General features: G+C 39.1%; 1 protein-coding gene across 5 annotated transcripts; it reads right to left on the minus strand.

Moving 5' to 3' along the window:
* Positions 1-23,196: 23,196 nt before the first annotated feature.
* LOC104587875 (toprim domain-containing protein) lies at positions 23,197-115,545 on the minus strand. Of its 5 annotated transcripts, XM_088891318.1 has the most exons (22): positions 114,912-115,341; positions 114,700-114,833; positions 113,777-113,832; positions 113,640-113,697; positions 113,433-113,540; positions 97,861-97,998; positions 86,096-86,176; positions 82,622-82,687; positions 82,383-82,499; positions 80,384-80,431; positions 80,221-80,306; positions 80,057-80,117; positions 72,232-72,414; positions 66,481-66,612; positions 52,187-52,248; positions 51,332-51,415; positions 44,045-44,176; positions 24,347-24,443; positions 24,133-24,267; positions 23,990-24,057; positions 23,623-23,701; positions 23,354-23,577 (listed from the first exon to the last, which is right to left on the minus strand). In XM_088891318.1, exons 1-21 carry the CDS (start codon positions 115,324-115,326, stop codon positions 23,653-23,655), a joined length of 2,310 nt encoding a protein of 769 aa, XP_088747444.1. In that variant the 5' UTR covers positions 115,327-115,341; the 3' UTR covers positions 23,354-23,577; positions 23,623-23,652. The 5 variants fall into 5 exon arrangements, with proteins under 5 accessions (XP_010243933.1, XP_088747445.1, XP_088747446.1 ...); XM_010245631.2 differs by having other exon boundaries at positions 23,197-23,701; positions 114,912-115,545; XM_088891319.1 differs by having other exon boundaries at positions 23,197-23,701; positions 97,918-97,998; positions 114,912-115,324.
* Between the last annotated feature and the right edge of the window lie 14,258 nt (positions 115,546-129,803).

The raw sequence follows: 129,803 nt of genomic DNA on the forward strand, positions 1-129,803 counted from the left end.
AATTGGTACTCTACTTGGGGACTCTTGCAACAGTTACATCTACTGTTATAGGAATAGTAGATTTAATTTTTAGAGAAAGAATTATAACCCTTAAAGATTGTCTTTATGTACCATTACTTAGAAGAAATCTGATTTCAGTTTCTAAATTGTGTAAGGATGGTTATTTTGGTTTCTTAAGTGATAAAATTACTTTTAAATTGAATAACAAATTCCTTACCTATGGAGAACTTGAGAATCGTCCTTATGTCCTCCATTCTTCTTTGGAAATGAACATAACTGAAACTACATCAGAACTAATCCCCAAGAAAAGAATACGTGATACGGTTTACCCCACATGCCTGTGGCTTTACCGACTTGGCCATATCAATATAGAATGTATCATAGGATTGGTGAAGGATGGTACTTTTGATTTTCTAACTATAGAAGATCTACCAACTTGTGAGCCTTGCCTTTAGGGTAAGATGACAAAACGGCCATTTACGGGTAAGCTTGAAAGATTTACGGGCACACTTAACCTGATATATATTGATGTATGTGGTCCCATGAATGTTAGGACACGAAACCAGCACTGCTATTTCATAACTTTTACTGATGATTATTTTCAGTATGGTTACGTGTACCTAATGAAACATAAGTTTGAATCCTTTAAAAATTTCAAGGAATTTAGACAAGAAGTCGAGAAACAGTTAAGGAGACACATTAAAACCCTTCGATCAAATCGAGGAGGTGAATATCTCTCTGGCGAATTCAGTGACTACCTAAGGGACAATGGGATTATACCACAATTGTCTCTTCCTGCTACACCAAAATCCGTTCTTAAGACTCCCTATGATCTACGGACCAGTAAGAAACCTAGTGTAAGACACTTAAAGATTTTCTGATGTCCAGTACATGTTAAAAGAAGAAGTGCAGACAAATTGGAATCCAAAACCAGTCGTTGCCTATTTATAGGCTACCGCAAGGGCTCTATAGGGTACCTTATCTATGACCCAAGAGAACAAAAGGAGTTTTGTAGTCGAAATGTCTACTTCTTGGAGGAGGATTACATCTTGAATGACCATCGTCAGAAAATTATTCTTGATGAGGAGAGCTCAGGAGTAGTGGGAGATGTCCCACAAATTCCAGATAATACCCAACTTAGAAGATCTACCGGGGTGTCTAGATCTCTGGTTCGTTACGACTATGACCAAGAAAGTTACTTAATGGAAGCCATGATCAGCAAGGAAAATCCCGTGACTTATGCGGAAGCTATGTTGGACATAGATTCCTTGAAGTGGGTAGATGTCATGAAAGTCGAGATGGACTCAATGAAAACCAATGGAGTCTGGACTTTTATAAACCCACCCACTGTGGTGAAAGCAATTGGTTGCAAATGGATTTACAAGGGGAAGAAGGGCCCTGATGGAAAGGCTGAGACCTATAAAGATCATCTTGTAACGAAAGGGTACACTCAGAAAAAAAGGAGTTGATTATGAGAAAACCTTTTCGCCTGTGGCCTTGCTTAAATCCATTCAGATTCTGTTAGCCATAGCAGTACACTACGATTATGAGATTTGGAATATGACTGTCAAAACCACGTTCCTAAATGGAGATCTTACTGAAAATATCTATATGCAGTAGCCATAAGGCTTTACTGCATCTGGTCAGAAACATATGATGTGCAAACTGAATAGATCCATTTATGAACTAAAGCAAGATTCAAGAAGTTGGAACATCCAATTTGACTCTACCGTCAAACAATTTGACTTTGAGTACAACTCGAATGAACCCTATGTTTATAGAAAATCAGTGGGAGACAAGGTTACGTTTTTTGTTTTGTATGTAGATGACATTCTACTCATTGGGAATAATGTAGGGATGTTGACTACGGTAAAGGTATGGCTTTCACAGCAATTCTCCATAAAAGATCTTGGAGAAGCCTTCTACATCTTGGTGTTAGACAGTGTATGCCCTTAGCTCCAATCAGCATGATGTACATTATGACATTTATTGTAAATGAATAAAGTACATATTTGATTCATGTTATTATGGTGTGTTTCTGTGTAATACCCTTAAACTTGACACATATGAGACTCCTATTAGTTTAGAATCTTCACAGTCGTTGGATAGATCTGGGGAGGTTTATCCTACCATGGCTGACACTGATGTACCGCCAAGTTGTTTGGGGTGGCTTGTCTCAGCTGCTAGGATGAGACTTGAGGTACACGCAGTGTGAGCTTTCTTGAAACCCTGAACCGGACCAAAATTCTAGTATTGCCCTGGACATTGGAGATAGATGGACAAAACTGGAATGTTACACCTGACCCCTAGACTCGATTATGATATTGCACTAGGTATGTTGGGACAACCCAAGAATTCATCTGAGTGGGTGATCATAGTGATAGGATCAACCCCTTTGTCGGACAAAGTGAATGATCGGGGATTCACTCTCTCTGAGGGAAACCTAAACTGCCGGCAATTGATTTCAATCGTTGAAATTTGTTTTTGGAAAAAATATTTATATAGAGATATACATATATATTATGGTTTCAAAATGTTTGCAAAAGGTTTTAATTCCTGGGATCCATGTGAGTAGAGAGTGCAACACTGTACCTTACAGCCGAGGGAGATGTCCTCTCTTGTCGGGCAGTGTTTGATCATTTTGGGCTGAGAGGTTAAGTGTAAGACCATTGAGGGATATACCTGATGGACTAATCTTGCATTTGCCCACAGTCCTTGGGCCTTTATAAGATGGCTGGACCCAAGGACCATTTAGTGTAAATGTTGGGCCCATTAAGAGCCAATAATGATGGACTCAGGGGTTCACTATATTCAGCAGTGAATCCAGTTAGGCCTTGTAACAGAGGCTAGGTTGAACCCATATGGTTGATGTGTAGATCAATGATAGGGTCCCACGCCATATAAAGAGAGCCAAGCTAGCTAGCATTAAAGTGGAAGTGAGCCTGAAAGCTTAATGGGCCTAAAAGCCCATTTCGAACTGGGTTAATTAGATTAATTAAATAGAGGCAAATTTGAGATTTGGATCAGTAGATAAGATAAGGGATTATCCTTATCCACTTAGGTCTGATTTGAAGAGCGCTGCACTTAGCGAATGGAAGGCAACGCTAAACTGGAGCACACCCTCTGTTGTACCCTCGAACAAAGATACTCTCACACTTTAGGCTCTTCAAATCAGACCTCGTACTAGGAAGAAACCTTAGATCTGGTTTGTTACTTGGTAGCCACCGTAGACTGGGTTCAAATGTAATGTTGACAGTGCATGTGTTGGAAATCTGGATAATTCTCTGAGTTACATCATGACACGTGTCCTTTAAACAACACCTCAATGCTGATCAAGCAAGCCAGCTCAGCAAGTCAGCCTAAAACACCTTGCTCGGGCCGACCTCAACTGCCTCAGTTGAGCTGGGCTAACAGGTCTCCCAGCATATGGAAACCTACATTAGAAACCGGCCGAGCTGTAAGGACCTGTGAAGACCTACAAGGCAAGCCAAATGACTTGTCTCATAGATACGTTATCAGTCCGAGATCTCTGGAGTGCTAATGAATCAACCGTTAGGCTGGCCTACTGCATCGTACGCATCAGAGTTAATCGGATGGACTGTAACCCTGTGCAGATTATGTAACCAACGTAATTACTCTCCCGAGTAAGTGGAAACGGCTCCACGAGAACATGAGACCCATTGTGAGAAGACCTAGGTCACTCACATCTATATAAAGCCCTCATTCTTACCAGTGAAGGTATGCACATTTAAGCTGTCAAGTACTTTTATCTCCTAAAGAACTCTCAAAGAACTCTTTGACTTAAGCATTGGAGTGCCCACCCCGGGTAAAGACTACCTGGGCACTCTAATTCTATCTCTCTTGCAGAACATAACAGCTTGGCCCCTAACAAGGCAAGTTTCCGAATTAGCGCCTATCGTCCGAGTCATCTGACATGTGAGAGCAGCCAAATCACGACGCATCATGTTCTATTTTTTTATATAATTTTTAATATTTCCTTCAGATTGGATTGGATCCAATCCAGTCCATTTACATTTCAATGGATTAGATTGGATTTGGTTTGTATTGAATTTGGACTGGATTGGGTCCAATCCATTTGTAAGTGGACTCACATTGGACTAGATCGGGTTGGACCAAATCTTGTCCAATGACACCTCTAGGTATTTGACATTACAATTCCAGGTCGAGGAACCATCAAATCTGCCCCCTTTCTATAGTGCAACTTTTAGGTTTTCTTCGAAATAGTAAGACCAACAGCTAGTACTGGACAGTGCTCTCCATAGAGATTTAATCCTGAAGGTCTTGTTCAGATCCTCAATTTTTCTTAATCCAAGGCACACTTCATTAATTGGACGGCAAACCTTATTCCATGAAACCCAACCATGTTTATCCTCCCCAAAATTTGACCATAGGAAGGTTCCGAAAATCTTTTCTAGCCGTGTGCAAACACTTAGGGAGATCAAAAGCCATTAGTAGACAAATAGGCATCATAGAGAGAACATGTTTGAGTAGATTCAAACAGCCACCAACAGAAAGTAACATACCTTTCCAAGACTCTAGCTTTCCAGTAATTTGAGCGAACTCTATGCTCCATTAACAAAAATAATCGTGTCGTCCGCATACTGGAAACTGGAGGACTGTTACGCAGGGTTCTGAATGGGAGAGATGGGTTTTCTTTGAAAAGCTTGTCCAAACCCCTACTTATGACTTCTTTAGCAATTATGAATAGGTAAGGGGAGAGTGGATCCCCTTGGCGTAGACCTCTTGAAGATTTAAAGTACCCATGCAAGCAACCATCCGATTTCAATGAAAACTAGTAGTTATAGATTACTTTCCTCAAGAGAGAAAGCCATTCACTAGAGAAACCGAACTTGGATAATATAACAAAAAGAAAATTCCAGTCTAGGCGGTCATAGGCTTCTAGCTTGTCAAATTTGAGCACTACATTACCCCTCCCCCCCTTACCGGCCTATCAATTTCCTGGAAGAGCTCCTGTACCAAATCAATATTATCAAAAACATTTCGGCCCTTAACAAAGGCAACCTGTGTAGGAGAGACAATTTTGGGCAAAAGCATTGATAATCTATCCACCAAATCTTTTCCAAGCATTTTATATGAGAAGTTTCAGACAATAATTCAGTGCTTACTCTTTGGAATTAATGAAATGTAGGCTGAAGTGAAACTCTTTGGTAGCTCCCCACCTTTAAAAATACTAGTAATTAAGCATATGCATTGAACTTGAGAAATTTTTCTTCATATTAATTAACTGAATTTTAGATATCTCATAGTTAAGAAAGAAACTGAAAATTAACAAAAGTAACGATATGATTAAAAATAAACGTAAATGTTTGTAGCAAATTACAATTATTATTATTATTATTAAATATTGTATTCCAATTCTATCATAAATAAAAATAAAATTTTATTTTAACAATTATTTTTATTCAATATGATGAATATATATAACATTAGAAATGTTCTCAAATGTTTTCAACAAAATTCTATACATTTTCATTTTTGGTGTTCTATATTTTTTAAATATTTATTATTCAATTATGACATCATGGGTTTCTTTGAAAAGTTGGATCATTGGCTCACCATCTAGAGAATAGAATAGCTTTACTTTTGGATTAGTTTTAAATTAAGGAAAATTATACTTAGAGTCGGTTGTACATTTAAAATTAGGCTACAAGTTGGTTCAGAAACCAACAAACTCTAACAATCGGCTCTACATTTCAAATTATAAAAACCCCACCATGTCATCAGTCAATTTCTCTCATTCTCTCTCTACCTATCGTTCTCCCTCAATTTCTCCCATTCTCTTTCTTGGTCGATCTCTCCTTCTCCCATAATTTCTATCATTTTCCCTCAGTCTCTCTATCATGTTCCCTCTCTCATTCTTCTTTTTTGTTTTTATTTTCTTACACACTTGTATGGTTTTAATTAGATTGTATAAAAGAACATGAGACCAACTTGGTAGGGTTCAAAAACATTACATCAATTTGATAACAAATTTACAAGAAACTCTTGGCTATGAAATTTACACCAACTTGATAGAAATTTATAACTTGATTGTACAAGTGATTGGTCCCTTTAGTTATTTTATATGGTTTGATTAATATTTTATAAGTTTGTAAGAAAAATAGAATAAAAAGAACGAGAGAGGGAGTGGGAGAAAGACTAAGGGGAATGATAGAGATTGAGGGAGGAGAAATTGACCAAGAGGAAGAGTGAGGGAGAAGAATGAAAGAGATTGAGAGAGAGAGAGAGAGGGGGTTTGATTTGGTTATAGACCAAAGCTGAGAAAGTGGGAGAGACTGTGAGAGGGAGTGGGAGATTGAGAGATGACTGTGAGAGTGAGAAAGAAGGGAGGGAGATTGAGAGACAGAGGGAGCGGGAGAGAAATTGAAAACCTATTTTCAGTATAGGCTTTTTGCTATGTCCAATATGTAGGGTGTAAACGGATCGAATTCGAATCAGATCAGGCAATATCTGAATTCGAATCCGATATTCGAATTCAATTCGATATCCGACGGATATTGAAAATTAATATCCAAATTCGAATCTGATTAAATATTCAAATATTCAGTTCGATTCGAATTCGATTAATTAATTATTTTAGATAATTAATAAATATATAAAATACATATTTTATTGATATAAAGTATATAAATATATAAATTATTTATATAACTTAATAATTATATATATATAAGTATCAAATAATCGGTCAAATTCGGATATTTATTGAATCGAATCAGGTCATATCCGAATTCAAATCGATTAACTATTCGGTAAGAATAGGATATTTGAATTCGACCGATTAGATATTTGAATTATCCGAATTCAATTCGATTATGCCGAATATCGAATTTGAAATCGGATTTTTGAATACCGTTGACACCCCTACCAACATGGATTAAGAGTCTCATGTTGGAAACAACCACATAAGCCTCCAATGACATGGTAGTGGCTTTTATCATTTGAAATGTAGAGTCGATTGTCAGTTTTGTTGGTTTCTAGACCAACCTGTAACCTAATTTTAAATGTATGGCTTTGACTATAATTTTCCCTTTAGGTTATGTATTTCATTTACATTATATAAAATAACTTTTACTTATCATACTTAATTTTTGCTTGTCTATGATATCATTTGACCCAAACCACTATCCCATCACCCAAAAAAAAATAGTTTGATTTCTAGGTTGACATTAAATTTTCTATTACATTTCTATCATTGATAAAATTATTTCTTATGTATAATACTTATTTTTGTTCAATATAATGAATGCATAATATTAGAGATGTACCTGATATTTTATTTTTTATAAATATATAACATTAGTTATGTGCCCAAATTTTTCTCCATCTTTTTTTTATTTTTATGATTCTTTGTATTTTCTACTTTTAAAACTTTTATTATTTGACTATGACATCATTTAATTTCTACATAGATCTTAAATTTGGCATTCCAATTTCATTAATAAAAATACTTCTTACATTTCAAACTTATTTATTTTAATTTTTTATTATTTAATTATGGCATTATTCATTAACCCATTTGACCCCAAATAGTTGAATTGCTTGCCCACCACCGAGAGGGAAGAAAATGGTTTTGTTTTCAAATTACTTTTCAAAATATTTATTTTTATTCTATTAAAATTGATATTATGGATTTAATTACAAGAATTTAATGATGAGAAAAATATATCTTAAATATAGGATTCTAAGAGAGAGAATAGAAAATTATTTTTATTTCAAATTGGTTTAAAATTTTTCATTCCATTTCCATCATTAATAAAAACATTTCTTATTTATCATACTTATTATTGTTTAATATGTATGTTAAAAATGTTCCCAATTTCTTTTATTTTCTATTTTTTTCATTTTATTATTTAATTGTGACAACATGGATTGACCCATTTGACCCACAATGGTTTAATTTCTTACCACCACCTAGATGAAAATACTATTTTTTTTCTATGTAGATTTTAAAAGTATAAGCTTTTATGTTATTAGAATTAGTAATTTATTAAGTATGATTTAATTAATAGAACTTAATGATGAGAAGAAACAAAAATGACTTAAATATATGATTCAATGAACATGAATGCAAGTTAACAACTTAAATGTTGGATTTAATGAGAGGGAATTGAATGCATTGAATATCTTAAAATTATCTCTTTTCAACTCATTTAATATCAAAAACCTATTACACTATTTGCCCTCATTTTTTATAAATAAATTTTTATATAGAAGGATAAATTTTGTCCTAAAAAAATTCCAAAAATATTCTTGAGGCCATTCGTTCTTTCTAAAGTAGTATAAATGTTGTAACTGTATCAACCACATCCTTGTGAATAATATCCCAATAGGTTGTGTAAAAGTGCCCTATAAAACCATGAGAGCCCGATGTTGTAACTGCATCAACCACATCTTTAGACAATGAGAAGACATCATTCCGAACTTCATCATAGCAAGGAATCTTCATCAGGGCTACATTATCTCTAGGAATAATGCAAGAAGACAGCGGGTCTAGTAGCTGTTCTACTATAGTACATGTTTCAGCCGAAAGAATGTCACTGAAATATTCAATAGCTTCTCTTGTAATCTCTTAAGAGTCACGTATAATTGTTCCATCTTCAAGGGATATGCTTCGAATTTTAGAAGTCATTCTATTCGCCTTGACAGAGGCATGAAAAAATTTAGTATTTTTGTCTCCCTCCTTCAACCAATTGATTCGAGATTTTTTATGCCAGGAAATTTCTTGTTATAAGAGCCAATGGTGGAGGAAGTTCTTTGCAACTTTTAATTGATCAAGGGAACTTGAGTCACTAGCTTGTAAATGGATATGTTCACAGCAAAGAACCTCATCCTCAACCTCTTTGTTATTTTGAAAAAAAATTCCCAAACACATCCTTATTCGATGCACGCAAAACATCGTAAAGCTGCGGAGTTTAAAGACAATCGCCTGTGTAAGTGTAGCAGGAGCATAGTCAACCCCCCAGCTATCAGCCACCAAATCCAAAAAACTCGGGTGAGAAATCCATATATGTTGAAAAACAAAAAGAGGGTCCAATATGATGATCAAACATAAGCTTCAACAACAATGGTGCATGATCTGAGTATTGCCTTTTAAGATGGACCACAAGAGAGGTAGATAGTTGCATTACCCAGGTCGAGTTGATAAGTCCCCTATTAAGCCTTGCCCAAACACAGTTAGAACCTTCTTGATTGTTACACCACATAAATCAGGAGCCATCATCTTGAAGTCTTAACCGAATGTAACAAACAACTGTAGTTTGTTAGACTGTCAAGAAGTTGGTTGGACAATTGTAGTCTGCTGGACAGTTAAACAAAATTATCAATATCTCATCACAAATGGATCTCATCGTAGATGAGCCTCAAACTGTACCTTTGTCTATATATACTTATTCCTCTCAAGTCAATAAGATTATCTTTTTTTCTTGGGTCCATTCCTTTTTCACATGGTATCAGAGCTACAGGTTGTAAACATGGTTCTCCATTCTTGACCGACAACCTTTCTTGTCTTTCTCACCCGTAGTCAACCTACAATCTTTTTCCTTCTTGTTTCTCTTAGCTGTGGTCAGAGATGACTACAGAATTGGGTTACAATGGCGACAATAACTCATTCATAGATCCATCATCACCGTATTTTCTCCATCCATTGGATATTCCCAGTGCAATGCTGGTATCGTTCCTGCTGAACGGAGAAAACTATCCAACTTGGAGACGTGCAATGATTAACGCTCTCAGCGCCAAAAATAAGATCGGATTTGTGGATGGAACGATAAAGCAAGACGGACCTCACCAGATGATGGAATTGAGAGCTTGGTCCAAATGTAACTGCATGGTGGTCCCATGGTTGTTCAATGCATTGGCACGAGAACTACACCAGAGTGTTGCCTATATTGAAACTGTAAGAGAAATCTAGCTCAACCTAGAGCAGAGATTTTCTTAGGGTAATGCTCCACGCATTTTTCATTTGAAACGCGAATTGGTTGTTCTGTGTCAAGAAAATCTCTTAGTCTCATCATACTACACCAAAATGAAGGGAATTTGGGATGAACTCTCTATTTATACTCCAGTCTCAGTCTATGCCAGTTGCGAAGAAAAAGATCTCGTTGCAAAAAAGGAAAAAGAAATGGTTTATCAAATTCTTGATGGGCCTCAGAGATCATTTCAATATCATATGATCAAATATTCTGAGCAAGGAGCCATTACCACCGGTCACCAAGGTTTATGCATTGATTGCCCAAGAAGAGAACCATCAATTGTTCTCCACTTCTTGTTCCCCAACCACTGAAGCTGTTGCTTTCTTTTCTTCTGGTTCGAAGAATGCATCCATGAGACAAAGGGAACAGTCCAAGATTCGTTGTGACCATTGCAAGAAATAGGGTCACAACAAAGATCGGTGTTATGAACTGGTCGGGTACCCTCCAGGATGGGAAAAGGGCAAATCACAAGCAAATAAAGCAAATAACGATCAAAACATCAAGCACTTTGTGAACCAAACATCTTCTATTCCTGCTCCTGGGACTGATAATGGTACATCCCCTGTTCTTGGTCTATCACTTGAACAATATCATCAACTCATCACCTTCCTAGGTGCGAGTAAGCAGTCAACCTCTGCCTACAATTTTGCTGGTAAGTCTTTGGATCCCTACTCAATTTTAAATACTGAATGTTAGTTGCTTGACAGCGGTGCCTCAGATCCCATGGCTCCCGCTATAGAGATCTCTGATCAAAGCCAATCTAGAATGGTTAAAAGGGCAATTCATCTACCTGATAGCACAAAATTGATCACCAAGTCTCATGGCTCTATGAGCATAACACTTGAGGTTCAATTGAAAGATGTTTTGCTCATTCCTGGCTTCAAGTGCAAGTTATTATCAATCAACAAGATTACTTCTCAACTTAACTGTATGGCAATATTTTTTCCACCTTTTGTGTATTACAGGACTTGACCTCCAAGAGAGTGATTGGGCTCTGGAAGATGCATGGCGGTCTTTACCATTTTGTGTCGGTCACACAACCAACAACCTTACACTCCTCAGGTTTAAATACTAATGTTTCTTCCAATCTCTAGCACTCTAGATTGGGGCATGCGTCTTATGAGCGACTAGCCTTGATTCTTGCAATACAAGTTTCGATACATAATAATGAGCAGTGTTGTGACACTTGAATGAAGGCTAAACAACCTCAATTACATTTTCCTATTACTACTACTAAGTCTAACAATTATTTTGAAATAATACATAGAGACATTTGGGGTGGTTATCGAACCTCTTCTTTGTCAGGTGCTAGATACTTTCTCATAATTGTAGATGATCATTCTCGTGCTACTTGGGTTTATTTGATGAACTGTAAATTTAATGCTTGCATGTATCTAGTTATGTTTTGCAACCTTATTCAAACACAATTCCAATCTCATGTGAAGTGTATACAGATGAACTATGGACAAAAGTTCCATTCAGGGCCTATGCAACACTATTTTAATGAACATGTCATTCTCCATCAACGTTCCTGTGTAGACTCTCCCCAACAGAATGGAGTGGTAGAACGAAAGCATCGGCACCTACTCGAAGTTGCTCAAGCACTAAGGTTTCAAGCTAGTCTCCCCATACGATTCTGGGGAGAATGCGTACTCACTGCCACCTACTGAAGGGATGGGAGATCCATCATATGGATGGCCAAACCCTACTTGAAGGTTTGGCGAAATTTCAAAAATTTCTTTCTCTTCCATCTGGGAATCGAATTCCCTAATTTAGAAAACTGCATTTTCAAGGTTTGTTCTTGAATCCAAAATCGGACCAGATCTGAAACCAAAAGATAGTAAGGGATATACCTGATACGAAGTAATAGTAGCTCCCAATGCAGGTGTTCATGCCCAAAGAAAAGATCAAAACCCGCTTCCACTGAAGATGACACAGTGTGTAGAAAAGCAGGATCAACATGATGGTTCTTCAACAAGAAACTGAATTCTTCAGCAAGAATTAAGCAAGGGCTGGTGAGCACGCCTTTAAATTGTTTCTTCTACCAAGAAACAATATCAAAACTCTTCTTGATCAGATCCACAAGTGGAGGTCGAACTGGGTAGGGGCGGCAAGAACTGGGGAAGAACTCTGCAGATTGCTATTTTTTATGTAAATCTGAGGAATTTGCCCCCTATTTATAGCCTTCTTGGATTAGCCTCCTAATCTAATTAGGAGAGAGTTTCCTAATCCAAATCTTATATTTGGATCTGGACTCTTAAATGGATAAGACATATTTTATCATTCAGCTAATCCTAATCAGTTTAAAAGCTGAAATCGTCCCATTTTAATTAACTAACTTAAGCCCAGTTCGAATTGGGCCTTAGGCCCATTAAGCTCATGTGCTCACTTACTCTTTAATCTGCTGCGAACTTGGCTCTCTTTGTATGGTGTAGGACCCTAACATTGATTTACACATTAGCCACATGGGTTCAGCCCAGCCTCTGTTACAAGGCTTGGCCAAATTCACTGTAGTAGATAGTGAACCCCTGAGTCCATTACCGTGGGCTTATAACGGGCCCAACATTTACAGTAAATGGTTTTTGGATCCAGCCACCTTATGAAAACCCAAGAACTGTGGACATATGCAAGATTAACCCATCAGGTGTTACCTACACTTAACCTCTCAATCCATAATTGATAAGAACCCACTAGACGACTTGCTCTAGGAACTCTTGAATCAAGTTGTTATGTGCACCCAGAATCTAGAAAACAGGTTTTAGTTGATCAGATTAGAACCTTAAGAAAACTAAGTCCTTAAAGAATCCAATCTTGAAGACGCCACAAAGGTTGATCACTCATTTGATAAGTCAAGATATTGTATTCTACCAAGAACACAAGAAGGCAAAGCTAAGCTTGCTGAAAATACCTCTATATTATTGATGATATCTCGTTTTACATAGTTGTGGCCTTTATATAGGCATATGAACACCATTATCTTATAAGGAAACTCCTAATTAATGAGGATCCCTTTAATTTAGGAAAACAAATTTGCCTTGATATAGGAATCCTTCTAAAAGACTATAACTAATGACAATTAAGCATAGAAAAGTCAAAGTAAAACAAAACAAGAAAAAAACAAGCCCATCAATACATCTTATCATGCGGATTGGGCATTTTCTTATCATGTCCATGTGCCAAGCCCATCAATACATCTTAACATGCGGATTGGGCCTTTTCTTATCATGTCCATGCGCCAAGCCCATCAATACATCTTAGCATGCGGATTAGGCATTTTCTTATCATGTTCATGCGCCTTGGTCTTATGTCATGGATTCCAAGCTTTGTTCATCAAGATCAAAGCCTTGCACATCGTTTTGCACATAAAGATAGGTGATTATCTTTGGTGAAGCTTTGGAAACTTCTAGAATAGTCTTAGAATCTTCTAGAACAGCCTCTTTGTCATGCACTTCTATGATTAAGCCTTGTAAAGCCTCTTTCATCCTCTTTGTCCTTGCCCTAGTCATTGGACCATCGATTCCTTGCAAAGGATCTTGAGAATATTTAGGAATATTAACTTGAGCCACTTAGCCAACACCTCGATCTCCATTATTCCCTCCTTCCTCGAAAGGATTCGTCCTCGAATCACCTACATCAAACAAAGATAAATCAGCAACATTAAAAGTCGCACTAACATTACCATAGTTGCTTGGAAAATCTAGCTTGTAGGTGTTATCATTGATTCTTTCCAAGAATTGAAAAGGTCTATCTCCTCTAGGCTGCAATTTTGATTTCCTTTGTGTAGGAAATCTTTCCTTACGCATGTGCACCCAAACCCAATCTCCAGGTTCAAAAACAACCTGCAAATGCCCCTTATTAGCTTGTTTAGCATATTGCTCATTTTTCCTTTCAATGTTAGCCCAAACCTTGACATGTAAATCCTTTATAAAAACTGCCTTTTTCTTACCATCAAGATTAGCATGTTCATTAGTAGGCAAAGGTAAAATATCCACAGGAGTTAAAGGATTAAAGCCATAAACAACTTCAAAAGGTGAAAAAGAAGTAGTAGAATGAACAAACCTATTATATGCAAACTCAATATGTGGCAAACAGTTCTCCCACTGCCTTTGTATCTCCTTTGTTTCCTCGGGATTAGCTCTATAAGTAGGTCGATTTGGTATGGCGGAACCAGGTATGAAGTCAATTTGATGCTCAATACCTCTTAAGGGAGATAATCCATGAGGAATCTCCTCGGGAAATAGGTCCTCAAACTCCTGCAATAAAGACGCAACAACACTAGGCAAAGAGGGGTTAAGGTCATCAGTAGAAAAGTAAACATCCTTGTACATAAGTACAAGTAGTTGCTGCCTTGCAATCATGACACTCTTAACCTCATTTTTTTCAGCAAATACACTCACTCCTTTTTGTACACTTTTCTCTCTCAATTTTCCTCTCGGCCCCACTCTTTCCACTTGCACTTTTCCTCTCTGTCTCACTTGCTCTCTTTGATTTTGCTTGTTCACTTTCTTTTTTTTTTCTTTTCTTCTTACTCACACTTTTGTTCTTCTCTCTTTTTGCACTCTCTTGCTATCCTAATCTGATCTTCATAAGCTTGCAAAGGTTTGAGAGGGGTTAGTACAACAATTCGGTTATTCATTACAAAAGAATAACAGTTTTTATACCCATCATGTGTAACCTTCCTATCAAACTGCCACGGTCGGCCAAGCAATATATGACCAGCATGCATTGGTGCCACATCACATAGAACCTCATCCTCATACTTGCCAATTGAAAAGAAAACCAGAACTTGCTTGGTTACCCTCACTTCTCCACATTCATTCAGCCATTGCAATTTGTACGGTTTAGGATGCTTTATGGTATGCAAATTCAGCTTATCTACCAACAACGTACTAGCAACATTAGTACAACTTCCACTATCAATAATCATAGTACATACCTTATCCTTTACATGACATCTTGTGTGAAAAATATGCTCACGTTGCTCCTCATCACCATCATCCTTAAGCTGTATACTTAGGGTTCTCCTTATAACCAGCAAATCATCTTAGTTTCGGTTTTACCTTTATGAACAACAATCGAATCCTTTTGCTTTACTTTCTCTTTTGTTTTTGAGATAACCTTGTTGTCCTTCCAATTAGGTTTCCATGAATGACCAGATCTGAACCCTTTTGATTTGATTTGCTTCTCCACTTTAATAGATTTGTGCAACAGCTCCTCCATCTCCACATAGTGTTGTAAATCCACCACATCAGCGATCTCCTTGTTCAAGCCACCAATAAATCTAGCCATTGTTGTTTCTCGGTCCTCCTCTATGTTTGCTCTAATCATAGCTATCTCCATCTCTTTGTAATAGTCCTCTACACTCATGGAACCTTGAACCAGCCCTTGCAACTTTCTATGAAAATCTCTATAGTAATGACTAGGTATAAATCTCTTGCGCATTACCAATTTCATCTCTTCCCATGACCAAATTGGCCTCTCTCCATTCCTATGCCTATTGATCACCAATTGATCACACCATATGCTTGCATAATCTGTGAACTCCACGGCTGCTAGTTTTACTTTCTTCTCCTCGGAGTAATCATGGCAATCAAATATGTGCTCACCCTTTCTTTCCCACTCCAAGTATAGTTCGGGATCATTATTTCCTTGAAAGGTTGGAATCTTCATCTTTATACTGCCCAAATTGCTATCTCTTTTGGAAACAACCTTCTTGCCTCGTTTAGAACTTGATTCCTCCAAATCCGAATCATCTTCCTCTTCTTCCTCAAACAAACGTCTTCTAGTGGACTTAGAAATAGATGGGGATTGCAAATCATCCAGCCTCGCATTCAACTTTCTAAATTGTTCATTAACAACACTTATGAATAATTTCATGTCAATCTCTTGTGGTTCTCCTTCAATACTCATGTTTATAACCTATAAAAACTTGTTGGAAATAAAAGAAATTTTGTTCCTCACACACTCCCTCACGTGTTTGCACTCAAATCAGATTGTTATCACTCGTGTTTCACACTATTTGACTTTTCTCGATGATGATCTCACCTCTCTTTGCCTTTTTTTTTTTTACTCAAGCCAACCCCCTTTATGTTCTTAGCAGGATCGAGTCAACAGATCTCAAGGAGCAATCGGTTAGATGGTGGCAAATCTCAAAATTAGAACTTTAAAAACTTAGTTGAGGCAAACGGTAGAAATAAGGAAGGAAGAAAAAAAATCAATTATAGGAGCCAAGAAGAAGAAGAAAACTTTAAAAGGAAGCAAAAGACATGCAAAAGAAATTACTAGAAGACACAAAACAGCCTTGCACGAAATTAAATTAAATTAGACACAAGAATCCTTATTTGGAAAGGATTAGTACTAATTAATATAGTAAGACAGGTGTTTAAGGAAAAGAAATCCTAATAGATCTCCATTAAATCCCAGCTCAAAAAGGATTATACAGTTGGCTCTTGAATTAGTCAACTAGTCAAACCCAAAAAGGAAAGGAGAACTCGTTATGACTTATAGGAATATGATTTTGCAATTCAAGAAATCCCGTTTATGCTGGGAAAATGATTAAAAAATCAGATCTGCAATCTTAATGAGTAGCACAAAACAGATTGCACATGGATCAAACAATGCAATCTAACTCCCCTCCCTTCTTCTTCTTTTTTCGAATTGAATGTTCTTTTCTGTCTCTCTCTTTTTTTTTTCTCTTTTCTTCTTTTTCTTTCTTTTGTCAAACTAAACACACAAAACAGAATTGACTTTGTTCAAAAACACAAAAAAGTCGAATGGAAGAATTCAAAGAAACTATGCAAGGACAACACAAGAAACGCGCAAAGATCAAAGAAAAACACAAAACAAGGATAAGCAAAAGATAAGTAACCTGTTTCTAGAGCCAAGGCTTTGATACCAAATGATAAGAACCCACTAGACGACCTGCTCTAGGAACTCTTGAATCAAGTTGTTATGTGCACCCAGAAGTTAGAAAACAAGTTGTAGTTGATCAAATTAGAACCTTAAGGAAACTAAGTCCTTAAAGAATCCAATCTTGAAGACGCCACAAAGGTTGATCACTCATTTGATAAGTCAAGATATTGTATTCTACCAAGAACACAAGAAGGCAAAGCTAAGCTTGCTGAAAATACCTCTATATTATTGATGATATCATGTTTTACATAGTTGTGGCCTTTATATAGGCATGTAAACACCATTATCTTATAAGGAAACTCCTAATTAATGAGGATCCCTTTAATTTAGGAAAACAAATCTACCTTGATATAGGAATCCTTCTAAAAGACTATAATTAATGACAACTAAGCATAGAAAAGTCAAAGTAAAACAAAACAAGACAAAAACAAGCCCATCAATACATCTTAGCATGCGGATTGGGCCTTTTCTTATCATGTCCATGCATCTTGGTCTTATGTCATGGATTCCAAGCTTTGTTCTTCAAGATCTAAGCCTTGCACATCGTCTTGCACATAAAGATAGGTGATTATCCTTGGTGAAGCTTTGGAAACTTCTAGAACAGTCTTAGAATCTTCTAGAACAGTCTCTTTGTCATGCACTTCCATGATTAAGCCTTGTAAAGCCTTGTAAAGCCTCTTTCATCCTCTTTGTCCTTGCCCTAGTCATTAGACCATCGATTCCTTGCAAAGGATCTTGAGAATATTTAGGAATATTAACTTGAGCCACTTGGCCAGCACCTCGATCTCCATTAATAATGATCAAACACTGCCCCGACAAGAGATGACCTCTCCATTGGCTGCAAAGTGTAGTGTTGCTCTTTCTAATGACATGGATTCCGGGAATTAAAACCTTTGGCAAACATTTTGAAACCATTATGTATGTATGTATGTATGTATGTATGTATGTATGTATGTATGTATGTATGTATGTATGTATGTATGTATGTATGTATGCATGTATGTATGTATGCATGTATGCATGTATGTATGTATGCATGTATGCATGTATGCATGTATGCATGTATGCATGTATGGATGTATGTATGGATGTATGTATGTATGGATGTATGTATGTATGTATGTATGGATGTCTCTATATAAATATATATTTTGCAAAAACAAATCTCAACTTTTGAAATCAACTGCTGACAGTTTAGGTTTCCATCAGAGAGAGTGCATTACCCAATCACTCACTTTGTTTGACAAAGGAGCTGATTCTGTCACTATGATCACCCACTCATGTGAATTCTCAAACTGCCCCAACACACCCAGGTTTTGACCCCCTCTAAGGATCTCACTGATTGGCATATCAAAGACAGCCCAATCCGACACCTAGTGTAGTACCATAATTGAGTCTAGGGGTTAGGTGTAACTTTCCAATTTTGCCCATCTGTCTCCAAGGTCCAAGGCAATACTGGAAATTTGTCTGGTTTAGGGTTTCAAGAAAACCCATACTACATGTACCTCAGGTCTCACCCTAACAACTGAGACAAGCCACTCCAACCAATTTGGTGGCACATCAGTGTTAGCTTTGGCAGGATAGACCTCCCCAGATCAATCCAATGGTTGTGAAGATTTTAAACTAACACGACTCTCATAAGTGTCCCGTTTATGGGTAAAAACACAGAAACACACCACAATGACATGAATCAATTATGTACTTTATTCATTTATAATAAATGTCAAAAGATACATCAATCTTATTGGAGCTAAGGGTATAACTGTCCAACACCTACATCATCAATTACCTTCCTAATTCGACTTTGAAGGGTAAAACACCATATGAACTATTGTATCACCGAGCACCCACCTATGATCACTTCAGAGCATTTGGTTTCCTCTGTTATGCCAGCACCCTACAGCAAGGGAGAGACAAATTTTCTTTACGCACTCAAAAATGCGTGTTCCTTGGCTACCCTCATGGGAAAAAGGGGTATCGCATATATAGCTTGGAAGAGAACAAGTTGTTCATCTTGCGAGACATCCGTTTTTTTTTTTTAGGATTAGTTTCCATATCAAAATTTTGTCACTAGTGACGTTCAAAGCTCGGTCATACCATTGCCGACTCCTGATGATGTCACATCTAACCCATATGAACTGTTGCAATCTATTGATCACCTATCTACAAACAATCATGATACAATTCAAACTACCATGGATTTCTCCCATACTTCACCTGAGTTACCAGTTGACGACAATCATTCCATTGGTGCCCCCTCTCGACCTAGGAGAGAGTGTCGACCTCTAACGTGTTTATCCATCTATGATTGCCCAACAACCCTCACTGCGAAGGCCCATTTAGACACCACTCCTAACCCATCCAAAGTTACTAGCAGTGTCCCCAATTTAGAACTCACCACATATCAACAAGCATATAAACCTAATCACTAGAGAACAGCAATGGCAGTTGAATTGGCAGCCCTCGAAGCCACTCAAACCTGGACATTGACTAACCTTCCTAGCAATAAATCTACTGTGGGTTGTAGATGGATCTTCAATGTGAAAACCAATCCTGATGATAGCATCCAAGCACTACAAGGTGTGTTTAGTTGCAAAGGGATACACCCAAATTAAGGGTGTGGATTATATAGAGACATGCACTGGTAGCAAAACTTGTGACTATGCGGTGCTTATTGGCCCTTTCCACAGCCCGTCATTGGCATCTACATCAAATGGATGTAAATAATGATTTTCTGCATGGACAATTGCATGGAGAAGTATATACATGGACCCACCACCCGAACTACTCCCACCGGGAGATAATCGGGTCTACAAACTCAACAAGTCTCATTTATGGGGTTTCAGTCAATCTAAAACTGACAACACTCGGTTCACACTTCACAAATCTAGTCATTCCCTCATAGTGTTAGCCCATGTCGTCGATCTGGTGCTAGAAGGTGATGATCTTAATGACATTAACAGTCTTAAGACATATCTCGGAAGCCGTTTTCCTATTAAGGATCTTGAGCCCTCCATTTCTTCCTTGGAGTTGAAGTCATTAGGACATCTGAAGGCATTTTTCTTAATCAATGAAAATACCTCAAAGGAATCCTTGAAGACATGGGAATGACAGATTGTTAGCCTAGCTCATTAAGGATCCAATGCAGCCTAGCACTGGTCCTCCCATTAAGGATCCAATGCAATATCGACGCCTTGTGGGAAGGTTGTTGTATCTAACATTACAAGGCTTGAAATCAGCTATTCGGTCAACAATTTTGGCCAGTTTATGTCTGATCCTCGACAGCCACACCTTGATGCAGGAATGCATGTCTTGCAGTATCTCCGATGTTCTCCAGGCCATGGGATATTCTTGTCCTCTTCTAGTGATTTCACAATTAGAGCTTATTGTGATTCGGATTTGGCAGGTTGCCCTACCACAAGGCGCTCGATCCATGGCAGTCACAACAAGTGAGTTAGTTTGGCTCAAACAATTGTTCTCAGATCTTGGACTTGATCATTTACAACCCATGTAGTTCTTCTGTGATAACAAGGCAGCGCTACACATTGCGGCAAATCTAGTCTTTCATGAACGAACCAAGCATATCGAAATAGATTGTCACTTCGTAAGGGAGCTTATTTAATCTAGTTTATTACTACAACTCATATATCTTCCAAGGGACAATCTGCGGATATATTCACTAAGGCACTTGATCGTGATCAATTCCACTCTTGCTTACCCAAGTTGGGCATTCGTCCACCTCCTGCTCCAACTTGAAGGGGGTGTATTGAAGTCTTAACCAAATGTAATGGACAGCTGTAGTTTGTTAAACAGCTGTCAAGAAGTTGGTTGGACAATTGTATTCTGTTGGACAGTTAAACAGAATTACCAATATCTCATCACACATGAGCCTCATCGCAAACTGTACGTTTGTCTATATATACTTATTCCTCTCGAGTCAATAAGATTATCTTTTATTATTGTGTCCATTCCTTTTTCACACATCATAACCCAAATCTTGGAAACCATCCATACGAACAAAGTCCTGGAAGTCTCTCATGGAAGCAGTCAGTATTCGGTGGTAAGCCTCCCAGTTTCTCTACTGGGTCAAGAGTGGCGTTAAAATCTCCCAAGACCACATAAGGGAGGTGAATAGTACCAATAAAATCACAAAGAAAATTCCACATATATCTTCTATCAACACAGTTGCATTTTGCATGAATAGCAATGAACACAAAAGGGATAATCCTGGTATTTCTACTAAACAGCAAATGGCATATTCAGACGAACACAATAAAGAAACATTAATGTCTGAATGCCAGACCAACACCGGATAAGGGTTGTCACTGTAATTAGTCAATAACAAATCTAGATTTAGCCTTCTAGCAATGTGGGAAAGACCCCTCCAAGAAATTTTTGGCCCAGCAATAGCAAGTAGCAACAATACCGAGTGTAACTATTTTAATTTTTTCAATCTCCAGACAGTGGGGTTGTTCCCCAAACCCCGAGCATTCCAAAACAAGATATCCATATTACAATGAAACAAAATTCAAACAGGACCTAGTAATCACCTTCCTTATAACCGGGGCATTGGATTTCTTCTTGCCTCCTTTGGATCTCTCGACTTCACCTTCAGAGAAGGTCGAAGCCATGTGAGTTGTCTGATTTGGATCGAGAACTGCTTCTGTTGCTGCTGTGTTTTCTAATTCATGTACACGAGGGCCAACTTTGGCCTGGAACTCTGAATTCATTGATTGTAACTGTCCTGAGATCGATCTTCCTATGTGATAAGAGTTTGAAAATTATTGTCTTTCTTCCCACACAAAAAAGAACCATCAGATGATTGGCCACGGCTAGGCAAGGAAGAAAGATCATCAGAGTTACCAAGAACATTAGAGGAAGGATGATTGGAAGGATTTTGGTTGATAGGCTGGGGCAAATCATCATCCTACCAAGCAGTTATTATTTCAACTTTCATGTGGAGTGCAAACATCGGACAACCTGGCTTCTTCAGCAATAGTCACAATTCTTTTACCTTTCTTGGGGTCTCGCACCAACACCCACTCTTTTTCTTGAGTGGGTTTTGGATCCACGTTCTTCTTTACAGGTTGCATAGGCGCCTGTCTTCTTTTTTTGCTTATTGTGTCCATACAAGAAGCATTGTGGCCTATCTTGTAGCAAGACTCAATAGTACTCTAGCAATTTCTCATACTCTACAGTAGCAAGACTCACAGTACTTGGATGAGATTGAAGAACCCTAGCCGCCATCATCCTAGAGAGGGTAACAGTGATCTGATCAAACTTCAACACTAGACCTATTGCTTAGGCAATGGATCGAAGTAAAGCTTAGACGTAAAAGTTCACTAGCAGGTAAGGGATTTTATCCAAACAGGAGGAACGATGCTTGGCTCCTAGCCTAGTTCGAAGTTGGGTACCCATTTAAAGAAACGAAAGGTAAAAGATTTTTATGTGAAAAAAATCTCTTAACCAAAGCTTCAAGTAGTCTTCCTCCTTCAAGAATGTGATTAGGATATGCTCCGAGTCCAAAGCAGTAACCCAAAACTCCTTTGACGAAAAAAGATTTGCAGATAAATTCTTTTAACGCAGGAAGAGGTCTTCCATGCATGCACTTATGACTTACCAATCAAGGCCCACATGAAAAAGACGTACGATTGCAGCAAGATATCATCAGGAAAAACCACCACTGGCTCACCTTGTTTCAGCATGGAAGGAATAACTGGGAGTCTGGGACGTCCAAAGAAGGGGTATCGATGAGAGAAAGCTTAGAGAGAACAGCTGCGAAGGTCTACTCTACCCACTAGAGGCATCAGTGCAATGGATTCGACATGATGGAGAAAGAAGACACCTAGGGTTTCACGACTCAGATTGTAAGGAGGGATTTCGAATAACCACTTTTGTGCCTCCTGTTCTCATTAAATTTCATTTCCCGTGAAATTATAGTGCTTAAATCATTTCTTACGACGTAAACATACGTTTTTTTTTTTGCCTACTCCGAGCTCTTGTAGCCCCTTTAATATATAACAAATCACACTTCTAATTAACGCAGTCTTCTGTGCACATGCCATCTTGATCTGTTTTTATCTCATTTCCTAAGGTAATGGTGATTGTTACAAATCCAGGTTAGACTGAATCTTTCGATCACTCCCTTGCACACCTGTATTGACTGTAGTGGCAAACTGGCAATAGAATGAAGAAGGGAGAGAGAGAACCAAAGGGATAAGTTGTCAACAAGAAAGAATATGGGGAGAAAGGAAAGCCAGTCACGGACTAATAGAATATTTCCTCATTTACACGAGAAAGAATATGTCAACAAGAAGAAAATAAAGAAAAATGAAAATCCTAATGATAAAAGGCCATGAAATTTCTCTGTTACCAAAGCTTTTTATATTTTTAGTGGAAATCTAGGAAGCAAAAGGCTACAAACCTTAAAAAACAAAATGGAATGGTACTCATTTTTCCTCGTGTGCAAACCCGTTTACACTTATCCATCAAATGGCCAGGGTACTCATTTTTCTGGGCTTCGCTAGAATCTTCGTCAAGGTTCCAGAAAGGTGCACATTCGCTCTAACTTCAGTAATTCAAGGATCTTGGTGATACAAAAATGAAAGAAAGAAATAGAACCTTGCAGACCCTGACATCGGCAAATCAGGACGCAACCAATAAATCAGGTTAATAGTTGGTGCTGAAAATATCAGCGTACTAGTCTTTATCTTCTGCTTGGAGTTTAGTTCTTGCTTGGAGTCTCATCAATGTCCTTAAATTCACCTGTGGTCCTGTTCATATAAACATAGAAAATGGAAACAATCTTCAGTGTTGAAAGGAAAATGAAATTTCAGGCATAAATATAAGCATCTCATCAATGGCAACTGCTAGACATGGAAGAATCTCGTCACGAGGTAAAATGGGTACTTCTAGCTCTATGTAAGTGTAATTAAATAAGTGTTTTATGTACAAATTTTAGAATTTAATCTGCAGGCTACAAATCATAAGCTTTGGGGAACTCATACATGATCAGATACTGAACAGAAACATCCATGAAAGTTCATCAAGAACTAACATACCTATTATATGACAAGAAGGCATCACCTATGTTTCCTATAACCTTATTCCGTATCTTCCGCACACATATCTGGAAAAAAAATTGAAGAATTATCAAAACGTCTTTCCTATTGATTAAAATTCCAATTCTATGGTTTTCACTCACTTGCACTTGATCCAGTGGTCCTGCCTGTGGATCTCGGTTTCGGTGAATAACAATTCCATTATCACACTTGTTTATAAAATGTGCACTCCCACTGATATCATACAGGTTAGGTGGACCACCAACCCAGTGGTGTAACTGTCACAAGCTTTAAGGTTAGAAAATTATGGCAGACTTGCAAGAAAAGGACATACACATACACAGAGATTGGCCTGACCTGTCTAGGATGTGCTACAAACCAAACATGGCATGCATGATGTTGAGCAAAGCGTTTAATCTTAGTAAGCATCTGACTTACATACTCTGTTTCAGTCCTATCACAGACAAATTAATTAAGCACATGCAGGTATTATATATAACCAAGAAAACAGACTAACAGAATAACATTTTAGTTAGATTTAAGAAAGCAGCTCAATATTGTAATCCTTTTACTAAGAATGAGAGGACTAACCACTTGCTATTACATGTGTCATGGAAATATATTCCGTCATAGTCCTTGAGCTATATTTTATAATGATTTCAAGCTACTGGTTTTGAACTTCAACACTGAGAAATGGCATCATCAAAATGTACTCAACTACTCTCAATCAATGACTGACCTGTTTAGAACATGTGGCAAGAGAAGATTGACAACATAATACTGCCTTTAAGTGAAAAAAATGGCATCATCAATATCTGCATAGATATCTAGGTGGGTGCCAAACAGCATGCACGAACGGTGAACAGGACCCCAAAAGCATGTCAAGAAAAATCCAGGGGCACAATGGTCCAAGAGGTAGGACAATGGAAGTGGGAATAGTAAATTCTCTCATGGGACACGTGTTGAGAAAGGGACATACCGTAAGCACAACAACAAATAAATACCCGACCATGCAAAGGGACACCACTGCTGTCATGGAGAGAACCAGAGTGCCATTCTTCTGTCCTTCAAACCTACCTCCCATACCCACTCCCATTTAGAATCTCTGGTTACTTGTTTGGTCATAGAGATGGCATTGAAAATGATGAGAACCTCGATAAAAACTAACCTTTCCTCCATCTTTGAAGAGCTGACAGGAGAACATTCACAAGATATAGAGTCCCGCTACAAATACAGGGATGGTGGTGACGTTGAGATCCTTGCTCACAAGGTCTACAGCGTCATTGATTGCGTGGCTAGCATTGAAAATAAGCTAGAAAACACCACCACCGCCCTTCCAAATCTGTTCCTACAACCCTAAATGAGATGTGACATGGCAGGAAGCCGAATCTTAACCACGCTAAGATTTGTGGATGTGTGGCTTATGTCAAGAAACTTAAGACGAACAAGTTAGAACCTAGGGCCAACAAGTGCAGGGTATTCCAAAATGTCCTTAGGATACTGCCGATTAGAAAGCCTTTGTCATTTGGCATGCTATCTTTCTTGAAAAAGAGTTTATTCAAGATGGTGGTGCACAACGAAGAATTCAGCTGGAGGAGTTGTCTGAAGAGCCCCAGAACCTGCAAAGTCAACAAGAGGACCCTATTCAAGAAGAACCTGTAGATCCACAACCTCTGCATAGATCTAGTAGAGTTTCTCACTATCTAGATAGATATGGATTTTTCCATGAGGGTGTAGAAGAAAGTTTTCCTCTAGGAGAATGCAATCATAAAGATGATCCTACTACCTACTAGGAAGCAATGTCGGACATCGATGTCAGGAAGTGGCTTGAGGCCATGACATCTGAAGCAAATTCTATGTACTCTAACGAAGTCTCGGATCTTGTTGACTATATGGAGACATTTTCTCCTGTGGCTAAGATTGGCTCAGTTCGAGTGTTGATTTCTTTAGTAGCAATAATGTATGATTGGCTCCTCTTTCAACTTGACATAAAAATGCCTTCTTGCATGGTGATCTTGTTGAGGAGGTATATATGGAGCAACCACTAGGGTTTGTTGCTCAGGGGGAGGATGGTAAAGTTTGCAAACTTAAGAAGGTGATTTATGAGCTAAAACAATCTCCACAGGTGTGGTTTGGCAGATTCAGTGAAGTAATGAGGGACTTTGGCATGAAACAATGTCAGGTAGACCATTCTGTGTTCAATCATGAATCAAAAACATGGATGGTATTGTCATAACTGGCAGTGACAACAATGGGATTGACAGGTTGAAGAACTTTCTACATGATCACTTCCACACAAAATATCTGGGTAAACTGAAACATTTCCTAGGGATAGAAGTTGCAAGGTCAAGGCATGGTATTAACTTGTGCCAAAGAAAGTATGTCATTGATTAACTTGAAGAAATAGGGTTGGTGGGTGCCAAACCGACTAAAAACACCCATGGAACCAAATGTCAAGTTGAGTATTGATGCAGGTGAAGAGTTTGATGATCCTATAAGGTACCGGAGGTTGGTGGGTAAATTGAACTACCTGACTATTACTCAGCCAAATATATCATTTGCAGTAAGCATGGTGAGCTAGTTTATGTAACATCCTCAAGTTTCACATTGAGAGGCAATTTTAAGAATTGTTAGGTACTTGAGGGGTACACAAATGCTGACTGGGCCGGATCTGTGTCTAATAGGAGGTCCACTACAGGGTATTGTACCTTCATTGGTGGCAATTTGGTAACTTAGAAGAGCAAGAAACAAACTGTGGTAGCAAGTAGTGTTGAAGCTGAATACAGGGCCATGTCTCATACTACATGCGAACTAGTGTGGCTGAAAAATCTTTTGCAAGAAATGGGGTTCTCAATTGATAGGTCCATGAGATTGTGCTATGATAACCAAGTTGCAATCCACATTTCTTCTAATCTAGTATTTCACGAGAGAACAAAGCATATTGAAGTTGACTGCCACTTTGTAAGAGAAAAGATGATCAGTGGAGTGATAGATACAACTCATGTGAGTTTAGGAAACCAATGGGTAGATTTGTTTACAAAAGAATTGAGTCGGGGAAGAGTGGATTACACATGTGACAAGCTGGGACTATACAATGTTTAAAATGTTGATGTCGAAGGAAATGTCACTTACCAAAATATAGGACATATGTTGGAAATGTCGAGGGTAAATATTGTAAAAATTAGAGACATTGTGGAGATATTATGAAATATGTGGAAATATGCAAAAGATATTTTTTAAAATGATAAGAAGCATTAATACATATTTCTAGACTATTATCTTATCCCAACCATTATATAAAGCTAAGAAACTAAGATCAATAACAAATTAGTAAATGACGATTTACTGATTTATTATCCATTTTGATGTTTTTACAAGATTATCTGATATTTTCTTTTCTTATTTTTAGTTCTGATTTATTATAAATTCTAATATATTTATTTCACACTAGTAAATAGAAATACATTTATTCTGATTTTTTAAATATTAAAGTTATAATACATTATGTTTTATTATAAATTTAATAAACTGATTATCCTTTTTGTAGTATTAAGATTATGATAAATTCTGATTTCTAATAAAACTTAATGAATTTATTATGATTTTTAATACTAAATTTATAATAAATTATGATTTAGTATAAATTTTATTAAATTTATTCTGATTTTTTATAATAAATGTAGAATATGGTTTATTATAAAATTTAATAAACATTTTCTGATTTTAATAAATATTTTAAAAAATACTAACTAGTTAATATTTTGTTTTATATCATAAAGTAATTAATTTATTCTTTTGTTTTTATATTTTGTTAATTTTTTTATAAATATTTTATTTGAAATATTAAATAGAAATATTAATGGAATAATCTATTTAATATACTGTATTATATTAATATAATATACTAATATATTATATTTTTAATGTACATTAGTCGACATCTTGTCGACATAATAGGAAAAACTGCATTTTTTTGGTTATTTGGACCGATTTGGTCGACATTTCCGAAATATAGGAAATGTCAACCGACATAATGTAATTTTTATATTACCATCCATTTTCATGTCAATGAGCCTCGACATCAACATATGTCGGGCGACATTAGCGACATTTGAAACCATGGGACTGTATGATATATATTCCCCAATTTGAGGGGGAGTGTTAGAATCGACAATACAAGGGTAGTTAAGTTATTTGTCTATTTAATTAAGGCTGAGTTTTCTATTTTGTCTGGGTTTAAGTTATGTGTCCCATACTTAATGGGGGGACAAATTTGTATTTTGTAATCTAAATACAAAGAGTATAAATACAAAGTGGATCAGCTAAAAGAGTGACTTTTCTACTTCTCAGACCGAACCTTTTCTCCTTCTCTTCTCTTCTTTGTCTTCTTCTTCTTCTTCTTCTTTTCTTCTTACTTATATCTGCCCTAGGATTGAACTAGTGTTAGTCGAATAACTCACACTAGGAATTGCCAAAGTAACGCCTGGGACTGTTTACCTAGGGATTTTGTAGATGTGCCTAGGACTAGCTACCCAGGGCTTTTGATGTTATGCCTGGGACACCTAGGGCTTTTGAGGTGATTCCTGGGACTGGTTACCCATGGCTTTTGAAGTTATACCTAGGACTGGTTACCCAACGCTTTTGGAGTTATGCATGGAATTGGTTACCTAGGGCTTTTGGAGTTATTATCTTATCGAGTGTGTTGCCTGGTTAGACGCTTTACCATTATTGAGCTTGGTTGTGATGCTATGTGTAGGTACATAGTGGTGCTCGCTCAGTCCTTCAAAGTATAGAAGATACCAAATTGATACCACATGGACGCTTGTGATGAGTCCGTAACTCATCGGTCGCCTGCGACGAGCTTATAACTAATTTGACGCCTGCGATGAACATACGATTCATCGCACGTTCGCGATGAACTTGTACTCGACATGACCCAAAAAAAAAAGATTTTAGTTAATGTAAATTTGCAATGAATTTTATACATGCACGGTCCTACGATGAACCTTGGATGTGTGCGGCTTTGCAATGAACCTTAGATACACACGGTCCTGCGATGAACCTCGAAGGTGCGCAGTCCTGTATTGAACCCGAGACCATCACAGAACCGCGATTCGCTGTGAACCAGAGTTGAATATCGATCCCATGTGCAACTTTAAGTTACGTGCGTGATAAGGCGCTCCGTCGGTTAAGTAAGATGTGAAGGAAGTAGTACGTGTGGATTATGAGAATCCTCAGGTGAAAGGAAAGTCGGCCCTTGAGAGATCTCATAAGACATGTGGTGAAACCCTAGTAGCGCTCCTTAATAACCGACAATGAATCTAATATTCCCCTTCCTAATAGGAATCGAGCACTTTTGGCTCCTTTCAGGACCTTAGGATCCCTCCTTATGAAATGAGGACCCTCCTCATAACGATGGGGCTTCATTCAGCCATTGATTCACTCAATCATTAGATTCCCTACCATCTTGCCCAACTGTTTTATTGCTCCCCCTTGCCCTAACCTTCTGGTTGATTCCCGGCTTCCGGTCTTCCTTTGTTTTTCAAGGAGACCACTCTCACGTAGCCTTAACTCCCTACCTACACTATGCATTAGTGTTGTTTCCTATAAAATCAATATAGTTGTTGCTATGCACTTTATGGTGTGTGAGTTTGAGGATAAGTTTTAAGTCATTATGCATATAGTGTGCAATCTTCACAATAGGCAATAGGAAATTTTGTGTATCATATGACATCATATAAATGTGATGATGAGAAACACATTTGAGAGAGATAAAATTCTTTCTATTTATCATATCAATAATTTATAAATGTAATTACAAGAAGCAGAGTATGAAGAAACAGGAATTTTATTCGCTGATTTTTACAATTTACATTTGGGAAAAGAAAACATCATTATTTTTCATTGTACAATTTAAGTGAAAGGCCTTTCATTGTTTATCCTGTTCATTAGTCTGGGGGTTCCACAACGCATAGTATCCCATAAGATGAGATTCCTTGATTACATAGGGTCCTATCCAACTTGGTGCAAACTTCCCTATAGATTTGTCTCCTTATTGAAATATCCGTGGTTTAACCATCTTGTTGAAGTTGGAGGCCATGATTTGTGTGTTTTAATTGCCTCTGAATGCATTTTTCCCACACTTCAGTAGTCGATCAAGACTACAATCAGTCTTGAATTCAAAGAAAAAGAATGAAATAAGAGAAGAAGCACACGAAGAGATTTTGAAAAGAGAGAGAGTTGATATATTTATCTGCCGACCCACTCTTAATATTTATATATGTTGACTAATTGTAAAAGGGCTGAATTGCCCTTATTGCTTACATGGCAAATAAACTAATAACAAAGCTGCAATAACAAGCTGAAATAACAAACTAAAAATAACTACCAACCAACACTGACATAACTAACAAAAATATGCTGCCATACGAACACAGTGGAGACCACAGTAGTGGGGTCCACATCAATGTTCTCTACACTCCCCCTCAAGTTGGGAATACATATTTGTCATTCCCAACTTGCATAGGTTTGCCTCTAACTTCTTCCTTGGAACAGCCTTAGTGAAAAGATCTGTGAACTGCATGCTAGAGGTGATATACGGGAGACACACTTCTTAAGACGAAACCCTTTCTTTGCAAAATGTCGATCTACTTCAATATGCTTAGTTTTGTCATGTTGTACCGGATTATGAGCTATATTTATAGCAGCCTAATTATCACAATACAACATTAAGGGCTTCTCATAAATAATACCCAACTCCTCAACTAATGACTTCAGCCATAGGATTTCAACCACACCATAGCCGTAGATCTATATTCAGCTTCAGCACTAGAACAAGAAACAACACTTTGTTTCTTACTCTTCCAGGAGACAAGGTTACCTCCTACAAAGGCACGATATCCAGAGGTAGACCTTCTATCATCAACATTCCCAACCCAATCAACATCTGTATAAACCTCTATTTTCATGTGATCATTATTCTTGAATAATATACCTTTACCTGGACATCTTTCAAGTATGCTAATATCCTCTCAACTGCAAGGAGGTGAGTAGTTCTAGGAGAGTGCATATATTGACTGTCAACACTGACTGCGTAACTGATGTTCAGTCGTGTGAAACAAAAATAGAGGAGTTTTCCAACTAACCGTAGGAACATAGCTTTGTCTTCAAGTGGCTCTCCACCCTCCGCATTGATCTTGTGATTCTGTTCAATAGGTGTATCTGTAGGCTTAACACCCAACTTTCCAGTTTCTTCTAATAGATCTAAAACATACTTTCTTTAAGAAACAAAAATCCCATGTTTAGATCTACCTACCTCAATACCCAAGAAGTATCGGTAGCTCTCCCAGATCTTTCACCTCAAACTCTTGATGGAGTTGTTTAAGAGACTCAATTTCACTGTTATCATTCCCCGTCATTACAATATCATCCACATATACAGCAAGCAAAGTCAAGGAAGAGTCCACTCTCTTAATGAACAATGTATGGTCTGACTGGGCCTGTACATAGCCGAATTTTTCAAGGGCTTGTCTGAATCTATCAAACCAAGCTCTGGGGGACTGCTTTAGTCCATACAAGGCTTTATTCAACCAGCAAACCTTTTTTCCTGTCTCTGCATCATAAAATCCAGGAGGTAACTGCATGTACACTTCTTCCTGTAAGTCTCCATTGAGGAAGGCATTTTTTAACATCCATCTGGAACAAGGGCCAAGACTAAATGGCTGCAAGGGGATAACAAAACTCTAATAGTGGTCATCTTTGCTACTGGAGCAAATGTCTCCAAGTAGTCTATACCATAAGTCTGAGTAAATCCCTTTGCAACTAATCGGACCTTATACCTTTCAATGAAACCATCAACATTATGTTTCACAGTAAATACCCATCTACATCCAACTGGTTTCTTCCCTTTAGGTTGGTCAACTAGCTCCCAAGTATTATTTCTCAAAAGAGCATCCATTTCAACCTTCATTGCATCTTTCCACTCAGGATTTGACAAGGCTTCCTGCATTGCTCTGGGATAGGAATATCAACAATGGATGTGAGAAAGGACCTGTAAGAGGGCGGTAGGCGATCATAGGACAAAAACTGGGAAATGCAGTGAGTTGTGGATGTGGTGCAACGTCGTTTGCCTTTACGGACTGCAATGGGGAAGTCAAGGTCATCCAAAGGAGGTAAGGGTGCAACAGTGGAAGGTATCTCAGAGGGACCTGGATCTAATAAAGGAACTATGGTATCTGGATCTGGATCTGTAGAAGGAACTGGGGCTGGCCTGAAATGCTGATGACCAAAATCAACCTGCCTCCGCTTGTGATAGACTCTCAAATCCAGACACCTTTGACAACCCTCCCCATTACATCTCTAATCACTCAATAGAACAGGTAAAGGAACTTCTGATGAGTTAACCCCACTCTCACTACTCTCCCCCTGAGGAGAAACCTTAGGGTAATAGGGTACCTCCTCAAAGAAAGTAACATCCATCGAGACAAATATCCTCCCAGAAGTAGGTTCATAGCCGTAATAACCCTTTTGAATTTGTGCATAACCGAGAAAAATACATTTGGAGGCCTTAGGATCAAATTTGGAACGATGAGTTCCAAGAATCTGAACAAAGCAAGTGCAACCAAAGGTTTCAAAGGGAACAGTAAACATGTCTTTATCAGGGTATAGAAGGGTAAATGGAAGCTTCATGTCAAGAACCCGTGATGGAACTCGATTAATGAGATACATTGCTGTAAGAATAGCATCTCCCTAGAAACGAATAGGCACATTGGAGTTAAACATAATGCTTCTAGCCACCTCCAATATGTGCCTATTCTTCCTCTCAGCAACCTCATTCTACTTTGGTGTATAAGGACAAGTACTCTGGTGAATAATCCCATGATCAAGCAAATAAGAGGCTAATGAGTTGGTAAAGTATTCTTTCGCATTATCGGATCTTAAGATCTTGATTTTGACTTTAACCCCAAACTAGGTTAAAATCATCTGATGAAAGATCTAAGTCAAAGCAGAAACCTCATCTCGAGAACGCATAAGGTAAACAAAAAAAAAACGGGTATAGTCATCAACAAACAACAAGAAATATCTATATCCCCCCCATAGTAGTGATGTGATACGGGCCCCAAACATCGATATGCACAATATCAAAAGAATTACTACTTCTTTTATTACTCAATAAATAAGATGTTCTACAATGTTTTGCAAGTTCACAACTCTCACATCTCAAATTGGACATCTGAACAAATTCAAACAAATTTGGAAACAAACTCTTCAAAGACCGAAAGAATAAATGACCCAACCGATTATGCCAAAGCATTACCTGACTAACAGACTGAGAAACAAAAGACTTCTTATCTTCACAATCTTCCCAATGAGAACTCTCTCCAAGAAGATAGATCTCATTCGTCTCACGGCCAGTCCCAATCACCTTCCTTGTCTCCAAGTCTTGAAAAACACATCGGTCAGGGAAAAAAGTTGATGAAAAATTTTGATGTTTCGTAATACTACTGACTGAAAGCAAATTAGTATTAAGTTTAGGAACATGCAGAACTGAAAATAAGGAAATGGTATTAGACAATTTGATATCTCCCTTGCCAGAAATGGGAACAATGGCACCATCAACAATGGACACTATCTCTACCAAAAGATAAGTGATAGGTAGTGAATAGTGATGGCAAGATAGTCATATGGTCAGATGCACCTGAGTCTATTACCCAATAATGTTCAGTGTTACCTGGAGCTAAAGCATGATAAGCTGAGGCCCGAGTACTTGAATGAGCAAAGGCAGATGTGGGAGGAACTGATGGTGGCTGAGATGATTGAGCTGAATTCCCAACTTCCTTTTCCAACTGAGTCAGGGCAGCCCGAACAGCAGCTAGGGTGTCTAAAGGCGTGCCTTTTGTGCCCGATGAGGATGTAGAATCAGTATTAACAGCCATATTAGCATTACCCCTTTTGTTCCTCAATTTTGCTGGAACTAGATGAGGGTGCAGCTTCCAACATGTGTCTTGAGTATGCTTAGGTTTCTTGCAATGTTCACACACTAGATCCCGCTTATCTTCTTTCTTTATATCCCTCTCCATATCACCCCCAGACTTTTTAACTGCTACCAAGGCTGGTGGGAAGGGCTGATGTTGCATCATAACCTTTCTCCTAGTCTCTTCACTATGCACTAAGGAGTAGGCTTGAGATAAGGTCACACTGTCCCTTGTTAGTATTTACTGTCTCACAATATCATAGTCAAGTTTCAGACCAGCTAGGAATTCAAAAACCCTATTAGTTTCAACTTGCTTTCTATGAGTTTGTGCATCCTTCTAACTTTCCCACTCAAGTGTTTCTAGGTGGTCAATTTCATGCCATAGAGATTTCAAGGTAGAGAAGTAAACCGAGACTAGTTTCTCTCCTTTCTTAAGGTTGTCAATCTCACACTCCAATTCATAAGCCCAAGCAACATTAAGGGGTTGGGAGTAAGTCTCTTCCATGACATCCCAGATTTCCTTGGTTGTTTTTGCCCACAAATAGTTCCGGTTGATATGTGGTGGCATAGAGTTGCACAACCACGTCATAACCAAATAGTTCTCCTGAACCCATTTGGTATAAGTTTGGTCCTCCTTGAATGGTTCTTTCACATCTCCCAACAAGTAGTTGAGTTTTCCTCTACCCCCAATGGCCATCATGGTCGATTGAGCCCATTCTAGGTAGTTTGATCCATCAAACTTCACAGTTGTAATCTAAAAGGCATTCTCAGACATGTTACCAGAATTGCCAGTCCCAAAAACACCTTCCCCCTGATTCTTGAACTCCATTCTTGGTCAAGAATTAATAATAAAAAGCTTTTTAAACTACTGTAATAGAAAAACAACACCCAAACAACTGATAACAGCCGGCCAAGGTCTTCCAAAGAACAAAGAAAACAGAATTTTGTATGAAACCAGTTCAAAATCTGATCTGAAACCAACAACAGTTCTGAATTTTAGGGTTTTCTCTCAAAACCCTAAAGGAAAAAACAAAAAATTTCCAGCTGCACCTTTTAGAATAGACCAAGATGATCTTTTTCAAGGTTATTCTCAAGAAAAAACTTAATTTATGAAAGAAAATCTCTGGCCACCACCTTCTGTCTGATGCAAAACCATAATCTTGAGGATCCAAAGCCTTTTCTGATTCTTCCTGACTACTGGAACTCTCCCAGCCTTCTACAAACTTCTAAGTAGCAGCCGCACACTACCAATAACCTCCAAGAATCAGCCAATCCTCCTTTATTGAAAAACTTCTAAACCTAGGAGATTCTCATGTAATCAATCTAATTAGACTAACATAAGAGCTCCTAATTCGGCTCTGATACCAAGTAATCGATCAAGACTATAATCAGTCTTGAATTCAAAGAAAAAGAATGAAGAAATTTCAGAAGAGAAGAAGAGAAGGAGAGAAGAGACGAAGCACACGAAGAGATTTTGAAAAGAGAGAGGGTTGATATATTTATCTGCCAACCCACTCTTAATATTTATATATGTTGACTAATTGTAAAAGGGCTGAATTGCCCTTATTGCTTACATGGCAAATAAACTAATAATAAAGCCTAAATAACAAACCGAAATAACTACTGTTGTGAGGGTTATTTAATTGTTATTTTATAGTTGTTAGTGGGTTGTCCTCTTAAGATGTTGTCAGTTAGTTATTTTCTTTCTTTCTTATTAGTTTGTTTCTAGGGAGTGCCGCCAGGGGCATACTTGTAATTTCCATTCTTTTTATATTAAGTTAATATAAATAATGAACTGGCGGCAGCCAAGGGTAGGTTTTCTTTTTCTCTCAATCGTATCTTCCTCTTCTTCTCTTTCTCTCTCTCGTCTCTCTCTCTCTCCATGAAGAGAAGATGTTGTCAGTTAGTTACACCGACCCGCAGCACAACTAGTATAAGAGGTGAAAACATGATGTTTCCCATGCCCATTACCCCTTTAAATGGTCTAAACTACCTGGAGTGGGCTAAAAGTGTAAAACTTTATGTAACGACAAGGGGAAAAGCTGGTTACATAAATGGAAGGGTGAAAGAACCTAAGAGTGAGACCATTGAACATGATAGGTTGGACCAAGAAAACAGTATGGTGATGTCTTGGCTCCTTGCAGCCATGGAACCTGATGGGAACAGGCCAAAACTACATATTCTGAGCAAAGGCATTATGCCAAGGTTTACCAGTTGCAAGCTGAATCCTCAACCTGTAAATAGGGAAATCGTAGTTTGTCTTCCTATTATTCAGCCCTTACTTCCATATGGAAATAATTGGATCATTATCAGGCTATAGAGTGGAAACATGATGACGATGCTAAGGCGTACAGGAAGCTGGTTTCTCAACAGCATGTGTTTGCCTTCTTGTTGGGACTGAACCCTACCTATGAACCTTTGAGAGTTCAGATCCTAGGAAGCAAAGAGTTGCCGTCGGTTCACGAGGTATACTCCCTTGTTCAATCGGAAGAAAGTAGGCGGAGTGTGATGGTTACATCTGAGGGGGAGCAACAAGTTGCTTTGGCTGCGATGAGTAATAACATGGGGAAGAAAAGTGACACCAAGAAGGCTGATGATAAAGACAAGTTGTTTTGTACCCATTGTTGGCGCTCACGGCATACACGTGACACATGTTGGGACATTCATGGAAAACCCAAGTGGGCAGTGAAGAACCAAGAACGGGGAAAAAGGCAAGGTCAGAAGAAGATGAACACAGCACATAATGCAGCACATGTGGCAACCCAAGATACTCAGGTTGTCGGTACTACCCGGGACCAGCTTAAAAATTCTGACCCCAAGGAAGATATAATGAATTCCTTCAGAGACCACTTGGAGTCTTATGGTAGGGCCTTACGACAGATGGATAGCTCAGTCACTGGTACTCCTACTTCATTTGCATCTACATCAGGTAATATGACTTCTGCATTCCATGTCACTCCCACCGGTTCCCCTTGGATCATTGACTCAGGGGCCTCTAACCACATGACCGGTACGCCGAACTTGTTTCAGACTTATAGCCTTTTTCAGAAAGGGATAAAGTGAGGCTTGCAGATGGCTCATTCTCCTCCATTGCAGGCCAAGGATCAATATCTCTTCCCCATGGCGTTAACCTGAATTGTGTATTGCATGTCCCTCAACTTCCTATAAATTTGCTTTCAATTAGTAGTATCACAAGCTCTTTAAACTGCATTGTAACCTTTTTTCCTGGCTCATGTGTTTTTCAGGACCTAACCTCTGGGAGGACGATTGGTAGAGGGAGCCTAGTGGATGGTCTCTACATTCTCGACAACAAAGTTGGTCTCTCGGTGTCATCCTCAGATTCACATAGTCAGTCAAATAAGAGTCAATTTTTTTTGTGGCATAGTCGATTAGGTCATGTTTCTTTTGAAATAGTAAAGTCTTTGTATCCGGTTTTATTTATGTCATGTTCAATGTCAGAGTTCCAGTGTCAAACATGTCAGTTGAGCAAACAATGTAGAACAACTTTTCACTCAAATAATAAAAGATCAAGTGTTCCTTTTCATGTTGTGTATTCTGATGTATGGGGGCCTACTACTGTATCACATTGATCGATGACTACTCTCGCTATACATGGATATTCCCTATGCGTAGTAGAGACGAAGTTCCAAAGATTGTGAAAGACTTCCAAAGGATGGTATTTACGCAGTTCCATGTTGAAATACAGATCTTCCAATCCGACAATGCAAAAGAATACTTCCATGGTGAGCTCAATGAGTTCTTTGCCTCCCACAGATCTATTCAAAGGAGCTCATGCGCCAGAACACCACAACAAAATGGTGTTGCAGAAAGAAAAAACAGACACATCCTTGAGGTAGCTCGTGGGATGATGTTACACATGAATGTTCCAAAAAGGTTTTGGATGGATGCTATACTTGTAGCTGCTTATGTCATCAATCGCATGCCCTCCAAAGTGCTGAACTACATGGCCCATCATCAGTTGTTGTTCCCTCATTAACCTTTATTTTCCATTCCCATGAGAGTTTTTGGTTGTCGTGCCTTTGTCCATGATTTGTCTCTGCCTCGAGGTAAGTTAGACACTCAGTCCATTCCTTGTATCTTTCTGGGGTATCCCTCCTCTCAAAAAGGGTATCGGTGCTTTGATCCCGTTAGTCATAAGTTTTTTGTGTCTATGGATGTGTCCTTTGAGTCTGATCCATTCTTCCCTACTTCTCCTCAGGGGGAGAGTAGTAGTGTTGAAGAGAAGAAGCAGGTTCAAGTCCGCCAAGTCTCTCTTCCTTCTATTTCGGACCTTGCTCCCTTTTGTGTCTTCCAACGTACACGTCGTAGAGATCAGCAATGTGATAGAGATGTGGAGTAGACAAACATTGAGCAACCGACACCGTTAGACTCCCAGGAGGTAAGTCCAATCCCTGTTGCACCTATTGATACCCCTACTCCTACTGTGGATGACCTTGACATTCATATTGCTCAAAGAAAGGGAGTCAGGTCATGCCTTTCTATCTGCAGTTGATTGCATCCCTGTTCCCAAAAATGTTGCAGAAGCCTTAAAATGCCCCGAATGGACAGATGCCATGGAGGAGATTAATGTTCTTCATAAAAATCAAACTTGGGAATTGGTGGATCTTCTAAAGGGGAAAGACCCCGTGGGATGTAAGTGGGTGTTTATAGTTAAACACAAGGCAGACGGAACAGTTGAGAGGTACAAAGCAAGATTAATAGCCAAAGGGTACACTCAAGTGTACGGGGTTGACAATGATGAGATTTTTGCTCCAGTAACTAAGATGAACTCAATTAGGGTTCTCCTGTCATTAGCTGCTAATTTTGACTGGGAATTGCATCAACTGGACATAAATAATGCATTTTTGAATGGTGACTTAGAGGAGGAAGTATACATGGTTCAACCCCCTGAATTATGTGCCAAGGGAAGTGAAAATAAGATGTGCAAGCTGAGAAAGTCTTTTTATGGTTTAAAACAATCTCCCAGAGCATGGTTCAGTAAGTTTCACATGCCAGTTCAGCAGATGGGCTTCAAACAATGTTAGTCTGATCATACACTCTTTGTGAAGAGATGTCAGGAACAGGTTGTTGTATTGATAGTGTATGTGGATGATATCATCGTTACAGGAAGTTGGAGTTCAGAAATACAAAAATTGAAACAATTCCTTGCATCTAAATTTGAAGTGAAAGATTTAGGTCCCCTGAAGTATTTCCTTGGAATTGAAGTTGCCTGCTTAGAAAAGGGTATCTTCATTTCTCAAAGGAAATACACCCTTGATCAATTACAGGACACAGGCAAATTAGGTGCAAGGCCAGCAGATACTCCCATGGATGTTGACCACAAGTTGGGTGACTGTGATGGTGAACCTCTAAAAGATGTGAAACAGTTCCAAAGGTTAGTGGGAAAGCTGATTTATTTGTCCATGACCCGTCCAGACATTGCCTATTCAGTTGGGGTTCTAACCCAATTCACACACTCTCCTAGGAAACCACACATGGAGGCAGCAAAGAGAGTTCTTAGATACTTGAAAAAGTATCCCGAAACAGGTCTACTATTCAGTAAACATAATCACCTAAACGTGGAAGTCTTTACAGATGTTGATTGGGCAGGTGTTGTGGATGACAGAAAGTCCACGAATGGGTATTGCACATTTGTGGGAGGAAACCTAGTGACCTGGAAAAGCAAGAAACAAAGTGTGGTAGCAAGGTCAAGTGTTGAAGCTGAATATAGAGCTATGACACATGGGGTGGCTGAAGTCCTTTGTCTAAAGAATCTTCTAGGGGAGCTTGGAGTTGTTGTTCATAATCCTATGTCTCTTTACTGTGACAACAAGGCAGCCATAAACATCGCCAACAACCCTGTCCTACATGAGAGGACCAAGCACATTGAGGTGGACAAACACTTCATAAGGGAAAAATTGGAAAAAAGGGAAATTTGCATCCCTTATGTCAACTCCAAGGAACAACTCGCTGATGTCCTCACAAAAGGGCTTCCATACTCGCGGCACAATGAGTTATGTGACAAGCTGGGCATGATAGACATATTCAGCCCAACTTGAGGGGGAGTGTTGTGAGGGTTATTTAATTGTTATTTTATAGTTGTTGTTAGTGGGTTGTCCTCTTAAGATGTTGTCAATTAGTTATTTTCTTTCTTTCTAGGGAGTACTGCCAGGGGCATACTTGTAATTTCCATTCTTTTTATAGTAAGTTAATATAAGTAATGAACTAGCGCCAACCAGGGGTAGGTTTTCTTTTTCTCTCAATAGTATCTTCCTCTTCTTCTCTTTCTCTCTCTTGCCTCTCTCTCTCCATGAATGATTACAACTACCAACTAACACTAACATAACTAACAAAAATATGCTGCCATACGAACACAATGGGGACCATAGCAGTGGGGCCCACATCAGTGTTCTCTACAACCTCATCAATGGTATTGAGCTTGTTACAGAGGAGTTGCTCCATGTCCTTTTTGCTGAACTGTTTCACCATTACATATGCTACCCTCACGGAAACAGTTTGTATTTCAGCAGGTAAAATGGCCTCTTGTTCGTAGACGAGGGAATAAGGTACTTGTGTCCCTTTCCAGATGAATGTTCTATAAACCCATAATGTGGTAGACAAGATGTCAACCCAATCCTTTTGATTCTCTTACACCATGTTGGTCAACATTTTCAGGAGTGTTTTATTGGTTGCCTCAATTTTCCCAACCATGTTCGGTATTGCCCTTGAAAGTCATGAACTTCTTGATTTTTAATGGAGAGACCATTGTACGTCAGGATTCGCATGGTACTCCGAAGAAATAGATGATATGTTGCCTCAAGAAGTTGAATATATTCGTTACAACTATCCATTTCAAGGGAACGGCTTCGAGCCACTTGGTGAAGTAATTTGTACGACAATGATGAAGCAATACCCTTTTGATGTCGGGTTGATTGTGCCTATCAAATCTACTCCCCAAGTGAGGAAAGGCTAGGGTGCAATGTTGGAATGAGTTCGTTGGCTAGCAGATGGATGCGACGACCATGTATTTGACAAGTATGGCACTTCCTAACATGTTTCTAGGTGTCGTCTAACATAGTAGGCCAGCAGAACCCTAGACAAAGTACGTGATTGTATAGGGCCACCAGTAATTGGTGCATGGCTGGTTCAACATCATGGGCTGCTTCAAGTATCCGCTCTACTCTATCCCCTGTAGTGCATCTTAACGGTTGGCCAAAGTAGGACTTCCGATAGAGCATCCTATCCTACAGATAGAATCTCTTAATTCTAGAGACTAGCCTCTTCTTGAGTATGGTATCTATGCATAATGTTCCGTCATTTAGATATGCAATGTAAGTGTCTCTCAAGTCGGCCTCACCCACAATGAGGCACTCAAATTTGTTTACCACGAGTATGCACCAATCGCGACAGCCTTTTGTAGAATGTCATTGTACTATTTTTGTAGAAAGCCTCATGAGTCTCCCTTGGCACTATTTGACTTTCTTTGGGACCTAAACAAAGCGCCCTTACCATCTTATGGTTGAGGAGGTGGGGTTTTGGAGCTTTTGAATGATAGGCGATTGCTAATACCCTTCTTGGATTTCATCTTTCCTTTCTACCCAATGGGTTATTCTATCTATGGAGGATTGGCCTTGAATTCAAGTGAATGTGGTGGCCTCGTGGTCACGTGTTAGAAATAATGTTCGTGGGTGATGACATGTCTTGGCGAATGATGACATGGCTTGTTGTGGCGAGGCGAGACGTCACAGGCCATCGCAACTATGCGTGAGGCTAACTCTTTTCGTAAAGCTTTGAATAGTCATGGGCGATGTGTATTGGACATCATAGGGGTATACAAAAGAGAATGAAGGGGAACCAAAAGTTTTGGGCCACCCCATTCAAATTGTGTATATACTTCTATCAAAAATATATGTACTACACGTCAAATATGCCCTTAGAAGGGCGGCTGTTAAAGAACACTAAAAATAAACATAAAGCAACTATGGTCCAAGGCCCATCAAGTATAAAAATTATTAAAAAATAAATAGTTGAAAATAAAAGGCCCACATGGAGCAACTGTCGACAAGATCTTTGTGGGAGGGTCCTTGGTGTTTGAGGAGTGACTTCAATGTGGTTAGAAGAGTGAGTGAAATGAGGGGTGGAAGAGACAGAAGAATGAGTGTGGGAATGAGAAGGTTTGGAGAATTTATTGAAAGGAATGGAGTAATCAACCCACCCTTTAAGTGGAGGCCATTACACTTGGTCAAATGGTTAATGCCTTCCCATTCTCAAAAGACTTGATAGGTGACTGCAGGAGCAGATTGGGAAATGGTTAATGACTAGATTCTCCCAGAACGCTAGCTAAGCTAATAGTATTAGTTCCAATCATTGAGGGAAGCCTTGGCCCAAGAAGGGGAGAGTGGCCTAGTGATCAAAAGAGACAGACTGTTGAAGTGCCTATTTTACTGAGGATGTATGTTGCTATGTCTGAAGCTCAACCATTTCAATTTAAGAATATGTGGCTAGAGCACCCTAGTTTCTTGGGTTAGGTAGAAGAGAAATGGGGAAGTTGGCAAGTGAAAGAATCAGCAGGTTTCAGACTGTTATGAAAATTGCAGCTGTAGAAGGAGGCAAATAAAGGGATGGAACAAGGAGGTGTTCAGTAATGTGTAGAATAGGAAAAGGGAGTCTTGGCAAAACGGCTAGCAGAATGGAAGAGGAAGGTAAAATAAATATATTGATTTCTAGACTTCAACATGAAGTTATTACTTCTCATATGAAAATTGTGGATAATTATTAAGGAAATATGATTATGGAACCTAAGGAACTATCCTAGGATATATGGTTTTTACTTAAAAGAATCCACTGCCTAGGTACAAGGTGCCCCCCTGCCGCCTAGCCTCGCCTTAGTGCCTTGAAAACTGTTTCTAGGACAAAAAATTAGAAAACATGGGTTAGAAAATGAACTGGAGAGGTTAATTTATAGGGAAAAGGTGAGTTGGAGGTAGAAGTCAAGGGCAATTTGGCTTAAAGTCAAGGGCAAACGCTCAAAAGAGGAATTTGATTAGAATAATACAAATGAGGGAGGAGATGACAGAAACCTGGACGGAAATTCAAGCGAAGGTTTTGGAATTTTATAAGAACCTCTATTCTGCAAGACCTTGGCTTCGGGTTCCTCTTGGGAGATGGAGCCTAGAAAGATTAGTGAATTTTCAACTAATTTGATTGAGGGAGAATTTAAGGTGGCAAAAATTAAGGAACCTTTAAAGGAGACAGTTGGAGATATAGCGATGGGTCCAGATGGCTTCCATTTTACTTCCATCAAAGCAATTTGGAATCTTTCAGAGAACTTCTTGTTAATGTTCAAGGTAACATTACATTGGGAGATGGATGAGAATCATGTTTGTGGTGGGGAGGCAGATTTTGGATGGGATGTTGGTAGCAAGTAGTTGAATAGATTCAAAGTGCAGGCAGGAGGTTTTAGAAACCCTAACGGGTCTTGCACCCCCCCTATATGCGATGCAGAGAGCTCTAGTTTTGCAGTCTTGCCAAACCCAAAGGTGAGAAAACTGAACATTAGACAGATGAGATCAAACTGCAATTTCTGGTGCACAACAGATCTAGATTAAAGAGTCGTAGTAGCTATAGTGAAAGGGAACAGTGTGATTGCATTTTTCTAGAAGAATTTCAAGCTTTCATTATTCCAAATGCGCAAAAATCTGCTCATTACAGGTATGATTGATTAGAAAATTAAAATAATCAGATTCTCCGCAGAGAGAGTGGTAGAGAAGAGAATAAGGGAGAACACTGTACTAGGAAGATAGCTGAATGAACTCATCTTCAGTAGAGACTTAAATCTGTCCTCATCCAGCAAGTCAGTGATATATATATAAACTTCAAACTTCTTCAATGATAAGTCTGTAGAAGACTAAACCCACACACCAATTTTATTAATAAAAGCCAACAAGACACAATATCACCACTATCAAACAATTAAGGCCCTAGAACTATCATGTTTTTACTTTCATATCATAAAATCCTACACAATGAAAACCAAACCATGAAAGAAAATAACATCAGACATGCAAAAGTTAAATGCTTACTGGTTTGGAGGACGTTGATGATCCAACTCATTGTATGGATCTATCACAAGTCCACGAACTCCATGCCTTAAAACAACTGCTTTGGCAAGTTCAAGTACCCACTTAACAGAGGGTAGACAATCATCTTCACACCTGTACGACAAAAAGAGTAAACAAGTTAAGCTAATTTACCTGCAAAAAGACTAAATGCACAAAATATCAATGAGGTTTTACGTATTAATCTAAAGAGTTTAGTATTTGCAAGCTTGAAATATGCTAGTGGTTGTTTTCTTGTTCCCATCTAGCATTGATAGATCATCCACCTGCAGTCTTGATTCCTTCCAAGTTAGCTGCCCCAATTTGCCCAACCTCCAGAAGATGATTTGGTTGTCGTGCTCACTCCAAAAACTTGCTACCATCCAATTTTATGTGTGGAAAAACTCTCACCACTTTCCATGTAGCTATGATTCCCGTACTTCTTTAGGGAGTCATCATCAATAATAAATTAATGGGAAAAAATTCCTCACAATGAGATAATCAAACTCATAACCCAGGTATCTTCACAATACCTCTTCTAAGACAGTTGACACTGTTGAGTTTTGGGCTGATATCACTTGTTTTCATTTACACAGCATAGTTAAGGAGTTATTGAGCCAAAGGCTCATTAGTTTATGTTTAAGTTAAGAGTGTTTATTTAGATTTTACTAGTAGCCGACTTACTAAGGGCATGCTTGTCTTTGTATTCAGTTTTTTAATTGTTAGTATATAAGCTAATGAAAGGGGCGGCCAGACCTAATTTTGGCTTCTCCCATTCTCTTCAATTTATCTCCTCTTTCCTTCTCTGCATAAACCTTCTCTTCTCTTTCTTTTCTTCTTTCTTACACAGGTTTTATATCAAAACAGATCTTCTAAACTTTTCTACTTCGCATCAGAGCCGGTTTAGAGATTGTTTGAGTTGTTCCATCATGCAGCCCTAGATCAACTGACTGCATGATGAGGTAAGGACTGATCGAGGACTTCAGGTAAGCCCTAGTTTTTGGATTTTTTTTGGTGGATTTGCAATCCCTTGTAGCTGGTCTAGGGTTTAGGACCAAAATCAGGAAGAACTAGAGAAAGGGGAAGAATCCTGATTTAGTTAGGACTCTTCAATTTTGACCTAGAAAGTGGTGTTTTGGTTTTTTAGGGTTTCTCAAGTTTTTCTAAAGAGGGTGGTTCCAAGTCCCAACCTTTTTGGAGGCCTTTGGAGGGAGTGGCAGCATCTTCCCTTTCTTCTCCTACTCCCACAGAAAAGGGAATCTTTGGGGGAAGGGGCTTATAAGGTACTAGGAAAGTGTTTGAGGTTTCTAAAGGAGACAAATCTCTTTCTTTTCATCTCAAATTGATTTCCTAATCTGTTCTGGGAGTTATAGAGGGTTGTGGAGTTGAAAACAAATTTGCAAGCAAAATTGGACCAAGGAAGGAGGTGTCAAAGATCTCTTTGGGGCTAGAACCATCACTACAGTCAAGTTGGATGGTACAAACTACTTAAAATGGTCACAATATGCAAAAATGGCCATTGGAGCTCGTGGGAAATTGGCTTATGTCACCAATGAAGAAAAGAAACCTGAGACTAACTACTCCCGATGGGTACAGGAGAACTACATGGTAATGACTTGGTTATGAAATTCCATGTTACCCCATATAAGTAAGAACTTTTTCTGGGCTAACATAGCTAAGGAAATTTGGGATAGAGTAGCAGAAACTTATTCACAAAATGAGAAGGTTGCTAGACTCTACCGATTGAGAAACCAGGTGATTGCTACTAGGTAGGGAGATAAGTCTGTTACGATTTAATTTTCAACCCTCAAAACCTTATGGCAGGAAATAGATCATTTGGAGATTGTGGTTTGTGAAAGTAGCAAAGATGTAACAACTTATTAGAGGCCGGTAGAGAAGAATAAGGTTTTTGAGTTTTTAGCAGGACTTAACCCTAAATATGACATTACATGACAGCATATTCTTTCTCGGGATAGTGTAACTCTCTCTTTCAGACATATAACTTTGTGTCTGGAGAGAAGAGTAGGAGGAATGTGATGATGAGGAACCCAGGCCTTGAGCAATCAGCTATGGTTAGCACAGTGAAACCTAAGCCAAGTGGGGATAAGAGTGGAAATGAACTGTAAGAAACCTAAGCTTACTAGAAATACATGTTGGAAGCTTTACCCACACCTTATACCGAGCCAGCTCAAAAACAAAAAGGGAAATGTGAACATGGTAGTGGCTGGTGATTTATCAGGACCACCTACTACAGCTTCTCTAGAGTTTGTTGCAGTAGCTGCAGTGAGGGCCAAATTCAAGAGATATGGGCAATTTTTTATACAAAGGGATATAGCCAGTTCCAACTCATTATTAGGTGGACGACAAGGTACAAGTGGTCAGGAGGTAGCCATTCTACTTTGTTTGCACATACAGGTAGTTCACATGCCGCTTCAAATTATGTATCCACTACAGGTAAGGGGGGACCTCCCTGGATTATAGACACAGGAGCCTCAGAACATATGACCAACATTTCCACCATCTTCTCATACCACCTCTACTCTGGCAGAGATAGAGTTTCTACAGCCGATGGATCACATGTTCCCATTGTTGGGAAAAGGTCTAGCAAGATAACCAATACCATTACCCTACTCTTTCTGTCCTTCATGTTCCTAGATTAAGCACTAATCTTTTATCTATTAGTAGCTTGACAAAGAATTTGAATTGTCCAGTGACTTTTTCTCCTGGTCATTGTGTTTTGCAAGATTTGAAATCAAAGAGGCGATTGGGAATGCTCATGAGGTGAATGTAATCTATCTTCTTGATGCACTTCCTAATCATCTGAGTCATCATGTCAGCGGGAACATTGAGTCAGAGTCAATGGGTCAGATTATGTTTTGGCATAATCTGTTAGAGCATTTGTCTTTTGTTTCTTTGTGTTTTTTGTTTCCAAAATTGTTTGAATCCGTCAGTTTGTCCAACTTGGAGTGTGAGGATTGCCAACTTGGAAAAAATTGTAGACATTCCTTTAAAGAAAGCAATAAAAGATATTCTTTTGTTTCTGATATTGTTCATATTGATGTGTGGGGTCATACCATATTTCCTCTATGGGTGGCTATCGGTATTTTCTTCTATTTGTGGATGATTGTTCTCGATACTCTTGGATATATTTCACGAGATCTCGTGATGAGGTTTGGTTCAACAGTTCCATCAAGTGGTGCTAACGTAGTTTGGGGTATGAGTGGAAGTGTTTAGATCAGATAATGCTAGGGAATAGTTGAGAAAAAAAAACTAGCATCATACCTATTTGAGCATGGAGTAGTCCATCAGAGCAGTTGTACATACACTCCACAACAGAATGGTGTAGCAGAAAGGCATAGCAGACATATTGTGTAAGTAACAAGAACCATGATGTTGAGCTCTACAGTTCCAATTCGTTTTTGGGGAGATGTAGTTCTTACAGTAGTTTTCTTGATTAACCAAATGCCTTCTCGTGTTCTTGGATATAGCACTCCATTTAGCCTTCTTTTACTTGAGGGGGAGATGTTCCATATTCCTCTAAGGATTTTTGGATATGTATGCTTTGTCCATGTTCTTGGTCATCACTGCTTAAAGTTGGACCCTAAGGCGAAGAAGTGTGTCTTCCTTGGGTATGCAGGAAATCAAAAGGGGTATTATTGTTATGATCCAATCTCTAGGAGTTGGTATGTTACTTTGGATTTCACATTTATTTAGTCCACACCTTTTTTCACAAGGGGTTCTTCTCAAGGGGAGTGTTTTAGGGAAGGAAGTGAGTAATCTATACCACATCCTGCTCCAACTCCTTTGTCCATTCCAATGTTTGACCCCCACCTACTCCACCCCACTTTGCCACCTCTATTGCATCCTACCTCTCAGTGTTTTACACGACAGCACCTATGACAACACAGGGAGGTTGATTCCACAACAAAGGAGCCCACGTCACTCCATATCGGCTCATTGGGGATTCCAAGTTCAACTAACACAGACCTAGGTATGCCTCTTGTTTCCTCTGATGGTTTAGTTCCTATTGATACTACTACCCTTGCTCCTAACACCATTGCAGATGACCTCGATCTCCCTATTGAACTCCAAAAAGGGAAGAGGAAGTGTACTGCTCCTTGCATCTTACACTATCTTTCCTACAATGGATTATCTCCTTCTTACCGGAAGTGTTAGTGAGCTCTCTCCAAACCCGAGTGTTAGTGAGGCTCTTTCCTACAATGGATTATCTCCTTCCTATTGGAAGTGTTAGTACTGCTCATTGCATCTATACCCAAGAGTGGTAGTGAGGCTCTCTCCAAACCTGAGTGGAAGATAGCTATGCAGGAGGAAATGAAAGCATTGATTAAAAACCAGACATGGGAGATTGCGGATTTACCTTATGGCAATGAGACAGTTGGATGTAGATGGGTTTATACAGTGATATACAAGGTTGATGGAAGTATAGAAAGGTACAAGGCGAGGTTGGTTGCAAAAGGGTACACTCAAACTTATGGCATAGATTACTTAGAGACTTTTGCACCAGTGGCAAAGATGAGCTCAGTCTGGATTTTTCTATCACTAGCAGCTACATACTCTTGGCCGCACTTCCAACTTGATGTGAAGAATGCTTTTCCTAATGGAGACTTGCAAGAGGAGGTGTACATGGATCTCCCAACTAGCTTTTACAATGATGTGGATAAAGGAAAGGTATGCACATTGAAGAAGTCTCTATATAGTTTGAAGCAATCACCCAAAGCTTGACTTGACATGTTTAGAAGTGCATTGGTTGTATTTGGCTATACTCAAACTCAATCTAATCATACTCTTTTTGTGAAAAGGAGGGGGGTCATTGGTGTCAGTTTTGATAGTATACATGGATGACATTGTAGTCATAAGAAATGATTTGAGTGAGATTGATACCTTGAAGAAGAACCTGCACAAAGAGTTTGAGAATAAGGATCTTGGGGTGCTGAAGTACTTTCTGGGCATTGAGGTGGCAAGGTCCAAGAATGGGATCCTCATCTTACAGAGGAAGTATGTTTTGGATCTACTACAAGAAACAGAAAATCATGGGATAAGGGCAGCTGATACACCTATTGATCAAAACCACAGGATAAATGCTTCGGAAGGTGAACTAGTGAAGGATGTTGGAAGGTATCAGAGATTAGTGGGCCAGTTGCTATATTTATGTCTGACACAACCAAACATCTCTTATGCAGTGATTGTGGTTAGTCAATACATGAATGCCCCACAAGTTCAGCATTGGGAGGTTATTGACTGGACACTTTCCAATTTAAAGAGACACTTAAGTAGAGACATATTGTTTGCTGACCATGGACCGTTGAAGTTAGAGGTTTATACAAGTGTTAATTGGACAGGGTGCCTAGATGACAGGAGATCTACATCAGGAGTTTGCACTCTTGTTGGAGGTAATCTAGTTTCATGGAAGAATAAGAATCAAACAGTTGTGGCAAGGTCAAGTGCAGAAGCTGAATACAGAGCCATGGCACCCAATGTTTCAAAGCTCCTCTGGGTCCTTTCCTTGTTATGAGAGATTGGAGTTGAGACCAAAGAACCTATGATGCTATACTATGACAATCAAGCAGCAATTAACATTACCCACAACCCAGATCAGCATGATAAAACAACATATAGAAGTGGATAGACACTTTATAAGGGAAAAGGTGACATCCAGAGAAGTTTGCTTACCATATGTTGCATCTGACTTGTAGCTTGCTGATGTTCTTACAAAAGGTATTGCAAGAATCAAGCTGGAGCATCATCTACACAAGTTGGGAATGTGTGACATCTATTCCCAACTTGAGGGGGAGTGTTGAGTTTTGGGCTGATATCACTTGTTTTTATTTACATAGCATAGTTAAGGAGTTATTGGGCCCAAGGCCCATTAGTTTATGTTTAAGTTAAGAGTGTTATTTTAGATTTTACAAGTAGCAGACTTACTAAGGGCATACTTGTCATTGTATTCAGTTTTTTTATTTGTGAGTATATAACCGAATGAAAAGGGGGGCCAGACCTAATTTTGGCTTCTCCCATTCTCTTCAATTTCTCTCATCTATCTTCTCTGCATAAACCTTCTCTTCTCTTTCTTTTCTTCTTTCTTACATAGATTTTATATCAAAACAGATCTTCTAAACTTTTCTACTAACTAGTATCCAATCACTCACTAACGTAAACAGTAAACAGATTGAAGACCCCCTTAAACAGGCTCCCAAACTATCCCAACATCACTCATGGAATCAACATTGTTCTCAATTCAGTTCTCAATCTCCTGCATAGAGTTCGGCAACAGATATGATATAGAAAAATTAGTACCTAATTCTCAATCCTTAACCAATCAAGGTAGGCAAAGTTTCTACTGATTTTAGAGACGAATGATCCAAAAAACACCAAACCCTATTAACAAACCAGATGCAGATCAATCCCATAAACTATACATGGAAAACCAGGAATTTTGTAATTTTACAGAAATTTCTTAAAAAATTATAGAAAAACTGCAACAACTCCAAAGTTTCACAAGAATCATACCAAAATTCTTCTAAAATGAAGATCAGAATCTGGGATACAACCGTTATATTAACTTATATCAGTTACCATTATATAATGACCGCTGAACCTCTCAACACTAATGATCAGCATTGTTAGATCTCTATAGAGCCTATGATCCTAGAAGCATAGGTTGAGCACAAAGAGGAGAGAAAACCGGGTAAGATCATCATCTGGCACCAACTTGATTTTATTTTCTTTGATTTTGTACAAGTATTATGAGATTAGAAAAAGTAAGAAAGAAGACGATAGGAGAGAAAGAAACCATGTTTGAAGAAGGGAGAAAAGATTGCGTTCAGCAGCTTTACTAATACTTATAATCCAGAAATAAAAGCAAAATTACAAAATAAAAAGAAAAAACACTCTGGCCTAATACTAATAAAATAGGTATGAAAAAATCTTTAACAATAACAATATCTCATCACACTGATAATGGTGTGCCAACTGTTATGCTCATTTAAGTACCCAAGTAATGTAGAATGCTATTTTTTCAACCTAATTCAATCCCATGGAGAAAAAGCAGAAAGATTTGTTTTCTTCAAATATCAAGGGCCCCTTTATCCTTGGCATTAGGTCTCAAACCACACATGTATAGCTTGCCAACAGCTGGCCAATCCTAAAGTTCACCAGGCCAAAGTTCTAAAGCTTACTAAACCTTCATAAGGGAAAAAACAAAGAGAAGAAAAGTAAACAACAAAGATGATAATATCAAAACATCAGACTCACCGTATGAGATAAAATGTATCATTCAACCATTCCTTCCCTAATTCCAATTCCTCAACGCTCATCCGCTCCATAGATTCTCCATATCTATCATTAGACAAGTGAGTGTGAAACAAGCAAGCAATTTCCATCTGCTATATAACATTAAGTAAACAAAATTATGTTTGGGAATGCCTAATACAGTGAGATTAATCCTGCACAATTCTATCCTCATAGGCCAAATCTGGATAACTTGAGTCAGGAAAATAAAATAGGTTTACCCCTTGAAATCATTAATAGACATTTAGTATGTAATATCAACCACATACCAATTAACCAATTTTAATACAATAATAGATATGTAGAAGAGATGTTCTTCACAAAATGGAAAACCACTAATTCTTATGGAGTTCTAGTATCAGAAGCATTGACTGAAGTATCTTGGATGCTTTATAAAATAAGGTTACGGTCTCCTTGGGAAGGATACTCATATTCATCGTTCATATATCCATAGTTGTAAAGACAATCCCTAGGAGAAAAGGCAAATTTCTGAGATCACCTTGCTCCTCATCTTCATGCTTCCATATGGGAACTGTAATAATTTTAGGTGTAATTCAGCTAAAACCATATATTGTATAAATAAGGGGGTGTAGAAAGGCATTATAAAAAACCAATTTCAACTTAAAGAACCATGCAAGTTTCTTTTCTGTTCTCTCTCTTATCCTCTCTAACCAATCTCTTTGTTAACTTTCTATTTCATTAACAAAACAGAGACCCATGCCTAGTCTTTCAAAAAAATATGTACTCCTTTAACACCAACTCAAACATCAAAACGGACTTAATGAGCTAAGACCATCTCAGTTATCCTCCCAAACTTACCTTGCACTGAAGAAAGGCTTCTTGAGGTGCTTCTCCAAAAGCTTTCTTGCATGTTCACGAACCTAGAAATCAGTAGGATGGGCAGGTTTTAGAAATAACTAAATGAGAATAACAAAAAGGTAAAATAATATGGATATCTTTATTCTAGTAGCAGCACTTGAAAATGGATTCATACTCAAACTGCAGAAACACACTCCAAGAATGTCAATAGCACTCAAGGTTGATATCCCAGGCACAGAAAACCAGATGTACCTTACGGTATCATATCGGCTCTAAAAACACCCTTCAAAAATTCTGAAATTTAGCCAGCTAGCTTTCACTTTTGCAAGTTCTTTATCCAAATATTATCTTTTATTCAACAAGATAACACAAACAACTCATGCCTTTTTTGTGTGTAAACCACAGCTTATGCTTTCTTAGTGAAAAGGTATTTTAAAAGATATTTACTGACAACTGTAGAATGGTGAAAGTGAAGCTTTGACATTGGCTAGCACAAATCTGGAAATTCCAAAATGCCCTAGATATTGCACAGCAAGAAAAACAAGAGATTTATTGTCTAAATAACCGAGAAGATATTCAAAATTTGATGTGAAGTCATATGAAGCTGATGCAGGAGAAAACACATCAAACCACGAATTTTTGCATTTCCTATTAGTTTGATTTGTTTAGTCATAGTTTAGTTCTGCTTAAAAAGTAATATTGATTTTGCAACGTGCCAACCAGCTCATTGGTACGGTTTCCTGCTGGTCGTAGCAGAGACTTGGGGTCGAATCCCGCCTGCACCTGAGTTGGGGGGTTATGGGATGGGGGATGGGCTACCCCCTGTTGTGTAGCCCTTCAAAAGATATAAAAACAAAAGTAATATTGATTTTTTTCAGTTAGGAAATGTGAAAATTTGGCAAAAACAGGGCAAAGAAAATTTGGAGCTTATTTCTACTATTTGTTACTTTTGGAAAATGATAATAAAAGCCGTTGAGTGATTCTATTAACCATAAAGGTGACTCCCCAATTTTTCGCCTTTCTCCCACTACTCTCTTGCCCTCTCATGCTATCTTTTTGAGCTCAGCCACAAATAAACAACAAAAACCTGGGAAAAGACAATCGAAACAACATCAAACACGGGACAGTATTGATCCCAGTTAAGTCTTCTTTAAACTTCTTTCAATTCTTACAGTCTTTCTCTAGAGATAAAAAATTCTCTCAGTAAATCAACATACTCATGAAGCCCATGTTTAATTCAGCCATCCCCAAATTTTATGTCCTTTCTGTCATAACAAAATAGCTTTAAAAATTAACATTAAAACACTACTTTCTAATAGTTAATAATTTCAAGATTTCCCATACTTCCTGCCAAACCATCTTAGATTGCAGTCAAATTAGGTCACTTCACTTTTTTAGTAAAATTAAATGTATTTGTTCACACATCAAAACAGTACCCAAGACTGATAGCTATAAAGTGGGCCATGCCACCCATGGGCCAGCAAGGCAGGGCCTGTATAATTGGGCTGTGCTGGCCCAAGACTATAGCTATAAAGCATGGTTTTAAAACCGACTCGGAGACCAAACCGGTAAGGGGTCCAGTTACCGGGTTGAATGGTCCGACCATTCAAACCGAACAGTCAGCCCATTCTGACAAAAAAATTAAAAAAGTAAAAAAAAACAAACAAAACAGTCAAAACCGTTTGAACGGTTCGAACGGTTAACTGCCCAGGTCAGAGGTTTGCTGACCAAAATCAACGGTTTTTGAAGAAAATCCGGTTTTGGGGAAACCAAAACCGATCACCTGACTGGTTCCAAGTTTTTCTGGTCCGACCGTCCAGTCTGGTTTTGAAAACCATGCTATAAAGTCGGTCATGCCACCCATGGACCCGCAAGGCAGGGCCTGTATAATTGGTTTGTGCTGGCCCACACGTACACACACACACAATAGATCAAATCAATTGTATACATTAAATTCACATGAAATAAAATTTTTAGTTTTTTCTTTTCACTTTGTTCTCTAATTTGCAAAAGTGGGACATGCCAGAATGGCACAAACCACATTACAGTTCTACCCAAGACCTCCCCATACATATTTACAAATATCTTTTTTTGATACAATACATATTTACAAATATCAATAGCATTGTACTGTAATCAACTGCTTACAAAAGAGTCAGTTAAAAAAAATAGCATGTGACTCCCTAAATTAGTGAGACTAAGGCGATTGTTTCCTTAAACATGAGAGAGAGAAATAGTCTAGATTAAAGGATTCATTGATAGAGCAATTCTGACAGATTATAACAAAAAATGGGGAACTAAATCATAGCAAAGATGACTATTGAAAGCTGTTTTATTGTTAGCAAAGGTGTTTATGACATTGTAGTTAAGCTAGCAAGGAGGCACCAAATTAAGGACATTTATGTAAAATCTTATTAGCATATAAATACCATTAACATGGTCCATGTGAAGAAAGTAAGACACACCCTATTCTTCCATCTTCTTTCTTCTTGTTCTTTTTGGTGTCTAGATGGTTATCTCAATGAGACAGTTATTAAACCAGATGAAACAGTTATCAAGGCCTTTTCACAATGGAAGCTGGACAATGGAAAACTAGTTTCCTGGATCCTGAGTTCAATTGTTCCCATATCGCCATCCCCATGAGAAGAATGCGAACAGCCTTTGAGATGTATACCTACTTGAAGGTTTACCCTCAGCCTAATTTATCAAGATAATATCAAATTGAATCTGAGATTTTTGCTTACTGTCAGGGGGATAAAAAGGTACAAGAATACAATGCAAGGTTCTTTGACCTGTGGGCAGAGTATGAATTGGTTCATATTGATCCGTCGAACTCATTGAAGTGTGTTAAGTATCTTCAAAAATACTTTGAAAAGAGAAAAGTGGACCAGTCCTTAAGAGACTTTGACCAGAATATGACATAATAAGGTTTTAATATTTTGAGTAGAGGCACCCTTCCAAACTTGGATTCCGTGATGGGAGAATTACTACAGGAAGAGACAACACTTGTGACTGCCACAGACATAGATGGAAAATTGATTGATTCCAAGGCTGATACAGTCTTTGTTGTGCAACGTAGTACAAACTCTTTTGTCAAGTACTCTAAAACCAGTGTTATGAATGTATGGGTTTGGACACATTACATCTCATTGTAAGAAGAAGAATGTCTGCACCTATTATAAACAGCATGGTCATATTATTCCAGATTGCCCTATTTGGCCATCCAAAGGAACTATGAAGAAGAATCAGCCACGAGCATATCAAGTGACTAAGGAACAAACTACCAATACATCTGCTCCTAAGGGTGAATCTTCTGCTTCCGTGGATGAGGAAAAGATACGACAACCGGAACCCTCTGCTATCTCATCTACAGTTTCCGCTATTGATTCTAGAGCAACCAATCATATGATTGGTGCCTACCCTGAACCCTCAAGAAAATTTTCCAAGACCCTCCATAAATACATTGTTGCTGCCAATGGTGAGAAATTGAACATCATTTGGAGTAATAACTTATGCCTTAAGCACTCACTCTCAACTTCCTTTTCCCTTACTAAGACCATCTTTGTTCCCAATCATAATACTAACCTTGTTTCAATTGGTCAACTTGTTGATGAAGGTCACATTTTGACTTTTCTTCTTAGGTTGTTTGATTCAGGACCACTGGGAAAGTAAAAGGGAAGGGGTGTAGGCTGGGCCACGTGTTTGCACTAGAGTTCGAGAAATCTCATGCAGCAAAATAATCATCTACTTATTTCAGTTCTTCATTTATTCCAGTTTTGGGTCAAAGAAATGATGTTCAGGATATTTGGCATAAATGCTTGGGTCACCCCAATTCTGAAAAAACTTAAATTTTTGTTTGGCTCTGGTTTTATTAGAAATAAAGTTCCCTCTTTACAGACTTTTGATACATCTTGTAATACTTGTTGTTTGAGTAAAAGTCGTACCTTCCCTTCTCTCACACAGTTGAACATGCTACCTCTCCTTTTGAGGTTATACATAGTGATGTATGGACTTCATCTGTTATTTCACGATTGGGATACAAGTATTTTGTACTAATTATTGATGATTGTACCAAGTACACTTGGATTTACTTTCTCAGACATAAATCAAAAGGCTTTTCAACCTTTTGGTTGTTCCATGCAGTCGTAGTGTGGAAGAGGAGAAGCAGGTTCAGGTATCTCTTCATCTCTCTCTCTCTCTCTCTCTCTCTCCCAATCCCCACAAATCACCACATGGTATCAGAGAAGGTTTTCTGGGTTGAAAAAGACCTACGATTGATCCCTCCTGCCCTATTCTTAAAAAGTGTTTGGACGTGGCTGTTTCTGCAGAAACCCTAGCAGGTTTCTGGCGGCTGTTTCTGCAGAAACCCTAGCAGTTTCTGGCGGCTGTTTCTGCAAAAACCCTAGCAGTTTCTTGCGGCAGTTTTTTTGGGGAAACCCTAGCAGTTTCTGGCGGCAGCTTTTGTGATTTTTTTCTTGGCCGTAATAGCAAGAAAACCCTAGGAGAAGGGTGATGCTGGTGCAGACTCCTCTGTTCAATGCTGTGAAGTCAAGTTCAGATTAGCACCTTCGTACAAGTGCTGAACAGGTGTGTTTTTTGTTTCAGTTTGTCTCAGTCTTCTTTGGCCGATGGTGCGTAGGGCTCATGCCTTGATTATATAGTTATTTGTTTGGACGTTGGATGGTTAGAGTGTGTGAACTACAGTCAGACCGATTGTAATGTCTGTATTGGTGGTGCTGAACCGATTACCGGACTGGTTTATTGTTCTGTTTGGACGTTGTGTTGACTGAACCCCTTGTTCTCAGCAGTATTCCCTTTGTTCTCAGCAGTATTTAATGTTCTTTTGCTCACATTCTAGGAGTAAACCCTGAGTTGCTCAAATTCTGATTGTGGCGGTTGTGTTGTTGGGTGGTATTTGGACTGGTTTTCAGTAGTATTCGATGGCAAGTCATGAATTAATTTCATCGGGGGCTACACCAACCCGCAGCACAGCGGGTATGGGAGGTGAAAACATGGTTTTTCCCATGCCAATTACCCCTTTAAACGGTCTGAACTACCTGGAGTGGGCTAAGAGTGTAAAACTCTATGTAACGGCAAGAGGTAAAGCTGGTTACATCAATGGAAGGGCGAAAGAACCCAAGGGTGAGACGGCTGAACATGATAGGTGGGACCAAGAAAATAGTATGGTGATGTCTTGGCTCCTCGCAGCCATGGAACCTGATGTGAAAAAGAATTTTATGTGTGCAGACACCGCCAGTGAGATCTGGGAACAGGGCAGAACTACCTAGTCTGAGCAAAGGCATTATGCCAAGGTTTACCAGTTGCAAGCTGAATCCTCAACATGTAAACAGGGAAACCGTAGCTTGTCTTCATACTATTCAGCCCTTACCTCCATATGGAAGGAATTGGACCATTATCAGGCCATAGAGTGGAAGCACGATGATGATGCTAAGGCCTACAGGAAGCTGGTCTCTCAGCAACGGGTGTTGGCTTTCTTGTTGGGACTGAACCCTGCATATGAACCGTTGAGGGTGCAGATCCTACGAAGCAAAGAGTTGCCTACGGTTCACGAGGTATACTCCCTTGTCCAATCTGAAGAAAGCAAGTGGAATGTGATGGTTACAGCTTAGGGGAAGCAACAAGTTGCCTTGGCTGCAATGAATAATAGCTCCGTGAGAAAGAAAAGTGACCCTAAGAAGGCGGATAATAAAGATAAGCTGTTTTGTACCCACTGTAGGCGCTCACAACATACACGTGACACTTGTTGGGACATCCACGGGAAACCCAAGTGGGCAGCAAAGAATCAAGAACAGGGTAAAGGTCATTTGAAGAAAATGAGCACAGCTCATGTCGCAACCCAAGATACTCAAGTTGTCGGTAGTACCCAGGACCACCCTAATAAGTCTGACCCCAAGGAGGATATAATGAATTCCTTCAGAGAGCACCTGGAATCTTATGGTAGGGCCTTGCAGCAAATGGATAGCTCAGTCACTGGTACTCCCTCTACTTCATTTGCATCTACTTCAGGTAATATGGCTTCTGCATTCCATGTCACTCCCACAGATTCCCCTTGGATCATTGACTCAAGGGCCTCCAACCACATGACCAGTAAGCCTAACTTATTCCAGTCTTATAGCCTTTTGTCGGGAAGGGATAGAGTGAGACTTGCAGATGGCTCTTTTTCTTCCATTGTAAACCAAGGATCAATATCCCTTCCCCATGGCCTTAACCTGAATTGTGTATTGCATGTACCTCAGCTTCCCATAAACTTGCTTTCAAATAGTAGCATTACAAACTCCTTGAATTGTAGTGTGACATTTTTTGCTGACTCGTGTGTTTTTCAATATCTAACTTCTGGGAGGGCGATTGGTAGAGGAAGCCTAGTGGATGGTCTCTACATTCTCGACAACAAAGCTGGTCTCTCGGTGTCATCCTCAGAGTAGCAAAGTCAGTCAAATAAGAGTCAAATTTTCTTGTGGCATAGTCGTTTAGGTTATGTTTCTTTCGAAACAATAAAATCTTTGTTTCCAATTTTATTTAAGTCATGTTCAGTGTCAGAGTTCATGTGTCAAATGTGTCAGTTGAGCAAACAATGTAGAACAACTTTTCACTCAAGTAATAAAAGATCAAATGTTCCTTTTCATGTTGTGTATTCTGATGTATGGGGGCCTACCAATGTAATCTCTGAGGGCGGATATAAATACTTTATTACATTGATCGATGATTACTCTCGCTATGCATGGGTAATTCCTATGAGTAGCAGAGACGAAGTTCCAAAGATAGTGAAAGACTTCCAGAGGATGGTGTTTATGCAGTTCCATGTTGAAATACAGATCTTCCAATCTGATAATGCGAAGGAATACTTCCATGGGGAGCTCAATGAGTTCTTCGCCTCCCACGGATCTATTCATAGGAGCTCATGCGCCAGAACACCACAACAAAATGGTGTTGCAGAAAGGAAAAACAGATACCTTCTTGAGGTAGCCCGCGGGATGATGTTACACATGAATGTCCCAAAAAGGTTTTGGGTGGATGCTATACTTGCAGCTGCGTATGTCATCAACCGCATGCCCTCCAGAGTATTAAACTACATGGCCTCTCATCAGTTATTGTACCCTCAGTCTCCTTTATTTTCCATCCCCATGAGAGTCTTTGGTTGTCGGGCCTTTGTCCATGATTTGTCTCCATCCCGAGGTAAGTTAGACCCTCGGTCCATTCCTTGTGTCTTTCTGGGGTACCCCTCCTCTCAAAAAGGGTATCGGTGCTTTGACCCAGTTAGTAGTGTGGAAGAGGAGAAGCAGGTTCAGCTCTCTCTCTCTCTCTCTCTCCCAATCCCCACGAATCACCACACATGCCATAGAGCGTGTACAGTTCCAATCAAGTGCCCAGATCCTTCACTCAAATTCAAAGGGAGAAAACTATGATGGAGATTTTCTGTCCTATTTGAAGAATAATGGAATACAAATTCAATGGAGTTGTCCAAACACTCGTCAACAAAATGGTGTGGTAGAGCGTACGAATGGACATGTTCTTAGTGTTGTGAGAGTTCTTTTACAAGAATCACATGCGCCTCCATTTTGGGTAGTGGTAGCTAGTACAACTATGTTTCTTATCAATTGTGTTCCTTCTTCTTTTCTTGCTAACATGTCTCCTCATCAGAAATGATTTGATTGTCCTCAAAATTTGTCTAATCTTCATGTTTTTGGATGCGTATGTTTTGTACATCTTCCTTTCATGAATGTTCTAAACTTCTCCGCAATTTGTTTTGTGCTTTTGTGGGGTATAGTCCTAATCACACAGGGTTTTTTTGTTATGATTTTTTTGGAGAATTAAAATAAAAAAAACTCATTAAAAGAAAAAAAGATTCATACAACTCGAGGGGTATTAAGATAACACCCAGCCAAAACCTTACACAAATAAAGTGATACTCCTTTTGCTCACTCTACTCCTTTGTGTCATTCTACTCATGTTTCTAGACCACCTGACCGCTATGGTTTCCCTTTAAATCCTAGCTCCTTCTCTATTTTCTTATCTTCCACATATATTCCTTGCTCTTACCAGCATACCAATAGCAGCCCTGAGTGGAAAGATTCCATGGTCGTAGTGGTTCAAGCCTTGCATGAGAACGACACTTGGGACCTTGTTCCAACTCCTTCAAATGCTTCCATTATTAGGAGCAGATGGGTTTACTCAATCAAGTTGAAGTCTGATGGCTCACTAGATCGATATAAGGCTCATCTCATGGCTCAAGTTATACAGAGGAGTATAGTATTGATTATGAAGAGACATTTGCTCCTGTAACTAAAATCACTACAGTCCAAATTCTTTTAGCCCTCTTAGTTGTACACAATTGTTCTATCAGTCAGTTGGATGTGAAGAATACTTTTTTACATGGACATCTTAAGGAAACAGTGTATATGAAACCTCCACCTAGGTACTATAGTGATCCTTTTCTTGTTTTCCAATTGAAGAAATCATTATTGGACTGAAATAGGCTCCTCAAGCATGGTTTGAAAAATTCCAAGACGTCATTGTTGATGTTGGATACAAAGTGCTTTTGATCATTATCTCTTTGTTCGAAAAAGGCCTCAGGGTATCACAATTCTCCTCCTATATGTGGGCAATATGTTGTTGACTAAAGATGATGAAGGAATTTGGGAACTCAAATCTCTACTTCACAGTTCCTTTCACATGAAGGATTTGGGCCCTCTTACCTATTTCTTAGGGCATGAAGTCCAATAGAGTAATCAAGGATATTTTGTTTGCCAACTTAAGTATGTGTTGAGCAAGAGAAGAGAGGAGGAAGAGAGGAAAAGAGGAAGAGAAGAGAGGAGAGGCGAGAGGATTGAAAGCCCCAAAAGAATACTGTAGGCGTGTGCAGTAGTTATTATTTATACTAGTCTGGTCGTACAACATAAAGTATGAAGAAATTACAAAAGTACCCCTGCGGTACTAAACTTGTGTACATCAACATCTGCCAACACTCCCCCTCAAGTTGGAGCATAGATATCAATCATGCCCAACTTGTCACAGAGATCATGATGTCTGGAATGGTTTAGCCCTTTTGTAAAGATGTCTGCAAGTTGGTTCTCAGAGCTGACATAGGGAGTACATACTTCGCCTGTGATGACCTTCTCTCTAATAAAATGCTTGTCAACTTCGATGTGTTTTGTTCTACCATGTAGCACTGGGTTAGCAGCAATGCTTATAGTTGCTTTGTTATCACATAATAGAGTCATAGGTTTGTCCACTGGGAGACCCAACTCACTCAACAGATTCTTTATCCACATACCTTCAGCTACTCCGTGGGCCATTGCACGATATTCAGCTTAAGCACTGGATCTAGCCACCACGTTTTGCTTTTTACTCCTCCATGTAACAAGGTTCCCTCCTATAAAGGTGCAATAGCCACTAGTAGACTTTTTGTCACTTTGAGATCCAGCCCAATCTGCATTTGTATAAACTTCAACTTTCAAATGCTCGTGCCTTTGAAATAACAAGCCAGCACCAGGAAACTTCTTTAGATATCGGAGAATTCTCTCTGCTGCTTCAAGATGAGTGGACCTAGGTGCATGCATGAACTGACTGAGGACACCAACAGCATATGCAATGTCTGGACGAGTCATAGAAAGATATAACAATCTCCCTACAAGCCTCTGAAATTGTTTCACATCCTTGAGAGTTTCACCTTGGTTGTCACCTAATTTATGGTTGGGGTCAATGGGAGAGTCAACTGGCTTCACCCCCATCTTTCCAGTGTCCTGAAGTAAATCTAGGACATATTTCCTTTGAGAAATGAATATACCCCTTTTTGATCGGGCAACTTCAATTCCAAGGAAGTATCTGGCAGGTCCTAAATCCTTCACTTCAAACTGAGTGGCAAGGAAACCCTTCAACCTCTGAATTTCATCCTTCCAGTCACCAGTAACAATTATGCCGTCCACATATACTATTAAGGCAGCCATTTTACCTTCTCCTCTTTTCACAAACTGTGTGTGATCTGATTGACATTGCTTGTATCCTTTCTGTTGAACCGTAGCATGGAATCTGTTGAACCAAGCTCTTGGTGATTGTTTCAGTCCGTATAAAGACTTCTTCAACTTGCACACTTTCTGTTCATTGCCTTGAGCCAGAAAACCAGGGGTTGAATCATATAAACTTCCTCTTCAAGGTCACCATTCAAGAATGCATTCTTGATGTCAAGCTAATGTAGATCCCAATCCAGATTAGCAGCAAGAGAGAAAAGAACTCTAATGGAGTTCATCTTGGCAACAGGGGCAAAAGTTTCTGCAAAATCAACTCCATACCCTTGAGTAAACCCCTTTGCCACTAAGCGAGCTTTATACCTCTCCACCGTTCCATCAGCCCCATGCTTGACAGTGAACACTCATTTACATCCAACTGGATCATTTCCCTTAGGAAGATCAACTAGTTTCCACGTGCCATTTTTATGAAGGGCATTAATTTCTTCATTCATGGCATTTGTCCATTCAGGTACTTTAAGAGCTTCTGCCACATTCTTGGGGATAGGGACACTGTCAATAGAGGTAAGGAAAGCACGAAATGAGGGTGAAATGTTCTCATAGGAAACAAAGTTGGAAATGGAATGTTTAGTAGTGCACAATCTAACACCTTTCCTGTGAGCAATAGGAAGGTCAAGGTCATTAGCAGCAGAGGAATTAGTTTCAATAGAATTAGGAACATCATTGGGAGCCAAGTTACCTGAGTGGGTATGATCCTCCCCCGAGGAGTTTGGTGGCACTGGAGGTACAGCTTCTGGATTCTCCACAGCTCTTGAATTTGGTTGGCCTTTGCAACGACGAGAAAAGACACAAAAAGGCGGAGGATCAGGAAGAGAAGGGAGCTGAACTAGTTTCTCCTCATGCCTACACTCCCCCTGAGGAGAAACAGGAAAAAAAAGGCTCATCTTCAAGGAAAGAAACATCCATGGAGACATAGAATTTCCGAGAAACAGGATCAAAACAACGGTACCACTTTTGAGTGAAGGAGTAACCAAGAAATATGCAAGGGATAGCACGAGAATCCAATTTCCCACGGGTGGGACAAAGCACCGACAACCAAATACACGAGGAGGAATAAAAAGAAGGGGGGCCTTAGGAAAGAGAAGTTGATGTGGGGCTTTGTACTCTAACCAACGAGAGGGCATACGGTTAATGAGGTAGGTAGAACAAAGAACAGCCTCAAGTCAAAAATGTTTGCGAACATTTATATGAAGTAGTAAACCCCGAGCCACTTCAAGGAGACGTCGGTTCTTCCGTTCAGCCACACCATTTTGTTGTGGTGTGCGGGCACATGAGCTACGGTGAAGTGAACCACGCGAAGCAAAGAACTCCGTGAGATCACTATGAAAAAACTCTTTTGCATTGTCTAACTGAAAAATTTGGATTTCAGTCTGAAATTGAGTGAAGACCATCCGTTGAAAATCTTGGATAATTTTTGGTACTTCCTCCCTGGTTTGCATCGGATATACCCAAGTATATCTCGAATAATCATCAATGAGGGTAATGAAATACTTGTACCCACTCTCAGATGGTATAGTAACAGGGCCCCACACATCAGAATGAACAATGTGAAGAGGAAATTCAGATTTACTGATTTTCTGAAGAAAATAAGTTCTACAATGTTTACTTAACTGACACATTTGACAAGAGAAATCGGAAACAGACATTGACTTACACAGTTCTGGAAATACAACTTTCAAAGACTCAAAAGACAAATGACCAAGATGACAATGCCATAAATAAACTTTACTCTTACAGGACTGATTCATAGACTCTGTAACATGAAGACCAGCCTTATTCTCTAGCATGTAAAGTCCATCAATCATACGTCCCCTACCAATCGTCCTCCCCGAGGCCAGATCCTGAATCACACAATGAGAAGGGAAAAAAGTCACGGAGTAGTTTAAGGAGTTAGTAACACTACTAACAGAGAACAAATTAATGGGAAATTTTGGAACATGAAGAACATCAAAAAGGGTAAGACCAAGAGGAAGAGAGAGGGTTCCTTGACCAGCTATGGAAGTGTATAATCCATCAGCTAGTCTCACCTTGTCTCTTCCAGAAAGAAGGTGATAGATAGGTTTGAAAGTAAGAGGACGTACCAGTCATGTGTTTTGACGCTCCAGAATCAATGATCCATGGAGAGTCAAGGTTGTGAGAAGCAACATGGAAAGATGTGGCAGGGTTACCTGACGTAGATGCAAATGAGGTTGAGGGAGGAGCATCCATCTGACGAATTGCTCTACCATAGAGCTCTAAATGATCACGGAAGGAAATCATAATATCCTCCTTCGGGTCAGATCCAGAGAGATGTGTCTAAGTCACAGTAGGAATGGGGGGCTGATTGTCCCGAGTAACCATGTTGGCCATGTGGTATTTCTTTGTACCTTGCTGTCTGGACCTTTTATTCACATCTGAACCTTGCTTCTTAGTCAAATCTTGAGCCCATTTTGGTTTCCCATGAAGACCCCAACAGGTATCCTTGGTGTATCGGGGTTTCTGGCAATGAGTGCACCACAATTTGTCCTTATCTTCTGTTTTTTTCTGGAGATCTCCTTTCCTGGAAAAAGATCCCACACTAGTAGAGACACCCCCTTTTGCTGCCAACACAACTGCATCCCCACCAGGGTTGTTCATCAAATTCCTTCTGCTCTCTTCAGATTGTACAAGAGCATAGACTTCCTGAACTGATGGAAGATCCTTAGAACTGAGAATCTGTACTTCAGTCCATCAACAGGGTAGCCGAACAGCAGTAATACAAAAAAAAGGAGGAAACACCACAGTCAGATCATAGGGCATCAACAGTCCATCAAAAAAGGGTGCAAAGAAAATATAAAAAAACTTCAGTTGAATACCAGGGCACCCGAACAATAGATGAACAGTACCTTCTTGAACATCAGATGATAACCTCTCTGTAAACCAGAGCTTTCTCTATGAACATCAGATGATGGCCTCACTACAGCCGAACAGACAATGGATACAGCATCTGGGCTGGAAGATGAAAAGTCTCTATAGCTAGAACTCCTTTCTGCACTGGAAGGTGAAAAGTCAGGCAGGCATCTTCTAGCTTAAGGTCAAACAACAGATGGATACAGCTTCTGGGAGATGAAGAGACTAACTGCTTGACATTGGAGGATGAACACAACAGATTTGCTTGACACCACCCTTCAGGCCTGGACGACTTGCTCTGATACCATGTTGAGCAAGAGAAGAGAGGAGGAAGAGAGGGAAAGAGGAAGAGAATAGAGGAGAGGCAAGAGGACTGAAAGCCCAAAAGAATACTGCAGGCATGTGCAGTAGTTATTATTTATACTAGTCTGGTCGTACAACATAAAAGTATGAAGAAATTACAAAAGTACCCCTGCGGTACTAAACTTGTGTACAACAACATCTGCCAACAGTATGCATCTAATCTTGTCAAGTTAGTAGGCCTTATTGATAATAACTATCATTCTATATTTTTGCATATTTCAATTTTTCCACCAAGTCTATAATTTTTACAATATTTTCATATGATATGTCCAACATTTCCGACATGAATCCTAATATTTGGATGACCGACATTTCCACCAACACCTACATTTTAAACCTTGGGGTAAACTTCTAAGGAAGAACACAAAACTGGTCACTCCATCAACCTATGATGGAAAACACCATTCTAGTGTTGAGGTTGTTTTTTTCTGGCTACTAGTAGTAAGCTTGAGAATAATGACTTAACTGGCATATAGTGTTATGAATGTAAGGAGTACAGACATGTTGTTTTACACTATAAGAAGAATATGTGTACTTACTGCAAGTGGCAAAAACATACTGAGTGCCTACTCATCTACCAAACGGAAATAGGACAGACCAAACAAAACTTATCACAAAACATATCAGATTATAATAGAAGGGTTAGAAGCTACAATTCCTTCCATTCCTACTTTGGATTCAATATTTCAGTTAAGGGTGAGACTCAATGTTCTTAAAGAGGAGATGTGACAACTAGTGTCTATTCTCAGAAGCAAGTCACGATAATGAGAAAGGAACAAACTAACTTAGTTGGCTGATAATATGGCAGTGCAGTAGTATCAAATTCTCAGTGAAAGCAACAGATTTTCTTACCTTTTATGGTGTAGTCCCAGATTCCACAGCTTAAAATTATAATTAATCTTGCATTATCATTTTCTTAGTTCTAACTGTTTATAATATGCACCTTATTTCTATGAATCAATGCTCATAATCTTTCTTTTCCAAAAAAAGAAAATCAATTCAATTACTCGAGTAACTTGCCTTGTTTTCCATTGAGCAAAGTGCAAACTTCCACCCATCACTTTCATTAAGATTGCACAAGAGAGCATCAATCCACTCACTCTTGCCAGAATTGGGAACACCTGTCACTATGGTCAGCTCTCCTGGCACAACCTGCTCTAGACAAAGAATTTCAGCAACAAGAAAAAGAATGTATTCACTACAAACACAACAAGTGACTCACACACAAATAAATGGCACCTGAAGTTATGATTTATTACTATAGCCAGTAAATGCAAGATGCAACAGGGATCATTACAATGCATAAATAAGTACATCATGGACAACAATTGTAGTTCTTTTCTTTACAAGGAAAAGCGCAGTCTATATTTCGTGCTAACAAAATTCATGGAACTACCCAATCAAAACATACAAACTTTGAATCATTGATTTCTAGAAGTACTCTAAGAGGAAAATCATAACCAATGCTTTCAAAGGTGTGGGAGGCACCCCCAAAATGCCCTAAGATGAATGCCAGAGGTGCACGCCTCATATGCCTTTTGCGTGTGGCATGCTAGAGGCATATACTTCATGTATGCCTTACACCAAAAAGATCAATGCACTTATCCCCATTCGGCATATTGTTTCAATTTCCATCATCCCCTTCTTATCTCTAACAATTCCATCCCCTCCAAAAATTTCTAGTGTTTGCTCCATTTATCTTTCTCCCACATCTTCATTTTTGTGCCTCCAAAACTTCCTCTTCATCTCCTCCTTGAAAACAACTTTTACCTTCAACTTGAATATCTACTATTGTCCCTGTAATCTCTTCCCATCCGTCATTCAAGGTTTTCCCCACGACATCACTGTCAAGATTCTCACGAACAGTCCTTTCACCCCAAGCCTCTGCAACTGCAATTCCTCCTTCCTCAAGTCAACCATCCTCTGCCGCTTCCCTTGTTTCTGGAGAAACGCCATTACTGTTTTCATTACAAGAAAGACATCTTCTTCTCGCAAAACTTTCATTCTATACCAGACAAAACCCTAATTTTGATGAGGACAGCTCTGTAACCTTCATTGTGGCCCTACCTTTTCCCCTGTTTTCTTTGCCCTCATTGCAGTCTAGCATGAGTGCGACTATTTCAGAATTAATGTCCACCCCTGTCCCAAATTCAACCTAGGCCCAAAAGTCCTTCCCTATGACTCCGAGACCATTTCTCTCTGATGTTTGAACCATAGCCCTACCTTCTGTCTCTTCTCCTTCCCTGTAATTAAGTACATTTAATGGGATTGCATGCTCCTCTTTTGATAATCCCAAACATTGACCTTCTGTCTCAACAAGCGTCTAGGTTCATTTGAATCCACCAACCACCTGCCACGGAGCACTTCATATCCCCACCTTCATCTTCCTATGACCTTCCTTCCACACCCAGCTTCCATGGGTGTCACCAGCCACACCGAAAACCATCTTCCATCAAAGAAAATTTCAACTTTCTAGGTATATCTTTAGGTCCTGCCCCCACCAAAAGGATCACCGCAGATCATAAATCTTGTAAGAACCACCTTGATAAACGACTCCCACAAATGGTAGGAATTGACTCAAACCAATCTTGCCTCCACAAATGAAACAGCTAGCCCAGAATTCTCACTATTACTTCATTCGAGATTAACAACTCTTTTTCACTAGAACTTGGGCTCTAGTTTGATATCAAGAGCGATCCAACTTTTGATTGGAGTGAAATCGCTACCACTTTATAATTGGCTTCCACGACCAATCCCCCCCCCAATTTTCCTTCAATTGATTGAAAACCAGTTTTCCTTTCAAGTTCAAGTTCGCTGCCACCATCATTCTTCCTTAGCCACATTGAGTCCCCCTAGCCAAAGAATTTTCTCTGCCACTATTTCTTGTTGTTAGTTCCTCTATTTCTCGCTATATCTCATTCCTAAAAATAGGGGTGTTCACGGTTCGATTAACCAAACCATGGGCTAATTTTTTAAACCAAACCAGGGTTACTGAATTTTGGAAAACTGGTAACCGAAACACAACCGAATCCAATCGGTTAACCGGTTGACCGGTTCGGTAACCGTCGGTTCGGTTCGTTGGTTTTTCAGTTTTTTATTATTTACAATATTTATTATAGAAAAATATATAAATATATAATAAAATACTAGAAATATATATAATATTATATTTTAAATAATAAATAGTATATTATATATTATAAATATATATATTTATATATAATGCATATTTATTAATTTATACTGCATAGAAAATATATAATATATATAATATATAAATATACATAAAATATATATAAATATATGTATACCGGTCGGTTTGGTCGGTTCTGTTGACCTGTCTTCAGAATCAAGAGTTGGATCTTAGCTCAGAGGATAAGTGGCAGTGGCAGTGGAACTCAGATGGTGTGTTCTCTGTCAAGTCTCTCTAGCTTCTAACCTCTGTAGAAGGGGTGTTTCTGATTTCCCTTGTCATCAGGTGTGGAATCCCACCAGCCCCACCAAATCTAACTTCCTAGTTTGGACTATGGCTCTAAATAAATGCCTTACTAGAGCTAACCTTGTGAGAAGGGGCATTCAATTTTTGGACCTGTCATGCAGCTTGTGTGGGAGTAGTGCTGAATCCACTGATCATTTGTGCATTCACTGCCCGTTTTCTTCTCAGCTGTGGAATCATTTCTTCAGCTCTATGAACTTAAGTCGGGTCATGCCAAGTTCGGTTAAGGAGCTGTTGTGTTGCTGGAAGCTCATGGGGTTGAAAAAGAAAAAGAAGATTGTTTGGAAGACTATTCCTAATGCTGTGTTATGGTCCATCTGGTCTGAGAGGAATAGAAGGATATTCTGTAACAAGGCTTTAAATCTGGAATAGCTAATTCAGAAAGCAGTGGGAAAATTGATTTCTTGGGTGTCTGTGTCTGAGGATTTCAGAAATTGTAATGTGCCTGCTGTTTTTCTTTCTAGTTCTTGGTGGAATGTGTAACTGCTGATTAGATCAGTCGACCTTTCTGGGGACTGATCTCAGCCTCCCTTGTGTATCACTTGTCTCAATAAATATTACTTACCCTTTCCAAAAAAAAAAAAAAAAATCTTTGAAAGGATACTTCCTACCTTCCTCCACCATTCACTACTTACTCCTAGAAAGTATGTTAGTTGTTTTCTTCCACCTCCAAAGTGTTCAAGGAAAGCAGTAAAGATTCCATTTCTATTCACTCCCCTTTCTGCAACATACTTCCAAGACTCCACTTCCAACGACTCTTTCCAAACAGTAGTTCAAAAAACAAGCAACTGCTTCTACTGCCAAGAACACCACCGACTTCTTACATTCTCTAATCACTAGAATCCTCTTCTTTTTAATCCACCTCTCCAATCACTTCTCTAACCCCATGGAGTTGCAAAGGTTCTTTGGATTAATAATCCGTTAGCTGAACTGGGGTTTGTAGTTGATAGTCCTATGTTACTATTCTGATAACAAAGCTGCCATCAACATTGCAGTTAATCTTATTCTGCATGACAAAGTACATTGAGGTTGACAAACACTTCATTAAGGAGAAATTAGAAAAAGGGAGGTTCATGCACTCTTATGTCAACTCTAAAGAGCAACTTGCTAACATTCTCACCAAGGGTCTCCACCACATGCAACATAACAAGGTTTGTCACAAGTAGAGAATGATAGACATCTACGCCCCAATTTAAGGAGGAGTGATGTAATTCTTACTTCTCAGTTTATTTTCCAAGGACACTTTAGTCTTTTTACAATTTTTTGCACTTCAACCCTTTAATATAAATATTAGAGCTGGCACCACGAGCCCAATTTTTTGACTCGTCACTTTTCTCTCCCACACCATTTTTCTTTCAATCCCACACCTAGGATTTGCACAGTTAAAGACTTTACCACTGGTTTAATAATGGATTTTTGGCTCATCGATCCTTGAATTTTGCAAAAAGGCCATTTTAAGACAAAAACAGATGGCGTTAAAGACACCCTTGATGATTCCACTACACAAATAATAACATAATAATGCCCATAGATGTGGCACGTTTACGTTAAAAAACTATTTGAAAAATCAAAATGAGTCCCACATAAAACTACCACCGTTCACATGTGACCAAGAATAAAAACAAAAATAATTATTTTTATTTAATAATTAATTACTAATAAAATAATGAATTATGAATAAAACAAAAAAAATAATATAACTCTTTCAAATTATGTAATAACAAGAAAAGAAAAAGGTAGGTCCCACTTAAAATTCCCACCTATTCACATATGATCAAGAATAAAAACAAAATAATTTTTATTTAAAAAAAAAAAGTAATACTAAATTATTTTTGTTTAACAAATAATTATTAATAAAACAAAAAATAATCTTGCTCTTTCGATTTAAGTAATTTCAAGGGGAAAAAACAAATGTGTCCCACTAAAAATTCCCACCTATTCACATCTGACCCACATTAACAACAAAATAGTTAGTTTTACTTAATAATTAATTAATAATAAAATATTAATAAAAATATTTATATTTCAATAAATTATTAATAAAAGCAGTAATTAATTATTTATAAAATAATAAAGAATTGCAAAAAAATTGCCAAACATAGCACAAAATTGCCAAAACAGTATTAATAAAATAATAATTTATTCTTAATTAATTTTTTGATAAGTTAATTCATTCTTAATTATTTATTAATAATTAAATATTATCACTTTTATTAATAATTTATTATTTTAGTAATTCATTAATCAAAAAATATTTTTATTAATAATTTATTATTAGTTAATTTTTAAATAAAAATAATTATTTTGTTTTTATTCTTGGTCAAATGTGAATAGGAGGGAATTTTAATTGGGACCCACTTGTTTTTCCCCTTGAAATTAGTTTAGTTGAAAGAGCCAAATTGTTTTTGGTTTTATTAATAATTCTTTATGTTATTAATTAAAATTTTAAATAAAAATAGTTACTTTGTTTTTATTCTTGGTTAGATGTGAATAGGTGGGAACTTTAAGTGAGACCCACCTATTTTTTTCTTAAATTAATTAAGTTGAAAGAGTTAGATTTTTTTTGTTTTATTCATAATTCATTATTTTATTAATAATTAATTATTAAATACAAATAATTTTTTTTATTTTTATTCTTGGTGCCAACGCTTTCAAAAGCTCTTTCGTGAAGCAATGTGAACGATGGAAATTTTATGTGGGACTAATATGTAATTTTTCATATAATTTTTTAACATGAACAGTGCCACATCAATAGGCATTATTATGTTATTATTTGTGTAATGGAATCATCAACGGCGTCTCTAACACCATCTTTTTTGTCTTAAAATGGCCTTTTCACCATAGTTTGAGGGCAAAAATGGCACTTTAAGGTCAAAAGTGGCCTTTTTGCAAAGTTCAAGGATCATCAAAAATAAAAGTCCATTTAATAATATGAACATGTCTTGAAAAAGGAGTTGATCCCAATATTTTCCCCTTTTAAGAAACATGTCATCAATAATTAATCAACATTATTATGTAATGCCAATACTTGACTTGGTTTCCTGTCCAGTCAACAATGAGAACAGTACATTTATCCCCCCCCTCCTCTCCATTTACGTTCCTCTCTCCACTAAATCCACTCTATTCATCTCTCTCTCTCTCTCTCTTCTCCATGAGCACATGCCACTAAAATAGTGAAGATAAAAACAAAAAGAAATGTGAACAATGGACATGATAGCACACCAACTTAAAAAGAATAATGAGATCAAAAGGATAATAGAAGGAATAATGCATACGTTGTACAAATTATTCAGAGCCCTCCATCCAGTTGATACACCAAGCTCATATCCAAAACTGCAATGGTAATACGAATCAATCTCATCAAAGTAATCTTTGAAGTTGAACAAACCACGTATGGGATACAATTCAGCATTCTCAATTACTTCCTTCAATGCATCTGGCCCATAATATGACAAAACCTGTGAGCATAAATTTGAACATTGGTACAGTTGATTGAGCTATTGATTATTGGAACAAAAATAACAATTTCCGTATCAAGCCAAGAAATCCATGCTTTAGTTCATTAAAACACAACTAATCAGTCTGGAGTTTTCTTCCCAACCAGTCTTAATATGCCAACAGTAAATAAAGAATATATATCTTCATTTCAAACTCAGCATGTTTCATGGAGATTTTTGAATTCCATTGGAGATCCCCAAACTCCATTTAGGCATTATTTAGCAGGTAGCCAAAGGGAGTAAATAGGAAAGGTACAGATCTACAGATCTATAGATCAATTTCCTAACTGCCATCTGTAGTCAATTTTGCAACAGAGATGCACATCTTATGATCTTCTATCTGTGTCCAATGTATGAGTCAGTTTGTGTTTTGAAATTCAGGAGCATAATTAGCTATTACTCAAAAGTAGTGAAGCTGCAGATGGATAGAGAAGATTCAAGGTGGTGGAAGGAAAGCAGAAATAGATTCTTCACGGTGAAATCCTATTATCATTTGGTTAGGAATCAAGTGGGAAGAGCTAATCTCAAAGGTATTTGGGGGAATTGAGTTCCTCCAAGGGTGGAAGCATTTCTGCAGCTGGTAGCATTGGATGGTATTTTAACTAAGAAGCATTTGAAAAGAAGACGAATGCAGCTTATTAACAGGTACTATTTGTCTGTAAATGCTGAGGAAGATATGATTCATCTATTGGTGCTATGTGGCTCTTCAAATTGCATTTGGAGCTTCATATCGTTCGGTGCAGTCAGTTGGAATCCTAGAAGCCCATCAGAGATTTTTGCATGCTGGCCAGTTTTGATCAGGAGTAAGAAAGCTAAGTTTGCATGGCCCTATGTTCCTTTTGTGGCCTGTTGGGAGATTTGGAAGGAAAGGAATAGAAGAATATTCAAGGATAAGGCAAGATCTATGGAGCAACTAGTCATTAGGAGAAGAATTTTAGACTGGATACTGATTCTGTAGACACTGTGAAACCTAGTCACAGGGCTATTTTTGTACTTTTACTCTTCTTTGTTGTATAACTATTCTTTGTACTCTCTTTATTTTGTACATTAAGGGCAGATTTGTCCTATTACCATTTAATATAAATATATCTTTTAGGGTGTCAACTGACACAAAGTGTCACACCCACCAAATCTGTTCTCTTTCTCTCTTCCTGAACTCTCGACTTGACTCTGACATGATATCAGAACAGGTCACGACCTATCTTCACATAATATCTCGTTGAACATCTCGACTACTACTGGTTCAAGAACTTCATATCAGTATATGAGAAGTTCTTGAGTGCCTTTTTAATCTTCTTCATAGATTGGCTACAGATCTGAACTTTACAGATTTATTTCCTGGACTGCTATGCCATCGGATTCACCTTTCTTCTTAGATCTCCTTGAAGAGACATCGGATCAGCCTGAAATTTTAGATCTGGTGTTGCCCAGAGCAGATCTACTGAATCCCTTTGGTTTGGTTTGTATCCGTTTTGTTTTTGAGGGGTTTTGATCCACTCTTCAGTTCGGCAGAACTATACAGTTGCCTTTTTTGGACATCAACTGAAAGGTATTCTCCTTTTCTTTCTCTGGTTCAAATCTTTTTGATTTATGGAAGTGTGTGTTGTTGCCTTTTGTCTTCCAATGGCATCAGAAAGGATGGAGGTTCTTCCTATTAAGTTCAACGGTACGAACTACGCATTATAGAAGTTCAACTTTCAGTTCCATGTCGAAGCTAAGGGTCTTTGGGGATATCTAGATGGATTTGTATCTAAACCTGATGACTAACATTAAAGGACTTAATCAGTGGAAGATCGACAACGTAAAACTTGCGTCATGGATTCTAGGCTCAGTCGAAACTGATATTGCTATCCCTATGAGGGTACAGGACAGCCTATGAGATGTATCAATATCTCGAGAAAGTTTATCAGCAATCGAACAACTCTAGACAATATCAGATAGAGGTTGACATCTTTTCGTACTATCAGGGAGACAGAAAAGTCCAAGAATATTATGTCGGATTCATCAACCTTTGGACATAATATGAGTTAGTTCACATGGAAAAAGATCCTTCAGATGGTTGCATGAAGTACATGAAGAAACACTTTGACAGGAGGAAAATTATGAATTTCCTAATGCATCTAAGGCCTGAGTTTGAAGTTTTTCGATCTAATATCCTATGCCGAGGAACACTACCTCACTTAGATACTATCCTGGGAGATATCTTGAGAGCGAAAACCAAATTGACTACACAGACTGCACTAGATGGAAGGAAAGATTCTAACATTGATATTGTCTTCCTGGCAACCAAACCAGAAGGGAAGAAAGATTTCTCTAAGACACAGTGTTATGAAAGTAAGGAGTATGGGCACGTTATTTCCCATTGTAAGAACACATGCACCTATTGTAAGCAGGTTAGCCACATTATCACTGAATGTCCTACCCGGCCTCAGAAAGGTAGTGGATCAAATCAGAAGAAAGGAAACTACAAGGCCAATGAGATTGTTGTAGACAGTTCAGATGCCTCCTCTATTACTTCTATTGCTGGTCAAACCGACACCCCCTGCAGCATGTCTGAAGAAGGAATTCGACAGCTCATGTCCTCGGTCATCTCTTCAACACTCTCTGCTATTGGTATGTTTGTTAAGTCTCCGACCTATTGCCCTTCACCGAACCATCTCTGGTATATTGACTCAAGAACCTCTAACCATATGACAGGGGCCACTCTCGGTCAGTATCCCAAACCCCATCTTCCCAATAGACATATTATCATTGCAAACGGTGAAAAACTTGACATACATGGTTGTGATGATTTGTATTTATCTACTTCTAAATCATCCCCATTTCATTTATCCAAAAATTTATTTGTACCTAGGCTTACCACCAATTTGATTTATGTTGGCCAGCTTGTAAAGGAAGGTAACAATGTCTCATTCACTTCTGGTGGTTGTTTGAAACAGGACCGGCAAACTGGGGAGGTGAAGGGGAAGGGGCGTAGAATAGGAAGACTATTTGCTTTGGAATTTGAGAAGAATAAGACTGCTCCTGCTTCTACTTCATGTTTGCTTTCTACTACTTCTAGTTCTGGATCTTTTAATTGTAATAATGATTGGCATTTGTGGCATAAACGCCTTGGCCATCCGTTTTCTAAGAAACTTGATCAGCTATTTGCTTCTAGTAGTTTGTACTACTACTACTTCTAGTCTTGTTTCTACTGTTTCTTTTAAGAATGTGAATAATGCTTGCATCACTTGTGGTTTGTGTAAGAGTCATATTTTACCCTTTTCTTCTCATTTTGAGCATGCAACAATTCCTTTTTATTTAACACATAGTGACGCCTGGTCGTCTCTAGTTGTCTCACGGCTGGGATATAAGTACTGTGTAACCTTTATTGATGACTGCACTTGTTTCACTTGGGCTTATTTTCTTCGAAAGAAATCTGAAGTGTACATTGTATTTAAACACTTTCACACCTATGTTACTACCCAATTTGATGCTCGAATCTGTATGCTACAATCGGATTCAGGGGGAAAGTATATTAATGTGGAGGTGGCCAGCACTGCCCACTGTATTTAAACACTTTCACACCTATGTTACTACCCATTGTACCCTCTTGGTTTTGGGTGGAGGTGGCCAGCACTGCTATATCTCATAAATCGCCCTCCGCCTTATGTTTTGAATAACACTTCTCCTTTTCAATCTCTCTTTCACAAACCCCCAAACCTATCCATGCTTAGGGTTTTTGGTTGTGCTTGTTTTGTCCTCCCTCTACCTCATGAATGCACAGTTAACTACACAAGCAGCTTTGTGTGCCTTTATGGGGTACAGTTCTGAACATAATGGGTTCATTTACTATGATCCTTTGGTTCATCGTCTTAGAAACTCTCATAATGTAGTTTTTCTTGAAAGTGTCCTTTTTTGAACATATTGTAAAATTCCCAACTCCTTCTATTTACTTGTTGCACAATTTTGATTCTACAGGTACCTCAAAAATTCCATTGTCACCTTTGCAACAACTTCAAACCTACTTTAGGAAGCAACGACCTTCTTCAATCTCCATCCCCCATGCTCCGCCTCTAGTTGTTGATCCGGTCACTCCAGCTGCCTCAATAAGTGTACCTGACCTTCCTCTTGAACCCACTGCTCCCTCTTTACGTCGTTCCTCTAGAATTTCTTGTCCACCTAACCGTTATGGTTTTTCACCAGACCATAGCTCCTTTTCCATTGTTTTATCTACCACAGACATTCCTAGATCTTACCAACAGGCTGTTGGATTCTGAGATTCGAGTCCTTCTTGAGAATGACACCTAGGACCTAGTCAAAGCTCTACCTGAGACATCTCTCATAGGAAGTCGATGGACCTATTCTATGAAGCTAAAATCTGATGGAAGCCTAGACGGATACAAAGCTAGGCTTGTTGCACAGGACTACAAATAGGAATATGGGATAGACTATGAGGAGACATTTGCTCTTGTAGCTAAAATGACCATTGTACGACTTCTAATGGCTGCATTTGCAGCCAAACAGTGGACAATCCATCAAATGGATGTCAAGAATTCTTTTCTCCATGGGGAGTTGAAAGAGATAGTCTATATGAAACCCCCTCCGGGATATTGTACAAACCCGTTGCTTGTTTTTCGTCTTAATAAGTCACTTTATGGCCTGAAGCAAACTCCTAAGGACTGGTTTGAGAAGATCAGACCCGTCATCACTGATGATGGCTTTATCTAGAGTTCTTCCAGCTATTCCTTATTCATTTTAAGGCGAAAGCATGGAGTAATGATATTACTCATTTATGTTGATGATATATTAATTACAGGGGATGACACAGAAGGAATTGCTAGGCTACAACAGTTACTCAGTGAGTCCTTTAAGATGAAGGACTTGGGGCCTTTGACATACTTCTTAGGACTTGAAGTGAGCAGAAACTCTCAGGGCTACTTTGTTAATCAACAAAAGTATGTCGCTGATCTTGTTAAACTGGCAAAATCTTGGTGACTCTAAGATTGTGGACACCCCACTAGAACTGAACCTGAAACTCAACAAAGACGATGGTTCTCCTCTTGAAGATCCTACCCTTTATCATCAGCTAGTGGGCAGTTTAATTTATCTCACCATGACTCGGCCAGATATATCTTATGCAATTTAGATAGTAAGCCAGTTCGTGTCTTCCCCAAGACAACCACAAATGCAGTTCATCGAATCATTAGATATGTGCGAGGCACCCTGTCACACGGGATATTCTTCTCTTCCTCATCCTCCATTAATCTTATGGCCTATGTGGGTCTGATTGGGCTGGATGCCCTGACACCCGATGGTCCACTACTGGCTAGTTTGTTTTCTTAGGCAACTCTCTTATCTCATGGAAGTGCAAGAAACAAGCTACTGTGTCCAAATCTTCCACTGAAGTTGAATACAAGGCTGTCTTCCATGTGTAGTGAGATCATATGGCTTCGGGCTCTTCTATTTGAAATACTTAATGAGCCATCATCGTTTGTCCCTCTCTGTGCAGACAATATCAATGCAATTAAAATTGATTCCAACCCCATCTTCCACGAGTGCACCAAACACATAGAAGTTGATTGCCACTTCATCCGTGATCTCCTTCTTGAGGGTACCATATCTCTTCCTTATGTCTCCTCCGGGCTCCAACTAGCAAACCTGTAGACTAAAGCAATGACTCGGGTTCGGCATCTATTTCTCATGGACAAGATGATGCTTATTCCTAGGCATCAGTTTAAGGGGAGTGTAGAGACTGCAAAATCTAGCCACGGAGCTATTATTGTACTTTTACTCTTCTTTGTTGTATAACTATTCTTTGTACTCTATTTTGTACATTAAGGGCAGATTTGTCCTTTTACCTTTTAATATAAATATATCTTTTAGGGTGTCGACTGATACGAGGTGTCACACCCACCAAATCTGTTGTCCCTTTCTCTCTCCTCCTGAACTCTCGACTTGACTCTAACAGATTCTTCCAGAGTTTTCAGGGGTGTCAAGAAAGTCAATTGGGAATGGAATTTGGCCATCAATGAAAATAGGACGGGGGATTGATGTATTGTATCTTTGTCATAATTTGTTGTCTTCTGTTGTTTCTTTTGGGTGACCACTCATCACCCTTCTGATTGTACTTGCTCTCTTCTTTAAGTTAAGGAATTTTCTTTTTATTTATCTTCAAAAAAAACGAAATAAGGAAAATTATCCATTTATTGTGCTAGGCTATTAACTAGTAGCCTTCATTATGGTATTCATCATACGTTTTCTTCTACTTTCTCTCAATTTCTATAAACCAAATAGAGCATCATCTATTCCTATGGCAAATCAGGGGCTCTACCCCCTTCTTTTTTTTATACTTTTCTCTCTAATCATTGCTCCCTGTCTTTCCAACTGGAACAACCCCCCTTTATTGTTTCTTTTTGTTTTATCAATAACTGAACCAATTCATTAGATGATTAAAAGGAAAGAAGGTACAACAAGAAACAAGACAAGGGGAGGAATAAGCTCTCTTAGCCCTCCCCACCAAAAAACCCAACTTACAACAGAACCCAAAACATGGTACCCCTTCCCACCCCTTGTTTAGCCAGTACATCAACAAAGGAGTTGGTACTTTGCTTTACCCATTTAAGCCTCACTTCCATATTCTGTGTCAGCCATCTATATCTTTCTTTTTTTCGTTAATATAACTCCAGAAACCATTTTCCTCTTGTTACAGCCAATTAATCACCAGCACCCCCAACTACTAGCATTCTAATATTTAGCTCTTTTGCCCTTTGCACTCCTTCCAAAATAGCCATAATCTCTGCTCTGAGTAAACCACCTGTACCTATTGGCCCAGAAAATCATGAAACAACTTTTCCTTCTTCATTTCTAAATACACCTCCAATGCCTGAATGACCTGGATTACACTCGCTAAATCCATCAAAGTTAAGCTTAATGAAGCCTTCCACTAGTGGGGACCAAAGAAGCTTGATTCAGCCTTAAACGGAGCTAAATCAGCCACTTCCTTCCAATTTCCAAGAAATGCATCTGTAGATATACCATCAAACAGCTCCAAAGATTTTATCCACTGCAACACTGATGGAAATGACTTCGATTAGAGCTTCTCTGCTTCTCTCTTTTTCAGGAAAAAAAATCTCAAATTCCTTTCTTCCCAAATTGTTCAGCATATAGCAGCTCTAATAAACATCCATAGTATCCTCAAATTACCTTTATTGTTTTTTCTCTATAATTAACGTACACAGACAGTCTATTGTGTATCTTTGCCAAATTCAACATATCAAGGTCATCATCCCTATGTTTTTTCTTCATTCTTTGATTTATCCTGTACTAAAGAGACATAAGATATCCTCATTATATCTCCTTGCACTAACAAAATAAGGCCTTAACCTTCTAAGTTTTATTTTTCATAGACTATTTAATATTGCTTGTTTGGGGTAGAGAAACAAGAAATATCCATAAAAAGCTAAAGAAACAAGATAAACTAAACAAATTTTTCATATGAGAAAATTCATCATTTGGGCAATGCCCAGCACCTTTACAGATGAGGCTCAAAAGTAAATCACCCCTGTTATGGATGATCTTAAAATTAATCCCCATTAAGATTATGCAGAAATTAATATCAAACCTCATTTGCATCCTTGCAAACATTGCCCCCATCTTTTTTTGGCCATCTGACTCGCCAACATCTGCCACCCCACGGAATCAAAACATTAAATATAGTGTCATACAGAAACTTGTTTAAAGAACAAATGTTACTACAAAAATGAAATGAATGTCACATTAAGTAACCTTTCTCTTCCAAGGCGACGGGCAAGCTCTTCAGCTAAAGCTTGGCCAGGTGGATCAGCATCAGTTGCAAGAATTATGCGAGATGCCTAACAGGAATAAAAAAACACAGAGCATATAAGAAACCCATGCACCATCCAGAAAGTATACACTTAGAAGGACCCACCTTGTCCAAGTACTCTTTGCAATTCCACAAATATTGATACTTTGTGTCCTAGCTTCAAAACAATAAAATCACCAGAGAGTTATATCCAAGTTTTCAACATAGAAATGCAAGAATGTTTAATAATACCATTCATAAGAAAGAACAATTAGACTAATTTCTATTCATTAGACTACCAAAGCAAAACCAAATCAAGGTAAGTTGGTCAAACTAAGAAATAATAACAAAAATAATAAAATAACCAAGGAAAGTAATCAATCAAGAAAAGAGAACGCTGAGGAAATGTCAAAGATCAAATACAAGTTATTTATCCAAAAAAAAGAACAGTATAAGTAACATAATCAGTGCAAATTATAAAAAACTCCTCACAGAATAAGGAGTTTCATACCAGCAACAAAACTAACAAAAATGTCTCATAGCAATCAGTAACAAGGCCATTTTTTGTCATTGACCACTCTCACAAACGTGGAAAATCTAAATAAGCCAATTTAATCAAGCAACTATAATGGATGCTTACTCATAAACCATATAACGAATCCTGTATGGTGATTTGGATAGGAATATAATGCATGTTCTGAAATCCTCATGTCTTGTTCCAATCAACAGAAACAGATCATGTTCCAGGCCTCCTACTAATTTTATTCTTCAGTTTGATGGCAGTTGCAGAAACTCTGCAAACCACAACATGAGGTAGGCGATGGAGGTCAGATTGTTAGACCTAATGGTGATCTGCTCTGGACATTTAGTGGGCTGATTGGTGAGGCTGATACTGCTGAAGATGAAGTCCCAGTGCTTCTAGTGAGGCTCAGGACTGCTGCTGCTCCTCACCTCTTCATACTTTTGGTTGAAGGGAACTCAAGGAATGTGATCACTGGATGACCAGCCCTAAGGATGGGTCTTGGAGATTTGATTTCTTTCTTAATGAGATCAGGAACATCACCTCCTATGCAAAATGCCCATTTAGGTGGATTCCTAGAGAACTTAAGGGTGTTGATAATGATCTTGCCAAATCTGGGGTCGTTAGGGTTTCTTTGTATAGTGAAAACTCATTGATAGTGTAAATTCTGGGGTTTTTTGGCTTTCTTAGACTGCTTTGGCTTGTACATCCTCCCCCTTTCCCCCGTTTTTTGCAATGAAGTTATCTTTTCTAAAAAAACTAGGTAATGCCTCAAAGCATTAGCCTCCCTAGGCAAGGTATGGCCTAGAGACACCGAGGAACTGGAAGAACAATTAGTTCAACAACTTCAGAAGATGGAATATAACCAAGAAAAGGCCAACACACAGTCCGGTGCACCAACACATCTTAACTCACGATGAATGTTTACCAGCAGCACACACACACAAAAAAACAATGTTGTCAAAGACAAATACCTCCCTAACCTAGGAAAAGAAGTTTGCCAAGGTGCCACAGAAATTACTTGACCCCACATGAATTGAATAGACTTTATTATTTAGACCTTTCAAGCAAAGTTGATTGCAATTTTATCCCTCCACACTACAGTCTCAGAATCTGGTCAGAAAACCACACATTTAGTCATTATATCATTACATGAACCAATCAACACTGAATGGGATTTAACCAAGAGTTGATGCTCCAACTAGGAAACCAACTAAAGGTCACTTGCTTGCTTTAAAACTCTTTCAAAGTAGATGCTAGCATAAGATCACCCAGGTACACCAGGGATTCCCAATTCAATCAAGACACTATGCCTAGCATAAGAAGATTAAGAATAAGCATCAAATCCTTTTATGCAAGAAAAGAAATTCTTCTTCTTATTTAAGGATTATCATCTCATTAAGGAACTTCCTCCAAATTGATAAATATTAATCAAAGAAATTAGTTGGACTTTGCCCTATTGCATCAGATTATCATCAAAACATATGAAATTTATCACATGGCAATACATGCTCAAAATAATAAAGAGATGGTAAAAGAACATTACAGTTAAAAGTAAAATTAAACACAAGGAATATGTTTTAAACTCTTCACATTGAACCAGACCTTCTCTATAGATGGCAACTCTTTTGTAGAAACCTTTGCAGGTGCACCATCAGGAACACTGACACAATTACGGAAGCCAGCTTCTTCCATTGAAAGTTTATCAATTTCACCCTCAACCTATAGTAAGAATTCATGATAAGTGATATCATTTATGCCAGAGAGATAGAGAACCAAAAGTCACAAACATAATGTTTTGACCAAGTTCATAAGGATAGTACAGAAAGAGTGATAGTGTTTACAATGATAATATCACTTGTTTGTTTTATATCATCCAGCCCATATAATATCTTCTCTGTATCCTTCTCCTGAAATTGCCGACAGAGGTCAAGTCAGAACATATAAAGATTTGATACTCTGATAATACAAGGCATAATACTACAAGAGAATCATGAATATGTTACCACATAAAAACGAAGGTCTCTATCTAACAAGTAATAAATCAAGAAAATCTACTAACAGCATATACAAATATCATATAAATCAAGGGGTATGTACGAGCCAGAAATGGTAATAGAGATTGAGCCAATTTGATAAGTATCAGATATTGGTGCCTTGCCCAATTTTTTTATCTAACCAGATAGCTGCAACTTGCAGTTATTTGAACAAGTTGACTTTTGCTTTAGGTGGGCATCAATAAATGAGGCCAACTTGAGCCTTGATAGACCAGGCAAGTGACCAATCAGATCCAAGCTTGGCAAAGAGTTGCAGTCATGATAAGGGAAAGAGGGTTGTATCATTGTTTTAGTGCATATGCAGGTGTTGCCTTAACACCTGATGAAGATGTAATACTTTTTATTTTAATGAAATTTTTACTTTCACTATCAAAAGATGACAAGGGAAAGAGAATGGCCAGGAATCTAGGGTAGTGTTTAAATAGGCACATTTTGATACATGCACCTCACTTGAACCCAGGCAACAAGCCAACAGCAGCATACATGCACCTTACTTCAAAAGGCCTGGGCTGAGGCAAGCATGAGCATTTCATACATTTACTTTTTTAGTCACTTTTATAATATTATTGCGTTAACGCTACTTTGATGTCCTACTTACTCTTAAAAAATCCTTATTGTTTGCTTGTACCCTAACCTTGTACATGCCTAAAGCTCTAGCATAAGTGATCAACTAAAGCGAAGACAATTTGAACACATTGAGAACATGAGAGGATTCTTCTATTGAAAAGTTGAAGAACGCAAGAAGTTCTACAAATCATAACAGGTTAAAGTGTCTACATTTTTTACATTCTCTCTCTAAGTTACCATATGTAGCATTTCTTTCATCTCTTTCTTCTTTCTGTTTTTGATCAGTACTTTCTTCTTCCTTTCATTTCTTCTCTTTCTTCTTTGTCCAACCTTCTTCTTCTCTTTCTTTCACTTTTTTTCTATTCAATGAAATAGGAATCTGACCCTTCTCTTCTCCTGCTATTCTTTTCTTTCTTCCTTACCTCCTTGAAACAGGGGCCCAGCCCCTTCTTTCTGCTGAGTTTTTTGTTCCCTCTTTCTTCTTTTCCTTCCTGATACAGAGAACCCACCTCTTAGTTGAATAAAGGATCTATGATTTGCCCATATCCTTTTTTCATCTTCTTTTAATTGATTGTAGTTCTTTTCTTTCTATGTAAAATTCTAGTTTCTAGGAAAAAGGAAGTGGGGTCTAGGCATTGGCAATATCAGATTAAGAAATGTAGTTTTGTTAGGAAAGTGGTTGTAGAGATTTCCTTTGGAGCAGGACAGTTTGTGGCAGTGGCACTTGGTGGTGGAAAGTATTCATGGGATGGCAACTAATGGATGGGATGCTGGCGTCGACCCTAGGGCTTCTCATTTCTCCCCTTGGAAAGCAATTGCGGGAATCTTGTCTTCCTTTCAGCTTTTCATCAGATTTGATGTGTGCTCAGGTAATAAAATTTTGTTTTGGGAGGACCTTTGGCTTGGGAACACCGCCCTCAAGGATAAATTCCCGGTAATGTATTCTCCTTCCCTAAGTAAATTCAAAACCATCTCCTCACTTTGTGTGTCTAAGGGGACTTAGAATTTCGGTTTGAGAAGAGGGTTGAGGGATTCAGAATTGGCTTCTGCAGATGAGTTATTCACTGTGTTGAATTCAGTTTTCCTAGATCTTTTCTGCCCATATGGTAGAATTTGGAAAGAGTCCTCTTCAGGGACTTTCTCTTGTTCATCTTTTTTCAACGCCTTAATTCAGTCTTCTTTTGTGTCCGTCTCTTTTCCTGCTAAAGAAAAATGGTATTCTCCTGTGCCGCCAAAGGTTAGGGCTTTTTGCTAGGAAGTGGCTCCTCAAAAGATCAACACTATGGATGTACTTCAAAGAAAAAGGCCAGACTGGAGCCTTTGCCCACATGTCTGTTACCTTTGCTTAAGAAATGGTGAGACGGCGACTCATCTTTTGATTTCTTGTCCTTTTGCTTATTATTTGTGGGATTGGTTCTCTTCTTTGTTTGGTTACAGATGGAACCCCCCCTTGGGTGTGTTGAACCTTTTTGACTCTAGCTTCTTCCGACAACCAAGGAAAATGGGCAGGGTAATGTGGAGAATAACAAGAGTTGCCATCCTATGGTCAATTTGGGAAGAGAGAAACAATAGAATCTTCCTATGGCAAGAAAAATCCAAGGAAGCGCTTGTGGAGGTTGTCACCATCAAGGTTATGCACTGGCTAAAAGTACATAATCTTTTCAAGGATTTCTCCGCAGCGGACTTAATAAGAAATTGGAGTACTATAGCTATATCCTCACCCTCCTCCCCTGTGGTACAAGATTGTTGGGTACCACCGCCTCAGTTCAAGGTGAAGCTAAACTTTGATGGAAGCTCCTTAGGTAATCCAGGTCAGTCGGGAGTTGGGGGTGTGTATAGAAACAAGGAAGGAAAAGTCTTGGCCCTTTACTCGGGCTCAATTGGGGTGGGAGATTCATCAAGGGCAGAAGTAATGGCCTTACTTCAAGGTTTGAAACTAGCGAAACAATGGGGAATGCGGCAATTAGAAGTGGAAGGAGACTCCAAGCTGGTAATAGGGTGGATGCAAACCGGAAACCTGAGAGTGTGTTCTCTTAGACAGCCTCTAAGAGAGATTATTAGCTTAGCAAGGGAGATTGGGGTGCATTTTAATTGGGTAAGAAGGTCAACAAATGGAATGGCTGACACTTTAGCTAAGCAAGGAGTTACTAGGGAGGCTTTGTTTTGGGCCTATTTGTAAGTTTTTGATTTTCTTTTCCATCCATTTTGTGGGTGGTAAGACTGTAATCTTTTCAATTATCTAATGAATGTTACTGTTTCCTATCAAAAAAAACTATATAACAATGCATGACCACATTAGACAAACCATTTTTTCATAATAAAGCTAGAGAACAATAATAACAATGGAAGTTTGCCAATGGTAAATATTTGTCCATTCACTAATTATACAAGCACAAATTATTTGAATGTGTCTGACACAGTGACCTAGATTCCTGGTCCTTGGCATGTATTTCAGGGTGGCAAACCCAAGCACAACCAGGCCCTAACACCATATATGTAGTTTCCTTTCTTTCTAAATAGGGGTAACTCGCTAAGAAATGCAGCAATTATCAAAATCAAGAAAAGACAATAACCTTAAACTCAGTTATTGAATTGGAAGACCCTCTCAACAACCTAAAGAAGAAATAACTTAGATTTCACCACAAAATCTGAAATACTATTTTATTATCCACTAGTTGAATGTATTACACAAACCTGCCAAAATACTTTATCAACGCCTCGGTACTTGCAGCTGACAAGCTTTCCATTTTGTCTATAAGTAAATGCAATGGCAATCTGTAAATAAACACATTAGTGGTTGCCTATGACAAAAACTGATCCCTCAGCATTGAATACTAACAAGATGGCATATTTCCTAGATGACACATTCTTACACAGATTAGATGATCAGTTCATGTCATTGTTGCTGATTCATTCTTACAGAGATGAGATGAGCTCATCCTCTCCTAAAACAATTATTTTTCATATTTATGAATAGAAAGGATAACATGTTTGGATAGCAAAATCATATTATGCAAGTCAAATTTATTTGGGAGGACTGCTTGGTTTAAATGATGACACAAATTTCTTAATAGATCACTAAGTAACAAATATAAAAATGGCTAGGATCTTCCAATCAACATCTTCCATCAGATCGTTTGGCATTCTCTCAGAGAATTAATTCTGATGAACTTTTTTTGAAGAATAAAGAAAAAAAAGTTTATTAAAAGAAAAAAAGAGAAATTACATTAGAGAGGTGATAAGACACCACCAGAAGAACAGCCTCCAGACCCCCAAACAGACCTGCAAACCTCACACATTACAAACATGAGGAAAACCCACCCATCCCAAGCGAAGATCAAAACAAAATCCCCCAATATGAGAAACCCAAAAATACAAAGGCCCTTAACCCAACCTCCTACCCTAAACTAAGCCCCTCCTTGCTGCCCAACCAAGCCTTCAGTCTTCATCTTTGAACGTACCTTCCTGGTCTGAAAACTCCTCATCCCATGACTTTGCTTCTTTCCAACAGGATTTTGTCATCTTCTCTTCCTTTTTTTTCTTTCAAATTCCTCAAAAGCCCTTCTTGGTGAACTCTTCACCACCCCAAAAGCACAGACCCAGGCTTTTACCAATGGTAACCTCTCTTTCCACTACTTTCTGGATATTCACATCACCTAAATTTCCATTAATTTCAACCTTATTTTGCTGTAAACAGTTCATATCAGACTCCGGACCCACCGTACTTAACTTGTTTTCCTGCTGTTCCTTCTCCAAAAGGGAAACCAAAGACTGCACTTGCATCGAAGTCCCCCTATGATCAGAGACAGATGTCCTGTTTCCTCTCCATCTTTCCTCCTATAGACCCATTTGCAATTTTTTGTAGGTCCTGCCCCTGCCAAGCCGAGTTTAAGCCTAGAGAATATCTTTGTGACATGCACAATATTCTGATGAACTTGGAGATTCTAAGAATCACTTTTGAGTTTGAAAGTATAAAACTAGCTGGAAATAATTCTTTTGTTGGGCTCAAAACTCATTCTAAGAATTGATTCTTTGGAGATAGAAATTTTAGGCCCCGTTTGGCTTTGGCATCACTCCAAATAATCGATTTTGGTGATTCTCTAGGGGATTCAAAAATTGTTGTTAACTGACTAAAGAAAGGGGAAGGAGTAATATGGAGGCTAAGGAATGAGCTCAGGCGCTTCAAGTAGGCTTCTAAAGACATGGTAATTCAAATAAGATGGATTAGGAGATCAGCTAACAGCATGGCTGATGGTTTAGCTAAGCAAGGAGTTCAAAGACAACCTATGTTCTGGACTATGTTGTAGTTAGTGAGATTTCCTTTGGGCTATCTTTGGGGCTGTGTTGTAACTTTTTTTTTTTTTTTTGATAAATGATTGAAATTTTATTCATGAAATTCAGACTAGTAACAACAACAATGTACCTCAGACTAGTAACAAAAAATTTACAAAGCTGCCAAGAATAAACGTTCCCTTGATACCCCTTGTTTAGCTAACCCATCTGCTATGGTGTTAGCTGTTCTACCCACCCACTGAAAATTAACATTCATGTTCCTTGAGAACCATTTAGCTTTCCTCATAATATCCCTGTAGCACCAAATCACTGAATCTGGATTTTTTAACCAACCCACAACAACTTTGGAATCTCCTTCAATAATCAAATTTTGAACTCCTAACTGGTCTGCAATCTGAATGCCTTGTACTGCCACTAGAAGCTCAGCTCTAATAGAGCCTCCTATACCCACGGAGCCTGAGAATAAAACTAAAATATTACTATCTTTATCTCTTAACACCCCACCAATCCCTGATGGACCCGGATTTCCTTGGCTGCTACCATTAAAATTCAGCTTTGTCCAGTCCTCTGAAGGAGGTACCCACACATCTGGTACCCTGTTCTTTCTGTTACTGCTACTAGCCACAGCCATCCAGTTCCTCCACATGTCATCAAAGGAATATAATTTAAGGGAATCTAATGATCTCAGCTAATGGATTGCCCTGGTCATAATGCAATCCTTTACATTCTGAACATTTCTCTCCTCTTGGAATATCCTCGCATTTCATTCTTCCCAAATTGTCCACAAAGCAGCAGCTCTAATGCTCCTCCACATTGTTTTACCAATTTTTGTGGGCCACACAAAGAAGGAAGGATCAAAGATCTGATCTATGGCTGTGACCAAATTCCAGCTGCAACCAAACAAAGCATAGATCGAACCCCAAATAGCAACAGAAAAAGAAAAGGTTAAAAGTTAGTGAGAGCAATCCTCACCATTAGCCCTGCAAAGTACACACCAATTAGGAGACAAACACATAAAAGGCCTTCTCTTCTACAATAAGTCCGAAGTGTTGATTTTCCTATAGAACACCTCCCAGCAGAACATAATAATTTTAGGAGGTACAGGTTTAGACCAAATCTCCTTAGCTGGGAAACCCACTTTTCTCAACGGAGAGCAAAGGGACTTAAAAAAGGAAGCACATGTGAAGTAACCTTCTGGGTTTGGAGACCAAAGTCTAACATTAGAACTGGAAGGGTCCAGAAAAACACTTTCAAGTAGTGACAAAATGTCTGAAACACAGGAGAGTTCATGATCCCTCAAACCCCTACGAAACCCAAAGTCCCAACTCAAAGAATATGGAGAATCAGATGTTGGAAGAAAGTGAGAGATTGTTTTACCCTTGTATCCAGAAATGGAATAGAGAGAAGGGAAACTGTCCTTAAGGGCAGAATTGCCTACCCATATGTCTTCCCAAAACAAAACAGAAGTACTAGAATTGACATCATACCTGATACAATTGAGGAAAAGATGAAGAATACTCTGATAAGAATTGACACCATCTAACTGCAAACCTACAATACCCTAGGACCTCTAATAAGAAGTTCCAATCCACAAGATCATAGGCCTTTTCTAAATCCAGCTTACAATCAAAACGTTGCTTTCCAGACTTTCTCATATCCTCCACACATTCATTCGTTATTAGAATCTGATCTGTTATTTGTCTCCCTTGCACGAAAGTTCCCTGGGCTTGACTAATGATGGAGGGTAGCACTACTTTAATCCTCAAGGATAACACTTTAGCCAGTATTTTGTAAATGCTAGTCACCAAACTAATCAGCCTAAAATCTTTAGGATTTTTTGCTCCTTTCTTCTTAGGGATTAGAGCTATGAAAGTGGCATTAACTCCAGGGCTTACTTTGCTATTAACTTCAAATTCCTTAAACACAACACAAAGATCTTCTCTTACCACATTCCAATAGTCTTGATAGAAAGCCATGGTGAAGCCATCTGGTCCAGGGGCTTTGGATCTATCCATTGAAAACACTGCATTCCTAATTTCCTCTTCTTCAAAACTCCTCTCTAACCAGCTTGCTTGCTCTTTAGACAACCTGGGCCAATCTAGACCTTCCAACCTCAGTCTATTATTCAAAGGCTTCCCTGCAATTGATTTAAAATGATCCACCAACACTTTTGCTATCTCATCTTGATTTGTGACTTCCTCCCCATCCACTTCTAATTTAGCCACACAATTTTTTCTTTTCCTCCCATTAGCCAACGCATGGAAATATTCTGTATTGCCGTCCCCTTCTTTGATCCATTTGTGTCTTGACTTTTGCCTCCATGAGATCTCTTCTCTAAGGAGAACTTCTTCCAATTCCTTTTTTAATCTACTTCTCAAAATCCTTTCTTGCTCATTCAAAACTCCTTGGAATTCTTTGGAGTCCAGTTCATCGATCCTGGACATCAAAATACTCTTTTGATCCTCTACCCTTCCAAAATGCTCCCGATTCCACTCTTTAATCCTTGCTCTCAGTCTCTTCAACTTTTTGTGGAACCTTACACCTTTCCACTTAACCCCTCTCAAATCTTCATTTCACCACTCACCAACCTTTCGTTCAAAATCCAGATGAGTTAGCCACATGTTCTCAAACCTAAAGGGTCGAGGGCCAAAGACTAGAACATCTTGACCAAATAGTATAGGGCAGTGATCAGATATAACTCTAGGAAGGGTTTTAGACACCAAATTCCTCCAATGATCCTCCCACTCTACATTAAAAAGGAATCTATCAAGTTTGGAGCAAAGGGGGTTTTCTTGGAAATTTGACCAAGTAAAGTTAACTTGTAGAAAGGGTATTTCCTTTAGCCCACAGGCCACAGGTGTTAGAAAGGGTATTTTCCTTCCCCCCCCCCCCCCAAATACCATGGGCCATCCCACAAGCCTTGAATTCCATAAAACTCCTCCCACATTTCCTTCCTTTCCCTATAACTATTTGGCCCATAGACATTAGTTAACACCTAAATGAATCCATCTTCCACACTTCTGAATTTTAAAGACACAGAGAATCTCCCTATAAGTTCTTTGACAGATTCTGCAACATCCTCTCTCCACAAGGTCGCTATCCCTCCCGAGGCTCCCCATGAGGGAGCTAAAGTCCAACACACTCCTCTTGATTTCCACACACTCCTGACCCATCTTCTGTCCAAATCAACCAACTTAGTTTCCTGTAACATGACTATATCAGGCTTCTCTCTCCTCAGCAGGTCTTTGATTGCCCTTCTCCTTCTTGCACTCCCTAACCTTCTCACATTTCAACTAATGATTTTCATAATAAGACTCCTTTCAAACGCCACTTACGAACCCGGTTCCATCTCACAAAGAACCCTTCCTTCTCTCTCCCCTTCCACAAAACTCGATATCACCTTCTATATCTGATAACAATCTCTCCACTTCTATTCTCTTTTTCTTCTTCCTTCTCACATTCCCCTCTAATTTTTTAGCCGACCCATTGCCTTTACTCACTTCCCCCCCCCCAGCCTAGAACTTCTATACTCCTCCAATAACTCACAAATTTGCTCCCATATTTTTTTCTAACTCTTCTTCCCGCTTCTTCTTAACCTCCAACTCTCCCTCTCTCCTCTCACCTTCACCAATGCTAAGCTCTCTATTTTCATCCTCACCTAAAGATTCCTCTCGGGATGTTGGCGTATTTGTTTCAACCACAGGAAGAACATCAGTAACAAAAACTGAAATGACAAGAGTACCTTCATTGTTAGGAGCCAAATGAAACTCTTTCAAGGGATCGGGACCGGCATCGGGAGGCAAGTCTAAATCTGTCTCCTGTGGTCTGATCTGCTTAGAAGATTTTTCATAGGAGATCAACAACTTGTCAACTTCCGCATCTGAGTTAGTCTTCCACTGCGGTCTGGCTATAGGCGATACATCACAGAGCAGTCCAGTAGAGTCTTTCCTTTCCAAACCCATAACCTGTTCTTCCTGTGCTAAGGAGTTAATCTCCCTTGCCAGTGTAGAGAGAATCTGAGTCCCAACCATAGCTGTCTTCTGCCGTTCCATCAAACTCTTCAAGCCTCCCTCAAAACTCTGATAATCACCTCCCTCCTCCTCCAGGAACAATACTTCCGTTCCAAAGTGGAATTGTTTTTTGGGCTATGCTTGGGACTGTGTTGTAATTAGTGGGATTTTCCTTTGGAGTTTTTGTCTGCCCACAACTTCTTGTTGTACATGATTTTTTTTTAATTTAATGAATAATTTCTGTGTTCCTGATAAAAAAAATGGTGTTTAGTCATCTCAACTCTCAAGAAACCTGATATTAGATGTGAACCAGTCCTCTAAATATAGCCAGAAGATTATTTCTTAAGATGAGAACCAGTCCTCCAAATCTGATATTAGTTTTCTGATTACAACAATAAAAAAGGAAGAAATAAAGAGGGATACAGCAAAAGAGAAGAAGAAGAAGAGAGTTTGATGGTTCCCTATCTCCCCTCACTAATCATTTATTAATTTGACCTAATCAAGATTAATTACATGCCTGCCCTTAAGTGGGCGGCCAGCTCAACAATAACTTAAAGGAAATTAAAAAGAAGTTAACAGGCCCATTAACACATAAAAGAAATAAAGAGAAAACAACTTAACAGAAAACAAGCACTAGGGCCCATTCGGCCCAGTCTCTCTACATCTTAGGAGCGAAAAACTTTCACTTCTAAGAAAGAGGATTCTCGGATGAGTGTTATTGTTGCTATGTCTTGGATTAAATAACAAACATGTGTCTCAACCTCTCACGTGAAAGGAGGGGTATTACCATAATCTCATTTGAATAAACCCTAACCCCAACCATTTTTGTTCCTGTTTTGTTCTCTTCCTTACGGCTCTCTGTTTCAAGGGTTGCGATTCTCAGTTCCAAGGGTTGCAATTTATGGTCTTGTCTTTCTTCAATTGTCTCTCAACCGGTTAATCTTCAATGACAAGCAACCTCAGACAAAACGGTTACTCTTTTTCATAAATAATCACACTCAGAGTGGTTACTCTTCAACAAGAATGAACATAGACAACTCAGTTTATGATTCTTATGAGATCCTAGGCAACCAACCAATCTGCGTGCCTAGGTTTCACAGAAATTTCCACGATTGGGAGGCAGAAAGGTTGTTGCTTCTGATGGATCAACTATACAATGGTATGATCCAGCTTCTCTGTGGACATCATGTGAGAATCCTGTAATGGGTTGGAGAAGGCTTCTGAAGATTGAAGTCAAGAGATTGTGGCTTGAGCAGTCCAGATTCGGAAGTAATAATATTCTGAAGATTAGAGAGAATGGATTGACGAAGGTGATGCTGGTTGGAAGTGAGGTAGTTGATTGGCCAGCTGCTGGTTACTATTCTAGGATGCCAGTCCCTCCAGTGGTGTGCTGGAGCTTGTGGAAGGAACGCAACAGCAGAATATTTGAAAACAGGGAAATCGGGTTGAATCCATTATAGAAAAAGCAGAGTATACCCTTGCACCCTGGACAATATGTTATGAAAATAAGCAAAATATACGTTTTAACACTTTTTGTTCATGTTGGAAGTGAGGTAGTTGATTGGTTTCAAAGTTTTTTGCAAGAGTCTTTTGAGTTCGAGAGGAGATTTGGCTGGGAAAAGTGTGAAGTATGAAGGCCATAGAGAATATCAAGCGGAAAGAAGGAAAATAAAAAAGGTTCATAGCTCTAACAGAGTTCTTTGGGAAAGGGAAGAAGCAATTGGCATGTTTTCTTGAAGGGAATAGAGGAGAAGGCTGGAAAGAAGTGGTATTGGAGCTACAGGAATTCATAACCCAAAGATTTGATGGGGAAAGTAATCCATTTCAAATTGTTTTCAGATGGTGGAGGGGGTGGTAGTGTTGAGTGGGCTGATTTATGTTGGGCCGATTTATGTTTAGTTTGTTTTCTTTTAAATTAAGAAGTTGTTGGGCCTTGGGCCCATTAGTCTTTTATTTTTAAAAGAATTGTAAGTACTTAGTTGAGTTGCCGCCCTACTAAGTACTCGGATTCAGGACCCCATTCAGCCCTCTTTTTCCTCAAGGGGAGATGTTTCATATTCCTCTAAGGGTGTTTGGATGTGTCTGCTTTGCACATATTCTTGGCCCTTACCGTTCGAAGCTTGATCCCAAGGCAAAGAAATGTGTTTTCCTTGGATATGCAGAGAATCAGAAAGGGTACCGCTGCTATGATTCAGTCTCTGGGAACCGGTATGTTACTATGGATGTTACCTTTTTTGAATCTACGTACTTCTTCTCAAAGGATCCTTATCAGGGGGAGTGTTTTGGGGAAGTAAGTCAGCAATCTATCCCTCTCCCAGTTCCAATTCCTGTGTCTACTCCTATGCTTGACCACCACCCGATGTCACCCACCTTGCCACCTCCTTTGCGTTCCAATTCACAGCATTACTCATGGCAGAGACTCCATAAGGCGGTTGATTCCACTACAGCAAAACTCACACCACTTCCTATCGATCCTTTGGAGACTCCAGTTTCGACTGATACAGATTCAGGTATTTCTCTTGATCCCACTATTTCAGTTCCCATTGATCCTACTGACATTGTTACAGATAACCTTGATCTCCCTATTGCTCTTAGAAAAGGGAAGAGAAAGTGCACTGCTCATTGTATCTCACAGTACTTATCCTACAGTGGACTTTCTCCTTCCTACTGTGCTTTTCTCTCTTCCCTTGATTCAGTGTCTATACCCAAGGGTGTTAGTGAGGCTCTCTCCAAACCTGAGTGGAAGACAGCTATGCAGGAAGAGATGGAGGCTTTGATTAAGAATCAGACATGGGAGATTGTGGACCTACCAGAAGGCAAGGAGACAAATGGATGCAGATGGGTTTACACAGTAAAGTATAAGGCAGATGGAAGTATAGAGAGGTACAAGGCAAGACTTGTTGCAAAAGGGTACACACAGACCTATGGCATTGATTATCTAGAGACATTTGCGCCAGTTGCAAAGATGACCTCTGTTCGGATACTCCTTTCTCTTGCTGCCTCATACTCTTGGCCCTTGTTTCAACTGGATGTAAAGAATGCTTTCCTAAATGGGGATCTGCAAGAAGAGGTGTATATGGATCTTCCAGCTGGTTTTTATGATAATGCTGAAAAGGGAAAGATATGCAAGCTGAAGAAGTCACTATATGGCTTGAAACAATCTCCCAGAGCATGGTTTGACAGATTCAGAAAGGCCCTGATTGTTTTTGGCTACACTCAAACTCAATCTGATCACACCTTGTTTGTGAAGCGCAGGGGATCTTTGGTATCAATCCTAATTGTTTATGTGGATGACATTGTTGTCACTGGGAATGATCTGAGTGAGATTGATAGTCTGAAGAGGAACCTGCATAAGGAATTTGAGATTAAGGATCTTGGAGAACTAAGATACTTCTTAGGCATCGAAGTTGCAAGATCGAAACATGGAATTTGTATCTCTCAAAGGAATTATGTCTTGGACCTTCTCCAAGAGACAGGGAAGCTTGGAACAAAGGCAACTAGCACCCCCATTGATCAGAACCATAGAATCAGTGCATCAAAAGGTGAACCAGTGAAGGACCTTGGGAGATACCAAAGACTTGTGGGTCGGCTACTATACTTGTGTATGACAAGACCGGACATCTCCTATGCAGTAAGTGTAGTGAGTCAATATATGCATGCTCCACGAGATCAGCACTGGAAGGCAGTTGACAGGATCCTTGCATATTTGAAGGGACATCCAGGCAGAGGAATATTGTTTACTGATCATGGACAACTGAAGCTAGAGACCTATACAGATGCAAATTGGGCAAGATGCCTTGATGACAGAAGATCAACTTCAGGAGTGTGCACCCTAGTTGGGGGTAACCTAGTCTCATGGAAGAGTAAAAAACAAACAGTTGTGGCAAGATCAAGTGCAGAAGCGGAATATAGGGCCATGGCACATGGAGTTTCAGTACTTCTCTGGATCCATTCTCTGTTAGAAGAAATCGGTGTTCAGGTAGAAGAACCAATGATGCTATACTGCGATAACCAGGCAGCAATCAATATTGCCCATAATCCAGTCCAGCATGACCGAACTAAGCAGATTGAAGTAGATAGACATTTTATCAGAGAAAGGGTAACTTCTGGAGAAGTTTGTCTTCCATACATTTCTTCTGATCTACAGCTTGCTGATGTTCTCACAAAAGGTGTTGCGAAGAATAAGCTGGAACATGATCTACGCAAATTGGGAATGTGTGACATCTATTCCCAACTTGAGGGGGAGTGTTGAGTGGGCTGATTTATGTTGGGCCGATTTATGTTTAGTTTGTTTTCTTTTAAATTAAGAAGTTGTTGGACCTTGGGCCCATTAGTCTTTTATTTTTAAAAGAATTGTAAGTACTTAGTTGAGTTGCCGCCCTACTAGGGGCATCTTTGTAATATCCCATATTTAAGTTAATTATAAATAGAATGAGGGGCTGGCGGCTAGGGTTATGTATCACTATCCTAGTCGACCTTCTTCTCCTTTTCTTCCCTTTCCTCTGTCTATTGCTGAAACCCCCAACTTTCTCCTCTTCCTTTCACAAGAAGCTTGGCCGAATCAGCACATAAGGCTTTCTACTGGTAGTAGAGGCTTTCGAGTGTATATAGGCCAAATACAGAGGGAGAAAGGGTGGAGTTGCGGGAGGATCTGGAAGGATTAAGGAGGGAATGGAGAGGGCCCTGGTGCTTGGGGGGATGGTGGTGGGATTTTAATTCTGTAAAGAGGTTGGGGAAGCTAAAGGGGTCAAGGGAAGGAAGTGAAACTGTTACCCATGAGAAGGTTCTGTGACTTCATTCGAAGGAATGGCCTTATAGATCCTCCCGTTAAGTGACTGTATATTCACATGGAGGAATGGGCAAAACCCACCAATTCTAAGAAGACTGGATAGGTTTCTCTATTATGATTGGGAGGAGCATGTAGGAGAAGTGATTAAAAAGGATTTACCTTTTCTTATGTCAGACCATAAACCAGTTTTGCTGAGACAGTTTGTTACAATTGCTGGTCCAAGACCTTTCAAATTTGAAAACATGTGGCTGGATCACCCAGATTTTCAAGAATGGGCAAAGGAAAAATGGGAAGGATTTCAGGTTGAGGGGTTGGCAGAACCATTGCTCTGTTTCAGAAAACTTATGTGGTTGAATACTCAAAACCAACAGTGAAAATATGAAATATGAGCATTCATAAAAAAAAAAAAATGAAAAGTATGAGAGAAGTCATGTGGTTCATAATTTTGGATTATGAATTCTTGATTTTACAGAAAACCCACTATTCTATATTTGAGAAAAACTAAATGAATTCTTGATTATTACTGAAAAATATGAGAAAAATTATGTAGTTGAATACTTCTTATTGATGATTACTGAAAATATGAAAAATATGATAACACATATTCATAATTTTGTTCATTGTAGGTTCAATCTAGTTTGGATTGATCAATTACTGAAAAATATGAGAAAACATATTTATACCTTTGTTCTTTGATTTGATGGAAGAAAGGAGAAGAGAATGCTATTTTAACTAAATGCTCAGAAGAAATCTAATACAATCAAGTAAAGTCAATTTATTAAGGGAATGGTATCTTAACCTGTACTAAGGGAATTCTATCTTCACTAAATGTCAATTTATTTAGGGAGTGGTTTTCTATATTTCTCATTTAGAGAATTGATCTGAAGAAACAGGGTAATGTCAAACATTATTCTGATTCTGAGAAACAGGAATCAGACGAATGTACCAAACGCCTGTGCAAATTCTTTGAATGAGAATTTTCAGAATCCATTCTTTCTTAGATAGATTCTGAATATGAGAATTTCCAGAATCGATGCCCCAAACAGAGCCTTAGCTTCAGAAAAGAATCATTTTGGGTCAAAATGCATTCTTTAAATAGTGATTCTTTGGAGAATTTTAACCAAACATAGCCTTAGTTGATCCAGATCATCCTGTCTACAGACTTTAGGATTCTGGTCATACTTTTACTACTGACTATTTAAAAGAATGGAATTCATCAGATGATTCAATACAGCCATACACCAAAGCATGTAAACTTTTAAGCAAAGAAATTGAATAGGCAGAACCTATCTTGCCCCCCCCCCTAAAAGTTTTCCATGTGAGCTCAAGGACAATTTGAAAGATTTCTATTGATAGTTCATCCTGACCTTTGTGTTTCCATGTGAGCTCAAGGACAATTTTTTGCCATCAATAGCTCCACAAACCTGCTTTCCAGATTTTTGCATGACAGCATTCCTCCTTAGTGTTTCCCCTGATATCATTCGTTCAGCAAAGTATGCAAGTAGCTGAAACAAAAGACATAAATAGACAGCCCAAAGATCCTAGATGAGAATAGTTGATGCCAAATGGGAATTTCATAATCAATTTTAAAAGAACCAAAAACAAATAAAATTTGCTAAACTGAGATGCTATTAAGAATATTTGCCCATGATATTGCGAAGCAAAGTTAGACATAAGTTGTTAATCAAAGCAATATAATATACTTATCATTTTTCATTTTTTGGAAATGAAATTGGCATTAACAAGTTAATAATTTCATTTTTTGGAAATGAAATTCTAAGTATCCATGGGCAAGCAGCGGACGGCTGGGATGTGGGAGTCTCATCTAGGGCTACAAGAGCTTCCCCTTGGAAGTCCATCCATGCTATTTTACCCTCATTCCTTCCACTCATCAGGTATGACGTTTGTTCTGGTAATTCTGTGAAATTTTGGGAACATATTTGGGTAGGAAACTCACCTCTGAAAGAGCAATTTCCAGCTTTGTTCTCTCCCTCGGGTTTTAAAAATGAGCCTGTTTCCACCTTTCTATCCCCTACTTTGTCTGCTCCTGATTGGAACTTGGGTTTTAGAAAGGCTCTTAGAGATTTCGAGTTGAACATCATTTCTGATTTGCTTAAGATCCTAGATGAGGTGGTTATTGATCCCTCTACAAGGGATAATAGAATTTGGGTTCCTTTCCCCTCGGGTGTCTTTACTTGCCCTTCCTTTTTCAAAGAGTTAACCCAACCCAACCAGCTTTCGAACACCCTTTCCCACTCTTGGAAATTTGGGATACACCAATTCCTCCTAGAGTGGGTGCTTTCTGCTGGGAAGCATTCTTGGAAAAGTTTAACACTTGCAACTTACTTCAAAGGAAAAGGCCAAATTGGTGTTTGTCCCCGCACAGGTGCATCCCATGTAAGGAGAATGGTGAGAGCTGCTATAACTTAATGGTTTCCTGTCCTTTTGTATCAGAAATTTGGTGCTAGTTTTTTTCTCTCTGTGGTTGCAAGTGGTCCTCTCCTCCAAGTGTGCAGAGCTTGTTTAACGTTACATTAGTGAGAGGGTTAAAAAAGAGAGGTAAATTTCTGTGGAGATGTGTAAGAGCAGCAATATGTTGGACAGTGTGGGAGGAAAGAAATCAAAGAATCTTCCTTAAAAAGAAAGAAATAAGGAAGCTATCATTGAAGTAATTTCCATTAGGGTGGCTCATTGGGTTAAGACCTTGAAGCTTTTTGAAGATTACACAGCAGGACATATCATTAAGAACTGGAAAGAAGTGGCTTGGTTAGCTCCCTTGAAAGCTACCCCTTCTCCAGTTTGGGTTCCTCCACCCTTGGGTTACACTAAGTTGAACTTTGATGGAAGCAGCAAAGGAAACCCAGGTCCTTCAGGTATAAGTGGAGCTTTCAGGGATGGAGAAGGTCAAATTATTGCAATGTACTCGGGGCCTATTGGATGGAGGGATTCTCTGAGGGCTGAAATACTGGCAGTCTTGGAAGGGATTAAAAGAGCACGGCAGCTAAATATCAGAAAACTGGTGGTGGAAGGTGACTCGAGCCTTGTTATTAGGTGGCTGCAGAAGAAAGACTTCAGTTTGTGGAAATACTTAAATGAGAAAAAGAAAATTAAACATTTGACTCAAAACATGGAAGTTCAGTTTCAGTGGATTAAAAGAGCACGGCAGCTAAATATCAGAAAACTGGTGGTGGAAGGTGACTCGAGCCTTGTTATTAGGTGGCTGCAGAAGAAAGACTTCAGTTTGTGGAAATACTTAAATGAGAAAAAGAAAATTAAACATTTGACTCAAAACATGGAAGTTCAGTTTCAGTGGAGTAAAAGAGGTACCAATTCCCTAGCAGATTCTTTGGCTAAGCAAGGGGTGGGAAGAGCTTCTTTTCTGGGCAGCTTTGTAATATGAAGTAAACTTTTAGGGAGGGTTAAGAGATTTTACCCCTCCCTCCCGTTGTATCCTCCTTTTTAATCTCTTTATTACTAAAAGTTTCTTTACTCAAACCACCACTGATAAATTGATTTTTTTATCAGTAACAGTGTTAAATTATAAGTGCTAGTCATAGGGGTATTTTAGTCTTGTTTCATTTTTTATTTCTTTGTTATTTAATTGCTTTTCTATTCAGGGGTAATAATGTAACCTTAGGTCTTTTTTAATTAAAAGAATGTGGGGCAACAGTTTGAGATGAGTCATGTTCAATCTCAGCTTGCAGGAGACCTCGTTTTTTTATTGGAAACGGTAACTTTCACTAAAGATATCAATTAAACATCATACACTGTCAACTACTCAACATATGAGTGTTGACCCCAATCAACTTCAAGAATTACAAAACAGCCCAAAAGAAATTTTCCCAGAAGGTCCCCCCCCCTACTTTGTCAAACTATCTGCCAGAGTTGGCTGACCTCCTTACCCATTTGAATATTACCCTATCATCCCTTGCCAAGCAAATCATTTCCCTTATTTGTTGTCTAAAAGTCCATACGCCCAACCTTTTTGTCTGCAGCCACCCTATTAACAGTTTAGTATCCCCTTCCGCTTCAAAGTTCTGAAATCCCCATTGCTTGGCAAATCTAAGGCCTTGTAGGAGAGCCAAAATTTCAGCTCTCAGAGAGTCTCCCACTCCTATGGGACCAGAAAATAGCGCCACCATTCTGCCCTCCCCATCCCTAAAAACTCCCCCAGCTCCAGAGGGTCCTCATTACCCAAGGAGCTTCCATCAAAGTTTAATTTTACCCTATATTGTGCTGCAGGTGTCCAATAAGGCTGAAATACAAGCTCTGGTTGAGCACTTTGACACTACTAACCACCCCCTTAGAATATCATCCACTGAAAAGTCCTTAAATAGTCACTAACTTTCAACCAGTGTATAACTTTGATGGCTACACAGTCAATGACCTGTTCTATTGATTTTTGTACCCCTTGGAAAATTCTATTATTTGTTTCCTCACACAAAGACCAAAGAATGGCCGCTCTTGTTGCCCTCCACATCACTTTACCCCTTTTCTTTGGTAGTAGGAAGAAGCTCGGGTTAAAGAAGCTTGCCACATCCAGGGGAGGGATCCACCTATTGCCAAATAAGGAAGAAAACCAATTCCACACAAAAGAAGTGAAGGGACAAGAAAGCAAAAGGTGTGTAATTGTATCATCGTTTCCCAAGCAAAGGCAACAAGCATGAGAGAGGCAGTGATTCAGCCTCCTTTTTTGTAAATTATTCAAGATATTGGTTTTTTGGAGCACCACCTCCCAGCAACAAGGCTCTTACTTTTTGGGGGTACAGGATTACACCAAACTTCCTTTGTAGGAAAAGATGGGTTCGAGGAATGAAGGAGAGCAGAGAAGAAAGAAGCACAAGTGAAGGAGCCAAAAGGGGACACCGACCAAATTCTACTATCCTGACAAGAAGGATCCAAGAAAGCAGTACCAAGAAGGGAGATAAGATCATCTACTATGCCCATTTCAGATTCCCTTAACCCTAGGTCCCAGGAGTTTTCATTATCATGCACGAAAGAGATCACTCTCCCTTTGTTGAGGGACAAGGAGTTTTCATTAACTTGCAGGAGCCCCTGTTCTTCAACTTCTTCTCTTCTACTTCAACCAGAACTGAATCAGCACTCCTACTAGCACTTTTAGCTCCCTATTATTTTGCTATTGTTCTGTAACATACTCAGGGCAAGGTTGATCAACTTGGACTGGTAAGGACACCAGAGAAGAGGTCAACTTGTCTTTTTCTCTCACCATAGTTTGAAGAAGAGGAAAGCGACCAAAAAGGACTTATTGGCCACTAGAGAAGGAGGCCTTCATGCCTCAGGTTGCAGTGTTTATGGTGGTTTCAGTTATTTTCTAGTTTTCCCTCTAATTGGCAGTTCAAAGAGGGTGTGATGGTGAACCGTATAGGTTAGTATGATGTTTACTTGTTATTTCTACTGAAAGGTGGGTGGAGGTAGTGTGGAAGTGTGTTTTTTATCTGCTATTTATGTTGTTGGGATTTTCTAGCTGTTAGAAGGTGGTGTTGTGCTTTTTGACAGTCTGCACCAATACTGTTAGTACTCTTGGACTAATACGTTATCAATTTTTTGTGGTTTTTTGGTCCAAAAGTGAGTTGTTTTTTTTATTTTTCATTGCCAAATAGCACATCATCTTTGTTATTAAGGTTATGGCAACCTCTAGTGGTGAGAATAAGTCAAGTGAAGTGATTCACCCAATTCCATGGCAGTATAGATGACATCAGTTACTAGGGGTAAATTGAAGTAATATCAAAGAGAATAAGCCAGATTCAAGAGTTCTTGGGTATAATGATTGGATATAGGGGAATGCCCAGATTATGACATGCCTGTGGAATAGTATGGAACCACAAATTAGCATGAATTTGATGTTCTAACACTGCTAAAGAGTTCTAGGAGCATGCTAAATAATTATATTCTGGCCAAGATAATGTGACTAGGATTTATTAGTTGTATCAACTCCTTTTCAATTACAGCAAGGTGACAGGAGTGTAGATGACTATTATGCTAGTTTGAAGAGTTTATGTAATGAGCTGGACTCGTATCAGCCATTGTCAACTGATCTCAAAGTACAACAACAACAAAGAGATCAGCTAGACGTGACCAGATTCCTTTCCGGACTGAGGTCAGAATTTGAACTACATGCACAGATTTTGGGCAGAAGTAACATACCCACACTATCAGAGGTCTTTTCCAGAGTCAGAAGAGTTAACAGCCCATCAGATAATTCACCTATTTTAGAGAAGTCTGCACTAGATGCAACCAGGGGTGGTAAAGGTGGAATTCGTGGTAGGGGTAGTAACAGCAAAAGTGGTGATCGTCGAGTGAGAGGAGGTCGAAGTGGTAGTGTAGTGTGGGAGTATACTTTTTGTGGACAAGGACACAGTTAATTTCTGCTATGATCTACATGGTTCTCCGTCTACTTGGGCCAATCATTCTGTAGTTGGAGAAGATGGTGGTGCTACAAGTGATGATCTACATGGTTCTCCGCCTACTTGGGCCAATCATTCTGTAGTTGGAGAAGATGGTGGTACTACAGGTGATGACTCCACTGCCTCAGGTATTGGAAAGGAGAAGGACATGGTCTCTAATCTCTATCACTAGGGAAGAGTATGAAAAGATTCTCTTGTCTTCTTCTTCCACTACTAATACTGCAACTTTAGCAAAATCAGTTACAGCTTATCTTGTTTCTTCTTCTAAGTCCCGGATTATTGATTCTAGGGCCTCAGATCACATGACTAGGTCTCTAGAACTTTTTGCATCCTTATCCCCTCCCCCAACCTCCCAATCCGTCACCCTAGTTGATGCCTACATCTATTTCTGGTACTGGAATGTAGCCTTAACTTCAGATTTGACCTTGCCCTCTATGTTATACGTTCCAAAATTTCCTTTTTAGTCTTGAAGGAAGGGGAAATCCGTCATATAGATGGCTGAACCATGCTAGATGGCTGGGCGAAATTTCAAAAATTTTCTTTTACCCTTCCGGGAACCGTATTCCCAGTTTTAGAAAAATTGCATTTTTCAAGGATCGTTCTGAAGGAATGAGAGATCCATCATATGGATGGCCAAACCCTACAAGAAGGTTGGGCGAACCCTACATCAGTGTCAGCCTTGGTAGGATAAATCTCCCCAAATCTATCCAATGGCTGTGAATATTCTAAACTAACACGAGTCTCATAAGTGTCCAGTTTAAGGGTATTACAAATAAACACACCACAATGACATGAATCAATTATGTACTTTATTCATTTACAATAAATGTCAAAAAGTACATCAATCTGATTGGAGCTAAGGGCATAACTGTCTAACAGCTCCCACTTGCACTTAGGTCCAATCGGGTATAAGCCGGAGTCCCATACTTTCCACGTGTTTCTCAAACACTTTCTATGTCAGTGGCTTAGTTAATGGGTCTGCTACATTTTCCACTAATGCTACCTTCTGAATCAGGGTGTCCCCTCTTCCAACTATCTCCCGCAGTACATGGTACTTCCTCTCAATGTGCTTTGACTTCGAGTGGTCTCATGGCTCCTTAACCTGAGCAATGGCTCCAATGTTGTCACACAACAATGGAATGGGTGATGTGCTGGATGGAACTACTCCTAATTCCTGAATGAACTTCTTCATCCAAATGACTTCCTTGGCAACTTCACTTGCGGCAATGTATTCGGCCTCGGATGTGGAATCTGCTGTGGACCCCTATTTGCTGCTTTTCCAGCTAACAGCACACGATCCTATCGTGAAGATATAACCAGATGTAGACTTTCTATCATCTGGATCTGACAGAAAATCCGCATCAGTATACCCCTGGATCTGTAGTGAACTACCATCGAATACCAAACAAAACTCTTTTGTCCTTCGAAGGTATTTTAGTATGTTTTTCACAGCGGTCCAATGCTCCTGCCCTACGTTAGATTGGTATCTTCTTACCACACTCACTGCCTAAGAAATGTCAAGACAAGTGCACAGCATGGCATACATGATGCTCCTTACGGCTGAGGCATAGGGAACTTCTTTCATGCCTTCAATCTCTTCGGGAGTCTTGGGAGGCATACCCTTGGAGAGAGTGACTCCATGCCTGAAATGAACATTTCCTTTCTTGGAGTTCTCCATGCTGTATCCCTTGACTATTTTGTCAATGTAAGTAGACTGGGATAATCCTATTATCCTCTTCAATCTATCTCTATAGAGTCGAAGACCCAGTATATAGGAGGCTTCTTCAAGATCTTTCATGGAGAATTGCTGTGAAAGCCACACTTTCACCGTAGTTAAAACTCCTACATCATTCCCAATGAGTAGAATGTCATCTACATACAGAACCAAGAACGTAACCTTATCCCCACTGGTCTTCCAGTAAGCACAGGGCTCATTCGGATTTTGCTCAAAGTCAAACTGTTTGACGGTAGAGTCAAATCAGATGTTCTAACTCCTACAAGCATGCTTAAGTCCATATATGGATCGGTTGAGTTTACATACCATGTGTTCCTGACCTGCAGCTATGAAACCTTGCGGTTGCTGCATATAGATATCTTCAGTAAGATCCCCATTCAGGAACGTAGTTTTGACATCCATTTGCCAAATCTCGTAGTCATGGTATGCTGCGACAGTTAGCAGGATCCTAAAAGATTTAAGCATGGCCGCAGGCGATAAGGTTTCCCCATAATCAATTCCCTCTTTCTGAGTGTACCCTTTCACCACTAGACAAGCCTTGTAGGTCTCAACTTTACCATCGGGGCCCTTCTTCCTCTTATAGATCCATTTGCAACCAATTGCCTTTACCCCAAGGGGCGGATCTACTAGAGTCCAAACTCCATTGGTCTTCATTGAGTCCATCTCAGCTCTCATGGCATTTACCCACTTCAAGGAATCTATGTCCAACATAGCTTCCATATAAGTCACGAGAGATCCTCCTCACTGGTTGTAGCTTCCACCAAGTAACTTTCTTGGTCATAGCCAAAACGAACTAGAGGCCTGGAAAACCAGGTAGATCTCCTAGGTTGGTTATTTTCTGGAGCTGGTGGAACATCTCCCACTATCCCTGGGCTCTCCTCATCAAGAACAACTTCCTAATGATGATTATCCAGGATGTAATCTTCTTCTAAGAAGTGGGAATTTCGACTGCAAAACACTTTTTGCTCTTTTGGACAGAGCCCTTAGGGTAGCTTATAAATAGGCAACGGTTGGTTTTGGATTCCAATTTGTCAGCACTCGTTCTTTTAACATGTGCCGGACAACCCCAAATTTTCAAGTGTCTTACACTTGGTTTCTTACCAGTCCAAAGATCATAGGGAGTCTTTGAAACGGATTTGGTTAGAACCCGGTTCAACACGTATATCGTAGTCTCTAATACGTAACACCAAAAGGATGTGGGTAACTCTGAGTGTACGAGAAGTGATCGGACCATATCCAATTAAGTTTGGTTCTTCCTTTCTGACACTGTTTAATTGTGGTGTAGCAGGAGGAGCTAGTTGTGATACTATCACGTTGTCCTTTAAATAGTCCATGAATTCGTTAGAGAGATACTCGCCGCCTCGATCTGATCGAAGGGTCCTAATTTCTCTCCCTAACTGTTTCTTGACTTCTTGTCTGAATTCTTTGAACTTTTCAAAAGATTCAGACTTGTGTCTCATCAGGTATACGTAACCATACCGTGAGTAATCATCGTAAAGTTTATGAAATAAACACGTCATGTTGGTTACGTGTCCTAACATTCAGGAGACCACATACATCTGTATGTATAAGGTCAAGTGTGCCTGTAGATCTTTCAGGCTTACCGGTAAATGGCCGTTTCGTCATTATCCTAAAGGCAAGGTTCACAGGTTGGAAGATCTTCTATAGTTAGAAAATCCAAAGGATCAACCTTTACCAACCTTGAGATACGATCTATATTAATGTGGCCATGTCGGTAATGCCACAGGCACGTGGGATTAACTGTATCACGAATCCTCTTCTTGGGGATTATTTTCGACGTAGTTTCGGTATGGTTTGTTTCTAGAGAATGATGGAGAACATAGAGACCGTTCTCAAGTTCTCCATATGCGAGGAATTTGTTGTTCTGTTTAATAGTAATCACATTACTGAATAGGATAAAATAACCATCCACGCACAATTTTGAAACAAAAATCAAATTTTTCTTAAATTGGGTACGAAAAGACAATCTTTAAGTATAATAGTTCCTTCTCTGAAAACTAATTCTACAGTTCCTATGGTTGTAGTTGCAACTGTTGCAAAAGTTCCCAAATAGAGCGTCACTTCTCCGTCACTCAGTCTTCTGCTTATCTTGAACCCCTGCAATGAGTTACACGCATGATTTGAAGCCCCAGAGTCAATACACCAGGAAGAAGAAGTGACCAACAAATTGGTCTCTATGATAAAAGATTCAAAATTACCTTTCTTCTTAGTCTCCAGAAATTGAGGACAGTTCCTCTTCCAGTGGCCACCGGTCTACTTGTAGAAGTGACAGGCATCTGATGCCTTATCCTTCTTTTGCTTTTTAGCTTTGCTACTTTTCTTCTGAGCCTTCCTTTTAGCCTTCCGCTTTCTCTTGCCTAATTTGCCACTTTCAACAAGCATGGCTATCAACTTATCCTTCTTAATCAGTTCTTCAGCCCTCTGCAACATATTGTTGAGTTCCTGAAGGCTAACGTTTAGCTTATTCATGTTATAGTTCATGATAAATGATTGAAAAAGGGAGGCAAGGAATTGAGGACAGCAACAATTTTGGTGTCATAGTCTAGCCCTGACCCGAGAGCCTCCAATTCATTAATATAACCCATCATCTTTTGACAATGGTCATGAACCTATTGGTTCTCGGTCATCTGTGCGGTCATAAACAATTTTAAGACCTCTTGTCGAGTAGAACGGTTCTGCTCTTCATACATAGTCTTTAGACTATCCAATATGTCATTGGACACTTTGATCTTATCGAATTATCGCTGTATCGGATTATCTAAAGAGGCTATAATATAACATCGGGCAAGAGAGTTTTTATCTTCCCATTCTTGATACTCTCTTCGTCGAGCCTCAAAAGCCCTGTCACCTGGATGATCCAGGGCAGGGTTCTTAGCAATTTTGTCCAATCTCTCGAACATTAGAACCAGCATAAGGTTTCGGAACCAGTCAGCATAATTAGGGCCCTTGTGTTTGTTGTCATCCAACAGTTTGGTGAAGTTTCCGTTTGCCATTTCTGATAAAGGCAAGGCAGATTTGTAAATCCACAACCTAATTGATTCATGTCATCACATAGATATGGCTTTTAATTTATGTTCCATTTCCATTTTGAGCATCTCTGAGATTCCCTCCAATCTCAGTGACGGAGACAGTTGTGTCTCTGGAAATGTAGGAAATCACATAGGGTGCATGGAACCAACTGTTTCGGTTGCATAACCCCACCACCTTCTGTGAAAGATCTCATCCACTCATCTTATGAGTTTTCCCTTTGGCCTCTGTCAAACAAGGTTCATAGCCATTTTAGGTTAAACCTTCCTGTCCAGTAAGTGCTCACCCATCATGTTCGTGAACGCCAAGGTACCGTGAAAGAGTCTTTCATTTTAGGATAGGCCCCTCCCACATCGGTCTATGACGCTCCTATCATCTCATGAAACAATCCAGCCAACTGCATTAGCAGATGGATAGCCCAATTTTATGGTGCATCCCCACCCACCAATATAGTCAACCTTCATACTAATGATGGAAGGCCTTTAGTGAATTCATCATATGAATCTCCCTATCACATGCACATATATTTTCAGGAGGGAACGAATAATTACACCCTAGTTTAAGAGAGGATCTCCTAATCCTATTAGGAGTTTCCTAATCCAAATCTTATATTTGGATGTAGACTCTCTTTAAGAGATAAAGATAATCCCTTATCTTATCTGTAGATAAAGATCAGCCTTCCTAATCAAATTAGGAGTTTCCTAATCCAAAACTTTATTTGGATCTAGACTCTTTAAGTGGATAAGGATAATCCCTTATCCTATCTACTGATCCAAATCCCAGAACTGCCCCCTATTTAATTAATCTTATTAAGCCAGTTCGAATGGTCATTAGGCCCATTAAGTCTATGTCCTCACTTAACCTCTTAACCTATTGCCCAGTTGGCTATCCTTATATGGCGTGGGACCCAAACATTGACCTACACATCAGCCACATGAGTTCAGCCCAGCCTTTGTTACAAAGCCTGGCCAAATTCACTGTAGGAGACAGTGAACCCCTAAGTCCGTTACCATGGGCTCTTAATGGGCCCAACATTTACACTAAATGGTCATTGGGTCCAATCACTTTATGAAAACCCAAAAACTGTGTGCAGATGCAAGATTAGCCCATCAGGTATTACCCTCAATGGCCTTACACTTAACCTCTCAGCCCATAATGATCAAACACTGCCCGACAAGAGAGGACCTCTCCCTCGGCTGCAAGGTACAATGTTGCACTCTCTACTCACATGGATCCCAGGAATTAAAACCATTTGCAAACATTTTGAAACCATAATATATATGTATATTTTTATATAAATATATTTTGCAAAAACAAGTTTCAACGGTTGAAATCAACTGTCGACAGTTTAGTTTTCCATCAAAAAGAGTGCATCCCCGATCATTCACTTTGTCCGACAAAGGGAGTTGATCCTGTCACTATGATCACCCACTTAGATGAATTCTCGGACTGTCCCAACATACCCAGGCTTTGACCCCCTCTAAGGATCTCACTGATTGGTATATCAAAGACAACCTAATCTGACACCTAGTACAGTATCATAATCGAGTCTAGGGGTCAGGTGTAACATTCCAGTTTTGCCCATCTATATCCAAGGTCCAGAGCAATGATGGAATTTTGGTCCGATTCAGGGTTTCAAGAAAACTCACACTACTTGTACCTTAGGTCTCACCCTAGCAGCTAAGACAAGCCACCCCAACCAACTTGGCAGTACATCAGTGTCAGCCTTTGCACGATAAATCTCCCTAGATCTATCCAACGACTGTGAAGATTTTAAACTAACACGAGTCTCATAAGTGTCCAGTTTAAGGGTATTACAGAGAAACACACCACAATGACATAAATCAATTATGTACTTTATTCATTTACAATAAATGTCAAAAGGTACATCAATCTGATTGGAGCTAAGGGTATAACTGTCTAACACGTTTGTGCACCGAACAGGACCAGATCTGAAAACAAAAGAATGGGAGAAGTATACCTCATACGGAATCCACAAGTGTAGCTCCCAAAGTGGTAGTTCATGCCCAAAGAGGGTACAAAAACCAACTTCCACTGAAACCGATTCAGCAACACATTCCTTCAGCAAGAACTGCAATCCAACAACTTGGATCGAGCAAGGGTGGTGAGCACGAATTGGATCTGATGTTTTCTTGCAAAAATCAGATACCAGAACTGATCTCTATCAGTTCAAGAACTGGAGGTCGAACTACGGTTTCTGGGGTGGCAAGAACAGAGAGGAAGAGCTGAAAGCAGAGTTATTTGGAGCATATCAAACTCTTTGTTCTTAAACCTTAAGGATCACCACTCCTAATCGAATTAGGAGGCTCCTAATCCAAATCTTTATTTGGATTTGGACTCTTTAAGTGGATAAGGCTTATCCTCTTACCCCAGTGGCTAATCTAAACCCATATTTGCCCAAGTCACATGACTGCTTAAGCTGTCACGTGACTACTTGATTAATCTTATTAATCATGGGCTTTAGGCCCATTAAGCAAGTGGCTCACGAACCTAATTAGTTGTTGGCCTATTTGGCTCTCTTTGTATGGCGTGGGACCCCAACAATGACCTCACATGAGCCCATATGGGTCCAACCCAGATTCTGTGAAAAAGTCTAGCCGAATTCACTATCAAGCACAGTGAACCCCCGAGTCCATCAGCATGGGCTCTTAATGGGCCCAACATTTGCACTAAATGATCCTTGAGTCTAGCCATCCTATGAAAGCCCAAAGACAATGGACTTAAGTGAAATATAGCCCATCAGGTAAAACAGCCATAAATGATCTCTTACACTTAACCTCTCAACCCTTAATGATTAAACACTGCCCGACAGAGAAGGACCTCTCCCCTGGCTACAATGTGCAGTATTGCACAATTTGCTCGGATGGATCCCAGGAATTAAAACATTTTGCAAACTTTTTCTTAATACATATATATATTATCATATAAATATATTTTGCAAAACAAATCTCAAACAAGTTTGAAATCGATTGCTGACAGTTTTGGTTTCCATCAGAGAGAGTGCAGTCCCAATCATTCACTTTGTCCAACAAAGGGGTTGATCACCCACTCAAGTGAATTTTTAGACTGCCCCAACATACCCAGGTTTTGACCCTAAAGGATCTCACTGATTGGCACATCAAAGGCAACCCAATCCGACTCACGTGCACTACTATAATCGAATCTAGGGGTTAGGTGTAAATATATTTTGCAAAACAAAATAAATATATTTTGCAAACTTTTTCTTAATACATATATTATCATATAAATATATTTTGCAAAACAAATCTCAAACAAGTTTGGAATCGACTGCCGACAGTTTTGGTTTCCATCAGAGGGTGCAGTCCCGATCATTCACTTTGTCCAACAAAGGGGCTGATCACCCACTCGAGTGAATTCTTAGACTGCCCCAACATACCCAGGTTTTGACCCTGAAAGATCTCACTGATTGGCACATCAAAGATAGCCCAATCCGACTCCTATGCACTACCATAATCGAGTGTAGGAGTTGGGTGTAAATATATTTTGCAAAACAAAATAAATATATTTTGCAAACTTTTTCTTATATATATATATATAAATATATTTTGCAAAAAAAATCTCAAACAAGTTTGAAATCGACTACCGACAGTTTTGGTTTCCATCAGAGAGAGTGCAATCCCGATCATTCACTTTGTCTAACAAAGGGGCTGATCACCCACTCGAGTGAATTCTTAGACTGCCTCAACATACCCAGGTTTTGACACTGAAGGATCTCACTGATTGGCACATCAAAGACAACCCAATCTGACTCCTGTGCACTACCATAATCGAATCTAGGGGTTAGGTGTAAATTTCCAGTTTTGCCCACCAGTCTCCATGGTCCAAGGCATAACTAGAAATTGGTCTGGGTTCAGGGTTTTGAACAAACACACACTGCATGTGCTTTGAGTCTAACCCTAGCAGCTGAGACAGGTTATGCCAACCTTCTTAGCAACACATCAGTGTAAACCTTGGCAGGATAAACTTCCCCAAGTCTATCCAAATTCCAACGGCTAAAACATTTTAAACTAACACAAGTCTCATAAGTGTCTAATTTAAGGGTAATTACACAGAAACACACCATATATAACATGAATCAATTATGTACTTTTATTCATTTACAATAAATGGATTTGTACATCAATCTGATTGGAGATAAGGGCATATACTATCTAACAAGTCTAATGTCAGTTAGTAAATTAACAAAAAACCTTGAACTGTTCCATCTCATTCTTCCCTTCTTATTGTGTTCTCCAGGATCTCAAGACGAGGAAAATGACTAGTGGCAGGTATCATATTGGAGGATTTTACAATCTGGATGGTGGTAGTTCGCAACAAGCCCTCTATTCCTCTACCACACTGTTACAATTAGAAGAAGTGATCTGTTACAAGTGTACTATCTGGAGGATTGTATATTTGGTCACATGCATAAAAGACAACCAATAGCTCCAGCTAGAAAAAGTGATCTGTTACAAGTGGAAAGGGCTAGAAGAGCTAGGGGTAGACCAAAAAGGACGGGGTAGAAGTAGTAAGAAATAATTTAAGCACTAATAATTAACGGTGGATATGGCTTTAAATAGAATGGATTAGTGAAACAAGACTCATGTAACTGACCCCATATAGTTGGGATAAGGCATGGATGATGATTTGGAAACAAAGAAACTAGAGAGGCACCAAAATCCAAAGAAATTATAATACAAAACGTATATTTAAATGTGGTTGTGGCTAGTTGAGGTAAAACACTAAAGGAGTTTAGGGACTTCGTCATGGATGATATCACAAGTAATTGGTTGATTGCTGCATGTTCTTCTAGAAAGAAGATCTCAGCAGCTTTTCCAGTCCCTCCAGAAAAGTTCCTCAAGTTGAACTTTGACAACTGCAGTTTAGGAAACCCATTAATTTCTATAACTAGAGGATCAACAAGAGATTGTGAAGGAAGCTAGAACTGGAGGATCCATAAGAAGTTTCACTTCCATACAGATATGGAAGTCAATTTTGAATGAGTTAAAAGGACTGCTAACAATTTAGCTGATACACTAGCCAAACAAAGGGTGGGAAAAGAACAATTTTTTTAGCACAACTGTAAGGGAAAAAAAAGAGGAAAGATAAGGGAGAGAGAAGAGATTTTATCCATTGGCTGATAGCCTAGCTAAGCAAGAAGCAACAAGGAATCAGTTGTTTTAGGTGTAATCCCTCAGTATGACTGTATGAGGGTTTGTAAAAAGTGTATATAGTGGCTGTGGGGGCTAAGCGAGTGCTAGTTGTCTCATGGGGTGCTAGCCACACCAGTTGTATATTTGTATGGAATTCTGATGGACTTCCTACAGAGCACGCCCCACAGCACATCCCAACCATGCATTGGAACATCTCCCCATGACAAGTACGGGAGATGTTCCCAATGCACAGCGAGATGTGCATGTGGAGCACATGTGGGGTGCACTTTATGGGGAGACAATCTGAACTCATTTGTGTGGGTGTATATATGTATTTGTAATCTATTTAATTTGATAAAAAAGAAGTCTATTTGTTATCAAGTAAAAAAAATCAAAACCAGGTTAATAAATAGCATTCTCAATCAGTTCAGTTGAAGGAAAAGTCAATATATGAAACAAGGGTTCTGACCCAAACTTTATACCACATGACATCAAAAACAAACTAGTAAATAGCATTCTCAATAAATATAGTTGATATAAATGTCAGGCTTCACTACCTCATCACACAAGGGTTCTAACCCAAGACTCTCCTCTGATATTTCTCGTTTGGGCATTACTTTTGGAATTAGATTAGCTCCACCAAATGCCCTCCCATCTGGAAAGGCCTGAAAAGAAATTGGGTATCATTTGGCAAACTGCAGAAACATAATCAAAGCATTGAAAAACCAAAATAGTTTAGATAATCTTCCAAATTATCATGTTACCTGGGCGCCACCTCTCCATCCACATTTAGCTCTAAAACATGTCCACATGGCCGAACCCCTAAAACACCAGAAGTATACAAATAAACATGTACTAAAAAAGAGCACTAGAGGGGCAAGAAACACTGAAGAAAACTTACCCATCTTGTGTAATCAGAAGTGATAAGCTCCTCTCCATTGAGTCTCCACCTTCACACTATCATGAAAGAAAATATGATGACATAAACACCAATGTTACATCAGAAAGAGAAGCTTTAATATGAACATTGGCAAGCCTCTGGTACTAAATACTTTTAGATTTTTAGCAAGAACTAGGAAGAGCCTATGACAGAGAATTTTTCATGAGACCAAAATTTATGCTTTGTATCAATGTGTCACCCAAATCTTTGGCATGCCAGAAGTTAGACAATCAGATGACCCTAACTACCCGAGTACTCAGATCCATTTAATGACCAGAAGTCTAGGGACAGTACTCTTTTAAAGAGGAGAAATGGAAGTCTGATTAGTTGGTGAGAATCACTTGATCTAACTTTCATCTAAGAGACCTCAGACAAGAGTTGCATTGACTGTACAGCTCAGATGGAATAAAGACCAAATAAAACCATAGTTACAGCAACAATTGCACAATATCTATCGATAAAGATACCCTGCACCCAAGAAACTTTGATTGTACAGCTCAATCAGTTCATACTATGACAAAACTGTCACACAAATGGTGCTTCCCCAACTCACCCAACACCCTCTTCCTCCATTCCCAGCCCAACTACCACCCAAAAAAATAAATAAATATATAATATAACAGTTCAGAAGTTATGGCTCAACCAACTACCAAACTTTACTGCAAGTGTACAATCATAAGCCCAGGGAATCTTAATCAACTCATCCAATAACGTAATTATATTTTGTTTTCTTTCCTTGCCTCTGTGTTTTACAATGAGAATGGTAAGAGACCGGATAGCTAAAGCTTTTATAGTTAAAACAAATCAATTAAACAAAGGAAGAACGGTCCGAAACATAAAATAACAGTAATAGAACAGCAAAGCTTAAGTTTAACTGTATGCACCTTTGGGCAAATCAAATGATTGTACTGTCCAGGTCTACAACTAGTGCAGTCAATCCCTATCATTTCCAATCTCTTCTTTAAAGCATTTAATCGAATTGAGTCGATCGTTTCTTCTTCTGGGTAATCCATGTGAACTTAAAAGCAACAAAAAGATAATCAGGGATGAAAAAACAGAAGCTGAGGAAAAAACAGAATGATTGTTAAGCGTATACCTGGCCTGGGAACCCTGGCGTAAGACATATAGCAGAATCCAGATTTCTTTACGATAAGATGGTGAAATATAGAGATGGGTTTTGGTGGGCTTGTTGAGAAGAGAAGTCGATAGGTATGGAAATGGTGCAGGCGGGAAAATGAGATGGGTATTGTAAAAGGTGCGCTTCTCAGCAAGTTCTTGGAACCCATCAGGATGTTAGAGGACAGTAGCGTGTGGAGAGGGCGATGCGGATGAAGCACCATTTGAGAGGATGCCCTGCTCTGGACCTTCTGGTTTTCAACAAGCTTCCATGGCCAAGAAACGAAGGGTTTAAGGTCTCCAGGGGATAATGGACGTCTCAAGGGCCTATCTGGTGGTCTTAATGGCGCGTTTATCGCGCCGACTGCTCGTTGTATATGTTTTGATCTTTTCATATGCAAATAATGAAAATGAAGTTTTTTATAATTTTCACACGTTTATGTTTTCTTTTTCAATTACTTAAATACTAGCATGTGGCCTGCAAATGGAAAGGGAAAGAGTTAAGATTAATATGATTCTTCTAATATCTCTCTCGACTATTTTTTTTTTTTTAATTTTATAACATGAATTTGAATGTAAGAACAATAGATGAAAGAAAAAGTGTGCTTTAGCTTAGTTGTAACTGTTGATGTTTACATCATATAAAAAGTCTAATAAAAATTAAAAGTTAAATTGATGCCAAATAAGCCCAACTATAAAAAGAAATAATATATTTATTAAAGTATTACTAAATACTGATTTATAGCTTAAGAATAGGAATTAGTTTATTGGTTTATTATATTATTATTTAAATAATATAATATTAATTTATTAAATTACACCATAGTGAATATTCTATATGTTTAGACAAATGTTTTAAAAATCGAATAAGAGATCAACCTGCATTTGCCTTTGGGTCGTGTGTCATTGATTCGATAAATTAATATATATATATATATAAATAAATAATATATAATTATATTTTATATAATACATGTATTATTTTATATTTAATTTATAATGTACCGCTTTTATTTTTTATTTGTAAAAATATTAATAATTGCAATTTTGAGGCCAAAAAATGCATAGGATGTGACGCATAAATCCCAATAGGTTACCCAAAATAAAAATAAAAAAAAAATCATCCTAATTGGATATAAGAGTGCAAAGTTATGGCCACCAAAAATTTGCACATATATTAAGTGTACAATTCGTAACCCGGTAACCAGGTCAAATGGGTCAATTGCTACTAGGGTCAAATGGTTTTTTACGAAGTCAACATTTTTTTACCAAATGGTAGGTTTCAACGGAACCAGACTAGAAATTAAGGCTGACAATGGCCTGAAAGATTTAACCAATCAGGTCAACAATGGGTTGAAAACACTCATCAAGAAAAAATTGCATTTTGAGGCAAAAAAGGAGGGAATTTATCACCCTAATTGAACATCGAAGTACAAAGTTATGGCTTCCGAAAATTTACACATGCATTGAGTGTACAACCTATGACCCAATGATCGAGTCAAACTGGTCAACAATCAAACCGCCCAGGATTAGATGATTTTTACCAAGTCAACATTTTTTATTGATGACAAGTGTAAGTGTTGTGGTTAGGCTGTGTGAGAGTGGTCTCCTCGAAGGAAGATCGGGGGCAGGAATTAGGTTAAAGGCTAGAGCGAATGAGAATGATAAAGTGATAAGGTAGGATGATCGATGATTGAATGAATTCATTATGAGGCAGTCCCTCATTTATAAGGAGGGATCCCGAGGTCCCGAACGGAAGGAGTCAAAAGTGTTTGATTTCATTAGGAAAGGGAATATTGGATTCGTTGTCTATTATTAAGGAACACTACTAGGGTTTCGCCACGTGTCTTATGAGATCCCTCAATGACTAGCTTTCCTTTCGTCTGAGGATTCTCATAATCCACGTGTGCTACTTCTTTTCATGACCCATTTAACCAACGTGGCACTGGTGACATCATTCGTTTAGCAGGCACACTTTAATTAGACCCACGTGATGCCTTATCACACGCATAACTTAAAGCCACACGTGTAACTGATAATTGTTCCCAGTCTACAATGATCCCGCGGTTCATCGCAAAACTACACGTATATGAAGTTCACCGTAGAACCGCGCGCCTAAAGTTTATCATAGGTTCAAATTAGTTAAAGTTCATCGCGACTCGTCTTAAGTACGAGTTTGCCTCAATTCTGTGATGAATTATACATTCATCGCAGTCATTCGATAAATTATAAGCTCATCGCAGGAGTCCATGGGGTACCGATTCGATATCCTCTGTGTTCTAATGGTCTGAGTGTTAACCATGTACCTACATTATCCTCCTGCTTATCATTTTACCCTCGGGTTTGCCTTGAGGTTTTGTAATGGATTGATGTAGAAAGAGGGTCAGTAGTGTATTGGTTTTTGTGCGTTGGGTCCAGTGATTGTTCTTGTTTTGATTAGATCTTTTGTGAGCGAGGGAAAATTTGTTTGGATCTTTTGTCAGCCCCTACCTATTGACAAACTAGGAGTCAGTCAATAAGCAGTCATGCATTTGACATATTGGTCACTTCATATGGGAATTGGGTGTTCAATTTCGGCTAACTTTCAACCATTCTATGATTCAACCCCCTATCTTTTGATAATTTGCTTTTTGTCAGTAGGCAATTCTATTTTCAGTTTGTAAGCGAGTTTCAGCCCCCCTGTCTAATGGCAGGAAGAAAATTGTCAAAAGACAAGTAGGGAAATGCCAAGTATGGGCGTGTAGCCCCCCTGTGTATGCTGAAGTTGTGTTTGTTGCAAATACACAATGTTATTTAATAGTTTATCACTTGGTGACTTTTCACATTCGGTTACCATTGAAGGGACGGGGAAGATATTAGGTGCCGAAGATGTGGTGGTCATCATTAGGACTTTTCTAACCATTGTATCTTTATAAATGTGATCTGTTTGCGCATGTGGTCCGGATAAAAGAAATAATACTCAAATTGGGGGTTGATTATGTGGCGCTTTCTTTTTAAATTAATGTGTCGTTTTGTCCCGCCTTTATAAGAGTATAGTTGTAAATTTATACCTTGCTTTTTCGTTAAGCATCATCTGCGAGCCTGTAATCATGTCTTTTCGTCTTCCTCGGTATTGCTTGTCATTCTATTTTCAGTTTGTAAGCGAGTTTCAGCCCCCCTGTCTAATGGCAGGAAGAAAATTGTCAAAAGACAAGTAGGGAAATGCCAAGTATGGGCGTGTAGCCCCCCTGTGTATGCTGAAGTTGTGTTTGTTGCAAATACACAATGTTATTTAATAGTTTATCACTTGGTGACTTTTCACATTCGGTTACCATTGAAGGGACGGGGAAGATATTAGGTGCCGAAGATGTGGTGGTCATCATTAGGACTTTTCTAACCATTGTATCTTTATAAATGTGATCTGTTTGCGCATGTGGTCCGGATAAAAGATATAATACTCAAATTGGGGGTTGATTATGTGGCGCTTTCTTTTTAAATTAATGTGTCGCTTTGTCCCGCCTTTATAAGAGTATAGTTGTAAATTTATACCTTGCTTTTTCGTTAAGCATCATCTGCGAGCCTGTAATCATGTCTTTTCGTCTTCCCCGGTATTGCTTGTCATTCCCGACACGTGTGGGGGTTTTTTATAAAAGGGCGGTATGCTTGCTCTTACTTGCTTATGTGTGCTCATTATTCTCGGCCAATTAACTCTTTGTGTTCCATCTTTGTCTGTTCTGCAATTCTTCCTACTCAGTTTTTTCTTCATCCTCTTACCTATTTTCTTTCCTGTCAATCATGGCTCCTCACCAGAAGAAATCTGAGTGTCCATTCGTTGATTTTGTCAGGGTCGTCGATACAACAAAAATGTTGTTCAAAAGAGAAGCAGCCATGGTGGTTGATAGTGGGAAGGGTTTTTGGCCCCCAAAGCCAGTGGCAAGGGGAGAGGAAGGGGGTTTTGACGTCATGGGTGGTGATGAACTAATGTCTCTCCATGGGTGTTTGGATCATTCAATGTTATTCAAGTGCCAAGAGCCCAGGACTGATAGCGCAAAATCACCAAATAATTATTTTGGGTGGGCTCGTTATTCTCAGGCTGTGAGTGTGGTAAATAGATACCAATCAAACCCAGGATAAAGCATAGGACCACTGTGAAAGACATACCCATATACCTCTGGAGGATCAGAGAATATTGTCTTGTCCTCGATGGTAGTTCACTACAAATCATTGGATATATTGATACTGACTATAGTCAGACCCAAATGATAGGGTTTGCGTCCTATGTAATAAGAAAAAATAGTCTATGACCAAGGCCAAGCAAATTGTCATAAGTGAGGTTGCCTAACAAGTAGTATGGATGAAGTTGTTCAACCTGGAATTTAGAATCTTACCATATCACCCATTCCAGTGTTGTGTGACAACACTGGATCTACGGGAGACTTGGGGAGTTTATCCTGCCAAGGTGTTTCTGTGTAATTATCCCTTAAACTGGACACTTATGAGACTCGTGTTAGTTTAGAATTTTCTCAGCCGTGGGATAGACTTGGGGAGTTTATCCTGCCAAGGCTGACACTAAAGTGCTGCCAAAGAAGTTGGGGCAACTTGTCCTAGCTGCTAGGGTTGGACCCAAAGCACATGTAGTGTGTGTTTCTTTGAAACACTGAATCCGGACCATTTTCCAGTTATGCCCTGGACCTTAAAGATTGGTGAGCAAAACTGAAAAGTTACACATAACCCCTACACTCGATTATGGTACTGCACTGGTGTCGAATCGGGCTGTCATTGATATGGCAATCAGTGAGATCTTCTGGGGGGTCAAAACCTAGGTATGTTGGGGGTTAGGGCAGTCTAAGAATTCACTTGAGTGGGTGATCATAGTGACAGGATCAGCTCCTTTGTCAGACAAAGTGAAAGATCAGGACTGCACTCTCTCTGATGGAAACCAAAACTGCCAGTAGTCGATTTCAACTGTGTTTAAAATTTGTTTTGCAAAATACATTTATATGATAATACATATATTATGTTTTAAGAAAAAGAATTTGCAAAGAGGTTTTAATTCCCGGGACCCATCCAAGCAGAGAGTGCAACACTGCACCTTGCAGTCAGGGGAGAGATCATTCCCTATCGGGCAGTGTTTGATCATTATGGGCTGAAAAGGTTAAGTGTAAGAGACCATTAAGGGTTGTTTGCCTGATGGGTTATTTCTTACTTAAGTCCATTGTCCTTGGGCCTTCATAGAATGACTAGACTCAAGGATCATTTAACTGTAAATGTTGGGCCCATTAAGAGCCCATACTGATGGACTTAGAGGTTCATTGTACTTGATAGTGAATTCGGTTAGGCTTCTTCTCAAAGGCTGGGCTGAACCCATGTGGGCTTATGTAAAGTCATTGTTGTTAGACAATGTATGCCCTTAACTCCAATTAGATTGATGTACTAATGCATTTATTGTAAATGAATAAAAGCACATAACTATTTCATGTTATAATTGGTGTGTTTCTATGTAATTACCCTTAAACTAGACACTTATGAGACTCGTGTTAGTTTAAAATGTTCTCAACTGCTGGATAGACTTGGGGAAGTTTATCCTGCCAAGGTTGACACTGATGTGCTACCAAGAAGGTTGGGGCAGCCTGTCTCAACTGCCAGGGTTGGACCCGAAGCACATGTAGTGTGTGTTTGTTTGAAACATTGAATCCGAACCAATTTTTAGTTAATGCCCTGGACCTTGGAGACTGATGGATAAAGCTATAAAGTTACACATAATTCCTAGACTCGATTATGGTACTACATTGTGTGTCAGATTGGAATGTCGTTGATATGTCAATCAATGACATCCTTTTGGGGTTAAAACCTATGTATGTTGGGGCAATCTGAGAATTCACTTGAGTGGGTGATCATAGTGATTGGATCAGCCCCTTTGTTGGACAAAATGAATGATTGGGACCACACTCTCTCTGATGGAAACCAAAACTGCCAGCAATCGATTTCAATCGTGTTTTAGATTATTTTACAAAATATATTTATACGATAATATATATTATTGTTTCAAAGGTTTGCAAAATGTTTTAGTTTCCAGGACCCATCCATGTAGAGAGTGTGACACTGCACCTTGCAGTCAGAGGAGAGGTCTTTTTCTTGTCGGGTAGTGTCTGATCATTATGGGTTGAGAGGTTAAGTGTAAGAGACCATTTAGGCCTTTTTACCTGATGGGCTATATCTTACTTAACTTCGTTATCCTTGGGCCTTCATAGGATGGCTGGACTCAAGAATCAATTAATGTAAATGTTGGGCCCATTAAGAACCCATACTGTTGGACTCAGGGGTTCATAAACGCTTAACAGTGAATCCGACCAGGCCTTTTCACAGAGGCTTGGCTAAATCCATATGGGATTATGGAGGGTCATTGTTGGGGTCCCATGCCACACAAAGTGAACCAAATGGGCCAACAACTACCTAGGGATGTGAGCCACTTGCTTAATGGGCCTAAAACCCATGATTAATTGGATTAATCAAGTGGCCACATGACATCTTAAGCAGTCATGTGCGTTGAGTGAATATGGGTTTGGATAAGGGTCTAGATCAGCCATTAGGATAAAAGGATAAGTCTTATCCACTTTAAGAGTCCAAATCCAAATAAATATTTGGATTATGAACCTCCTAATTCGATTAGGAGTGGTGATCCTTAAGGCTAAGAAAAGAGGAGATACAAAATTTGTTCTAGATCACTCTACTCTCAGATCTCTCTCTGCTCTTGCCGCCCTAGAAACCCTAATTCAACCTCCAGTTCTTGAACAAATCTTGATGAATTTTGACTTTTGATTTTTTTAAGAAAATATCAGAACCAATTTGTGCTCACCTCCCTGTTCGATCCAAGTTGTTGGATCACAATTTTACTAAAAACTGTGTTGTTGAACTGGCTTCAATTCAAGTTGTGCCATCTTTAGGGGAAGCTGGTTTTGGAATTCTCTTTGGGCGTGGGCTACCACTTCTAGAGCTACATTTGTGGAATCCGTATCATGTATACTTCTCCATTTTTTTTTTGTTTCAAATCTGGTCCGGTTTCGGTGCAAGAACGATTCTAGAAAAATATAGTTTTTCTAAAACTGGGAATACAATTCCCGGAAGGGTAAAAGAAAATTTTTGAAATTTTGCCCAACCATCTAGCATGGTTTGGCCATCCATATGATGGATTTCCCCTTTCTTCAATTGTTGGGGTTCCACGCCATACAAAGTGAATCTAAATGGGCCAACAACTATCTAGGGACGTGAGTCACTTGCTAAATGGGCATAAAGCCCATGATTAATTGGATTAATTAAGTGGTCATATGATAGCTTAAGTAGTCATGTGACTTGGGCGAATATGGGTTTGGATATGGGTCTAGAATACCCATTTTCATAAGAGGATAAGTTTTATCCACTAATAGAGTCCAAATCCAAATTATGATTTGGATTAGGAACTGCCTAATCCGATAGAAGTGATGCTCCTTAAGGTTTAAGAAAAGAGAGTTCGATCTGCTCCAAATTACTCTACTATAAGCTCTTTCTCTCTGCTCTTGCCACCCCTAATTTGTTCTCCCCTTTGTGCTCATCTCCCTTGTACGATCCAAAGAATTGGATTGCAGTTTTGCTTAAAACTGCATTGCTGAATTGACTTCATTCCAAACTGCACCATCTTCAGAGGAGGTTAGTTTTGGGATTTAGTTTGGGCATGAACTACCACTTTGGGAGCCACATTTGTGTAATCTATATCAAGTCTACTTTTCCCTTTAGTTTGGTTTCAGATCTGGTCCATTTTTTATGCAAGAACGATCTTTGAAAAATGTAGCTTTTTTAAATCAGGGAAAACAATACTTGGAAGGCTGAAAGAATTTTTTTTTTTGAAATTTCGCCCAAGAATCTGTGATGGTTTGGCCATCCATATGGTGGATGTCACCTTCGTTCATCTTAATGGTCCCAACATTTACAATTAAATGATCATTGAGTCCATCCATCCTATGAAGGCCCAAGGACAATGGACTTAAGTAAGATATTGTCCATCAGGTAAACAACCCTTAATTGTCTCTTACACTTGACCTTTCAACCCATAATGATCAAGCATTGCCCAATAGGGAATGACCTCTCCCTTAGCTGCAAGGTGTAGTGTTGGACTCTCCACTCGTTTGGGTCTCGGGAATTAAAACATTTTGCAAACACTTTTTCTTAAAACAATATATACATATAATATATATATTGTAAAACAAATCTCAAACATGGTTGAAGTCGACTGTCGGCAGTTTTGGTTTCCATCAGAGTGAGTGCAGTCCCGATCATTCACTTTGTCCGACAAAGGGGTTGATCCTATCACTATGATCACCCACTCGAGTGAATTCTCATATTGCCCCAACATACCTAGGTTTTGAGCCCCCCAAATGATCTCACTGATTAGCATATCAAAGACAGCACAATCTAACACCTAGTGCAGTACCATAATCAAGTCTAGGGGTCTGGTGTATCTTTCCAGTTTTGCCCATCAATCTCCAAGGTCTAGGGCATAACTAGAAAATTGTCTGGGTTCATTGCTTCAAACAAACACACACTACATGTGCTCCGGGTCCTACCCTAGTAGCTGAGACAAACCGCCCCAACTTCTTTAGCAGCACATTAGTGTCAGCCTTGGTAGGATAAACTCCCCTAATCTATCTAATAGTTGAGAACATTCTAAACTAACACGAGTCTCATAAGTGTCTAGTTTAAGGGGTAATTACACAGGAACACACCAATCATAACATGAAACAATTCTGTAACTTTATTCATTTACAATAAATGCATCAGTACATCAATCTTATTGGAGCTAAGGGCATACATTGTCTAACACTAACGGTCGAAGTATCGACACTCTTGGTAGCGTACTGTTGGAGACGGTTAGTGAGCTCTTCCTTGCAAGTTTCCATGGATCCCAACAGCTCGGCAGGCTCTTAGGACAGGTTGTTGTAATCTTACGGGGTCTACTAGTTCAGCTTTGCCGAGGTGGAGGTCGGCCTGAATGAGGTGCTCCAAGCTAACGTACCAAGCTAGTTTGCTAACTCAGTGCCAAAGTGTCATCTGATGGCCATTTGTCGCTGTATGATTGGGATGACCAAATTACCCCTCATCAATTGCCCCCACTCTCGAGCCGACATTAGCTCGACAAAGGGACTCGTTCTTAAGAATTGGTCCGACCGGTTTGCTTTATTAACTCAATTCGAAGTTGAGTGAAACTGCGACTACTCTTTCGAATTTCAAATTCGAAAAGGAGGCACGCTAGGAAATTTTTTCAAAAGAGGCATGCACTTAGAGAGCACTAATTTGAAATTTGAAAAAGATTGTGCCCCCCGAGCGTGAAAATTTGAATTCGAAATATCCTCCACGTACTGCTAGTTGTAGCTTTGCTATGGACGCATCTACACTATTCATTTGCTTGTTCAGCGAGTTATAAGTATGGTATCCCCCATTGAGGTCCCCACTTGCATTGTTTCTTTTTTGGAGCTTTTTGGGTGGGGTTTGGTTGGAGGAGGTCGCGAACCAAGTTGTGATCCGAGTTCTGCTCTTTGTCGGGATTTCGTAGTCATCGTCGCATGTCTTCTTTTGCTTATCCGGTGAGTATTCTAATTTTCGTGATGCCCCATAGTCCATTTGAAGATAGGTCATATGACCAGAGGTCAGACAGTGAGTTGAGCTCTTCAGGGGAGGACTCCTATGGAGAGTACTATGTCGGATCCTTGGTGGAAAAAAGGCACGAGGTTGAGCAGGTCATATCTATGTTTGGTCCGACTGAGCTGTTCGGGGAGCGGATAGTTGAGTTGTGTCATACGTATCAAATTCCAAGCGTGTACAACTGGATCGAGCCGTATACCGATCACTACCCTTGGGACCATGACCTAGATGCGCTATGTGTTTACAAGGAGGTGTTGATCGCTGGTCTTTGCTTCCCCCTTCACCCTTTCATCATTTCTGTTTTGAGGTATTATGGTGTATCTCTGGGTCAACTCGGCCCTAATGCGATCTGAACACTGGTCGGGCTTATCAGCTAGTGCCACCTTCATAATTTCCCACTAAACCTTGAGGTCTTCTTGACTTTGGTTCATATGAAGAGAGTCTCTAGTCCTTTATGTTTCTATCTTCCTTTTCGTAGCGGGTACAGAGTGCTACTCGACTTCCCCAATAAGGTTAAGGGGTGGAAAAACAATTTCTTCTTTCTTGCTAAGGATGGTTGTTGGGATATGAATACCGTTTGGTATAGCAACTGTTAAAGCTTTGCTGAGAGTCAAGATGACAACCTGCGTGCATCTTATTCGGTTATTGGGTCATATGCATCTGCATCTTATATTTCCTTTTGTCTAGCTCGATAGCTTGGCTAACTATTTTTCTCTTCTTTAGATATGGAAAGCTTGGCTTCCATGTTGGCGGTTAACAAGGATAAGAAGTCTTCTAGGAAGAAGCGGAGGGCGGATCGCCGTTCTTCAATGGAGGGGAGGTCGCTACACCCTGCTCCACCCGTCATCAGCCTTGAGGGAGGTGACAAGCCGAAGTGTACTGATCAGTACCCTATAGGACCTGCCACCATCCAACCTCAGGTCAAGCAGAAGGAGCACGGCACCAGCCCTTATGTCTTGGACATTCCTCACTTCATTCCCAACGTCGTCAACATCTTAGTGATAGATCACATGAACGACCCTTGCGTAGCTCTTCGGGAAGCCAGGGACATGCTTCTCCCCAAGGACGTGCACTTCTACTGCAGCCTGGACCCGATTGATGATGGAGCTCGGATGACCCAATGTATCATCTAGATTTCTCTCTTTGCAAATTCTTTGTTCTTGCTTTTGGAGTGTCTCATTCTGACAATAATTTTCCTCTTTCTCTCTTCTCACTTTTTTTTGTAGGCCAGTACCATCGAGCAAGTTTTATTGGACCACGTGCACACGAGCCAAAAGGAAAGAGTTGATATGCAAGTGAGCATCAACTCGCTTCAAGCTGAGATGCAAAAACTCTAGCTTGTTTCCGAGGAAGATCGCTAGCACTTTTATGAGTTGAACGAGAAGTTGCAGCATGAGTTGATTGAGGCTCAATGCGGTTTAGCAGAGGCCCAGGACACCATTGCTGCCCAGTCGCGTCAACTAGAGGAGAGGCGGTCGAAGTATGCCCAGGATATCCGTCGAGTTGAGGAGGCGGTTTTTGCCCGTTTCTTAGAATCCTTGGAATATGAAAGGAAGAGGGCGGAAGAAGGCATCCCTTCAATGAAGATGGGCTTCAAGTTATGTCATCGCTATTTAAAGATGTTGCATCCTTCTTTTGACTTTGGTTCTTTCTCTGTACGTGATGTGTCGGGAGACCTCGTTACATAGGTAGATGAGGAGCCCTTTACTCCCGAAGATGAATAGGAGGACGACAAGGAAGAGGATGAGGAGGGTAGTGGCGAGGCCTCGGGTGGCGACGATGAGTAGCTCAACTTTTTGTTGGTGGTGACTTTTTGATTGTTCTGGGAGCCTACGTGTTTCTATAAGCTTCTTCTGGGTCCGTGCACCCTTTATATTCGAACTAGTGATACTTTTTTTTTGAATATGTGTATGGCCATTAGCCTTTCTTTCTAATTAATGGTCCTAATTTTTTTGCATCTATTGCTTTCTCCTTGGATGGATTTCTTGTTGTCTCTGTTATCTAGCTCAGTTGAAATTGTTGCTATATCGGTCGAGTACCTTAGTGGATTGTTGTAGCTGTAGCTCGGTGACTTTTCCTTCTATGCTTCTTGGTCGAGTTGTTGGTCTGTTTGAATGCCTTGGCGGAATTTAACAAACTTGATTTATTGCACACGTAGCTCGAAATGCTTATCTTCAGAGATAATATCTACATAGGTTGTCTTTGTTCCAAGCCCGGGTATTACTTTCCCTTTGAGCGTTTTGAGCTCATATGCATTTCTGCCTATCAATTCGGATACCCTATAGGGGCCTTCCTAGTCCATGCCGAGCTTTCCCACTCTGGTCTCAGGCACCATAACCATCTTGAGTACTAGGTTGCCAACCCTAAATTGGCGTCTCTTGACTCGGGTGTTATAGTATCGAGCCACACGTTGCTGGTATGCTGCGGTCTGAATGCCAGCCAAGTCTCTCACTTCTTCTACTAGGTCGAGATTTGCTCGTAGGTCTTCTTCATTGGACTTTTTGTCGAAGACTTTGGATCGCAGTGTTGGTACTTCCATCTCTATAGGTATTACTACCTCGGTTCCATATGTTTGGTTGAAAGGTGTTTCATCTGTCGCTGTCTTAGAAGATGTTTGGTAGGCCCATAACACATTGGTCAGCTCGTCTACCCACTGAGGGTATGAGAGATCCATCATATGGATGGTCGAACCCTACAGGAAGGTTGGGTGAAATTTCAAAAATTTCTCTTTCCCATCTGGGAATCGCATTCCCTATTTTACAAAACTGCATTTTCATGTATCAATCTTGAACCCAAAATCGGACCAGATCTGAAACAAAAAGGGAGGAGAGGGATATACCTGATAGGAAGTAGCAGTAACTCCGAGTGAAAGTGTTCATGCCCAAGGAAAAGACCAAAACCTGCTTCCTCTAAAAATGATAATATGTGAAGAAACAGGATTAGTAGGATGGCTCTTCAGCAAGAACTAGGATTCTTCAACAAGAATCGAATATGGGGTGGTGAGCACGACTTCAGATTGCTTTCTCTACTAAAAAGCAATATCAAGAACACTTCTTGATCATTTCTACAAGTGGAGATCGAACTGGGTAAGGCGGTAAGAATATGGGAGAACTCTGCAGATTGCTGTGTGTTAAAACTGAGGAATTCACCCCCTATTTATAGTCTTCTTTTGATTAGCCTCCTAATCTAATTAGAAGAGAGTTTTTTCATCCAAATATGGTAAGAGAGTTTTTTCATCCAAATATGGTAAGAGAGTTTTTTCATCCAAATTGTCGAGCAGTGGTTGATCATTAAGGGTTAAGAGGTTAAGTGTAAGAGACCATTTAGGGTTGTTTTACCTAATGGGCTATATGTCACATAAGTCCATTGTCCTTGGGCCTTCATAGGATGGCTGGACTAAAGGACCATTTAATGTAAATGTTGGGCCCATTAAGAGCCCATGTTGATGGACTCAGGGCTTCACTGTGCTTGTCTATGAATTCGGACAGACTTTTTAACAAAAGTTGGGCTAAATGAATATGGGCTTATGTGAGGTCATTGTTGGGGTCCCACGCCATACAAAGAGAGCCAAATGGGCCAACAACTAATTTGGGTCGTCATCCACTCACTTAATGGGCCTAAAGCCCTTGATTAATAAGATTAATCAATTAGTCACATGATAGGTTAAGCAGTCATGTGACTTGGGTTAATATGTGTTTGGATTAGTCATTGGGATAAGAGGATAAGCCTTATCCATGTAATTAGTCCAAATCCAAATAAAGATTTGCATTAGGAGCCTCCTAATTCGATTAGGAGTGGTGATCCTTAAGGTTTAAGAATAGAGAATTCAATCTGCTCTAGATCACTTTGCTTTCAGCTCTTCCTCTCTATTCTTGCCGCCCTAGAAACCCTAATTTGACCTCCACTTCTTGGTCAGATCTTGATCAGTTCCATCTCTGATTTTTGCAAGAAAAATATAGATAAAATTCTTGCTCACCACCCTTGCTCAATCTAAGCTCTTGGATTGCAGTTTTTGTTGAAGGATTGCATTGCTGAACCAACATCAACCTAAGCTATGCCATCTTCAGTGGAAGCTGGTTTTGGTACCCACTTTGGGCGTGAACTACCACTTTGGGAGCTACACTTATGCATTCCGTATCAGGTATACTTCTTCCATTCTTTTGGTTTCAGATCTAGCACGGTTCAGTACAAGAACGATCCTTAAAAAATGCAGTTTTTTTCTAAAACAAGGAATATGATTCCTAGAAGGGTAAAAGAGAATTTTTGAAATTTTACCCAACCATCTAGCATGGTTCAACCATCCATACGATGGATTTTCCCTTCCTTCAGTGGTATCAGAGACAGGTTCTATCTTGAACCGAAATAAACCAGATTTGAAACAAAACCCAAATCGGCAGGATTGTTCTACCTAATTTGCGCAATTAGTAGTTCACTAAGAAATCGGTTCTCAAGTTTTGGGTGATTTGATATGAAATTCATCTTATTATATTCTGTTACAATTTTAGAATTGTTCTATTATTATTTCTTGGATTTTGGGTTGTTTGTGTGATGAAGATCGAATTCTTTAATTGGCGCGAAGATCTACACATCTAGTTATTTATTTATTTGATCATTGGTGTGTAAATAATTTTTTTATTTTTAGACAAAATGTATTATGATTTATTCTAATGTAATTAATAGAAAGTTATGGTTTTCTATTTTTTTTTTTACATTGGAAGACATGTTGGATTGCATGGAGAAGAAGAAGAATGATTATTGCAGAAAATCTACAATCTACGATTAACCAATTTTTTGCAGGTTTGCATTTTGTCGGGATCATATTTGGACCATCAGACTTGCAACCCTAGATTGTTTTTTATGTTGTGATTGATTGTCATTGCTCAGCTGTTAAAAATTTCAGATTGAAAGCTTGTGAATTGTTGCATGTTTTGGACACCAAACCCTAGGCTCAATTGACCTAGTTTGCTCCAAATTGGTTGGACCAGACCCATGCTTCGATGGGGTCTGATCTCAGCCCCATGGGTAATGTTTCAGGTGGCTCAAATTTGATTATAGGCCAAGGGTTTTATGGTCCATCACATGGAACAATTTGACCCTCCCTTGAAAACCTAAATTTTGTTACGTTAAAGCAACATCAACCCATTTTCAGCATAGCTGCTATATGGGCCGAACTGCTTTTTGTAGTTTAGCCCAATTACCTAGATGATATTATTGGATAATT

Source organism: Nelumbo nucifera, chromosome 7 (assembly GCF_055504915.1).
Source record: "Nelumbo nucifera cultivar China Antique chromosome 7, China Antique-T2T, whole genome shotgun sequence".
Lineage (NCBI taxonomy): Eukaryota > Viridiplantae > Streptophyta > Magnoliopsida > Proteales > Nelumbonaceae > Nelumbo > Nelumbo nucifera.

What these genes read in the sequence shown, in the direction of transcription:
- LOC104587875 (XM_010245631.2), bottom strand. Translation starts at nt 115,326, where the DNA reads ATGAAAAGATCAAAACATATACAACGAGCAGTCGGCGCGATAAACGCG. An exon ending in CGCCAGGGTTCCCAGGCCAG is followed by an intron (nt 114,834 to 114,911) that starts GTATACGCTTAA and finishes GTTGCTTTTAAG; the next exon opens with TTCACATGGATTACCCAGAA. An exon ending in CTCTGAATAATTTGTACAAC is followed by an intron (nt 66,613 to 72,231) that starts GTATGCATTATT and finishes TGTCTAGAGCAG; the next exon opens with GTTGTGCCAGGAGAGCTGAC.